General features: G+C 39.1%; 10 protein-coding genes and 1 pseudogene across 13 annotated transcripts in view; 6 read left to right on the forward strand and 5 right to left on the reverse strand.

Annotated features, from left to right (window-relative positions):
* Positions 1 to 5,062: 5,062 nt before the first annotated feature.
* Positions 5,063 to 16,662, reverse strand: LOC144628128 (dol-P-Man:Man(7)GlcNAc(2)-PP-Dol alpha-1,6-mannosyltransferase-like). Its single transcript, XM_078486188.1, has 9 exons — positions 16,519 to 16,662; positions 14,890 to 15,022; positions 14,088 to 14,261; positions 13,054 to 13,248; positions 12,011 to 12,114; positions 11,232 to 11,458; positions 10,644 to 10,819; positions 5,850 to 5,928; positions 5,063 to 5,591 (listed from the first exon to the last, which is right to left on the reverse strand). The coding sequence occupies exons 1-9, from the start codon at positions 16,657 to 16,659 to the stop codon at positions 5,351 to 5,353; spliced, it is 1,470 nt and encodes a 489-aa protein (XP_078342314.1). The 5' UTR covers positions 16,660 to 16,662; the 3' UTR covers positions 5,063 to 5,350.
* A 3,094-nt stretch (positions 16,663 to 19,756) lies between these two features.
* LOC144628898 (uncharacterized) lies at positions 19,757 to 26,641 on the reverse strand. Its single transcript, XM_078487014.1, has 6 exons — positions 26,503 to 26,641; positions 25,111 to 25,312; positions 24,375 to 24,500; positions 23,436 to 23,576; positions 21,254 to 21,464; positions 19,757 to 20,223 (listed from the first exon to the last, which is right to left on the reverse strand). Exons 2-6 carry the CDS (start codon positions 25,274 to 25,276, stop codon positions 19,791 to 19,793), a joined length of 1,077 nt encoding a protein of 358 aa, XP_078343140.1. The 5' UTR covers positions 25,277 to 25,312; positions 26,503 to 26,641; the 3' UTR covers positions 19,757 to 19,790.
* A 4,342-nt stretch (positions 26,642 to 30,983) lies between these two features.
* LOC144629355 (laminin subunit beta-1-like) lies at positions 30,984 to 55,488 on the reverse strand. 2 transcript variants are annotated; one of them, XM_078487591.1, is made up of 27 exons: positions 54,823 to 55,488; positions 54,426 to 54,590; positions 52,606 to 52,910; positions 50,848 to 51,087; positions 49,863 to 50,129; positions 49,235 to 49,355; positions 48,632 to 48,820; positions 48,049 to 48,228; positions 47,342 to 47,445; positions 46,017 to 46,232; positions 45,262 to 45,420; positions 44,296 to 44,553; positions 43,627 to 43,819; positions 42,554 to 42,712; positions 41,651 to 41,920; positions 40,988 to 41,100; positions 40,249 to 40,486; positions 39,659 to 39,861; positions 38,972 to 39,068; positions 37,783 to 38,034; positions 36,259 to 36,963; positions 34,973 to 35,121; positions 34,140 to 34,369; positions 33,603 to 33,744; positions 32,713 to 32,889; positions 31,937 to 32,093; positions 30,984 to 31,404 (listed from the first exon to the last, which is right to left on the reverse strand). In XM_078487591.1, the coding sequence occupies exons 2-27, from the start codon at positions 54,469 to 54,471 to the stop codon at positions 31,247 to 31,249; spliced, it is 5,328 nt and encodes a 1,775-aa protein (XP_078343717.1). In that variant the 5' UTR covers positions 54,472 to 54,590; positions 54,823 to 55,488; the 3' UTR covers positions 30,984 to 31,246. The 2 variants fall into 2 exon arrangements, with proteins under 2 accessions (XP_078343717.1, XP_078343715.1); XM_078487589.1 differs by having other exon boundaries at positions 54,426 to 55,488.
* A 5,527-nt stretch (positions 55,489 to 61,015) lies between these two features.
* LOC144667439 (BTB/POZ domain-containing protein 6-like) lies at positions 61,016 to 67,145 on the reverse strand. Its single transcript, XM_078528854.1, has 3 exons — positions 66,908 to 67,145; position 65,384; positions 61,016 to 62,646 (listed from the first exon to the last, which is right to left on the reverse strand). Exons 1-3 carry the CDS (start codon positions 67,117 to 67,119, stop codon positions 61,393 to 61,395), a joined length of 1,467 nt encoding a protein of 488 aa, XP_078384980.1. The 5' UTR covers positions 67,120 to 67,145; the 3' UTR covers positions 61,016 to 61,392.
* Positions 67,146 to 67,201: 56 nt separating this feature from the next.
* Positions 67,202 to 68,527, forward strand: LOC144667357 (BTB/POZ domain-containing protein 6-like). Its single transcript, XM_078528743.1, has one exon. It carries the CDS (start codon positions 67,202 to 67,204, stop codon positions 68,525 to 68,527), a length of 1,326 nt encoding a protein of 441 aa, XP_078384869.1.
* Positions 68,528 to 70,408: 1,881 nt separating this feature from the next.
* Positions 70,409 to 74,633, reverse strand: LOC144628239 (uncharacterized). Its single transcript, XM_078486309.1, has 4 exons — positions 74,557 to 74,633; positions 72,820 to 72,949; positions 72,057 to 72,380; positions 70,409 to 70,816 (listed from the first exon to the last, which is right to left on the reverse strand). The coding sequence occupies exons 1-4, from the start codon at positions 74,615 to 74,617 to the stop codon at positions 70,498 to 70,500; spliced, it is 834 nt and encodes a 277-aa protein (XP_078342435.1). The 5' UTR covers positions 74,618 to 74,633; the 3' UTR covers positions 70,409 to 70,497.
* A 291-nt stretch (positions 74,634 to 74,924) lies between these two features.
* On the forward strand, positions 74,925 to 89,235 carry LOC144667078 (VWFA and cache domain-containing protein 1-like). The gene is made up of 14 exons (XM_078528458.1): positions 74,925 to 75,242; positions 76,895 to 77,488; positions 80,163 to 80,310; positions 80,676 to 80,959; positions 81,604 to 81,739; positions 82,282 to 82,555; positions 82,855 to 83,045; positions 83,321 to 83,401; positions 83,526 to 83,835; positions 84,595 to 84,783; positions 85,221 to 85,561; positions 86,197 to 86,347; positions 87,147 to 87,373; positions 87,922 to 89,235. Exons 1-14 carry the CDS (start codon positions 75,084 to 75,086, stop codon positions 88,194 to 88,196), a joined length of 3,360 nt encoding a protein of 1,119 aa, XP_078384584.1. The 5' UTR covers positions 74,925 to 75,083; the 3' UTR covers positions 88,197 to 89,235.
* Positions 89,236 to 91,573: 2,338 nt separating this feature from the next.
* Positions 91,574 to 99,340, forward strand: LOC144667080 (uncharacterized). The gene is made up of 5 exons (XM_078528462.1): positions 91,574 to 91,760; positions 91,882 to 91,931; positions 93,227 to 93,359; positions 95,671 to 95,919; positions 96,931 to 99,340. The coding sequence occupies exons 1-5, from the start codon at positions 91,711 to 91,713 to the stop codon at positions 97,145 to 97,147; spliced, it is 699 nt and encodes a 232-aa protein (XP_078384588.1). The 5' UTR covers positions 91,574 to 91,710; the 3' UTR covers positions 97,148 to 99,340.
* A 5,516-nt stretch (positions 99,341 to 104,856) lies between these two features.
* On the forward strand, positions 104,857 to 111,277 carry LOC144667079 (olfactomedin-like protein 2B). 2 transcript variants are annotated; one of them, XM_078528461.1, is made up of 8 exons: positions 105,156 to 105,193; positions 105,311 to 105,392; positions 105,503 to 105,745; positions 106,501 to 106,569; positions 107,001 to 107,123; positions 108,895 to 109,162; positions 109,521 to 109,762; positions 110,368 to 111,277. In XM_078528461.1, the coding sequence occupies exons 3-8, from the start codon at positions 105,505 to 105,507 to the stop codon at positions 110,613 to 110,615; spliced, it is 1,191 nt and encodes a 396-aa protein (XP_078384587.1). In that variant the 5' UTR covers positions 105,156 to 105,193; positions 105,311 to 105,392; positions 105,503 to 105,504; the 3' UTR covers positions 110,616 to 111,277. The 2 variants fall into 2 exon arrangements, with proteins under 2 accessions (XP_078384586.1, XP_078384587.1); XM_078528460.1 differs by having other exon boundaries at positions 104,857 to 105,392.
* A 3,685-nt stretch (positions 111,278 to 114,962) lies between these two features.
* LOC144628878 (VWFA and cache domain-containing protein 1-like) lies at positions 114,963 to 125,074 on the forward strand (annotated as a pseudogene). The gene is made up of 15 exons (XR_013566295.1): positions 114,963 to 115,411; positions 116,561 to 117,148; positions 117,683 to 117,830; positions 117,926 to 118,231; positions 118,819 to 118,951; positions 119,547 to 119,820; positions 120,191 to 120,387; positions 120,593 to 120,673; positions 120,864 to 121,185; positions 121,591 to 121,779; positions 121,930 to 122,273; positions 122,728 to 122,875; positions 123,070 to 123,323; positions 123,752 to 123,921; positions 124,177 to 125,074. The product of XR_013566295.1 is annotated as a VWFA and cache domain-containing protein 1-like (transcript).
* Positions 125,075 to 135,712: 10,638 nt separating this feature from the next.
* Positions 135,713 to 141,542, forward strand: part of LOC144628879 (VWFA and cache domain-containing protein 1-like) — a 13,249-nt gene continuing 7,419 nt past the window's right edge. Inside the window, exons 1-6 of the mRNA XM_078486989.1 lie at positions 135,713 to 135,882; positions 138,180 to 138,767; positions 138,971 to 139,121; positions 139,227 to 139,528; positions 140,323 to 140,455; positions 140,987 to 141,260. Of these exons, the coding sequence (XP_078343115.1) occupies positions 135,715 to 135,882; positions 138,180 to 138,767; positions 138,971 to 139,121; positions 139,227 to 139,528; positions 140,323 to 140,455; positions 140,987 to 141,260 (1,616 nt within the window). The 5' untranslated portion in view covers positions 135,713 to 135,714. The remainder of the gene's footprint in view (positions 135,883 to 138,179; positions 138,768 to 138,970; positions 139,122 to 139,226; positions 139,529 to 140,322; positions 140,456 to 140,986; positions 141,261 to 141,542) is intronic.

Here is a 141,542-nt window from a genome sequence, read left to right on the forward strand (position 1 = left end):
AGCCCAAAAAACACCGGTTTCTATGGAAACCATAATTTTTTTAAAATCAATGAAATTTCGTGAAATATTTGTTTGTCCTGGTTTATAGACAAATACTATTATGTCAGGAAGTGATATCAAGTCGCACGTACAAAATTTGTATAGGAAGAGTATCTACAAATCCGCTTCTTATCTCCCACCACCCCTCACCATAAATCAATGTGATTTCTTTGGACTGGGTGCCAGTGCTTTTTTATAAAGAAAGACTTACTTAGAAGTTGCGCTATTAGCGACCTTTAGATTGGACTACGAGTACGAAATTGAGAACGAGTACGAGTTTTCAAACCAAATTCGTGTGCCTCCTATAATCACTTACCTTAAAGTTACTATTGTTAGCGTATACTAATTTAAGCGTTTTTTTTTTCGCGCAAGATTTAGTGACTACTTAATTTAGCGATTTTCTGAAAATTTTTTAATAAAATTGTGATATCTTGTAAACCAGTTTTAATGAATATATAGCTAAGACGGAAATCATTTGCATAGGCAGAAAGAACAAAGTTACCGGCATTTCTACTATGTTTAATTGTCTTTATTTATTTATTTTTTTCTTTTGAGGTGAGAGGAATGATACTTAAATTAACGAGTATTAAATTTGACCAAGTCAAATTTTAGCGAGTACTAAATTTAGCGATTTTCGCCCAACTCTAAAGGTCGCTATTAACTGGTAAAAAACTAAGCCTAAGTTTCAGTCGGCTTCTCTTGTCGTGCGCTACCCGAGCGCTCGTAAAACCAAATCTATAGGTAATAATAATAATAATAATAATAATAATAATAATAATAATAATAATAATAATATCTTTTATTTAGACACGATAAATTTACAGCATAGCTGATGTGGTCGTGTTTAAGTTACCTAAGAAATAATCATAACAAAAATAACACTAAGACAAATACGAATACTAACTAAACTTATTTACAATATAAAAGATATTTACAATATTTACATGCACTAGCCTATTTACAATTTTCTATTTACAATATCGAGATTTTTGATGGCCTTTAGTTCCCTATTGAAGGAAGCTAAGCTTTCTTTAGCCCTCCAGGCATTGGGCAAATTATTCCACCTTTTTGCGCCAATGTATGAAACTGATTTCAGTTTAAGGTTAGTTTTTGGCTTGGGCAAGACTAAGCAGTTCTGACGTCTCAGGTCATATATACTATGCTGCTTCCGAAAAAGAAATTGGATACCCAATGGAGCAGTTCCTTCAAATACTGTGTATACTAGAGTTAGAATTTTAGTGTTATAGTTAGTTTCTAGCGTTCGCCATTTTACCCTTTGAAGGACATCCACAGAGGGTGTATACCAGTCTAATTTATGAATTATTTTTGCGGCACGAACATGAATCTTCTCAAGTTCTTTAAAGAGAGTACTGCCGCAAGAACCCCATACAGTTATGCCGTATGTAACAGATGGTAAGATGACTTTAAAGTAGAAATCAGTTTTTGGTTTAACAGGTAGGAAATGCATAGATCGTAGCAAGTTTAGCTTCTGGGTGTATGACTTAATGAGAGCGTTTACATGAGTGTCCCATTTGAGTTCATTTCAAGTAACCGAGCTGCTAAAATTGCAAGCTCAAAAATCAACGGAAAACTTTTCTGCAGAAAGGATTGGACTGTTTTCATCGGTGATTTAATAGTGGGGGCGGGGAAAGTTAAATCGAGAGAAAAAAACACGGTTTCTGTGTTACACTCAATACCCTGCTCGCGCAATACGAGTTCTATATTTGGAACGCGTGGTACGTCACTTTTACTACGCCCACGTCATAAAGCAATTTTTCTTAAACTTTTCAAAACAGTTTGCTGTTTGGCAAAAAAGTTGTTGCAGAATAAACATATCTCAAGCTCACAGAGGATATAATACTAAACTAGTAAACTACCGAGTTTGGCATAATTAAGAAGGTGAGTAAGGTGAAAGTTTTCAAGCACATTCTGGGGCCAAGTATTCTTTATTTTTCCTAAAAAAAATGGATTGTAAAAATATGCTTCGACCGGCTCTTGCAATCTTAAAATTTTGCGCAAGAAAGTAGTGTCAATTTTTAAGCAGCTTTAGGGGAGATTTTATGGTTAAAAACATGCTAGGGTTCGGTTAGTGTCAGTTTAAAGAGACTGTGTCACGGATTTTAGCGAAATTTAGGCATAGGAAATGGTTATCAAATTCGGCGAAATATAAAAAAAATAAACTCTTAAAACAGTGAAAGGACATTTCAGTAACACAGCAAATACAAAAAAAGGTACGGATGGCCAAAAGTGACGAAGATTGAAACGGGCTGCGATATGGGTTTTTGAAAAATTGTTGGCCTAAACAGTTTTGAAAGTTAGCATTGTTTGCTTGTAACTTAAAATTATAACACCCGGGAGACACATTTGGTTGCAATAAAGCTATGGTTTTGTCATTTTAATCATAGAAGTAATTTGTTTGCAAACATTAAATTTCATAGCAAGTATTTGGCAAAGCTTAACTCAGCCGTGACACAGTCCCTTAAGGGCAAGCTTAAGGTGAGGCACTTTTAGGGGTAGCCTGTATTTTCAATATTTGGATGACCAATGTCGTTAGGGAAGTTCTTAGGTCGCGCGCACATTAGGCCAAGTAAAAAGCAAAATCAAATGTTTCTCGTCCGGATTTCTATAAAAAAGAGAGCGGGCGGGCCCTTTTTTGTTATTTTTTTATTTATTATTTTGTTACATTCCTTACGTGTGTTGTTCGAATATCGATGTTTTTCCCTCCATCTTCAGATTCTCCAGAAGCGAACTTGCAAAATAAGTCCAGTATAGACCTAGCGTACCGAGGCTTTAAAATGGCAAAAGCCATGTCTTACAGAATTTTCAACTACGTACAAAGTGAAAGTAACGCCTGTTGGTTATTGTTCGTTCCAACTTTTTCAATAATAAATAATAAAAAATTAAAGAGAGGCGGCCCCAAAAATTGAAACGGGCAGGGACGAGAAACATTTGATTTTTTTTTTTTACTTGGCCTCACTATAAAATGAATTGGAAACCTTTTGAACTATCATTGCTTTCGTTCGTTTAGGTTTTGTATCGAGAGATATGGCGTACGCTGGGCCAGAAGAAGGACTACATGTACAGGAGGACGGATGGATTCAGGCAGTCCTGAATACGGTTAAATCATGGGAACAAGCTGCCCAAAGCAACCCAATCATGTTAATATTCCTTATTATGCTTGCTCCTTTTGTGTGGATATTTGCAGTCGTCATGGCTCCGGTAATCTTCATTCTGATCTGCGCTGTAATCACAGCATTTTTATGTCTCCTCGCAATTGCCTCCTTTCTTGTTTGTGGATTTCCTGTTTATGTAATCACAATGGGATACGGTTTGTTCTTCATGTTGTACGTCACAAGCCGTCTCGATGAAGTGTGGCTTAAAATCCAGCGGATATACACCACTACACTGCAGCTGTATTACAGCATCACGGGTTTTCCTTGGAGGATGTTCCACACGGTCAAGAGAGAAATACGCAAGCTTGTCCAAGAGGTCCGACAGTGGATTGGTGAAGACGTTTTAAAGTACTTCAATTTGTGAAGATTTATAAACAATGAACGTTGAAACACTTTTTGCACAGTTTTTTATTTTTTTTTTGTTTCAACTTTGTCCATTGTGGATTTACATCTGGATTTTGTTTTACTTTAAAATTTATTACTGTATTTACTCTATTTAGCCTCCTACCCCTATTAAATCCCACATCCCTTCCAAAGTCCCCACCCCTAACCCCTTTCCCCTATTAAATATAAATCCCCCTCCCTCCTCGTAAAACCCCGTCTCCTCCACCTCCCTTCAAAGTACCCCATTGTCAGACCTTAAATTCATGAACCTCTTCACCCACCCCTTGTGAAATCTACAAATAAAATGACATTGGAGGCGTAAGTAGAGTAAACTACAATATTCTTATATTTGGTTTTGTAATCACTACATATTTAATAAACTTTTTTGTCTTCATTTTAAAATTAGAATCGAAGATGCTTTATTTATTTAACTTCGCGTTGAATATCTTCTTGTAATAGCAAGTGATATTCAAGAGATTATCAGCTAGAAAAATTGAAAAGGTACATGTACATGTAAGAGGTGATAATTTTAACCTGCAATAACTATTCAAAGTGGCTATGAGCCACTAAACTCGGAGAATTTATTATGAAACAAGAATCGAAAACAACAAACTGACAAATAGAGATTTGCTAAAACAAATGATGTTTAACTTTCCACAATTCAGTTCACTTCACTTAGTTTCATTGTCATCTAGCTGCTCATCGAGAGCAGGCCGAAAGGGCAAGTGATAGAGTTCCCATCGGTTGCAAATTGTTTTCTTTCTTTTTATTTTTCCTTTTTGTTTTTTGAAGGTTAGGCAAAATAATGATATCATTAGAAAAAATAAGTTTTGGTCTATTTCAAGAAAACTGACATTAATACAATATTTCGGCTGGTAGTTAAGCAGGCATGTACCGTATTTATTCGGCTATTAGCCGAAACCCTAGACTTTTAGTTTTAAGAACCAGTTATACTGACAAAAAATAAACCCAAATCGCTCAGCTATAAGCCAAGACCCATTTTTTCCTTCAAGCTATAAAACAGTCCACGTGCAGCGAATCAACATATCGTTAAATCACAACTATGTAATTGAAAAACAACAAATCACTGACAAAGAATGAATTTATTAATAGAACCGTACACAAGCGTGACAAAACATTCACCTGAGTTCAGAATCCCATCTCAAACAATCACGCATTCTTCTGAAGAATTAAGCAGTTATCGATCATCATGCCAAAAACTACTGGTTTTCTAACAACGAAACCTTCAAGTTGAAAGTTGTTGCCGATGTAGAGACAGTTCAGAACAACTGCAAAATCACCAGAGAATACGGGATGATTCCTGATGATTCAGTGAATCTTCAGTTCGTCGCAATTCGCCAGCGAAAAGATCAAGCAGATCAAGCGGGTGAACTTTAAATGTCACCAAAACGAAACATGTGCTGTTACCAGTACTTGTCGAGTATCCTCAATCCAATTGAGAGTCCGATCGAGTAACGTCCCATCCAGGATTCTTGAAGGCATAGAAGTAATACCCCAAGTCGACTTGCTCCAGAAACCCATAGTTATGGGGGGGGGGGGGGGGGGGAATTATTGTAGGTTTTGAAAACAAACCGTAGCAATTTGCATAGTGCAGTCTATAGCTTTTAAACCCCCAGCACCGATGTCTTTGAAACGAAATTTAAAATATAGGCACAACATTATTTTAGACTTAAAGACCGAGGAGACCTGCTTTCTATATACCCTTTAAAAGGGCCACATTTTCTTTGAAAATCTTAAATTCTTTCTTTGTTGGTTCTTCTCCAGTCCCGTCGTTCCAGAATACAAATTTTTGTAGACATAACTGGAAAAACAAACAGAAAATGCTTCAAATCAAATGCCATTTTGTGGAATCCTGCCACTTCGTCCAAAACCAAATGTGAGTGCTTCATTCTGTCGCAGGGGGGTTCAGTTAGAAGGTGAGAGAACACCAACATTTTAGGGCTTTCTTCTTTTAGACCTTCTGTCTTGGAATATCTAGAATGAAGTATAGAAAAAATGTTTAGTCAAAAGCAACCTCTTAATTTGGCCGATAAAATAAAAAATTGGCCGGGTAACAAACAGCCTTAATTTTATCATCATCTTTATCATGTTCTCCTTTCCATTTGGAGAATACAGAGGTGAAAATAAGCTCACTTTCCGACTTTTAACGTATCTTGACGCATAATACATGTAACCCGGCCCTCGGACAAGTTTTAAGTAAAGAATTACAGTATGATACAAAACAAAGCTCACCTCCATGACGGATTGATTTCTCCAAACCGAGAAATACCAGTTTGAGCTGCAGCAACAGAAATGTGAACATGACAAGGTTCTGAGGACAAACAAGAAGAATAATTAAACAAATTCATTTCTTCAAAAAGTGCTGGCAGCTGAGAACATTTGAAACAAGAGCTCTTAGAGCTTACAACTGCGCTGGTCTCGTGAGCACTTTAGGGGAGCCATGTGGGGGGAACAAAAAATGCACCCCCCCCCCCCCTTATCCCCTTTACCTGCGTCAAACAATGTTGTGACTGACAAACAAGATGGTAAGAAAACACCTTGCGTGACATTTCATGGGTGACTAGTTCCATCCAAAATTAAATATTTTTCTTATATGCTAATGGTGGCCAAATTTAATTCCCACGATCCTGATCAGTGAAACAAAAAAATCTTTTAAATCAGCATTCAACGCCAGCACATTCCAGGACACAAACGTAATGTAAATAAATGTAAATTCTTGCCCGCTAAAGCGTATTTTTTTAAAGCGTGAAATTTTAGTATTTTCTTCGATTCAAACGCTTCAAAATACTTCACACTGAATTTTTTAAGTAAAGACCAAAGGATTTGCAAAGATTTCAAAGGAGGCTGGATAGCTTTGAAAAATTAGATAACTCGAGCCGATCGAAAGTGAAACTTGTCATGTCAGTACATTCTTTGACACCAACGTAATGACATTTATTTACAGATTCTGGCCCGCTGAATTATATTTCTCTTTGAAAACTGGCCCAATGACAATGTTTCTGTACTGTTAGTATTATTTTTGTCGTGCCCCTCTTTTGGTTTTCGTATTACAATAGGCGGTTGTAAAAATGCAGCGACTGACAAACTTTGTGTGACATTTCATGGTTGACTTGTTCCAGCCGCGATTAATAATTTTTCCTATATGCAAATTCTGGCCGAATTCCCACGTGCGGACGCTGAAGCTGTTTTAAGCACAGAGGGTATTTCCCTAGCATACCGAATGACGTAAGCGGTACAGGGCATGTTTGTGAAGGGAATATTTCTTCATATCTCTAAAATACTTTCAATGACACAGCCAAAAAATAGATTACGCAATAAATTTGTTTAGTAAAGACCAAAGGATTCGCAAAGATTTGAAAGGTAGCTTATAATAGCTTTTAAACATTACGTGACTCGAGGTCTAGCCGATCGAAAGTGAAACTTGTCATGTCAGCACATTCTTTTACACCAACGTATTTGTAGTTATTCACAGATTCTGTCCCGCTAAATTATATTTCTCTTTGAAAGCGTGGAAATTTATCATTTTCCATGAATCAAACGCTTCAAAATCGAATAATTCACACTTAACAGTCTTTGTAAAGACAAAAAAGGACAAAAAGATCAGAGGATACGCAAAGTTGTCAAAGTGAGAGTTGTCATGTCAGCTAGCACATTCTTTGACAACAACGTAATGGTATTGGGAATTTCCCTAGCCTACCGAATGACGTAAGCGTTACAAGTCACGGCATGTTTGTGAAGGGAATTTTTCTTCATATCTCTAAAATCCTTTCAATGGTACAGCCAAAAAATAGATTACACTTAAGAGAGAAATACTTCACAATATATTTGTTAAGTAAAGACCAAAGGATTCCCTTTACATTACGTGACTCGATGTCTAGCCGATCGAAAGTGAAACTTGTCATGTCAGCACATTCTTTAACACCAACGTAATGGTATTTATTCACAGATTCTGGCCCGCTGAAATATATTTTTCTTTCGAGGCATGAAAATTTAGAATTTTGTTTGAATAAAACGCTTTAAAATCGGACATCTCACGCTAAACATGCTTATTAAGACCAAAGCATTTGAAAATTTCCCATTAGTAAGTGTTTTCTAGCTTTTAAACCTTGCGTGACCCCAGCCTGGCCGAGCGGGGGCATCAGTCTGGTCACTGAGAAAAAACAAGAGCTCTTAGAGCTTACAACTGCGCTGGTCTCGTGAGCACTTCAGGGGAGCCATGTGGGGGGAACAAAAAATGCACCCCCCTCCCCTTATCCCCTTTACCTGCGTCGAACAATGTTGCGATTGTCAAACAAGATGGTAACAAAACACCTTGCGTGACATTTCATGGTTGACTAGTTCCATCCGAAATTAAACATTTTTCTTATATGCTAATGGTGGCCAAATTTAATTCCCACGATCCTGATCCGTGAAACAAAAAAATCTCTTAAATCAGCATCCAGTGTTGTCTTGAATTACCGTTTAAAGATTGAATAACCAGCTCCGAAAATGGAATATTGGAGCAAATAATTAAATCAAATTTGAGAAGAACACTAGACCTGTGTTTTGCTGAATGGGAATTCCCCGGGGAATTAATTTACCAATGACGTAACCCTTGCAAGTCAGGGCATGTTTGTCTCAGTGGTTTTCCATCAGATTTCAGAAATCCTATAGATGACACAGCTTCAAAAATACATAACGCTCAAAAATCGAACATTTCACACTTAACATGCTAGGTTCAAAGGATTTGTTCAGTTTCCATTTGTAGCAGATTTAAAGCTTTCAGAGCATTGCGTGATTCTTGCCGATCAGTGCCTTGTGAAATTAAAAATTTGCTAACGCCAGCACATTCCAGGACACAACCGTAATGTAAATATATGTAAATTCTTGCCCGCTAAAGCGTATTTTTCTTTTAAAGCATGAAATTTTAGTATTTTCTTTGATTCAAACGCTTCAAAATACTTCACACTTAATTTTTTAAGTAAAGACTAAAGGATTCGCAAAGATAAGAAAGGTAGCTAATAATAGCTATGAAAAATTACGTGACTCGATGTCTAGCCGATCGAAAGTGAAACTTGTCATATCAGAACATTCTTTTACACCAACGTATTTGTAGTTATTCACAGATTCTGTCCCGCTAAATTATATTTCTCTTTGAAAGCGTGGAAATTTATCATTTTCCATGAGTCAAACGCTTCAAAATCGAATAATTCACACTTAACAGTCTTTGTAAAGACAAAAAAGGAGAAAAAGATCAGAGGATACGCAAAGTTGTCAAAGTGAGAGTTGTCATGTCAGCTAGCACATTCTTTGACAACAACGTAATGGTATTGGGAATTTCCCTAGCCTACCGAATGACGTAAGCGTTACAAAACAGGGCATTTTTGTGAAGGGAATTTTTCTTCATATCTCTAAAATCCTTTCAATGGTACAGCCAAAAAATAGATTACACTTAAGAGAGAAATACTTCACAATATATTTGTTAAGTAAAGACCAAAGGATTCCCTTTACATTACGTGACTCGATGTCTAGCCGATCGAAAGTGAAACTTGTCATGTCAGCACATTCTTTAACACCAACGTAATGGTATTTATTCACAGATTCTGGCCCGCTGAAATATATTTTTCTTTCGAGGCATGAAAATTTAGAATTTTGTTTGAATAAAACGCTTCAAAATCGGACATCTCACGCTAAACATGCTTATTAAGACCAAAGCATTTGAAAATTTCCCATTAGTAAGTGTTTTCTAGCTTTTAAACCTTGCGTGACCCCAGCCTGGCCGAGCGGGGGCATCAGTCTGGTCACTGAGAAAAAAAAAAAAAAGGACGTGCAGAGCAAGAACTGCGCAGCGCAGTTAACAAGAGCTCTTAGAGCTTACAACTGCGCTGGTCTCGTGAGCACTTTGGGGGAGCCATGTGGGGGGAACAAAAAATGCGCCGCCCCCCCTTATCCCCTTTACCTGCGTCGAACAATGTTGCGACTGACAAACAAGATGGTAGGAAAACACCTTGCGTGACATTTCATGGTTGACTAGTTCCATCCTGTCATGTCAGCACATTCTTTAACACCAACGTAATGGTATTTATTCACAGATTCTGGCCCGCTGAAATATATTTTTCTTTCGACGCATGAAAATTTAGAATTTTGTTTGAATAAAACGATTCAAAATCGGATATCTCACGCTAAACATGCTTATTAAGACCAAAGCATTTGAAAATTTCCCATTAGTAAGTGTTTTCTAGCTTTTAAACCTTGCGTGACCCCAGCCTGGCCGAGCGGGGGCATCAGTCTGGTCACTGAGAAAAAAAAAAAAAAGGACGTGCAGAGCAAGAACTGCGCAGCGCAGTTAAAAAAAAAGGACGTGCAGAGCAAGAACTGCGCAGCGCAGTTAATGAAGTGCTCCAAATGGTACCAAAGCTTGACTTGAAGCAGACCCTCTTTTTGTCTTAGTCAGTCAAGCGTTTGCTAAAACAGTGGCGAATGAAAAAAAAATCGCCGTGGAGCGAGACGCTCCCAGATTTCCCTCACGGCCATTTTGTCCCTTTCACTCCACGCTCGATGGGTTGACAAAAAACCCAGACTGTTCGTAGTCTATACCAAGAGATGATTATTTTGTAACACCCTAGAAGTGCAAGCACAATGAGCATCACTCTATCGGTAGGTGCCATAAAATTTTAGAAACTAGCTCAACCATCTCTCCAACCCTAGCGTGCATTTTTCTCAGAAAGACACTGCTAAAGTGAAATGTCTTGTCCAGTAAAACTACATGAGGACTCTGACCAAGCCTCAACTCTGGACTTAAAAGGGACCATGTCACCGATTTAACCAGATTTTTGAACCGCCAAAATTTATATTTGTGTCACGGGAAACCTAAAAATAATAGTCCGTTTTTTTATTTTAAAAATGCTATTAGAGCACTAAAACTGTTAACAAGCATCTTTGGCTGCGGATGGCTTGAATGGAAACGGATTGCAATTTGCAGAGTCAGTGACTATTTGGACACAATGTCATATCAGATAATTAGTCACATGTCATTTTTTATGATACCTGTGTGGTTGTCCATCAGCTTGTGAAGTCTTTGTAATGCCACTCCTCCAGGGTAGTTATTATGGGATATATACAGCAGCAATCCTGTTAGCAAACAGTTACTCAGGAGTCCCCCCACAGTAATAAGTTTGATCCCAAGGGACACAAATGGCCTCCACTTGGCTTCATTCTTGTATCTTTGTAAACAGAAGCAAATAAAATAATTACCAAATTAGTGTTTTTGAATAATCACAGTTTGTAATCCAGCATGTTTATGCACACAATTGGTCTTGACACATCACCAGTATGTGATGCAGGCAGCTTAAACTAGGATATATCTGAGAATTTTCACCAAACAACATCTCATTTTTTTTTTCTTTATCTTTTTCGTATTAATGTTGAATATCGCCGTACCAAGGATTTTCTGTCTGCTGGGGCAAGTTTTCCTGGTGGCAGCAACTGTTTTTTTTTTTTTTAGTTTAGTTTTTCTTTTTTTAGTTTTCTTAGTTTTTTAGTTTTCCTGGATTAGGGCGACTACCATGCACCTTTTCATAAATTAAATGCTTTGCAGTATGCACGTATCTGAAAGATCTATTTTTTGATACTCACATGTAGCTCAGTCCACAAGCTGCTACTGTGTTAAACACAGGAATGACATAAATAATAAACCGAAGCTCCTTGTGAGGAAGAAATGAGTACAGGAACACAAAAGCAACGCATGGAGCAGCTAGTGTCCAGGTCCTTCTGTCCCTCCAAAGGCCCAGAGGGACTAGGACTAAGGCAAAAAGCAAACATCTGGGAAGAACAGAGTAAAAATACCAAAGGAATGGAGATGTCTGACATTTGGTAAAGGAAAGTTGTTTGAGTACTTTAATCAACTAAAAAAATTCCCTTATGTCAAAGCTTATGGTAAAAGATAAGGTAAGTCTGTGTTCAAGACTAGTGGCTCGTCAGGATCATAAAGCAACTATTTCTTCCTTCTAAAACTAAAATAGAAATAATAAAATGAGTAGTACATATAATTGTCTCCTTCATAACCCACTGTCCAGCTGTAAAATAATTTAAATATCATGTGGCTCCAGAAAAAAATCCAATTACCCATCCCATGGAAGGCAACTGGAATTTTTGAACAGGTGAGGGGGGGGGGGGGGCTCAAAAGCCATTAATTTGTAAAGTAAAGTACAGAGCTAAACTGAAATTTCCAGTGGGTTATGGTTGCAAACCATAATACACAAAGGTTTGGCACAATGTAACTAAAGTACAGAGCTAAACTGAAATTTCCAGTGGGTTATGGTTGCAAACCAAGAACCTTCCATGGGGGAGGTATGGATATTTAACAGAACAACAAATTACTGTGATCAAAAACTTTACAAAATGTGAAAGGATACACCCCAGTTTGAGCTTTTGTTTTGTATTGTGTTATACCACAGGACCTCTCCTTCAGGCCACAGGAACCTTCTCCAAAATATTGAATCAACAGATACAGTCAGAGCTGAGAAAGAAAAATGTGAGTCTGACTCAGTGATACTCATCATACCTGGCGGTTATTGACTCCTTACATTTTTGCATGTACATAATATGTATCTCTTTCAATTCCTTCTAATCACACATTCCATTAGCTAGGTGAGGAGATTAAAGATTGACTAGGCAAAATTGTAAACAAATTACAGCTCTAAGATTTTTTTCTTTTCTGAAAGTTTCAAAGCTCTAAACAAAGCATGCCCTTCCCTTTTAGAAATTACATTCCCCTCCTTTCTTCTCCTGAAGATTTTCTCACTGGGCAGTGAGAGTGTCCCAAGACATTTTGGCAGAAAAATACATGTAGCTAGGCTTGAAGTGCAGGTGTGCTCTAGAAGAGCCTAGGTGCCACAGGCGACTTACAAAAAAAATAGAAAAAAGCGTATTAAATTTCACCATTTTTTCAGTTTTTTTTGGTTTAGTCTTTAAAGACTAAGGAACCACCGGAAATACACAAAGGTTTGGCACAATGTAACTAAAAGGAACCTGCAAACGGAAACTTTAGTGACTGTACTAACAGTCACTAAGGTTTTGAACCAATATACAAGCTCGAAACAGTAATCAGAGGAAGGGCGCAAGTCAAAAACAAGATGGAAATATATTTTTAAAGGCAGATAGTTGCAGTTTCAAACATTTTTATTAATTTTTTATTGTTTTGAAATATGAAAATTGGGATTAATTTTCATGTGTATAAATTTTGCGCAATGTTTTTTTTCACGCATACTTAATTTCGCGATTATTTTGAAATCGCGAAAATCGCGAAAATTAGTAAGAATAAGATACATAAGAACCTTCAGGCACCCTGCAAATACCCTAAGAGTGCAGCTTTGAAGTTACTGATCTAAATACTGACTTACATGTACATCACTGTTAGTCATAGCATGGGTATCCTACATTACTTTATTTATCTCACCTAAAGCACTAACACCTGCCAGTGCAGCATGAAGAAATCCTGTCAGTAGAGATAGACGTCTTGTTACAAGTTCAAGCAGTAATATGAGACCCAGTAAAATGCACAGCTCTGATCGGAAGATGATAATGGCAAATGCTGATGTCCAAATAAATTTTGAATGACACTGATCTAACCAGTACTGGAAAGCTAGAAGAACTAGGGAAAGAGAATTTAAACTTATTGTCACTAGTAACACAGCACAAAATCAAAAATTTACTCAACTTTCCAAACAAAACGTTGGAGTGTGAGCTTTACAGCAGTGTTATAAAGGTGCGTAAAGCTGCGTACAGGGTAAAACAGCCCTTAAGCTCTGTAAAGCTACTGAAAAGCCAAAGTAAAGATGCCTTTTATGCTCAAGCGTTTAAATTGCCATAAAGTTTGACTTAAAGGTCCTTTTATGTATAACGTTGTTCCATATCAACTGGTCACAGGAACCAGATGATTCATTGGTTATGGTAATTACACTTTGTTTCTTTAGGTACATGAGGTTACTAGGAGAATTTCTACCCACCCACCACTCCCTCCTACTCTCCCCTGCTTGCCGGGATGTTATAAAGGGTCGTCTCTAGCATTTTGCCAGGTTGTGGTACCCATTTATATTTCTTGGGTGGCAGTCAGACAAGATAAGATAAGAGTTTATTTGTCTCTCAAATGAAAATGGTTTTTCAGGGTCAAATTACCATCATTATGAAATGTTATAAATGTGACAAATAAAAAAATAAAATCATTCCAATTATTATAAAGGACTATGTCAGTCTTGGGTGACAAATAGCACCATGAGAGTAAAGTGCCTTGCTGACCCTGGCCAAGAATTGAATGTGGGCATCTTGATCTGGAATCCAATGATCCATTACACTTACCATTAAACCACTGTGCACCCTTAAACATTCATGCATGTCAATTTACAGTTTACTAAGAATGTAGCTCTCCAATGATTTATTCTGGGTGGATAGCATTTTAATTAAAAAGATAGACAAGTAAACTTTTGTACTAACCTAAAATAAGAGCAAATATGTTTGGCAAAGGTCTTGAAATGTAGAACAAGAAGTGAAACTGCGTAGCTGTTATCAAGGCTAAGAATTTACCAACATCCTGACCAAACCTGAGTGAAATGGAATTCCTGAACTTTAAAAAGGCTAGCAGCGAAAGCAATCCAAGACAAAATCGCACTGTAATTGGAAAAAGAAAAATAGAAATTACCACAATGGAAGAAAGTTCTTGATACAGTGGAACCCCGATATAACAATATGCCAATGGAGCAGTAAAATTATATTGTTATATTGAGGAATCGTTATATTGAAATTCCCGATATAACGAAATGGCATAAAATACCCAAAAATATCGTTAAATTGGGGAAACCTAACTAACAAATACTATTTTTACTGGATAAAGAGGCTTAGAATACTTATCATTTTCATGTATCATCATACAAAGCTGTTTTCAGAAACTTTAGAGATTATTCGATTACTGTTATGTTATTGGATTAAATTCAACATTTTGCTCAAATAGTGACTGTGTACTGATAATATCGTTATATCAGGGAAGATTTTACATTTGGCCCGTTAAATTCTCATCGTTATATCAGGAATATCGTTATATTGAAGATCATTATTACTGGGGTTCTGTCCCATACACACTGTACATTTTCTGTAACTTTTGCCAGTACATAGAATATTCATCTTAAATTTATACCGGGAATATTGTTATATCGAGAATTGTTATATCAGGGTTCCACTGTACATGTTTAGGTATTTGTAACCTTCACTAAATAAAATTCATGGATTTAAAATGTGTTACCTGCAAGCTGTGACCATAATTTTGATGTATGAGCAAGGTTTAGAGCTGTAACAACAGGATATGCAAGCGATGAGACAGCCAGTGGGCCAAGGAATGTTCTTGGTACAACACCAGGAAACTCCAGATGATCAAACTGCAGTAAAAAGATTAAAACTATTTAATATACATGACTGTGTATATGTGGGATTCCAGAAAACATCTATGATACCCAACCCCTGGAAGGCCATTGGAGATTTGGACGGTCCAAAAATGTTCTGAACCTCCCAGTAGAGGGACAGATTCTGACACCCTAATTTTCAACTGTAGAAACCTTTCAAGTTTGCATCCAAGCAGTTCAAAATTTTGTCAGCTCCTTTGAAAAAATATTACAAGAGGCTCCTTGACAAGGGTTGCCCTCCACCAGGACGTGCAGAAATGTTTTTGGAATGCCCCATTCTGTGTGGGCATGGGATCATAAAAGTTTAAATTTGTAATGGAAAGTATGATGCTACATGTACTAACAGTGGAATATTTGGTCTTGGAGGGTTTGGGAGGTGCAAGGGGTGGGGGAACCTAGACCTTCCAACTCTCACAATTTGGTCGTGAGACTCACGATTACAGGACTCATGTTACAGTCTGACAATTTTAACAAAAAATCTCATGGTTTTCCACCATGAATTACAAACTCAATCAGATACGGCTTAAAATCGACTTGATTCATAAAAATAATATTTGTGAATACGAATCAACTTAATTAAGTGTAATTCTTGCATTTCTTCTCACTGGGGAATCTAGAACAAGCCATTTTAAAGCCTCGTTCTGAGGTCCAATTACAGCACGAAGTCCCCTGGGAAGGCTTTGTTTCATGTTTCCAAGAACGAGATGTCGAATACTCTCCTGGCCTATTGGTGAGATTCCTTTGTTTTAAAACATTTTTGTCAATCTCACTATTTGGACCCTAATCACAAGACTTTTGGGGGGCAAATTTTTGAGACCTCAACATTTGAGGGGGGGGGGGGTTAGATGTTGAAAGGTCTGGGAACCAAAAAAAATATATGTAGGGTTGTGGATACTTTCTGAAGCAACTCACACCTTCCACACCCAAACATAGCCCCGCTCCCCTCCCCTCTCATCCTCCTTGATACAACATGTATACTGGCCTTGATATTTGTGCGAGTGTATACAATTATTTACTGGAAGGGACATTCCATTTTTTATCCGCACCCCCCTAAGGATGGCGGGTTTTTGCAAAGGGGGGTTCGGATTTTTTCTTCAAAGAAGCCGACAATATTTGGACCGTTCGGAAATTTTTTTCAAAGGTGCCGACAAACAATAAACCTTTCGGATTTCATTTTTCAAAGGGCACCGACAAAAAATTGAGGGTTCGGATTCCTGTCATCCTTAGGGGGGGTGCGGATAAAAAATGGAACGTCCCGAAGTCCTAAATTTGATTGAGCAATAGAATACTTTGCTGTTAAGCCAACTAATGTGGGAATACAGGCTTGAGGCCTGATTTTAAAAGTACATTTTTGTTTTCCTTACTGGTGCATGTAACGCTTTGAACTCGAAGCAAGCCCCCGTCTATATCTGACTGTCCTATTAAAATCAGGGTCTGACTCACCGTCTGTGTGAAGCGAAAATTAAACATACCTGACTAATGTTTGCTCCATGGTACAATATATCGTGCGTTGCTTGCATGTTAAAGCTCTCCTCTACTTTGGTAAAGGGGCAAAGGAATAAATGGACACAAAACAAAACGAAAAGCAAAACAGAACACAAATCAGCCGCCATGTTGGATTCGAATTTTACCGCTGACCAGTGAGAGGTCATTTTCAAATCAATCTCGAGCCCCACACAGCGGTCAAACGCAAAAATGACGTCACCTCCGGTTTTTGGCGCCTCGAACTTTTCTGAGAATTTGTCTCGAAAGTGTGCAAACTTTTGTAGGAAATTGTTAAAGAAATGGTACGGTGAAAGAACAGTTCAAGCTGGGACACTCAGTGGAGATGCATTATCAAATTTCCAATCCATAAGCGGCGTATAAACCTTAACTTTCCAGGGACGGCGTTAACTTTTGGCTTTAAAGCGAAAGTTTTCGGAAAATTTAAGACTTTGTATGGAGAAGTTTGGCGGGAATTGCACAGTAACTGCGCACGCGCGCTGCGTTTGACCGCTGTGTGCTCGAGCCCAGAGTCCGTCTATGTCGGTCAGCGGTACGGGACGGACTCTGGGAAACTGGAATTGATCAGATCAATTTCAGGTCGATTTCAGGTAGAACCTTGGTCTTCCGGTTTTTATTGCGCATGCTCTTAGGTCTAAGCGGAAGTAAATTTCCCAGAACGGAAGTAAATCGAGAAAGTTGAACTATTTCTACAGTGGAACCCCGATATAACGATCTTCGATATAACGATATTCCCGATATAACGATGAATATGTTATGTCCCGGCAATAGTAAAATGTATGGGACGGAACCCCGATATAACGATTCCTCGATATAACGATATAATTTTACTGCCCCCTTGGCATATCGTTATATCGGGGTTCCACTGTAACACAGTATCGACAGAACTGGTGTTTATCGAAGCAACAAAAGTAACAAAAACGTTCTGCAGTTAACAAAAGAGAGAGCCGGTCAACAAAAGAGCGTCTGGTGTTTTGATTTCCGTTAGTCTCTTTCTTGAGCATACTGCTATATTGGTTTTAAATCAAAGATCTTGTTTGCCTTCCAAGATTCCGCCTGACTGTGTGCATGTGTTCGTTGTTGTTTTGCGGACGACAGTGAAGAAATTTACATAATGCACAACGCACGGACAAGCTATTGTTCTGTTGATAAAAGTTTTTGTTTGGCGACTTTCGTATATTTCAACGGCTTCTCGCTGACAGCGCATCTTTTCATGATAGATTGCATGTTTTCGAGCAAATAATTTTTTCCTTGTCGAATGGCGGTAATATTAATAAAGACGTTAAAGGCCACACCGATCATCGCTATTCAAAAGGTGTAATTAGCATTTCGGCGACTCAGCTCGTGCACACATTCACGCAATTCACGTGCAATTCCCTTTTTCAGCAAAACAACAACGCGTAATGTTCAAATTCTGCGTTATTAGTTATTATTTTGAATCGAGCACTGTCTGCGATATTCAGTTTTTAAACCGTAACGGAGATTTGAAAGAAAACAGTAGTTCTAGCGAGATTTGTAAGTCAACTATAAATTAAGTTTTCAATCGACCTTGTCCTTGGTGACGCCGTCGTTGTTGTTTTATAACTCCGCTCAGAATTGACGTTTAAAGGAAGTCCTTTTTTATTCAAGGTATCTTTTGAGTTCAAAAAGAATGGTAGAATTAGAAAATACTTCATTTATGTAGCGCCATATGACGAGTTCTTAGGTGTTTTACAAAATTAAGGTGATACACCTAAACATTTGACCATGGAAAACAAAAAATGTTTTTCCAGGGTTTCCGGTTTGGTTTACTTCCGGGGAAGATTTTCAGACTTCCGTGTTGATTTCTATTGTTCTGTGAGGACCAGTAAGGCACTGAATTATTATTCAGTTTCCCAGAGTGAGTCCCGGCGACCCTACCGCTGACCAACCGCTGACGGATCGCGGAGCCGGGGGTCACTCTGGGCTCGAGAATGTTTTCAAATGAGCCGGGTTAGTTCCCAGGCAACGTCGGTTCTGGTGATTCGGTTCGTTCGTTCTTCGCGCAAATCCTCATCTTATGGAATGCCTGGTACAGGCGAAGGAAAACTTCTTCTTACTATTTGACTTTAGACCTGGGAAACACAGCTGCTTAAAATAACACGCGCTAATGCATACGGCCTGATTCATTCATTGCTTGAGCTTGCTTGTGCTGCACAAGTTCGCCACTTGGCTTCAAGCACGCCCGGGAGCACGTGAGCTGGCTTTTGCGTTTGTGTTGTTAGAACGGTTTTCGTTTCACACGATTGTCGTAAAACCAAAACCAGAGTAATTACTCTGGCTAGCCACAAAAGATAAAGACAATCCTGCCCAGTGTATGAATCAAAACTCTAAACAAATACATGTAACCAAAGCAAAGTGCAAGAAAACTTGTGCGTACGAATCATGATTGCTTTGAGTTTTGCTTCTGAGTGGTCGAGAAAGTAGCGCGAGATTTTTAAACCAATCACGGAACATAGTGAAGCAAGACTAAAGCAATTCCCCTTTAGTTTCGACACTCAATCGGAAAGTGCTTCCTCTGGCAACTATGTTACTGGTGTGTATTAAGAGGACGGAGGAAAAATTTCCCATGATGCATGATCATGGATTCATTTTAAAATACTACATAAACTGCAAATTTATAGTTAGAGCGAAAGCAATGACGTTACAGAAATAAAAATGCTGTTTATTAGCAGGTTTACAGTCGATTTATTACACAAGAATTAAACTGATATTTTAAACATATGGAAATCCGGATTTAAAAAGAAACGTAGGTTTAAATATAAAGCAGACTTGAGCCACCATACGCAATCAGGGAAACCTGAAAAACGAAAAAAAAAAAATGAACAAACAAACAAACAACAAATGAACGAACGCACGCACGTACGCACGTACGCACGCACGCACGCACGCACGTACGCACGAAGGAAGGAAGGAAGGAAGGAAGGAAGGAAGGAATGAATGAATAAATGAAGTTGCAAAAAGGAGATTAGACGATTTTGATGACGAAAAAGAATCGGAAAACAATGGTTTCCAAAAGCAGCCATCGACCAATCACCTCACCTTTGCAAGCCAGCTCGCCTTTGTGAAATCTAGTATTAAAGGGTTGCACTCAGTTTCCCAAACGTTTTCGAGTTTCTGGATTGAATCAGGCGAACAAAAATACTTATTTGACTGACCGATCGCTTTTAGTAAAAGTTAGGTCTTACCTGGTATTAAAAAAGTAGGGATATAGTTGATAACCTCAATATTCCTCATCGGAATAAAAGCTTGACTGTGATGTCTTAGCAGCCACAGGAGCCCCATACCCTCCCCCTTGTTTCCCCTTTCCTTTGGCCTTTTTTCCAGGAGATGCATATGTTCCTGACGGAGGGGGTGGTGGTGGGGGAGGTGGTGGGGGAGGCGGTGGTGCTGTTGAAGCAGGTGGCTGGGGTGGTGCAGCTGCAGGTGCTGACCCGGGTGGTGGCGGTGGCGGTGGGGGTGCAGGTGAGGAAGACGGTGGGGGTGGTGGAAGGGGACCGAATATTTCATCCACGTTTTCATAATAAGGTTCATCTGGTTCGAGATAGATGTCTTGTGCGGGGTAACTAGAAAATTGTTGTTGTTCAAAACCCTCATATGACTCGTCATCCATGTACTGTAAAAGTTTCTTCTCACGCTTTCGCCTTATTCGTCTCCTAAATAAAGCAGAAAACAAATTAGCGTTTGCTTTGGTTTTGCATTGCTACGCTTAATGATTGGTTATAATATCTCGCGCTACTTCCTCGATCAATCAGAACTAAAACCAAAACGCTCGCGCACGTTTTCCCGCTCTTCGCGTCAGCTTCATGTATTTGCTTCGAGTTTTGATTGGTTTACTGGATTGTCTGTGCACATGTTTTGTGATTGGCCAGAGTAATTACTTTGGTTTTGGTTTTACGACACTCAATTGAAAACTGCTCTATATTTAAAATACGTTGTCAGTCGTGTGTGGTTATACAGTTGACAGTATTCTCAAAATAATAAAAAAAAGTTTTATCTGACAACTTACATTAATTTTTCTTTTTGTATTACAAATTTTATTTTACATTTACTTTCGACATTCAAGTGAAAACCGCTCTATTTAACGGTAAAACCAGATTTTCCGTCTCCTGTTTTCTTCCTCGCTTTTTTCCCTTCTTTTGACCATTTTGTATACATTTTTATGTTTGAAAAAAAAAATTCAAGGTCGCAAAACCTCAAAATATCTCTGTTTTTAAAATTATCCTGCCGTTAGAGTTGGGGGGTATAGTAATACAGGATGACTTTTAGCAGGGTGATTCTTCCATTCTCGAGGATGATTTTCGAACGTTTTAAATGACATTTTCGCATTTCTGAGATAAACTCGAAAAAAAAAACATATCGGGATAATGTTTTTCAAGTTTGCCCGGATGCAATATGTTTTAAATTTCTCGAATTTTATCCATCCATGCCATTTCTTGGTGTTTTTGTTCTGTAATTGGTAAGGCATCCTACTATCCTTTTCAGGAGCGCCATTACGTTCATGGTATGTCCCATTGTGTTTAGTTCTTCTACAGCTTTAAGTCGTTAATGGGATATTTCAGTTTATTGCCTTTATTCAATGACCGGGTGGCCCGTGCCGAAATTACCCAAAATTGCGTTGCCTTACCCCTTTAAAGGGAATACAAGTTTTGTAGTCATCGAATTATGACGTCATTGTCATCGTACCTGCACAAACAAACCAAGATGATAAGTGACATCACCCCAAAAGAGATTGTTCCAAAGATGACTAGTCCGATGTGCTTCACCGTCTGTTGAATTACTTTATGGTAAATAGACATGATAAGACCAAACAGTTTGGTCGGCTTCGGTTTTGAGGTGGATTTGTGTGATCGTTTTGTCATCGTCGTTTCAGGTATTACGGTGATGGTTGCTCGTTCTGAAATGAAATGAAAACATAAAGGTTTTTGCCAAGGATCAGCATGTGTCTCTTCGTACGCATGATTCTAGCTTCTCTCGCTGTAGAATCGTGTGAGATTACCTTATTATAGGAAACCAACACTTCATAAAATTAACGCGAATTTCAAAAATTCGCGTTAATTTAAGTCGCGTTAATTTTTGTTAGCGTTAATTTTCGCGCCATTAATTAAGTGAAGCGTTAATTTCCGCGACCTTAATTTCCATTATTTTGGCCCCAATTTCTGGATACAGTCCAGACGTTCTCATCTCCTTGGAAAAAGCATTATTTCATCAGGGTGGAAATAAACGTGTTGAACTTATCTTGGTTTTGTTGTCTCAACAAGTGTTTTTCTTTGTGTACGTCGCGTTAATTTCCTTCATTTTGAAATATTACCCTCTCTTTCGCGTTAATTTCCTTAATTGGGAAGTAATTTTTTCTTCGATTGCGTTAATTTAAGTCGCGTTAATTTCAAATACCTTAATTAACACAAGCGTTAATTTACTATAATAAGGGAGACCCGACTGGAAAATTTTAGAGATCCGTGCCTTGTCTCTGATTTGCCGTTGCTTGGCTTTGAATTTTCGCGCGCAAGTTATAATCAATCAGAGATATTGCAATTTTTTGTGAAATACGTCATCAGTGTGGATTTTTTTATGGCGAATCGTGGACGTCTATTTCGATCTTTAGAGCGGGAAAGAAATTAAAAGCGCAGAGATTGGCGTTTGTTACCTTCATGCTTAACAGGGACCGCGCAGAGGGAGGGGCTAGGGGGGCTTTAGCCCCCCCCCCCCCACTTTTGTGCAAAAATAAATAAATAAATAAAAATAAAAAAAATAACGAAACAAAACATTTGTTAGTTCATTCGTAAGGGACAAAAGTTACTGGCAAAGTAGACGCGCTGATAAGTTAACAACAAACATTGTCATAAATTAGTTATAAGTCGCTATAATTATCGAATAATTTCTCAGTTGTAGCCTTGTGCTAGTACAGGTTTATGTCTTTAAAATGGCTTCTTTTTGCAAGCGGATCTCTCAGGAAAACGTAATTGGTTAATTTCAATCCGAACTCATGACTGGGTTAAGTTTATAAGGCTCCCAAATAAATTGTTCAGTTGATTGTCGAGTCCAGTTGATAGAGGTACGTTTATAACAGTCCCGACCTTGATCTTTTTTAACAATGAGCATAAAATTATTGCTCCTCTTTTTATGTGTCCTGGTTTAAACTCAGTCAGCGAGAAGTTTCACGGATTGGTGAGCAATGACGTTCCCATCGCAAGTTTTGTTGAGCAACGTTTCTTAATGGAAATGAAATTTAGTTTGCTATTTATATATGTATTTCTCGTCATTTTAGAGGAATTAACATCAGAATTTTTAAGTATACCCCCCTTAATTTCGCTCACGCGTCCGTCTTTAGCCCCCTCCCCCCCACCCCCCCCCCCACTCAAAAACTCGCTGCGCGGGCCCTGTGCTAATCTAATAAAAGTTGTTGTCAGCTATAACGGACGTTTAACACATACGTCGATTATATTCCAGCAACCTAACTAGGTAACCAACTAGCTAGCTATAGCTTGCTGGTTTTAGAGCTGACCTGCTTGTCTGTCTGTCTGACTGACTGACTGACTGACTGACTGACTGACGAGTGACTGACTGACTGTCTGTCTGTCTGTCTGTCTGACTGACTGACTGACTGACTGACTGACTGACTGACTGACTGACTGACTGACTGATGACTGACTGACTGACTGACTGCTGAATAAATAATAATAATAATAATAATGAAACATACTGTACTCACAGTGCTATCAGAGTCTTATCAGCTATCGAACAGAGGACCACGGAATTGGAACGATATTTCTTCTAGGAGCATTAGGGATATATACTACACAACTTTTAAGCGGTCAGTTTTTGAGAAACAAACAAGAGAACAAGAGATAAGAAAAACCATGAATACCTTTCTCTTCGCAGGTCTGTCCGTTTCCTACAAATCCTTTCTTACAATCGCAGTAGAACAACTTTTTCTTTTGAAGATATTTGCATTCAGCGTTACGATGGCACGGGGGATAATCTTCGTTTTCGCAGGGCAAATTAATATCTGCAAAAAAGAAAGAGAACAGACATCACTCTAATGTTCAGTTATAGTTTTAGTTTCTTGTATCTGGTTCTAGTACGCAAAGAAAATTTCACCAGAAGTTGCTGCGAAAGCAATCTCACTCGGAAGATAGGCAAGTACATATTTCAATGACATAAATTGAGATGACTTTTCTTTAATACGCAACTCAGCCATATCTATTTTTTTACGGCTGTTTTGACAAATAGTAAAAGTTCTAAAGCATTTTCTCCTCTTCTTAGTATGCGGCTCGGATTGAAGAATTTTTTTCTAATTTAAATGTCAACTGTTAGGGATATTTTAAATATATCTGCAATTCCCGTTCTCTCATTTTGTACAGAGCTTCATTTGTTGTGGGCGTATGTTATGTTACATATTTCCTCAACCCAATTGTTTATATATAGTTGTTCCCCTAGATCAAGTTAGCCTTGTTCATGCAAGCTGTAATGCAGAAAGGTTTTCAATGCCTGGGTGGAAGTCTCTAAATAGCACACACACACCAATCTCGTTCCCAGAGCCTGCGTTCCCCTTGACCAGCCGTCGGGAAACTCAACGGCTCTGGACGAATCCAAACCGGAACCAGGAAATCCTGGTTCCGGTTTGATTGTGCGCGTGCGCCGGGGGGGGGGGGGGGGGGGGGATTGTGGTGAAACGAACAAGTTTTATCAACAGCCAATCAGATTCAGACGCCTTTGTGGCGGCTTTTTAGAATAGCCCGGAGGTCCCGATCCCTGGCGCAGACCAGAAGGATCGCGCCCTCTGGGGACGAGATTGCACACATACCTATACAAGCATGCCTTTTTGCACGAAGACTTTTTTGTTTATCCTTGCACCAACATCTATTGTGTTCGCCGCATGTTGAATCTTGTGGGCAGTCATTTGGTTTTGAGCAGTTAATAGCATACTTCCCTGTTTATAATACAAAAAAAGAAAAAGCAAACAACGATAAAAAAATTGAATGAGCAACAGTGTTCGAGCCTAGTGGCCCATCAGCTCGGAGGTTATCCCGGCTTCCTTAGCATGAAGTGACTAGGGGTACAGTCAACTCTCTCTCAACACTTGGTAATGGTCCCGTCCCTGCAGTTCTTCAGTCATTTTACTGTAACTAAAGTCCCTATAGGACGGGCACTATCTAAAACGGACAGTTAGAGCCGGTCCCGACGGTGTCCGTTTTAGAGAGTATACTGTATGTCTACTTCCCGCTGGATGGGATGCTAGTCCATCGCAGGGTTACCCTCAGCATTAAATCACCGAATCCATTTACACACCTAGGTGTTGAGAGGCACTGTGCGAGTAAATTGTCTTGCCCAAGAACACAACACAATGACCCAGGCCAGGACTCGAGCCAGGACCGCTCGACCCGGAGTTCCGCGCATTGTTCATTACGCCGCCACGCCTCTCTCCACCGGCATTTTGGGCCCATAAAATCACCGGCAGTCTGGCAAAACGTGGGCAACGGTGCGGCTAAATGAGCGGCATATGAAACAACTTGTAATTAAGTACCGTTTTGTTTACCTACCAAAGGGATTGCCTTCAATGACCAAGTCTATGCTGCCTCTTAAGTGAAGACCAGGTCCCGTGTGATTCGTTTTCGTGGTTGGCGTCGACTCCGTTAGCTTGGCGTTGGCTGCTTTTGAAGTTGCAGCGCCGTTTTCAGACGCGCGCGATCTTTGAAGTGATTTCATCAGTAGCAATCTTTGTAGCAGCGTTTGTAGCAGATCCTTGAAGATAAAGCAAACAATGAAATATTAATTCTCAAACTACTTAATAATTCATCAAGAAAATCAAAACGGTGAAGGAGGTTTGGATACCCGGTCTTAATTAGCATAGATTTTTACGATTTTATTTCTTCGTCTATTCCGTAGTTTTTGTTACGATTGAGAAGATATATCAAACACTCATGATCAAGACAGTGTTCCATCGTCTATCCAAACACGTCGAATTCGTCAAAAACACTCCGCTTCGCGTCCTATTTTCAGATATCTTCTCGGTGTTTAGATATCCCAATGAAACACTGTTTCTCGTGTTTGATCCATTACAGAAACGAGCTAAGTAGCGAATTGCCGGATGCACTTCTTAAAAAAGAGCTTGCATGTTCGTAACTTGTCAGTTCTGGCTCAAAATCTCCAGTCTTAACCACCCTTGATTCCTTGTTATTTATTATTTGTAACATTTATGAGTAAACCAAGCCACACAGTTTTCCCCCATTTCCGGCCAGTATTTGACGATTGGGTATTAAAATTACTGTCGTTTTTCCATTTTTCTTTTAGGTTTTAAAAGGCACGGAAGCCATCGTTCGTCGGTGGCCAGAGAAAACAACAACGGAGTACAGACAACTCTCTCTAAAACGGACACCGTCGGGACCGGCTCTAAGGGCCTAAGTACATGGCGAATTTCAGCCCGGAATTTTGTTGCGTTTTTTTGGAATACATAGCGAATTTCAGTCCGGGTTGGACTATTAAAACTGAAAACTATTCGGGGCAACCATTTTTTAGTGGAAAACCATCACTGCGCATCCGCGTAAGCCCGTCGGCATGAGATGAAACGTTCTTCATGTAATCGCAAACGTCTTTTCACGAAGATTTGTTTTGGAAGCCTAGCTGAAATTCAGCCCGGCAAACCGGATTGAAATTTCAGCCCGGGCTGAAATTCGCCATATAATCAGACCCTAACTGTCCGTCATAGATAGCTATAGTGTCCGTCTTAATTAATTAGCTTGTTACAGTAAAATGACTAAAAAACGGCAAGTGGACGGCAAGGTATCCGTCTTATAGAGGTGTTCGTTAAGAGAGAGTTGACTGTAATAAAAACTCGAAAATAAACAAGGATGGCTTCGACTGCCGAAGATTAAGACAGATTTACAAACGATAAACTTGACAAACTTTGCCAATTTTTGCAAAAAAAGACTGACCTTTCGTTTCAGTTGACGCTGTCGAAATGTTTGCCAGGAGTAAACAGACTCCAACAAACACAAAAAAACTCCAAGCTTTCATGTTATGCCTTTCGACATTTTCGTTGCGCTTGGATAAATGAAAGCAATTACAGGTGTGACGTCACCATGAAAATTCGAGCGCGCGCGTAATACTTGGGTAATACTTCGCGCAAGAAGGCATGCTTGTATAGGTATGTGTGCATTCTCGTCCCCAGAGGCCGCGATCCTTCCGGTCTGCGCTGTAACAAATTGACATCAGTTTTTTATGCGTCTGTCCTGTTATTGATGATAAATTTCGTCATAACACTGTCAAAGTGTTGTAGATTCGCGAGCCGCAAGGCGAGCGGATCTACAACAAACTTTGACAATGTTATGACGAAATTTATCATCAATAACAGGACAGACGCATAAAAAACTGATGTCAATTTGTTTTTTACAATAACAAAAAGCCAAAACTGATTTTAAAACGAAGGAAAGAAATCTACGGGGAAGATGCGATTGCCGTACGGCCGCAGAATCTAAATTTTGTCGCTGTAATTTGGAAAATCACACTCACAGGCTCGTAAATTAAAAGTTTGGTAAGAATCCGCCAGAAATACACGAGGAAATTCGAATTGTTCAACTAACCTTTAATCCACCGAAAAGTGTTCACAAAATAATCCGCTAAAACGTGGTTCAGCTTTCTAATTTCATTGACAGTACACATTCCCGCTCACCGTCGATTTTCGGTCTGAATCCTCAATAAACATCCAGTTCCCTTCGCTCTCAGGTCGCACTGGTTTCTTAAGTTTTAACCGATAAATTTTAGATAAATTTTAGATGAAGTTTTGTGGTATAATTCTCGCCTCATCAAGAATACAGTGCTAAATCAGTGCTGAAAAGTTTGACAAAACCTTCGCTGATTGCGTCAGCTACGAGTTTCATGCGTCTGTGTATGATTGACAATGAAAATTAGCCAATCAGCGCGCGAGATTTCGCTCAGTTATTGTAAAGTAATAATTTCACACTTCTCAAACTCATTAATAATTCATGACGTTATAAGCCAACCAGAGCGCCCCATTCGGGTCAGGTGGATGAGTTGGAAACTCAATGAAACACCAGTTGAAAATCACTAGTGTTTCATCACGTTTTCATCACTAGTGTTTCATCACGTTTTCATCACTAGTGAAAAAATTGTTCTTAATCTGCATATTCATATATTACTCAAACACAGCTTTACATGAATCATTAATTTTTAATAAACAATGACCAGGAAAAACATTTCAAATTACAAACTGACAAGCCTAAGTCATTTGAAATTAAAGTTTACAGTACATTTCTTAAAGTCGCCAAAACAGACTGGCATAGTATCCATATCCACATTCTGAGAAACTTTTTCTACCTTCCGTGACACGGACTCACTGCTGGAATCGACACTAATTGTCGCACTACGAGTAAGCGGCTGAACTTTGTGCAATTCATACTCTTTAAAAACTCCACCAACCTCGAGTATTGGAACATTGACACTTCGCACTCGTTGCCAATCCTCAAAAATCCCTATTGCCCACTTATTTTTATATCTGGTAGACTTCGGTACTGCTCTCTCTACGCAAAGTTCTTCTTCCTCGATTGTTTTCGGGGAGCGAAACCTTCCTTCGGCCATGGCAAAAACAATATGTAAATCCCTTCAAGTTCACAACGCTTTTAGAATACAAATTTGGTGCAACGCGAAACTATTGGATAATTAAAAACAAAAGCTCACAAATACAATGAATGCCGACTGAATACAACAAATCACACATACAAGGCATTTTAAAGAAAAATGGGAAAAAATACGACACTGCATAATTTTGTATTGTTTCTTTAGAGAAGTCATTTCAAAAACTCGTGCATCGTGTTTCATCACGATTTCCAAACACTCGAAAACAGATGAAAGCACTCGGCCGAAGCGGCCTCGTGCTTTCATCTGTTTTCTCGTGTTTGGAAATCGTGATGAAACACTCGCACTCGTTTTTGAAATAGTACTTCAAATGCGATCCATGGCGCAGAAATCTCGCTACAGTATTACTTGATTGGACTTCCTTGCAACACATCATGGAAGCCACGTGTTCTACACTGGATTTTGTGTAGCCTGCGAACGTAGACGTATTTCGTCTCTCTCCGCCGAAAAGTAAGAAACGACAGCCGGAAATACGTAACTTTAGCCACCTATGAAGTACATTTGAACTCTAAATTGGGCTTAAATTTGTCTAAATTTAATTACGCCTGATTATCGAGGCTAACTCGTAGCCAGAACTTCCAGTATTCTAATTTATACTTCACCAACACTGAAAAAGGCGATGTTCTTTTTTTGAAAAATCAGTTTCCTTCTCTTCTTGGGTTTTTTTTTTTTGGGGGGGGGGGGGGGGGGGGGAAATTGATCGGTTTCAACGTTTCCACCCTCGACCTATAGTTCAAAGTATGAATTCTCCATACTGGTGGCATCTATTTCTTTGAATTTTAGTTCTGAGAACTAAGTTCATGATTTTTAATTCTCAACGCCTATTGTTAGGAGAAATTTCATTTTAATCAACCTTGATTTTGCAAGACGTTATATAACAAAACAAGGCAAAGATACCAAGTCTAGCAAATTGATATATTTATTTATTCTCTTTTTCTTTGAACAATAAAAATAGCCATATGATATCCTAAGCAAAGCGTCGCAAATATATATAATATAACATTATATTTTTTCTCATCGACTCAAGATTTTCAAATTACTGTAATACCAACCTACAATAACCCACTTTTCCCTTACGTATTGCTCTAATATAATTGGAAGAGCAAGCGCAGCTTTTGGCAACATTCAACGAGATTTTATTTCCAATTCTCGAGTCATAAAACCGTTCGGGCACATGCAAGTTCGTAGAAAATTGTCTCGTAGGTTTGGCACCGATCATAATAGGTTAAGTTGCTTAGCGATCAGTTTGATAAAAACAACGGGCTTACGCGCTTTCGACCAGACACGAACTTGCTCTTCCAACGGTTCAAACTCCTAATAAACTCATTAAGCATCGACGAAAGAGTGGTTTGTCACGAGTCTGTATTAATTCACTGCATTTTTCTGTCTTGATTTTTAATAGGGATTTTTAATTTACTTTTTATTTAGCGGCAATCATTGTGAAACCGCTCTTTTGTCAACTAAACATAACGCCACATAACTACTCTGTTAAAAATAAAACTACCCCATACAAATGTAAACCTATCATTCGCTACTCTAACTTTCGATAAATACGCAAATATTTTAAAACAAAGGCTCGCTTAACTTTTCTTTCCTAAGTTAGTTTTAAGTTTAGTTTTGGGTTACTTTACTAGTTTAGGGCCTGTTTATATGGAAGAGAGTTGTCCCTGGTAGGAGGGTAACCCTCTTCCGCGAGGTATCTTTTGCCGAGCGTTTATATGAGAAAGTTGTCCCTGTTGACCGAGCCAAAACTTGGCCCTCTCGGTTCAAAAGACTGGCGAGAGTTGTTTTAAAACCTCTATTATGGCTGCTTTTTCTTAAATCAGGAACGCTGAATCATTGGCAAAGACCATTTTTTGAACTAATTTACCGCTGACTTCGATTTCAATTTATTTGCAATTTTGTTTTGGCCGATTATAGCGTTTGAGCATGCTCCGTATGTGTCAACTTGTCCCTCCTAGGCGAGGCAAAAATAACCAAACTGTTTATATGGAGAAAAGTTGGCTCGCTCCCCAGGGTCACCCTACCTTCAAAGCGAGTGACCCTCCACCCAGGGTCACCCTGCCCCCCGAGCCAACTTTGCAATTTCTCATGTAAACAGTTCGCAGCTATTTATAAAGAAACGTATGAAAAGCTCTCTCGCCCGGGGTGGCTCGGTATGGAGGGTAACCCTCTTACCAGGGACAACTCTGCTCCATATAAACAGGCCCTTAGTTGATTTTGATGTGGACTCGCCCAGGCATATCAGACGTACTGAAAATTGCAATAAAAGACGTGTATAAGCAGTATACATAAAGAAGACTCAATAATTTGTTTCGCGCAGAGATAATAAAACTTTGCCTTCTAGCATTTCTACCACACGCAATTGGGCGTGAAATGTGAAGTTCCCGGTTCCCGGTTCAATGCACAAACAAATAAAAGCAAAACAAAACAGGCCAAAAAAAAAAAAAATAACAATTCAGTTCTGACATTTTTTGGTCGGGACAGCCATCGTTTGGAAAAAACAGTTATTTTGTATACATTTGTTTTATTTAGCTTGAGGCCATCGTTTAAAATAAAAGGATATAGAGAAGACATGCTACCAACGGAGCATAAGCCTATCGCAAAGTTCCGATAAGAAGAAAGCGTTAGCTGGTTGGCTTAATTTCGAAAGGAAAGGCACTTAAGGGGAGGGGCGATATTATCGTTAGGGCTTTTGCCTTTCAAAGTCGTTAAGATCATTTTTTGGCCTGAGGATAATTTTTTTGTCAAAGAGGGCGGGGGGAGGGGGGGGGGGGTTATCGGAATTTTACGGTGTTTCCAGTCAATTATTGTAGTAAAAGCTGAAGGTCTAAAATAAAATCTTAAGGTTATAAGTTTCCTTACCGATTGCCAGAAGTTTCTTTTTATAACAGTTCAGACATTGTGATGATAGATCAAGACCACAGGCCTTATAAAGTTTACGTTCTCATTACCTAACTGTTTGAAAAGAGTGTGGCCTGATAAGAAGAAGTTCTAAATAGACCTAAGGTTTAAATAACAGCATCAGTCTTCAAAACAAGCGTTGTTTGGATTGTCAGGACTACAACCTAAGTAGCATCCGTATCTCTTCTCTAACTTGCGTAACAGTTCTTTCATCTCAGCTTGCAATGTCTTCACTTGTTCAATGAGGCCTTCAAACAGGATCGTCTCCCTTTCAACGACTACAGAGGGAAAAAATTAACACAAGGTTAAAAATCATAACATCAAGGGAAATACGAAGGTCCCTGAAGTACCTTAGGCATTGATGTTGGTAATGCAACAATGACAATATCAATAACAATCATCATCATCATCATCATCATCATCATCATCATCATCATCATCATCATCATCATCATCATCATCATCTCGAATATTTTTAATACCAAGATAGGGAAAAAAAACATCCGTGCACAATGGGTCCTGTAAAATGAATGGAGAATATCTTGCCTCGGTCATGGAAGGCAGGGCCGATACGACAAGATACGGATAAAATGTGACCCCATCGCGAAGCGAGCGGGTCATAAATCAACAGGAAAAAACAAGCACCGGGATCTAGAAGTAAACAAGATGATAATTATATCTCTCACTCAGGAGAAAGGAAAATATTTCAGCGCGCGGAGAGCAAGTCGTCTTATAGAATACGGAACTCTAAACTGACCAATCACCGTGAGCGTTCTATCTGCGAGGTATAATAAACGCGATTATTCATACCTATAATCCTTTCAAGTTTGCGTGTCAAGTTCTTCACTAAGGAACTTGCCATTCGTTGTGAATCTTTGACTTCTGAGGAAGCATTTTGCACGGACTCCACCTTCTCTTCGATTTTGTCTCTTGCTTGGTTAAACAATGCAAGTAGGTCATCCGCCTCCTAAAAAGAATATTGAAATAAATTAAAAACAAAAACAAAAACAAAAATAATAAAGCAATCTCCGCAGATCTTTTCTAATCAGGAGGGGGCTGTGGGGGAACGGGCTACTTGAATGTTGTTTAATAATTCATCCGTACTCAATGCATATACCCAACATATATTCTCAGCAGCTATTCGAGTCGTCACGCAATGCTTCTCCACTTAAGCATTGCGTGACGATAGATTAAGTCTCACGCTGACCAAGCTGGCCTACACTGTCAGACTTTTTTTTTTCAGACCTTATCCTGGTTTCTATTGCAGAAAGTAAAGAGTTTTTCTTGTTATTTGGAGTATTTCTTGTATACTGCTAGTCCATCACAGCCCCAGCTCTTGACTGGAGAGAGGCACTGTGAAAGTAAAGTGTCCTACCCAAAAACACGACACAGTTACCCAGGCCAGAGCTCGAATCCAGACCGCTCGATCCGGAGTCCAACGGGGTAACCATTAGGCCACCGCATTTCCAAGCATCGAAGGAAACTATATAAAATTTGAAATGCAGGGAGGGTCAAATTAAGGCACGGGGTGAGGACTTTGGCGATGGCTGGGTAAAGCTTTAAAGGCAAAAATAGTAATAACAAACCCGTTGAGCTGTCTGTGACTGATTGTGAGCATCCATCGCGTTTTGCTCTGCAGTTGCAAGCTGTTCTTGGTTTTTGGCGAACTGGTCTCTGACCATTGGAATCATTGTTGCCATGTCTGTGACGTTCCCTTGCGCTGTATCCACCGCCTTCTCCAAAGCGTCAAGGGCCGCGAGAAGCTAGGAAGAAGCAAAACAGAACTTTAGACATAGACAGTTTGTTAGACTGAAGAGTTGTCTTGTCAGGGGTCATGGAGGAGAAGGAGGTACTCGAGCGAGTTGGCACGCTTTTGAGATTGGACCAGAAGTAGGATCGAAGATTACATTTTTAACGCAAACACTAAATTGAGGATAACTCAAAAAGGCGAAGTAACAAATGACTGAAATCCCCAGGTGAATAAAGGTCATTTAAAGCGGATCAATTGTTTCTGAAGTATCAGAAAAAATGCAATTTCAATATATGTTCAACCGGTATAAACGCATAACAACACAGGCGGCTAAAGCTCACTACGTGAAATATTCATTAAAAGCCAACACTGCGAGCAGCCGCTTTATTAGCGCGACCGGAAGAGTTGAAATTATGCAAATATTACTCGCTCGCATTCGCGTTTTCGCGTAGCACGATAATAAAAGAAAGAGACTGCTCGCAGTCTATTAAAAGCCTTACAATGTTCATTAACAAATGGAATGTTTTTTTTGTTGTTTGATTGTTTGTTTGTTTGTTTGAACGTCTTTAAGTTTACCACCTCAAAAAAGAAAGCAAACACGTGAATTGTCAAAACGCTTAAAAAAGCAGTTCGCCCTCAAGACGTTGAGGTTCCAAGAAAGAAATGAAGAAAGAAAGAAAGAACTTTGCTCGATGTTTTAAAACTAAGAAGATAGATATTTCTTACTTGATTGAGAATATCTTCCGCCATTTTGATATCCTGCTCTGTCTTATCAATGGCGTTCTTTGCCGCCGCCTGATTCCCAGTAGCCTTTGCGAGAACATCTGTTACGTTTGCGATGACGTCAGACACCGCCTTTGCTTTCGTCCTAGAAATACAAACAACATAAGTTTAAAACTGAAAGATGTAGAAATTCTCGTCTTCAGGTAGCCCCTCTTTCTTCTCATTTCATCGATGCATAAGGAAAAAAACTAATCGAGACGAGCATAGCCGCACCCAAGGAATTCAGGCGGCTATGCGCTACTTCTAGTTCATTGACGTTCTCATTTCTCGTACAATGAAAACCAAGTTAGTCCACTTCAGTCTTTTTTTTTTGGCTGGAAGTCAAAAAAATCAGAAATCAGCTGAAAGAGGTCAACGATTATCAAAAACGTAAGTGAAGCGCGTAAAGAAGTGACCACTGCGATTCGCTTGTTTACTGAAGTTATTTTAAAGAACTGTAGTACATGTATAGCTTATTTAACAAGAACATGGCACTGATACCTGGCATTTTCAGCTCGTTCCTTCAAGTTGTTCGCATTATTTAATCTCTCTTCAGTTTCCTCCAAGATATCATCTATACCCGTCAGGGAATTCAAGGCAGCCTTGATATCCTCCGCAAGCTTAGCAATCTCTTCTGGAGTCACAGAGAGTTTCAGTTCCTTCACGCTCTTAGCTATTTCTCGTACTTTGTCTGTGTCACCAAACGTTTGGTTGAGGAAGTCCAAAATGTCCTGAAATGTGAAATGAATTAGCAGTTAATGGGAAAGAAAAGCGAACAATGAGACACAGAGACCATTAATAAGACGGTTTCCGCTGAACATTCGAGCAATAAAGGCAAAAATAAAGTTACCAAAAAAGTCCTCTCATATCATGGTCACAGTTTTATTACAACCTATCGAAATTTTAGCTCTCAAGCTGACCCAGCGAGAGAAAAACGAATCTGAAGTTTTTCATACATTATTCAGTCAAAACACGCGTTTCAAGCCTTTTACTTCTTTCGAGGTTTGACATCAAATTTCTTGACAATGCTTTAGAATGTTATAGCGGGGTAAGTATGAGGAATGAATTCTAGTGAGACGTTTCAAACAGTATACAAAATGTTACCGTGCTCTGAGTAGATTTTTGGTAATTATTTTTTGCACTCATTACTCAGTCGAACGTTCAGCGGAATCCATCTTAATCTGCTCACAAAATGCTTAATGTTTCAATTAACACCACCACTGCAAGCTCAAGATTTCAGTCGGATGACTCTGCGTGGAACGAAGCACTTAAGTCATCTATCAAAGACGATAGGAAAAAAGGAATATCGCTTCCGGTTGAAGATCACGTGATACCTGTATAAGTTGATCCATACGGTCACTTGCATTCCTTGCTCGCTGAGCAGCCTCCATAGCCCGCATCATTGCCTGGTCAGCGGATTCTCTGGTCATGTTTACCATTATTTCAGCCTCCTGTACTTCTTCCATTTTTGCTATTGCTTTAACTGTTGATAAAACATACAGCTAGTTCCTTCTCTGATTACAGTTAGCGTTACATGCGAGAACGTAGGAGCTTAACGTCAAGCAACAACTATTCACCGACACTGAGGTGGATGGTTGCTGCAGTATTTAGTCAAAGATTACAATTTTCGCGCGCAAGTTGCTCGGAGGTGAATGGCAAAGGATATACGGAGTTTGGGTAGCCAATCAGAGCGCACCAACAACGCTTTCCACTGTTTTAGTATATACTGATACTCAATATTTGTTGAATATTCGCAAAGATATGCGATGCCCCTCAACATTATTTTTGTCGTAACGAAGACATAATGTCAAGCACTATCACGTGCGGTTCTCGCTGGTCGTAAGAAATCGTAGAGGCGTGGGGCTTTCATACAGCTAAAATAGCATGTAAGATTTAACCGTTATTCTAGAAGGACTGATCCGGAACCACGGGAAGGCTAATTTTTTGGTGTCCTTTTGTAGCGAGGTGCAACCCTCCCTGCTTTTCTCCATTTATTTCGTTCCCCCGCGCGCACGCATGCACGCACACTCGCACGCACGCACACTCGCACGCTTGTTCGTTCACTCCACGCGCTTGGTAAGGAATCGACTGCAACGCAGGACCCTTAAAAACAACAATAAAATAAATGTAAAAATAAGTTAATCTGTTATATACTATATACAAGGCTAAAAAGAGTTAAAAATTAAAATGATAAAACCAAACGTTTTCGGCTGTTTGCCATCATCAGGGTTGAAAAGACCGTCCGCACGCATATATTCAAATCCTGCTCACACCTCTGAACCTGCAAAACACCTGCGGGAAAACCCATCACATTCTTTCACCTGGCGTGTTCTCTCTTCAGCACAGACATTCCACAAGCGTAGGATCGTTGAGGGTCTAATGATCCAACAATTCCGCCCCAGCTTGAACAAACAAGTCATTTCTTATGTGTCTAAACTTTTCACAACGGGAATTACATAAGATATATATACATGCGTGCGGACGGTCTTTTCAACCCTGATGATGGCAAACAGCCGAAAACGTTTGGTTTTATCATTTTAATTTTTAACTCTTTTTTTAAACTTGTATAGACTATATATTTTATAAAGCGAACATTATGGGCAAGTTAATCTGTACTCACTCGCTCTCATTCGTTGAGCTTCTTCAGCCTCCCTTGCTTTCTCTAACGCCTCCGCAGCCAGATTCATAGACCCATTACAACCAGGCCCACCACAGGTCGAACAGTTAAGGACCCCACATCCGCCACACTGACTCGAGGGAGTCCCACAGACGATTCCATTGAGAATGTCAACTTGCTCTAGGAGCTCCCTTAATTTTTCGCTGATATCGAAAATAGACGCAGTGTTTTCGTCGTGCTTGTCGCTGAATGAAGGCGGACCAGCAATAAGCTGCTCAGTTTTGTTCCTCTGTTCCATAGATATGTCAATAATTCTTTGAGATTCATTCACGTTCGCCTCCGCTTCTCGCGACCTTATTTGGTTCTTCAAAATTTCATCGTACGCGCCTCGGATATCCGAACCTAAAATCTTCTCCATCTCCGTTTTTAACCGCGTACCGTTTTGTAAAAGATTAGCAAGCCTTTGCCGTAGCAGCTCAATCTCAATGTTGGCTTCTGTGGTCCGCATTTCAGTAGAGTTTACCTCTTGATCCATTCCGTCCACCTTGTCCTGGATGTTTTGCAACCTTGTGTTAATAGAATCTAGTTTTTGTTCGACTGCTATCGTGTCATTGTCAGTAGTCACTTGGTTTTTCAGTAACATTTCTACTCTTTTCAGTTTGTCCTCTAGCTCTTTAAGTTCCTTGCTGTAGGCGTCAATACTTCCCACTAAAGGAAAAAAAATAGTCAGGATTGATAACACATTTGGAAATGTTTGCCCACACTTTCCAAGTTGCAAGTTGGTCTCAATCGTTCTTTAATAGTCTTAACCATTCTTGTTTCAGCTTGGTTACTTGTCGTATTTCCACCTTGAAATCAAGTTTTTAAAGACGTCTTTCTTCTCTACTCGTCCTCTTGTGTCCCCACGTAGTGGGGGGGGGGGAAGGGGGGGGGGCGGTGGGCATTGGGCTAATTTAAAAGCTGCTATTAAAATTTTAAACAACCATAGAAACATTTAGTGCGGTAATGTTGTAATGAAAAGTTGGACAACATGAAGCACTCTTGCGAAACCTGATGCGAAAAAGGTGTTAGCCAAGAAGAAGAGCCTGGAGAAAATTTTTTTCACAGTATAGATAAGTCGAGGAGTTTTAGCCCTAGACTGAATCAATGTTGAAAGCAGTGACTTCTTGATAGTTCTGTATTAGAATGACTAATATATAACTCGCGGACTTGAACTGTGACGGAGATGATTTTAAGCCCTTACTTCAGAATTCTATGCTTACTTCGTGTGGCATTGACTTATAAGCATCTTTTAACAAGTACGAGGAAAACAGTTTTAACCTCGGAAAATTCAGAAAAACAATGCAGCTTCTAATTTTTAACGAAGTGAGAGGTGAAAGTTTCAGGAATACGATGACGAAGTACAGAGTACTTGTAAATACCTAGCTGGTGTGATGTGAGACAAATCTAATAAGATCTTTGCATTTCCACACTAATGTTGCGTGACATTAACTTATAAGCACCTGAAAAAGACCTATATTACAATACCTGGTGGATTGGGTGAGAGAGAAATGTTATAAGCCCTTGGGACCTCCACACTGATGTTGCGTGACAGTGCCTCTAGCGCGACCTTCCACTGATAGTAACAATCCCCGCACACTTCACACTGCGGCATTTTGCCGGTGGTGTCTGCGTCACACTGGTCACACTTCTCGCCGATCATGCCCTGTTTACACTGGCATTTTCCCGTGTTGTGATCACACTGGAGAGATTCGGATCCCGCAGGATTGCAGTCACACGCTGGAATTGAGGTACAAATTAAAGAGGTTAATGTTAAAAGTAATATCTTACAACTTCACTCCTCGAATTCCCTCAATCTTTTACTACCTTCTTCCCCTTTTTACGCCTGGTACGCAGGCTATCTTACAGAGTGGTTTGATGATAGACTAAGTATTAGAAATACGCTATTTCTGAGGTGCCGTCTACCTCAGCTTCATAGTAAAGCCTGCATAAAAATGAATAAAATTGAATTCTCATATGTTCAGCTTTAAAACTCAATTTTATATGAGAAGTTTTGCAGTAGGCATAATCGCGAAACAAGGGCATTGAGGCAACTCAGAAATGTAAACAAACAACAGTGTTTTTAGAGAGTTCTCAGCCGTATCAAACGGGATAACATAAGGAAATCGTCAACAGCAAAAAATTCTACTTGTAGTCCTGGTTTTGACTTGTTTTTTTCTAACACGACTTTCACGTTTGTATAACGTGATTGGTGCATTTTATTAAAGTGTATCCAGTGAAATAAATGAATATTTTTGTTCTATTTTTTTTTTTTTTTTTGCCGCCCTTTTTCCTCTTTCCTCGTGTTAACAAAATTTTATAAAGATCAAGGCTCTTTTTAAGGCCACCACCCCCCATTTTTCTTAACGGTTTTCACTTGAGTGTCGAAAGTAATTCTCGTTTGCTTTGGTTTTGCATTTCGATGCTAAGTGATTGGTTTAAAACTCTCGCGCCACCTTCTTATCCAATCAGAAGTAAAACCAAAACCAATCCTGCCTCGCTCGCGCACGTTTTCCCGCGCTTCGCATCGGCTACATGTATTTGCTTCGAGTTTTGATTGGTTTACTTGATTGCTACGTATCCTCTGTGATTGACCAGAGTGATAACTTTGGTTTTGGTTTTACCACGCTCAAATGACAAAACCGCTGTATACTTGGGTTAGGAGTTCGTGACTTACGTTTGCAGTCTCCCAGCGGTGTTCCCCAGTAGCCTGTTTCACACTTGCAGCAACGAGACCCTCCATACCCAGGTTTACATTTACACTGACCACCATCCTAAGCGGGACAGACAAAATAACAATTTGCAATTGAACACAAACGTTCAAAAAACATGAATCACTAGCGGGTGAATGGGTGGGGGCACTAACCTTTCCTTCATTTTGTTATTGCCTAGTTGTAAACGAAATAAATGTGTATAGCCAGACGCATACAAAGAAAAAAAGTCCAGCGTATTCTGTGTAATTTAAAGGGGCACGGCACGATATCTTAATCTGAAAACCTTTCTTGTGTGCGTTGTGGTAGACTACGTATTTTGTGCGTGTTTTCCAAGTCGGACGTTTCTACAGAGAAAAAAGGGTATGGAAAGAGGCCATAGGCCGTTTATCTGGCCAGTAAAAGAAAAGAGCGACAAAAAAATGTTTCTTCTAGACTGGAACAGTTCGTGGTTTAGCGCGAGTTTGTTGGGGAAAACGCGGCTCCCGAGAAGAATCTGGGTCGAAGGGGAGGTTACCAGTAGGACTGGGAAAAGCCTGTGCGTTCACGACTTGCGCGCATTTCAATACCAGTGTCAAGTATCTACACTTAGAGAGATAAATGAGACGAAAAAGAGATTGTAAGCAGTCTGCGTTTCTTTCTTATTTACGTACCTCACTGCACGTGGCCTGGGTAGAACCCTCTCCACAACAGTCACACTTTTTACAGCCTTCACCGCTGCCCAGGTTCCAGAATCCGTCGGCGCACTTGTCGCATTGCGTCCCGATGACGTTTGGGAGACACTTACACTGGCCTGTCTCGTAATTGCAAGTGTCAACAAAACCGGGGTCTGTGCCATTTCTGTTACATACGCACTCTGAAACAAGTAAACAATATTATTTATGGTTTACTCCACAGACTTTAAAATTAGTCCCGGCTTGCGTGGTAAAATAAACAGTACTACACGAAAGTACTGTTTATTAGCATTTATTTGAATAGTCACACACTAGGGTTACATCCACAGACTCAAAAGTTAGAACGACCGTGTACAGCGTAATAAACGGTACCACATTAAAGTACTGCTCAATAGCTTTCATTTGAATGGTCACACACTAGGGTTCCATCCACAGAGTTGAAAGTTTGAGCCACCTTGTACAGCATTATAAACAGTACCAAATGAGAGTACTGTTCAGTTGCTTTCATTTGAATGGTCACACACAAGGGTTTCATCTACAGAGTTTAAAGTTAGAACCACCTCGCTTACCTGTACAATTCCTAGCAATAGCGTCACCATAGTAACCCGATTTACAGCGCTCGCAACTGAAGCCAGCGGTGTTATACAAGCAAGCAAGACATCTCCCAGTGAGTCTGTCACAGTTGCCGTAATTTGACGGATCAACGTTGTTATTACACGAGCACCGCTGGCAGCGGCCGCCTGGGACGAGCGGGTTTCCATAGTAACCATCAGCGCATTCTTGGCATTGTGTCCCATTGTACCCAACCTAGAAGATAAGTTTGATTGAGCTTAAAGGGGGCATAATTTTTTACGTGCGTGAAAAAAATTCAGAGACAATGTATGAACGACTTGCGTAAACGTGTCCGCAGGTCGTTCATACACTGTCTCTAAATTTCTTCATGCACGTAAACGCACGTAAAAAATTACGCGTCACTGGAAATCCACCTTAAAGTAAGTCTAGATAAGATGTGCCAAGGGTCTCATAATTGTCTGTGATTAAAGTTACCTTTGTAAGCGGCTAGTAATTTTATTGAGTTGGGGCGAAAATCGATAAACTTAGTCCTCGCTAAAATTTGTCTCGGGAGGATCCATTTTCTGACATTTTCAATTAACTTTGTTCTTTCTGACAATAAAAATGCTCGTTTAATTTTAAGTGACTGTGCTCATTTACTGAACATTTATTACCATTTGGGTATATGTTAATTCAAACTGGGTTTACGCGATATACGTGACACTGGCGTGACACTAGCGTGACTTTCTTACTTACTTCACAGGCGTCACAAATCGAAGGCCCTGCTCCATTTGCTCGACAAGTAATACTAAATTGGTTTCCACTGCTACCGCCCGGGCACTGACACCGACGACAATCGTTTGGTGTCCCTGTGGAAAGTATGAGAATTGTCAGTGTTTCTACATGCGGATTTTTTCTTACATGAACGACAGCAAAAATAAAACTTCAGAGAGCATAGATTTGGTATTAAAAACTACAGACTTCAGTTGTTCAATGGATAGATGAAGTTATCCATTGTCCAAAAAATTCAAAATTAGGTCATAATAATGAATGAGAATATTAATTTTTGTCAACACTCATCCACTGAATAGCGATTTTTGAACAACCAAGTTCAGAGTGCAGAGCTCGTGCGTACGCGTTGTTGGTTGTCCGCCCTGCTACAAGGGGAAAATGTAGTCATAAAAATACGTAATAAGTGAAACAGGTCTTTTATTTTCCAAAAACTGGGAGCGGTCTTTAGTTTTCACCACAAAAGTGACGCTCGAAAAAAATGCAGTTGTTTCGCTTAGTATAAACAAAAAATAATTATAAACGACCACTCGAAATCAGAGGTATGCCCCCAATCCTGATCATACACGGATGAAAGAAACAACGACCTTGAAAACGAGGTTGCTACAGCCCTCAGTGCCAAATACTTACCAGCGGTCGCATCACCATAGTAACCAGTGGCACACACTTGGCAGTGTTTCCCCGCCGTGTTGTGTTGACAGTCGAGACAATCGCCTGTCTTAGGATCGCAGTTTGACGTGTCATGTCCGTTACACATGCATGGTTGACATACAGGGAATCCCCAGTAACGCGGAGGGCAGAGATTGCACTGCCTGCCGCCCGCCTTGATTCTGCATGAGCACTGTCCGGTCTGTACGTTACAGAGGTTATCTGAGGCACCGATACTGTTGCAGTTACAACCTAAGGAGGAAAGCGTCAAAAAATCAAAGAAAGAACCACACAGTATGAAGTATTCACTACATGCGTGCGGCGAGCTCTCGTAGCTGGCCATATGAACTGAATCCTACGTAGTGGTTCGCTACTCGAGAGGGAGGGGAGGGGAGGGGGTGCTTTTTGCCCGCTCGGGGATTCCCGCTGTATCCCACCAAAATATTGCATACAGTCAACTCTCGATTAACAGTCACATCTACAAGACGGATGCCTGGTGTTGATACCATCACTGCCATTTTCAGTAATTTTACTTTTAGTAACTTAACTCCCTGTAAGACGGACAGCTCTCTACGACGGACAAGTAGAGTCGGGTCTGAGAGTGTCCGTCTGACAGAGAGAGCTGTATGTACAATAAATCCCTTATCAATGAAGTCTGTTATATCCTGTAACGTTTATTTGCATGATTTCTCAACAACTGTTCGTACTATATTGCTTACTGATTACGTCGAGATGCGTCATCTAGTGACTTGACCGCGTTCCTACTGCGTTTACTGTGTTATATACTCAAATACAGTAATTGGTTTGGTACTGAAGCGTTACTTCCACTGCATTCCTGATGCGTTTATAATTCGCTTGTATTGCGTCCCGTTTCGTTTCACTTACCAGTACAACCCTCTGGTCCAAATCCGTACGATCCTGGTGCGCAGCGGTCGCATCTTTGACCCATCACGTTGTCTTTGCATTGACATTGGCCTCCAACAGAGTCGCAAATCAGAGTCCCGTTAGCATCCCGCTTTGTTCCCGTGGGATCACAGTCACACGCTGTAAAAGATAAGAATGGTTTGCTGAGGAGAACCCATAAAATTCTTTAGCCTGTTCGAGGAGTTCGATTACTTGTGAAGCAGTGCGGAAAATGGGATTAGCGCTAAGAACTGCAACCCTCCCAAGTTAAAACCATGTTTGTCACCATGGCAACTAAAACTTTCGAGCATGCGACTTAATTTAAACTGAAGTTGCCAGCCTGAGAAGAAGGATTGAAAGCGTGAGCTTAATTTAGGGACAAAAATTTTTCACTAGCGACCAAACTCGAGCAGTCAGTGGCCAAATGGCCACTTAGAAAAAATAAACTTGGAGGGTTGAACTACGAGTGGAAAAAATGGCGAGATCGCTCGCCGTTTTTCACGCTGTTTCCCAACTTACCGGACGCCTGGAACAGGCTACATAAAATTCTAAACGAGCATAAAAAAAAATTAAGAGCATCAAAGGTGTACATTGCACCAAGATCGACATTGTCCTTCCCGTTGGTGAATTTATTTATTTATTTTTCACTTGGGGGAACGCCAGGCAGAAATTTTACTGGACTAAAAGCGGTAGCAGACTTCGTGAAGTTTCCAGTGTAGCTTGCCTCGTAAAGCCTAGATGCAAAGGCGATGATTGCATCTATTTATGGCAGTCTTGCATAGAACCGGCGATGTTAGTACAAATGTTCTTACTCCCCGAAAATCCCCAACGTCAATTTAGTGTAAGAGTTAGCGATTAGAGTTAGGATTTTAATTTGGTACCGTCGTTGGCGCCGCCCTCTCGCTTTGCCAGAAGGCGACGTGCGTTCACCACTCGAGTCTAGTTTAGGGATAGAGTGGGTTTATCAAGTGTATTCCGGGCTATTCCACTTGATAGTATCGCAAAATTGTTCACAATACTACCCGGCACAGGAAGTGGCAAATGACAAAACTTACGCTTTCCTCCGTCATAGATAACCGACGACATGGCAAAGATAAGCTGTTTACAGACATCTGGTAGAACAGGGCGCGGCGTGGAAGGTGTCATGTGATAATCAAGGCATCTAAACCGGTCAAACTCCTTCTTTCGCTGCTCCCCGTCAGGGCCTTGAAAGATGGACACTGACTCTGCGTACGGCACAAGAACCATCTGACAAAACACAAGCATAAAAGAGTGATATTAACACTAAAAGCCGCAATCTCCACATGCAAAATCTCCTCACTGATCCCCATTATTGCTTATAGCATCGTTGGGAGAATTTGCTAAAAGTTCAAAGCAATTTCCTTTTGGTGACCATTATATTAATTCTCACACCCTCTTCTCTTGATTTAGTATTATATAGTATGGAGAAATTTCATGATGGTCACTCTTGGGTCTTTAAGTGTTAACCGGAGAAAAGATTTCGGTTGTTACATCATTATCACTTTAGAGCCGTTATTTGAGTTGTCAAGCATTCTAGCTGTCACGCAATATAGAAGCGTTACCTGACAATTTAGGTTGTCACGTATTCGAGCTGTGGCGTATTGGGTTCTCACGCACCAGATCGTCACGCATTTAAATTGTCCCTCAATTCTGAATCGTCACGCGGCGATCCAAAAACATTTTTTTCTTTCAAGATAACTTACCGCGTCAGTCAAGATACTGTCGACGCCATCTTTGTTAGACTCGTGCCGACTGTAAGTAACCTTGACGACGTAAGCCACATCTTTCTCCATGCAAACACTAGGCAGCATCAGAACATAACGGCGCGGTGTGAGCAGTATGGCCGAGAAGTTGCCGTAGTTGGGGTCCTGGGCATTAGTAGCGTTCTGGCATTTACCGCTGGTCAAAGGGAGCCCGTCGATGCGTTGTATCTGCACGTCAACTTTCCACAGCCCGGAATCCTGAAAAATATGTAAATTATATACTCGTTAAATACGGTGGAAAAATTACGGACTACATGCACTACAAATCTGTTTCAAGAGGACCGATTCGTTCTCTCTCGTCAGGTGCGTAGTTCCACTAACAGTTTGACGATCGTTAAATGCTGTCATTTATGCTTAAGCCAAAAGGTATTTTCCTGCGTGCCTGCATGCACTTACGAGTGCATTTCTCTTATTGAGCCTACTCTGTAGGCCCTTGCTACGATTGCCGTTTAAATTGCTTTCATGAACCCTAGTGTGTGACCATCTAATGAAAGCTGTTGAGCAGTACTGTTTATTATGCTGTACAAGGTGGTTCTAACTTTAAAGTTCGTGAACAAAACCGGCTAGCGTGCAGCGATTCAAATTGAGCAGTTCTTTCACACGGAGGATGGCAGATCGGTTTCTGCCGAAACACTCAAAAGTGTCGTGTTTAGTTTAAAATTTGTTCTATCGATACTTTTATTACGAACTTTTTATTTTTATACAGGAGGAAACATTAAAGGTATTAAGCAGTCTTTTCAATTTTGTACAGTCCATAAAGCTATACAAGGTGGTTCTTATTTCGAAGTTGATGGACGGAACATTTAAATTAAACCACTAAACGCTACACCCTTGAGCAATGAACGTTGTGAAGAGGAAATCTTAGAAAACTTATCCTATTTTAGGGAATTAATTTATACACTGTACCTTGGGTTCGTATCGCACCAAGATGTTGTATTCACCAGTGTAAGGCACATTAGTGACAGCATATTCCAAAGCGGATCTGTCTTTAACTTCCGTGAACCCATCACCCGTCCATGTAACTGTCTCGCCTTCCTGTGGCTCCCTCGGGACAATGTTGCCGTTCTTTTGTCCCCGTGGGAGATAGATAGAAAACAACAATAATGAATAACATAAATACGGTTTGTAACGGCACCAAGATAAGAAGTTAATTTAAATTGGAATAGAAACTTAAATAAACGGGCACCTTGCCATAACGGGCATAGACTGTTCATAGCCTCTTAATTTTTCAACGCAAAAGAACGCGAGGGGGTGCGAGCGGGAATCGAGCAAAGCGAGCGAAAGAAAAACATTTTCACGCTTCCCCCACCCCCTCGCGCCTCCCGTTTTGCACTGGCGTCCAGTTCCCTCGCGATACTTTCCTCGCGTACAACAATCAAAGAAAAATACGAGAAAATAGCAGACAGCGGACTTATCATGAAGTCTACCTGTTTCTTACCCCACCCCCCCCCCCCAAAAAAAAATGGCATTAAGGTTTCCAAGACACGTTACAATAGAACGCCTCCTAAAGCCAATGTGATATTAACGGCCACCGTCTTACTTGAGGCCGCGCAGAGAACTGAATGAAAAATAAAATAAGTTTTTATCAATATATTGGGGGGATGAGGTATGGAGCCTACATAGTGAATTTTACAGTCAGCGCTTTTATATACAGTACGTACCCCAAGGATTTTCGCTTCTTCAGACTCGTATTTCAGATGGTCCGGCAACGGAAAGAAGTTCCCTGTCTGTACTTGATCGCATCGCCTTCCCGTGATGCCCTTACGGCAGCGACACTGTCCCTTGACTTGTTCACAGTTCCTCTCGTACGCACCGCCGACGTCACACTCACATGGTTTACATCCAACAGAACTCTCACCCAGGCCCCAGTAACCAGGCTAGATAAAAAGACAATTGATGCAATCATAATTTGACAACAAACATTTCTTACTCCAAGCGTAAATTTGTTAAGAACATAATGGAACCGACTTTATCAGTTTTGAGGATAATTTCTTCAGCAAGAGACTTTTCGTACGTGTTTGATGTAGAAATCAGCCAAACAAGACAAACAAATAAGACAACTACGTTAACTATTGTAATTCACCATAATGTTCACGAAACAAGCTTGGAGGTCGTGCTACAAAAGACAGTTCTCAAATTCTGTGTTCTACCTTTGATGAAAAAGTTGGTTAGACGGATTCCTCTTATTTGCCTTTTGAGTTTAGACGGTAAGTTTCCAAGTTATTTTAGCCTGCAAACAGGCTCCCAAATGGAGCTGGGCGTAGAAAAAATCGACGAGCGAATCGAGCTGAGCGTAAGCATGACCCGTTCTCCCCTCAGGCCCCGCTCGGCCCGCTTCGCTCGTGCATTTGTTGTTGTTGTTTTTTTTTTTTTTGTAATTGTTTTGTTATGTTTTTCTCGCCCTGCCCCAATCGGGAGCCTGTTCGCAGGCTAAGTTATTTGAGAGTTGATTCCACACTGTAGGTCCTATGTATCTTAGCAAGTGTTTCCCGTAGGCGACAGAAGTCAAGTTTTTGGCACAAAAATAGGTTTACTGTTTGTTCATTCCTCTCATGCAGTGTCATTTTTGTTTTCAGGTTAAAGTTTGGTCGCTAATCTATTCTGTTCTGTTCTATAGCGCTTTCTTCCAATGTATTCATGACATTGTAGCACAACAGCATAAAAGATAGTGCAGATTTTTTAAGTGGTAGACCCTTCACAGTCCCCTATTTTTCCTTGAAGTCGTAGAGATCGATCATTGTGTTCGACGGGCCGCCATCTTGGTTCCTGAACGCGAGCGAAAACTGGGGAGAGTGCAAAACCCCCTGGGTTGGCTTACGAGGTTCGCGTTCAGGAACCAAGATGGCGGCCCGTCGAACTCAACGATTGATCTCTACGACTTCCCGGAAAAATAGGGACTGTGAATATTAATTAATTTGGGTAAGATAAAAGCAAAAGTTGACATCCATTGAGGTTCGTTACTTTACCTATTATTTGATACACGCACCTGGCAACGATCACACCTTGCTCCCATGACAAAACGTTTACAAAGACACTTGCCATCCTTAGGGTTGCAAACACCGATTGTACCATCCGAGCTGCATCCACAAGCTGAAATAATAAACAGCAAGATTAATTCTAGTGGTCATGCCATGCCAGCCACGGTAGATATACACAACTAGACCTGAGCTCAAAGTGTCACTTCTCCTCACTTACTGGTATAGATTTCTTACACTTTTACTCTCACAGTGCCTCTCTCCAACCAGGTTTATGGTATCAGTGAATTTAATCCTGGGGGCTACCCCTGCATAGGACTAGCATCCCATCCAGGAGGGGGGGGGGCAGAACAAATACATGTACTCCAAACTTGTCGTCTCATGTACAGACTAAAACCTTTTATTAACAGCCTTTCAACTTTAAAAATGTCAGTAGTGATAATAATTTTATTGCATAGGAGAAGGAATGAAGCAAAATTAGACGACCATCATTCATATTGGAGTAAAAAAGTTTTCGGATGCTCAAAAGGGGCACACAATGAGAAGTTGTACCCTTTCTTGCTCATAAAGAGTGGCAGGGGGGGGGGGGGTGGAGTGTATGTGGATATACACAACCTCATTCCCAGGGTCTTTCCCCTGCGAGAACGAGGCTCTACTCTGTACCTGTACTACTTCTAGGGGTGGGGTGGGGAATTATTGTAACAATTAAATCTGTTACCTTTACAGCCATCAGGATCATCCCTTCTTAAATTCCAGAATCCTGCTTTACACCGGTCGCATCTTGATCCATCAACATTTGTCTTACAAATACATCGGCCAGCTAGCAAGCCTGCATCAGGATCATTTTTTCCTTCACATTCGCCACCACTTACCCCACCCACAGAATCACAGTTGCAAGCTGTATATAATAAGAAAAGAGTATTGAAAATAGACTTCATTTATATATATACAATACACTAGACTTGAAACCAACAAGAAAGAGTATTATGGTCGAGTCGGTCGGTCGGTCGGTCGGTCGGTCGGTCACTCATTTGTTCATTCATTTGTTCCTACATTCTGTCATTCATTCTGTCATTTGTTGCCTCATTCACTCATTCATTTTTGACAACTAATTAATTATTTAATTTATTTTATAGAGAACATTTATTTTGTTAAATACGTATGTTACCTCCTGTTCACATACACTAACTTCTTGCCTTCCTACATGTACATGCTCAGAATCTTAATAAAAATCCTGCATAACTTGTGAATAGGAATCAAAATTCATTCTTTAGAAATTAACTATCAGTAACAGTACTTACGAATACAAGAATCGGGATCCTTGAAGTCCTTGTTAGGATCCTGGAAGTGCAGAGGTTTACATTTCTCACACTTGCGGCCGACAGTGTTGTGTAAGCAGCTGACGCAGACACCGCCACTAACATTACCAGATGCGGCAAACACAGCAGGATCAAATCGGCACTCCTCGGCATGGCCATTACAGTCACACTCTGTGATGATAGAAAGTACGATATTACATGTATATGTAATGCATCAAACACAAGATTCATTGGGATATCCAAACAACGAAAAGAGAGTTGAAGATACGATGCACAGCATAGTATTTTTGATGAAATTTGAGGTGTTTGGATAGCCAATGAAACAGTGTTTAAAATATCTTCTAAATTGAAACAAAAATAGGGGTATGATACATGTAGGCAGCAACACCCCTAATTGTCTTGCATTGTCTTGCAAAGGCCACATTGGCCAAAATGCAGACTATCATTATCAAGGGTCTGTTTTGTTAGTACTGCAAGAGACAGCTGTTCAAAATGAAGCAAAATCAGACCTGTCCACAGATCTCTACCAAACCATAATGCAGGTTCAAGGGAAATATATAATTATGTGACTGTACATATACATACGTCTGCATTCATTGGAGTCTTCAGCTGTTGCTGGTCTCCAGGGTCTGTCGTTATAACCAGCCTTGCACCGTTCACAGTTCTTTCCTTCTGTGTTGTGAGCACAGGCACACTGTCCATGTACCTATTGGGAAAAAAAGACAAATTTAAAAATCTGCAAAGTTTTCTTACATTTCCGGGATTTACATTTCTCTTTAAGATTTTGTTTGTTTGTTTTAAAGAAATTGCAAGGCTTGAAAAGGTGACTTCAGGTTAGTTCTGTCTGTAGTGACTTCAACTGTTGTAATTTTTATTTCTGCCTGTTTTTGCTAAGGAGAGCTTTTTAGTGCCCTGTATACACAACTACAGTCAAACTCCCCTGTGCAGTAACCACCCATTGTAGGCAATGGCGATCAGTATTATTTTAAGGCACACAAATTACTAGTTAGAAGGGTTTTTGGGTGTGCATATACAGTAATTAAGTCTCTGAAATGGGCACACTCTATGACTCAAAATTTAGATCCCCTGTATTCTGATGTCATATATAAGGGACCACCTGAGTCCCACTAGGCTTCTCACATAGGTTTGGTGGTCGCTGAACAGGAGTTTTCACAGTAAGTTTACATTGTATATATTGCAACATGAAACTCACCATTCCGGGGATATCTGGTTCTCCTGGCAATGGCAGACACTGCTCAGCATGGCCATAACATGAACAGCTTCCTCGGATCACAAGGTCATACACAGCATAGTAATACTTTAATCTGGCTTCTGGTTTGTTGGGATCTAGCACCAGGTCTCCCAGGGTGTGAAGTTTGGTGAAGTTGATTCGTATGTTGGTCACTTTAAGTAAGTTTTGGACTTTTTCACTGTATGGGTTCTTGACTGGGATTTGAGGATTCAGTGCCCTGAAGATAACCTACCGAAAGGTTTAGATGGCATTAAAAACAAAATTAAAGCTACTAATAGAGAGATGAGTCGAACGGCCCTGGTTCGAGCCCTGGCCGGGGCGCTGTGTTGTGTTCTTAGGCAAGACACTTAATTAACTCTCACAGTGCCTCTCTCCACTCAGGTGTATAAATGGGTAGCAGCAAATTTACTGCTGGGGGGTAACCCTGCGATGGACTAGGGGGAGTAGCAATACTCCTAGTCGCTTAATGCTATGGAAACCGAGACAAGCTCCAGCTGTATGGGCCACTTGGCTCAGACGCAGATTTTACCTTACCTAATAGAGAGATGTTGTAGTTGTATAATTTTGTGTTTTTGAACAATTCTCTCAAAGTACCCTGTGATCTCTTAACCCCCCACCTCTCCCCAAGCCTTTTCACCCAAGACAGTAAATAGGTAACAGCAACCAGACAATATACTAGCAGGGAGGGGAAGGGTGGGTTAACATAATGTATCTACAATGGAGTACATGTGCATTGTACCATTGCATAATTAGGGGGAATTATATTATAGCAATTAAGCTCCTAAATGATAAATTCATGTACTAAGATCAGGCGTCGGAACTGCCTTTGGTCTAATATACACCCAACACCTTTTTTAAAAAAAATTAAGTATAGAGAAAAAATTGGTTGACTTGTCATTGATTAACTCATCATTGAATCACTGCTTCTTGATATTTTTATTCTAACCTCTCCATTTGAAGATGGCTCTACTGATGAGAAATCCTCTGTACACACAATTTCGTCAACATCATCCTGATCTCTATTTGGAATGTCTGGGAATGTCTGTTTACAGTTTGCAGCATAGTATCGGTATACATTCCAGTTCCTGCCATAGTCCCAGGATCGCTCTATAACCATGCCCGCAGGGCGGAAGGTGCGGAACGTCATTACCAAGTGAGTAAAGTGGAACTGAGCTTCCAGATCAAGCTGTCATCAAAAATCAACAAAATAATAAAAAAAAATTAATACCATTTAAGTGGCAGTTTCTCTTAAAGCGGTCCATCACATTTCGGGTCGGAAAATAGTTTTCCCTCAAACTTTGCCCAGTGAACTATCTTAGGTTGTAAGTAAATGCAACGACTTTAGTTTTTGGAAATACGTTAAAATACATTTTTTAGAGCTCTCGACAGTGAAGGCTGCAAAAGGCCTAATTTTGAGCTTGGCCAGAACGAGAAATTTCATAAGTTGACGAGCTCGCCGCTCAAAAACAACCAAACGCACCAAATTATATTTATTATTCCTAAGTTAAGTGGTTCTTCAAAGGTTGGAAACGCATGTTAATTTTGATATATTTTGATTTACGGGTCCGTGAAAATTTAAATATCAGCAACCTTTAGATCCCTTTTTGTAAACATGCAAAAGTATGGTGTCTTCGCCGGCCTTTATTTCACGAGTCCAGACCAGAACATTCTAAATTCCAACTGAATCCTACTAAACAGATGTTAGGAAGCTTAGAAATATAAAAATACCTTGCACTTTTTATCTTCCTTTGCCACAGCGACTTCGAACATTTCGTGCTTATGCGAGTATGTCATACACATTATGCAAATGAGCTTACTTACTCGCATAAGCACGAAATGTTCGAAGTCGCTGTGGCAAAGGAAGATAAAAAGTGCAAGGTATTTTTATATTTCTAAGCTTCCTAACATCTGTTTAGTAGGATTCAGTTGGAATTTAGAATAGTCTGGTCTGGACTCGTGAAATAAAGGCCGGGGAAGACACCATACTTTTGCATGTTTACAAAAAGCGATCTAACGGTTGCTGTTATTTAAATTTTCACGGACCCGTAAATCAAATTATATATCAAAATTAACATGCGTTTCCAACCTTTGAAGAACCACTTAACTTAGGAATAATAAATATAATTTGGTGCGTTTGGTTGTTTTTGAGCGGCGAGCTCGTCAACTTATGAAATTTCTCGTTCTGGCCAAGCTCAAAATTAGGCCTTTTGCAGCCTTCACTGTCGAGAGCTCTAAAAAATATATTTTAACGTATTTCCAAAAACTAAAGTCGTTGCATTTACTTACAACCTAAGATAGTTCACTGGGCAAAGTTTGAGGGAAAACTATTTTCCGACCCGAAATGCGATGGACCGCTTTAAGAGGAACTGCCACTTAATATTCTCAATATTTATTACTCAAAAATTTATACATGTATAGCCATTTTATTCTCAGGCTCAAGCGCCAGTTCTGATAAAACCAGGGACTGTTTGACGTTGTATTTGCTTTTGTTATTGTCGTTGTTGTTGTGTTTTTTTTTTCTATAACAAGAAATAAGGTTTTAATTTTTGGTCATATAAAGTATAACCCTAGGAATTCCTTCCTTCCTTCTTGTTTCCCAGCACTCTCTGTCGTCAGGTCTGCGTTTGAGGAGCACAGGCTTATTTTCCCAAACAGTGGCTGGTCACCCCACCTAGTATAATTTAAACATCTGGTACTAATTTACCTGAAGATAGACATCTTCTTTAAGATTTTGTGATTGCCACCAGGTCTTTTCTGTTCTTCCGTCAAAATTTGAGATCATGTTCTTTGGTTCATGACTGAGATTAGGAATAGTTGAGTCACAAACAAAACACTCCTCAGGATTATCCTGGAGATGGGACACAATGCAGTAATCCTCAGGACCATTCATGCCGCATGTTGAGGAAGCTACCAGCTGATTAGCGCGACCAATCAGAAGGTCTCCAGTGGCTGGATAACAACTGCGCCTGTCACACTGCGTGTTGCCATTTTGACTTACAACTCGACAAACTAAATAAAAAATAAGTAACAAAAAAAGTTATTGTCTAGTAGAAACTTGTACAACGTACATGCCTTGATGACTGAGTCTTAGTCTCAAGAGGAACTTGCATCCTGAGATAAGATAATGATCATGATTGGTTACCCTGTGCCAGATGTTTGGTTAGTTGACAGACAGCAAGAAGTGTAAATGGAACTAACCAAACATACCTAGTCAGGAACAGGTTCATGGATGGGATATGAATAAGTATTATTAGTATAGCAGCTCGGGAAAGTATTAAATAGTAAGCAAAATGCAACCAAATCATTAGTGCGAGTTCTAGTAAGTTTGGGTCTTTATATTAGAAGCAAATAGGTGGTATGATTTTGCCTACCATATCACACGAAACATGCATGTATGCACGACTACAACATGAATCCTGAGACAGACTAACTCCCCAGTTAGGAAAATCCAACTCGAAATCCTAACTCGAAATCCAACTCGAAATCCTAACTTGGTAAATAGGCAACCTCATGAATCCTGTCCTAAGCTTAATAGCTTGTCACATGACTGAGAAAGTCATACCCTGTAAATTGGCCCTAATATGGAGACAATTGGCAATTTGCACTGACTGTGAACATGATTCTCCTTTGTTACTCATTTTGTTGTTAAAATTAAAGCACACTGGACGGGTTTCTCAAGAATTTTTTTTTTTAATTTCTCCACAATATTTTAATTTTTTCTCCACCAGCTTTATTTGTAAGGGAAAACCCTGATCCAAAATAATTACTGATTATTACTTTACAACCAAGCCAATATCTATCAATTGATCTGATTGGCCAAGTAAAAGGGAACAATAAATGGTATTCACTGATTTCAAAAATTATGGAGGATGGAAAAGTATTTAAATTTTCTTAAAAAATTAAGAGGAAGGAAAAGTTTATTTTTTTAATAATAAACATAGGGGGCAGCCAATTAAGCTCAGATTTACAATAATCCACAGCAAAGCTTATAAGCTTTAACGAAAACAAAATACGTGCATTTTTTAAAAGAAGTACGTGTCAGAATATCGGAAGAGACAAGACCACTACACTGTTTGCGGTGATACGACAGCAGAAATTCGGCGTCCGCTTTTTTTCTGGTGACAAATTGTTTTGACACTTGGAGCAAAATGGTCTCTTTCGTTGACAGGGCGTGAACGGCCTCGAGGAAACCACAGAAATTCCAAGTTACCGCTCCCATGGCTAAATATCAACAAAGCCAACACTTTATCGTCGCTAAAAAAATAGAGTTTGAGTGATTCTATTTTTAATTCCTGGCAGAAAGGTCAGTTTAAATGCATGATTTTTGGAATAAGCTACAGGGAAAATCGATCGGCGAAAACAAACAGTTTTATGTTAGCTTATGTTATGTGTTGCATCGACGGGACGTCCCGAACAATATTCAATAGAAATTATGTTGGTCTCAGTTTCGGATGTAGTAACGAAATAGATATATCAAAAACAGACACAGCTAAAATACGAAGTGCCTTTATGACTTGAACTCACCATAACAAAGCAGTGCAATCACCGCAATTCTCCATAAATTTGCCATATGAATTTTCCCACGTGCAAATCCACGAACTTCTTTTCTCTTCGAAGTGATAAAACAAATGTTTCTACGTGCCACCCAGAATTCAGGTGAAGATCTTCTTTTACGGTTAAACTAAGACCCTGTGAAATAAGCAAAAAGCTAATCAGTAAGACGGCATTTCTAGGACCCGCTAAAAAATCAAAACAAGTTTACATGCATCAGGCGAATGGAAATTTATTCTCACGAAAGTCACGCATCAAGATTTTCATTGCATGTCATGCGAAGACACAAAGATCACTCGCCACCGGGCTAGCGAAGTTCAGGAAACTTGTAGGAGGCTATGTTTAGTGTAGAAATAGCGACATAACTAACCTCTGCCTTGAAGCGGTGAAGGAAAGAATCACTGATGAAGAATTTAGACCAAATTATCCAGACAGAACTTCAGATCTTGCGCAAAACATGAAGGTGAAATTTACAGTCGCCGCAGTTGTCAAGATTGCAGCGACAAACGCTTTCGCAGAAACTGCACTATTTGACCGACCGATTGAGTCTTCAAAGGGACAACTGTCTAACGAAGGACTGGATATTGCAAAAGAACGATGAAAAGAGAGGGGAGTTGTTCCAGAAGTGATGTTAGAACAGATGAAAACCTTCAAGCGACGACCGAAGCTAGGGAATTCGCCACCGGAAAGACGATATGCCTGAATGCATTCGAGGAATGTGTTGATTAGCCAATCAGAGTTCGGTATCATAATGTGAATTTCCGCGCCAAGACCACCTTTGATCGGCGGCGAGTGTCGTATTTCAGTGACAGATCAATGCTCGACATAAAACATGTCATTCATAAACTGACCTGAATTCTTGGCAAGTTTAGCGGTTCAACAAGAGTGTTGGATAAAATTGTCAGTAGACTCTCAGTGGCGCGATATATAAACCGGGGAAATATGCGTGGTCATTCGACCATCGGATAGAGAACTCTTGTGTCATTGGCAAAGGCTCTTTTCGCATTAGAGAGGCTTGGCACACCTCTGCTAAAAGCCCATTCCAAGCCAATACTGTATTCTTTTCAAAAAAATAGCCTCTTAATTAGTACATTTTTACTTCACTTTTGTTTTTTATTATTTTCTTTTTATTTCACCTTTCTTGTATATATTTTATTCATTTTAATATTTTTAGCCAGTGAACGTTTTTTATTGTTTTTATTAGGAAATGGGTTCGTTATACCAGGGTTCTGAGATCTTTTCTTCTGTCCTATTAAATTCATTATATTTACTGTTAAATTTTGACAGGCTGAAGAATATCGTTTGAGGGGCAAATTGAAAAAATGTATCTTTTTATCTTTTTTTGGTTCGGTTTGGTTTGTTTTTGGTTCGTTTTATTGCTACTATTTTTATTTGCCTGTTTTTGTTTTTAATTTATTTTATTTTTATTTTATCAAACAAAAGAAATGATAAACGAAACAAAAACAGTTTGGATGCAGGGGACCACGCAACGAAGAAAAAACTGTTGGCTTCTCTGCTGCCGGATCTCTAGTCCAGTCCCAGTCCCTGAATCCTCTCTTCCGCGCGCCTTTTGGGGCTGAACCCAGACGCGCGAAGAGAGAGTCCAGGATAACTTGCATGCGCATGCGCCAGTTTTCCCCCCAAAATTGGGGGAAAAACCACATTTGGCAGCCCTTTTGAAAACGCGCGCGCACAGATGACGAGTTCAACTACGCGACCGTGTACTAAAGCAGGATCACCGGAATAACTTTAAAAAGCCTAGCTTTGCAGTCAGTGTCTGCTAAAAACTAACGGCCAAAACAAAAATCGCTATCTGTCAACTGACTATTCCTAGTATTTTGTAGCTGGTTATTGAATTGGTTTTGGATGCAATTCAGCACAGTTTTTTTCTTGCATTTATTCGCGCGTTCGGTCGCGTAGTTGAATTCGTCATTTGAGCGAGCCAGTTTCAACCTAGCGCGCGCGTCCCAAGCAAGTGACGCCACACTCCTCGCTTCTGATTAGTTCGTTCTGAGCATGCGCATGCAAGTTATCCTGGACTCTCTCTTCGCGCGCCTGGGTTCAACCCCTATAAAGGGCGCGTGGAAGAGAGAGTCCAGGGACTGGACTACCGGATCTCTTGTTCAAGAAATGCTCGTACCAGACGTCACTCTAAGTCCTTATAAAACGAAATTGATTGCAAGGCTCGTACAACGGCAGGAGGGCAAGATTTATTGGCCAATATTTCATCTTAATCCTTTGGTACAGACGCTTTTGAGAGGAAAGCCCTTGAAGGTTATACAGACAAACCCTTACTCTGGTTCCGATACATTGACGACATTTTGATGTTTTGGACACATGGAAACGAAAAGCTCGATGATTTCATTGCCTACCTTAACAGCATCCATCCCACTATAAAATTCACAAGCGAACGTTCAACCACCTCTATTCCTTTCTTAGACGTAAATATCCAACTGGAGAATGGTAAAATAGAAACTGACCTTCATTGCAAGCCTACTGATAAACACCAGTACTTGCTTTGCTTCTCAAGTCACCCGTACCACACCAAAAAATCAATACCCTACAGCCTCGCTCTCCGCCTACGCCGTATTTGCTCCAAAGACGAATTCTTCGAGTGCCGATCTAAAGAGCTACAAACCTACCTCACAAAACGAGGATATAAAAACCGGTTTGTAAAAAGCCAAATATCAAGAGCTAAACTAATTCCCAGAGAAGACACTTTAAAAGAACACCTTCATGAAATCAAGGAACCTAGCCGAGTGCCATTTATCCTCACTTATAACCCAGCCTTACCTAACATCAACAAAATCTTGCGAAAGAAACAGCCCATTCTCCATTCCACAGAACGCTTACACGAGATCTACAAAGAACCACCTGTTGTAGCTTACCGGCGATCACCTAACCTTCGTGACCAATTAGTTCGCGCGAAACTCAAGCAGCCAGTAAACGCCCCACTCAACCAACCTAGTCAACCTCATGGCACCTTCCGCTGCAAATCGAAACACGGATGTCTCACCTGCCCCCACATTGAAAATGGTAGAAGAACATACACTTTCAACAACACGGGAGAAGTGCGGGAAATCAAGCATCGCATAACTTGTAAATCTTCAAACTTAACTTATGTGATAGAATGTAACAAATGTAAGAAACAATACATAGGGGAAACTAAACGTAGTATCCGTGAAAGATTCGCTGAACATAGACAAGCCACGAACAATCCGAAACACGCAAACGCTTCAGCAGCAGTACCTACGCATTTTAATCTACCTGATCACTCTATCCAAGACATGACACTCATTCCTCTGGAACTCCAACCGACAAATAATGCATCCCGCAGAAAGGCTAGAGAGGCCTACCTGATACACAGAGGCCAAACACTTGCGCCTAATGGTATTAACCGTAGAAATGAACATTGACAATTTCATTAATTATTTTTGTTTTTTTTTTTTCAATTTTATTATTATTATTATATATCTTGTCACCGTATATCTTTATATAGCCTGTATTAGTTAAACATTAACCCACACTGTATTATCCAAATTCAAATTTTAGAGCCGTTATTTTCCTTATATTATAGTACTGGCCCTGAAGAAGACTAGCTCTGCTAGTTGAAATATTGACCAATAAATCTTGCCCTCCTGCCGTTGTACCAGCCTTGTAATCAATTTGGTTTTATAAACGAAACGTTTAGGGTTTTTTTTTAGTTGTAGATATGAAGGTATCGCCCTTATCCAACAACCTGGACATGATTACCAACATCGATACTAGTAAGAAAGCAGTTTGTAACAACGACACGCGCTTAACTTCAAAATTCAAACGTTTTATGCTTCTTGCATTAAATGTCCATCACATTTACCATCATTTTTACCTCACATTCTCAAAGATTTAGAAACGACTTAAAATAAAGAAAATTATCAAATGTTTATTGTGTTATCATTCTTATATGACATTTCCATGCTAGCTTTGTTCTACGAGTAAAAACTATCCAATAGAACAAAATCGAACCAAAAATCAATCGAACCCAATCTAACACCAATCGTTCGATTGGGTTCGGTAATCGAACAAAATCGAACATCTATTTTGCTGTGAGTTCGATTTTCGAACCAATCGAATTCAATCCGATTCGATTTTGTTCGAAATCCGTCTCTTGATAAGTAAAACACGTAGGACTAATCATGGGGACGGTGCACCGTACAAAATGCCCGCAATATTAACAAACAGGATTTCGATAATCGAACGCTCGATTGAGTACGATTGTCGACTGTTCGGTAATCGAACGTTCGATTTTGTTCGATTGTCGACTGTTCGGAAATCGAACGTTCGATTTTGTTCGATTGACCAAATTTTATTGTGAGTTCGATTTTGTTCGATTGACCAAATTTTATTGTGAGTTCGATTTTGTTCGACTACCGAACCCAATCGAACGATTGGTGTTCGATTGGGTTCGATTACCGAACGTTCCATTGGATACGCCGGTTAACTAGGCAACTCTCACAATATTCTCGACCTTGTTGGTTTTTGGATGGCATGCCCCCAGAACCCCCTAGCAAGATCTTGCCTCCTCTATAACAAAGGTGTCGCATACCTGCAAGGTGCATACATTCGCTCTCAATCAGGTAATAATTTTTTTTTTGGCATTGTAAAACTGAAGAGAATTCTCGCGCTAAATGTCCTAGATTAATAAAGTGTTTCATAATAGAAGGAACAGATATAATTTTGCCAGACACTTTGGATTAAGAATAAGACGCCACTCGAAACGTGGATATTTTTGTGCATTTGGGCGGAAATGGCAAACTTTGAGAATTACAGCTCATTCAATGAAAACAGGTCGGCTTCATTTGGTATTCTCGCGTCTGAACTGTGCGACCCGGGCACTGACTCGTCCCCAGTCGTCTCTTAGGCGAAAATTGCAAGACGCGAAGGATGATGGGAAGGAGGAAAGGCGATAGACGACTGGCAGATCTTGTTTCCTGTTTGCACACTTTTTGACTCACGATCTGCCCCGGAAGCGCCACGCGGCAGCACGCGGCTACCAACCTCGTTCCCAGGGCTTTTCCCTTTTCCCTCAGTTTGCGGCCCCCGACGAACTTTGAAGGGAACATTCTCGTCCCCATAGCCCTTTCGTTTCTCTTAGTCGGCTGGGCCTTGGCACGGGGAAACGAAAGGGCTATGGGGACGAGAATGTGAAGGGAAAGACCTGGGAAGAAGGTTGGGCAGCAACCGAAGTTAAACTTCCGTTCACGAAAGGCAATTACAAACTTTCGCGCCAAAAATAGGCCCAGCTTCGATTTTGAACCACGCGTGACACGTATAGTCTACTTCCCCTGAAACCGAGAAATCAGACAAAGTTTGCATTTCAAAAAAATCTTTTCCACAAATTCACCAAAGAAAGAGTGAGGGGCTGGTAAGGTCAGGTAAGGGTAACAACAGTCAAACATTTTGTCAATCAGCCAGATGCAATCTCACGCTGAACCAATTATTTCTCGCACGAAATTATTTGAACCGGATTATTCTGAAAAAGAAACTGACTACCAGCTAAGTTGTCATCTTATCAATGATCGTCCCAAAAACATAGTATTTCGATTTTTTTTCGTTAATACCTGTTTTGAACAGCTCAAACAGCTGGAAAAGTTAAAACGGGGATCTAATGGCTCCTCTGAAAGGGCCATATTGCTGCTCTGAATCGCGTGAACAGATCAAAGAGCATTCAATGTTCAAAATTTGTGTGTTTATTCAAATGCAGGGTCACAGTTTTTTAGCACCGATTTGGGGAGGGTCACATTTTTTTGCTCCAATTTGGGGCAGGGTCAAAATTTTTGAGCCACTTCTTCAATGCTTTAGCAAAATTAAACTGTTTCTTCGTTGAATAACTTTCGTAGCTGCTGCGTTTCTGTGTTATCAGTTCAGTTACTGATTGAAGTAATTGACGATTGTGGTCACCGTGGGATTCAGACAATTGAAACGCGTTGTCAATGTTCGTTTTTTAATACTTCAAATGTAGTTTCCGTAGAGAAAAAAACATCCCCATCGTCTTAGATGGATAAAACTTTCCAACCCTTGCTAGTTTTAACGATATGCCGGAAACCAGACTAATGATATTCAGGGCCTGGATAGCCTATTGGCCTGTAGGCCTGGGCCTACAAATTTTTTAGCTTATCATATTAAAAAATATTCAAGGTGATGCACTTTAGCGATGAAATAGAAAGCAAATTTTTAACATAACTTCCTGGTGAATTTTGCTTTGCCATACAGTTTTCATAATTTCAATGGCACTGAAAATGGTGGAGGCTGACTAGGGTCCTTTAAATTCTTGGACAACTGTAATTATTATCTAACACAATTTGGCTCAGCCACTGACTTAGTATATACCGAGGATAAGATCCAAATTGACGGGGGAGGGGAGGGGCAGATAAGCATCCATATGCAGTGTAATCTCTTGTTGTTGTTGTATTTTCTTTTTCAGGAGAAGCACAAGGGATGATGGGAAGGGGTAAGAACTGGGAACTCTTCTCTCTTCTTACTTTTAACTCCTTCACATCAAACCCATTTTACTTGCCACTATACATATACATTCTTTATGTCCATATCTCTTAGCAATAACTAGGAATGAATCTCAGGTAAGGTACTACCCTGTATGGGCTATATAGGTGTGCTGCTGTAAAAGGTATTGTTTTCAAGCAGTTGAGTCTGGGATAGGGCACAGAAATAAGAGGTTTGGTCTACAGTAGTGGTATGGAGAATAACAGTTTAACAAGCTTACCTAGGGTTCTAGGGTTTCAGCAGCACACCCCACCCAAAAATCAAAGAGTGACCCCCACCCCACCAGATGATTGAATCAAAAATGATTCAAGGTATAGATAGGGTTTGATTCTCATAGCTGAGGATTCATCTAATCCTCACATCCACTCCATCAGCCAGCTGAAGGATTTATTTACAAATCTTAGTTAACAGTAAACAAAACTGCCACAGTCATGGACATTCTTTTGGATTTTTTTGGTTCTGTGGAGTCTATGGAGATGGAAGAATCTTTCATCTTTTTGTTGGTTGAAAATCTAAATGTGACCCCTGAGCTCTGGACATCATTTAGAAGATTTTCTCCACACCACGAAACTGAACCAGAAAAGGAAACTCTGACACAATACACAACTTTTTGCTTTAGAATAGCTGGTTGGTCAAACAAGACATCAATACCATAGAAACTAGTTGACTTGTGCTGTAATTGCACCGAAGCAAACGTTCCTTTTTTATGAGCAAACACCACATTTGATGAGGAATCCCTCAATTCCAGTGTAACCTCCTGTTGTTCGCCGTCACTACCAAACAGACGCACACCATGCATGTTGATAGCCTTGTCCACACGCAGGTAAATATCCTGCTCTTTTTTATCGTAATGACTCCAGCCAAAATTCACTACCGAGTCAAATCTTTGACAATGTTTAAGACCACCAATTCTTTTCGTCGTTAGAAATCTCCTTGGAAACACAGATTGCGAATAATAACACCTTGTTAAATCAATGACTTCATGGGGTAGAAGTATATTGCTGTCAAGAACAACACTGACAAATTCAATTTTCTCCATAACTGGAAATCGAATTTTTGTCACTACTCCCTCACCGAGTATGTTTCTTTTCTTGCAACCATCTACCACCAGGCCTTGCATTTCACAGTGATGTTCTGCCCATTTGTTGACAGCTTTAAACAGATTAATCTCTTGGATGTTCAAAGAGTCTCTCTCCACTAATGCATCAAGGATTGATTTGTCAATGGTCACAAATTCATCTGACTGGAGAGCCTGTTCGGTATGATTATCAATTACCGCCCAACAGCGTTCCACGAGATCCTCATTTTGTTCGCTGTACCTCAACGCGTGCGTGAGAATGCAAAGCACATTAGATTCGTCTACGTTTTCACGCAGATATTCAAAACACTGACTGACAAGAGTAGGTAAAATGTACTTTTCTGCCAAATATAAAACTTGCATCACGCAACTTCTCGTTAGGTGCACTTCTTCACTGTATATGTAACGAAACAACTCCAATAAACCTTCATATTCACAGTCAGGTAAATCGATAGTGTCCGAAGTTTCAGCCATTTGTCCATAAAACATTGCATGAAATACTGGAGTAGAAATGGATAGCATAAACTTGTGAGCTGGAATCTCCATTTTACTGCCATCGGATCCACGCACAGTAAACTTTATGAGGGGTTATCCCCGCCATAATTGTTTTTTCATTTTAAAGTAGTGTTTTTCTTTTTATTGTAGCAGCTGTCATTTCGCTTTAGTCGTTTCTCTTCCGCAAAAGGCACATTTTGTGAAATTATGCATCAAGTTCCATCAAATACGGTTATGCCGAATTTAGAATGCCCCCAATTGGAAAATTCTGGGTGCTCAATTTGAGCAGAATTCAGGAAGGCAAATTTGACAGAATTTGGTCCCTCGAATTTTGCGAAATTCAACTCACTGCGTTCTCAAACATACTTGTCAGCGGTTTGGCTTTAAGCAAAAGGAGCGGTCACTCAGCAAAAAACATGGCCGCCACTACGGTAGATTGTGGTCGTTTTCCCCGTTTTTCGGAAAATGAGCGGAAGTTCCAATTCTAATAATACTCCTTCGTGATGATCTAAGATGTAAGGAAAACTTTGGATCGCTTTTGGTTGTAAAAAATGCGAGCGAGCTTCTTACGGGTCGTCAGTTGTTTTGGTTTCCCACGGAGATCCAGCGAAGACAAAATCCAAGGTTTATAATCTGATAAAACTTCAACATGGTTAGGACAATTTCTTCTTCTTTAAACTAAAAGCAACTGTTCTTTGCTCAGATCATTACAGCAAAGCCGGAGATATACACAAAACTCCTGAGCAAGCCGGTGGGATTTAGAAAGGTTTTTAATGTGCAATGTTTACAGAACTTTTTCTAATCACTGTCTGAAGTTGTTGGTTGTATTCTACCTTAAATAATGCGCTACTGTTGATAAATTTTCACTGAAATAAATATCCCAAATCAGGAATCATTTCTAATTTTGCAAACTGTTTTTATTTCTGAGTCAGGTATTTTTTGTATTTATTTATAAGAATATAAACAAATTAAGAAATGGATTATTAACAAAGAGTTATTTTTAGGTAAAGTTATTAGGCAGTTTAAGATACGCTACGGCGAGGTGCTACTACGGCTACCGTAACCGAAAAGGTCTGGGGAGAGTACGTCTCGGCAGTCCGCCAAATTTAGTGTAAAAGCAAGGCGAAATACAAAGAAACATAGGCTAAGGAGTTAAAAATCTCTTTTATTTAGTTTTCCACAGCCGAATGGCTTCGCTCAAAAAATATATAGTTGTTGTTTGCTTTGCTAGGACTAACAGAATAGTTCTGAGCGAGATATTCTTTCTACAGCAGCAATAGACAACAACACAACAACAATTAAAATCGATGAAATGTTTAATTTAAAAAAAAAACTAATATCGTAAAGAATACCGAGTTATGAACTGAAATATACCAGTACTCACCAAAGCTAAATGGTAGCGGATACTTATACAGCTATAGTACATCTCCACTAAACTGTGAAGGCAAAAAAATCGCACGCTCAACACGAGTACTTTTCTTGTCCATACCGACACTTGCACCGAACGAATTCGTCAAATTCAGGATAAGACTTTTTAAGCTTATGAGCGACAAACGCGACAATTGTTCGACTATAATTAAATTCAAAGGATACAGTATTCGTTGGAACTCTTAAAATGCTGAGAAACTCGTCGAAAAAGGACAGAGAAGCGAATAAAATCCGACGTACTACCACTACGGCAAAACCTCCCGACTCACGTAGTCAGATTTCACTCTACGGCTGGACGTGACTGACTGACATGCGCAGCATCTTATATTTGGAGAAAATTACTTCCGGCAGCCGTAGTAGCGCCTCGCCGTAGCGTATCTTAAACTGCCTATTGGCTAAGTTAAATAAGGTTTCAATAATTATTTTCTCACAGGTGAAGAGCTATCCCAGTAAACATGGATAATTTGTGAAACAATCTACAAGGAAGCCCCCAGTTAAAAGAAAGCACAGAGAAACATCCACTCAAAAAAGCATAATGTTAAAGCAAAGAGAAAATCATTTTTTCCATTAACCAGCAGTATTTTGCGCTTTTTATCACCTGATGGATAATTCGATTGAGCTGCAAAAAAAATAATGCATAATTGAAAGTTAAGGTTCCACCTCAAAACAGCCAGGGTGGTTTAATGGTCAATCAGTGATAGCCCAACATAAATCATTCCTCCAGAAGAGTTTAAAATTCAACTCTTTTATCTCCATAATTTAGCAACACATATATTCTCAACTTATTGGTCTCCATGCATTTGTCAGTTCTAGCTGGAAGAATTTGGTTGAGGGCAAATTTTAATGACTGTTTACTTTGTTTTCATTGCCTTTTTTGCATTGACTAAGTGAAATTTTGGGGCTGATTATTCTCAGACAGTAAAGGGTATTCACTAATGGGACTTTTACATTGAAACCAGAAAATTTGTCAATACTTAAACAATATTTCTTTTTTTAATGAAATGGGGAGCTATAAGAATCTAGATCCTACATGCAGTATTGAAAATATTGATGTTTTGTTTAAGATGAATTATTCATTCAATAGTGACAATAAAGTAAATGGTTCTTGGAGGATGAGTGAACATTTATGTTACATGTGTGCCTGGGCCCTGTGACGTCTGCTGGTAAACAATTTCAAACATTGAAGGAGCTTTGACAAGTTTTCAAAAGTATTTATTTTCACTTTTCTCTCTGAATTAAAATGAGTTATGTGGATATGACAAGGAGAGTTTTGTGTAGATGTACTTAGAACTTTAATCATGAAGCTGGGTGGAACTCTGCTACATTACGGACAAGCAGTCTCCATATGAAACTCAACCATCATTGAGGTAGGGGAGTTTATATGTTGCACCCTCCTGATCCATGCCTCAGGGGTGAAATGTCTCTTGTCAAGAATTAAGTGTTTTAAAAAAACTGAGTCATTTGATGATTTCGTTCCAAAATAGACAACCAGAATAAGGCAAGGATAAAGGTTGAATACATTTGTCCCTGGACATGTAAATACTAGCAATGATTCAACTTAACTTTGATCATTTCCTCAGGTAATGTTTTAAAATAAAATTTTAGACTTGCAAGCTTTTTTGCCAGTAATGCATCCTCCTCATGCTGCTGCAACACATAAGCCTTACCATAGTGTTTGGGTGGGTACTATTTTATTATAGCATTATGAACTGTAAACAGGGTTTTATAGAAACATCTGCATCAACTAATTAAACAATGATTTCAAAACTTAATAGCTGATGCAGTCATTTCAACTGTAAAAACGTTTTAGCTCTTTAATAATCGCCCTTTGCTTGTGGTATTTTCATTTCTTGAGTAGATGATTCTCTGTGCCTTCTTTTAACTGGGGACTCCTTTTAGGTTATATCACAATCCATGTTTACTGGAATGGCTCTAACCTATAAGGTAATATTGAAACCTAATTAGCTCTATAACTTTACCAAAAAAAATTGTTAATAATCAATTTCTTAATTTGTTTATTTTCTAATAAAAATTCAAAAAATCTACCTCACAAAAAAAACAAACTAAATAAACAGTTTGCAAAATTGGAAATGATTTCTGATTTGGGATATTTATTTCAGTGAAAACTTATCAACAGTAGAACATGATTTGAGGTAAAATACTATCAACAACTTCTGACAGTGATTAGAAACAAGTAAACAAAAGTTTGTAAACATTGGACATTAAAAACCTTTCTAAATCCCACCGGCTTGCTCAGGAGCTTTGTGCATATCTCCGGCTTTGTTATAATGATCTGAGAAAAGAACAGTTGCCTTTAGTTTAAAGAAGAAGAAATTGTCCTAACCATGCTGAAGTTTTATCAGATTATAAACCTTGGATTTTCTTCGCTGGATCTCCGTGGAAAACCAAAACAACTGACAACCCGTAAGAAGCTCGCTCGCATTTTTTACAACCAAAAGCGATCCAAAGTTTTCCTTACATCTTAGATGATCACGAAGGAGTATTATTAGAATTGAAACTTTCGCTCATTTTCCGAAAAACGGGGAAAACGACCACAATCTATCGTAGTGGCGGCCATGTTTTTTGCTGAGTGACCGCTCCTTTTGCTTAAAGCCAAACCGCTGACAAGTATGTTTGAGAACGCAGTGAGTTGAATTTCGCAAAATTCGAGGGACCAAATTCTGTCAAATTTGCCTTCCTGAATTCTGCTCAAATTGAGCACCCAGAATTTTCCAATTGGGGGCATTCTAAATTCGGCATAACCGTATTTGATGGAACTTGATGCATAATTTCACAAAATGTGCCTTTTGCGGAAGAGAAACGACTAAAGCGAAATGACAGCTGCTACAATAAAAAGAAAAACACTACTTTAAAATGAAAAAACAATTATGGCGGGGATAACCCCTCATAAAACTTAACATCGCTTAAAAGATTGTTGTTGAACATAAATTTGGTTCTTTCTCTGACTGTAGATCTTGCAGTTTGCCAGTTCTCTTCAACAAATGCCGCCATTATCTTCGTTTGCAAGCTCGAAGCAACCGGAAGCTTCCCGCAAACAACAATCTCGTTTCCAGAACGAGTCTTAGTTTGGACAGCGGTAAGTATCATGTAAAATGTATACTTCATATAACACCTTTTGTTCGCACCGACTCTGCGAAACTTTGATCAGTTTATAGGAACTTTTATACTGCCAGCTGTCCTTAAAACCATGTCTTCTACCGAAGACTTTTGGCAGATAACAAGACCAAACGTCAAAGAAAGGATCGTGCTTATGTTCAATAACGATTTGTTGAGTGATGTAAGGTTCACTGTTCGAAAGTGGAGTGACGATTTCAAAGCCAGGAAAGTGGAGATACCCGCTCACAAGTTCGTATTGTCGATAAGTAGTCCTGTGTTCTTTGATATGTTTCATTCGCAGGAAACATCAGACGTTATTGAACTCAATGATTGTGAATACGAGAATCTACTGGAGATGTTGCGTTACATTTACACAGATGAAGCCATCTTGACCGGAAGTAACGTAATGGAGGTACTGCATTTGTCAAGGCGTTACAAGTTACTTTCGCTTTCCGACAAATGTATCGAATATCTTGGAAAAAACTTAAATGCCTCGAACGTGATTAATTTTCTTGCGCAGGCTCTAAATAACCAAGAAGAAGGCGCCATTGCTAGATGTTGGGAAGTAATTGATAAACATACAGCTGATGTAATCACATCAGATGAATTTGTCACAGTTGACAAACAAATTCTTGAAACACTTGTTGAAAGAGATTCTTTGACTGTGAATGAAGTTGAACTATTTGAAGCTGTGAATTTTTGGGCCAACAACCAATTTGAATTACAAGGCTTACTCCCCAATGGAGAACTAAAAAGAAGACTACTTGGGGAACGAATTGTGAAGAACATTCGTTATCCAGTAATGAAAGAAGAAGAATTTGCCAATGTAGTCCTCGAATGCAACATACTTTCTCCAAAAGAGTGTTTTGACATCATAAAACATTTTTCGTCAGTCTTAACATCACCTCTGGAATTTAAGGAGGAAAGAAGAGGTGGATGGGACAGAAAACAGTTGTGTAGATTTGGTTCTGTTGTTGATTATGGCTGGTGTTACAGTCCTAACAAGCATGACTCTGTTGCCTTCTCTGTAGACCAGAACATCATACTGTATGGGATATATTTCTGTGGGAATCAAAATGAAAATTATTCATTGAAACTTACTGTAACAGATCTGAGCAGTTCTTCAGTTGTTGGAACAAGGATGGGATGTTACTCTTCACGGAATCTTCCTTACAAGTCAAGCCATTACTGGGGCTTTGAGGTGCTTTTTGATGTTCCGCTCCTCATAGAGAAAGACAAAAGGTACTCTGTTGAAGCTGCCATATCAGGAAGTTTTTCATGGCGTGGTTTAGATGGAAAGACCTCAATTCTATGCTCAGGAGTGTGCTTTAACTTTGAAGATAGTGAACAAAGTAGCAATGGTACTACTGTCAAGAAGGGACAGTTTCCTGGATTTTTGTTCAGCATTATAAAATAAGTTTATGCATGGATGAATCTATGGCAACTGCAGTCTACATTCCCTCCCTTTCTTCCCCTCCCCTATCTCTACACCCCCTGCAGCTGAGCACCTGTAGACCCTGCTAGTACACCATTTCCTCAATGAAACAATAATTACGAACATACTGTACCAACTATAATCAGATGAATCTCATCATATGATACCCAACTTCATTTTCAGGGTGTATATAATTGTTTAAAATGCGACTTAATTTTAAACATTGACTTTAATGGTTTTTTTTTTTCAATTCTGATCAATTTGTTTTATGTATCAAGCCGTCTACACTTGGAATGTATGTCTACGATTCCAAAGTAACGTTTCTGTAATTCCAAATCAAACAAACCCTATTTTTATGTAAGGATGATATTCTTATTTTTTTTCTGCCGATTTTAGGCTGAAAATATTCTTGTGTACATTCAAAGATTCCTATGGCATACAACTGTTATCCATGGATGTTTACAAACTTTCTGTAGAAATGAATATGATTTAAATAACCAGCTAACATCTTTTGCAGCTGTTATCTGAACTGCTGAAATGTCGATCATGTGTCTAATGTACAAGTTTTTATCGTTTTTTCTTTACCCAATTTTGTGAGAAATGAAAAGAAACTATCATAATTTTCAATGGTGAAATTAAGTTCTTTTGAAACATTGTGTGATTTCATTGTATTTTGTTTTTCATTAACACGCAAAAAAACCTCAGCCTTTGGTATATTCTTAGAATCTGACCAATTTCAGCCTTGTTGTATACTCTGAGTCAGGTGAAGAACCCGAGATACCCTGGGGCCCATTGTTTGTAAAGCAAGTAAACAACGTTCATAGTGAAGTTCTTTCGGAATAGACCTTTTTTGTACTGTTTCTTATTTGTTTATTTCCCCGCCAAACCTCATTTTGAAGTTGAATTTCTTTCTTGACAGTTTCTTTTTTTTGTGCATGCTGACGAGGCCAATAGTAAAAAAGGTTTATGAAACAATTTAATTTATTCTTTTCGCTTTCCACTTATACCTTTAAAAATCTTTTCCGGTAGTGTAATTGTTCCTTCTTCCTTCTCTTTTGTTACGTTTTGCAAGGCGCCATTTTGATTTTATTGAGAACAAACTGTCATGTCTTCATTCGTCTCGCTGAAAAATTATCTCTCGCTGTAGGCGTCTCGTACACGGGCTCAGGATGGGAAAATCGTATCGCTGGAGTGCGCGGAATTAGCCAATCAAGTTCAAGGATTTAGGATTCCGGACCGCTGAGATAAGTGTGAGATGCTCGAGGAAAAAGAGCCTTTCCGAACGATTCATAATCCTTTCAAGTAATAAATAATGACACAGACGTGACTAAGCCAGGGCAACTCTCTGAGACTTCGTACACTCGAAATTCGGACAGCATCCTTGGTTGGGTCTTTGTGGTTTAAAGTAATTATCATTTAGAGACAGTCAAAGGGTGATGTAGGGTATTCCATTTACTTACTGGCTAAGTGAAAATAACGTTCACGAGCATCACTTCGAAAAGGCGAAGGGGCATTTTAACATCAATACAAATCTTCTAGCTAGCACTTAATGTTAAAAATGATCTGTTAGTTCTCTAATAAAAGAGCTATTAAAATGACTTATACGGGCATGAGATTTTGATTAAAAAAATGGAACACTCGAGCAGACTCCTTCAAACTCTTCTCATGTGTTTTGAATAAATCGCTAAAAACTAACTACACTTCGCTCTCCCTTGAGTAATAGACTAAATATCTCCGCCGTGGTGTTTTAGGCACATCTCGTGAAATTAGCGAAACTACTTTGTCATAATTTTAGACCGATATGACCACAATTTTTTTATACATCAAAATCCCCGTGATACAACAGAAAAAACAGTTACGCAAACAACTGGAACAATATGCTCCTAGCACCAAAAAACTTATAAAGCAACTAGAGCACACGTTAAAATTACAAGCTTACTGAAGCTGCTACACTACAACTGCAAAATTGCCGCCGTAAAAAAGAAAATGCTTAATAAATGGTGAACAACGCCACGTCCGATTCCTGCTGCACTTTTGCGTGGACAAGTATGGGTTCGAAGTTCAGCTGGGCAACTGCCACATTCAGGATTACGATAAGGTAAACTGTAATTGGCACACGTATCAGCCTCCACTGCCCACGGGTCTATGTCGTTTTTACAAAACGGATTAGAGATGGCAATGATCTTGTTGAATATACCGTCGGCCATGTCGGACTGATTGCAGTTGGTCTGCCATGCCAGGACTGTACACATTTTGGCTTTAGCACGTTTCCTGTTTAGATGGAATAAAAAAAAATAAAAAAAAAATTGCACATCAAGTATTTGCTACATGCACTGCTTTCCGTTCAGTGCAAATGCCTTTAGATGGAGGGGATTCCCTAAAAGGGACTATACAGAGAAGCTCCGCTCGAAAGAGCTACCTAGTTTTGGCCTGGAGGCTTATAAAAGGGATTTCACCCACTGGGATATAGAAAAGAGTAGGGGAAACTGACATTAAGGTATTAAAACGAGCCTTTAAAGATATCTCGAACAGTTTTTTAATTACTCGTGACCCTGTGTCAAAATATAATTTAAGGAATTCTAGTGATATGACTCTGCTCAGTCATCCTTCTTTTATGGCCAATGCAACCCTCGGTATTAATTATAAAATGATACTTTCTCTTTGTCGCACTCAAGTTATCAAATGCCGTACTGCATGTTCAGTTGATAGTTTAAAGGCAAAGTTTAAGACTCGCTTGTTTAAAAGAGCTTTTTGCTTATAGTTTTAATATTTTATATAAAGATGTGATCCTCTTTTTAACTTTAAGCAAATAGGTTTTTTCTATTCGTGTATTGTTTTATTATATTCGATATGTATATTTGTATATTTAATTATTAATTTAATTGTTATTTATTTACTTTGAAAATATATGCATATAAATACTTGCGCCTTATAAGATTTTTTAATATTTTTATTACCCACTGAACACGAGTTGCAATATTCCTACTTTAGGTTTGTGAAATGGTTACTTTCGAAAATGGTATATAAAAGGGTGGGGGTTTAGACCTCGGCGAGGAGCCTCCCTGTATAAAAAATTAAGTGCCTCCCCCCAGGGGAAACAAGTGTCAGATCAAAAAGCCTTGTCAGTTAAAGTTATTCCTTTATCTACCCAGTTCTTTCTTCTGGGATGCGGTGACATGACGACTTGTCGAAGTTAAAGAATTATCGAAAGAGCGGCGTTATATCCAAGCTTACGTTTATGGTTGCGATCCTTGTCACTTAAGTGGTGGGTACTAGACTCACTGCATAGAACTCTATAAGAGCCTATAAAGTAACGTCGCTGATTGGTACACAGAACTTGGGGTGCAATTAAAAAAAGAAACGTCAAAGTCTGTTAACTGAGGTTGTTAAAAAGATTCCAAAAATGAGGATTAGGAGTAACAGAGTAAACTTGGATTAAATGGAGGCTTTCTTCTTTACTGTGACACAATTGCAAGATTTTAAAGCTATAAACGTACAAAATAAAGGTTACCCGCATAGAGTTGACCGCGGCTTCGGTAATGATACGTTGGTGTTGTTGCTGCTCCTCCTGCTGCGGGTGTTTTTGTTGTTGTTGTTGTTGTTGTTATCATTATTGGTGCTGGTAAAAGTTGTTGCAAAGTCATTTATGCATTCGTGAACTTTGTTCCTGTACGTGTTTGAACAAGGAGGTAGGGAGAACATAAGAGGAACCTCCAGGTCTAAGCCGCTGCAGTAAAGGCTCTGGATCTCCTTCATATTCGCTACTTCCAGTGTTTTTGAAAAACAGCTCCCAGCTTTAAGTAAGGATCGGTAGTAAAAGATCCAAAACTGAAGCCTATTTTTAAAATAAACAAATGGTAAATAATAATTAAACTAAGTAAAACTTGATGATGATGATGATGATGATGATGACGATCATCATCATCATCATCATCATCATCATCATCATCATCATCATCATCATCATCATTATAACGATGATTAAAGTAAAACGAGAAATTTAGAGATATATATTTTTAGTTATTACTGGTTTCGGCGTACCCCTGCTTCCAAAGGTAGCAGCAAAGCAGCTAATCTCATCAAGTGTAGGTGTTCGTTTTTTTTCCTTTTCACAAAGTGGTTTTAGGTTTCCCATCCGGCGGTAAATTGTACGCGGTTCTGCAATAAATTGGCAATGAGGTCCTTGCTTACTTTCAAGCCCCTAAATCTAAATAGTTGTGTGTGTATTTTTGGGTAATGTAGGCAAAAGTCAGAGATTACTGATGCAAACTTACCCACAGTCTGCAGTCGGATCCTCATATAATTTTTTAAAGAAGTGTGATTCGTATTCCCGGAGAGTACAGTAATATTCCATAAAGGAACACTTGCCAACAGCTGGCAGCTCAGCAGCACACTGCAGGCAACCTACATGTCAATCAATCAATCAATCAATCAATCAATCAGGGGGTAGAACCCGCGAAAAGCGAGAGACGGCCACGCGCTCAAAAACTACACAGGCGCCTTCTACGCAGGCTATGTTGAAACAACAATCGCGCGATACTAAACCCATTCACCCATCGAGCTTAATAATGCTAATTGGTGTGTTACTGGCCGTTTGTCACACATATATCGCTTTTGCTCTTCAGCCACGCGCCATCTTCTGTATTTCCGAGAATCACTAAATAATAGAGGATTTACGAGATAAGAGCCACCTTAGAAGATTCACACGTTTGCTTCACCAACTGAATATATGTGCAAATGACAAGAGAACACAAAGGAAGATGGTTTGTGTCTAGCTGTTTTGAGAGATGGGTTCTGTTTTGGTTTATTGATTTTGTGATTCAGGTTACAAACAAAATAAGACATCATTTTGCCGGCATGTTACAAGTGAGCCACTGAACAATAAAAAAAACTCTAGCCAATCAAAATCAGCAAGGTATACGGAAGTTGGAACTAAAACCCAATCGAAAGATCACAGATTGTACAGCTTTTACAGTCGGGGGAATAACTGCCAGTTTTGGCACTCGAGGAATTTCCGAATTATTTCATCCGATCAAAAACTAGCTCGAGCGCTCACGAGTACTCCGAAAGCAATCGCGCGTACGGATACGTCATGTTGCTTAGCAACTTGTGGGACGAAAACCGCTGGCTCAGTCACTTCTCGAAGAAGTGATGTCGCCATCAACTGGCACTTATTCCCCCGACTGTTTAATTAGTGATTGGTGAAAACTATCAGCGGCCCATCGCGATGCTCATCCGTCCCAAGACAAACGTAGTCTCATTTGTTATAAATAAATAACTGATCTGATGCACATAACACAAGTCAAAACATTTATGGTGAGTCACAAGAAGTGCATTTAAAGATAGATTTTAACGTTTCAGGCTTACAGCCGACCTTTTTCAGTGGTAAACGATGTTACGAAAACCAACCCATAAGATGGGACAATTATGTTTCAAACGGTAACGTTCAAAGGCCAGTCCGCGTGATAAGCTGTATTATGACAGGAGCGCGTGCAGTCCTAACATATAATAAGTACACACACATTCACAAACTCCTACTCCAATGTATCGACCTGTAAACCGTTAAGCTTACCATGAGATATGTTTGACTATTAGTCCAATTTTGTTTAAATACAATGTAACTTGCGACATTTGAACTCCCGAATTTCCATTCCATCAGTGCCGTTACAAGCAATTAGATGATGGTTAGCTTACTCCGACTATCCCTTCCTTTCTTTCAAGCAATATTATGTGCTTGGTAGCTTGTGTTTAGTTTCAGTGTCTTTTTGTTGCGAAAGGTATTGAGATTTGCTCCGAGAAAGGTTAAATGGGCTCACGATTGAGGGACTTATTAGGATTTTACACTCTTTTAAAGAACAATATTGAATATATCTTGCGTTATCTTGGACGCAAGCTAAAATATTTAATGAATGTAGGCAAGTATAACGTATTCTTATCGAACAATTTGGAAATTCTCCATGAGATTTATGGAGTTTTATGCTTATTTATAAATCACGAGAGATTTCACTCACCTAAGGCAACTGCAACCGTGAAAATAAGACCTTTCATCGTATTGTAATCTGAATTTACCATAGAAACGAACGATGAAGTAAAAATGCCCGGGAGTAAAAGAGACTTGCACTTCTTGCGCAAATCAGGATTCTAGCTGTTACTATAGCTACTTGCTTTGGTGTTAAACCAAAAGCGGATCGTCGACTCGCTATGGTATCCTTTACAGTTCTTGCGAGGAAGAATCGCCGTCGTTTCTCGGAAGAAAAGTGCACAACTTAAAATAAAGGTACTGTTTACCGTGACCTATGGCGAAACTCTTAATTCTCCTCGCATTGAATCCTGGACCCTGCGCATCATGTTTCCATGCCAAGGCTTCCTTGTTGCAAGCTATGATTTGGTTTTATTGATCGACGAGGGTTTTTTGCTTTTATAGCTGGAAGCACTAACATTCATTGTAGTTTTAAAGCACGCTGAATTTTCAAAAACACAGATTCATGGTCTATCAGCTCGTAAAGGACATACAGTGACTGTCTTCATTTACCAAGAAATGGCTCGATTGAGAGTCGTTGAGATCTCGTTGGTTTTGCTCGTTTTGTTTTGCAAGTTTCCCTGGATATGTGACGCCGCTGATTTACTTGATGCAAAAGCGTTTAGTCAAGCACTGTCTAAACTGGTAACAGAAGGACTAGGTGTCGCTGATTTACAGGTATGGGTATAATTCCAGCACTTGTTTCAATTGCTGCAAAGACAATGTTTTTTAAGCATATTTGTAATTACAGCTTGTTCGTTAGTATTGAAAGCGCTTTCTCACACTCACACACACATTGAATGTAGATATTGCAAATGATGCAGCTACTGTCAAACTTCTCAAGCAGCATTCTAAGAATGGCATTCTTTATGACTACAAACTCTGAAACTACGATATTTTGCATTTAACACCGAGAGCATGACAACGAGCAGCACTAACATCGTGACATCAGGCAGTAATCTAAATGCCGTGTGTACACTTAATGTTATAAAAAGATATTTGTCACAAGCGATATTCTAGTGTCTTTAGAATTTAAAATTTAAAAAAAAATTAAAATTTAGGGGGAAAGTAAATTAAAATAATCATTTATAACCCACTTAGACACTATTTCAAACTAATCACCGTATCGAGCTTTACGTATGCAGTATGTTTTGCAGCAACAAACATGTTTGACCTTATCTCATGAACGTTAAAATATCCAACTTCAATCCCTAAATAAGCATTTTTAGCACGACTTTTCGTCGGACCTTTTTTAAATCACGATCATCCTACGAGATGCACCTGTCCAGCTTATTTCTGGTAATCGGGCTGGCTCGGGACAAATTTTGCCGTCTGTTCATGGGAAATGTTAGCCCGGTTGACCGGGATGAAATTCAACTGCGAAACCAAACCAAAATGGCGACACATAAAGTTGTATCGTTCGCGACTATCGTAGCTTTATCGTAACTTTATCGACACTACTACTACTACTACTACTACTACTACTAATACCTAATAATAAATCTAACTCGCATATTTTTGAAGTGGAAGTACACACACAAGGCCAAAATTTGCCATTCCCACTCTTCTGTTGCGAAAGCGAAGCTATTTTGTTCCGTCCCAGAAACTGGACTGGAGTGTTCATATGGGGAAATATTTATCCCGGTGTCGAGAACTCGCGGTTACACAACCGAGAGTTTAATTTGGTAGCTGGGCCAGCCTTATCAACCAGACGTCATATGACGAGACTCGTAAACCGATTAATTACAATTTCCCTGAATAAAAATCTAGTTAAATGCCTAAGCTATTAGCAGAACAAATGTAGTTTTAAATGATAATCTTAAATTACAATTTCTCTGAAACAGAATGTATTGACAAAGGACTGTCAAGGTCGATGCCAGTTGTTGTTTCTGATAGTCAGTGATAGTTTCTGATGTTCGTTTTTTGATAAGACAACGCTATGGTTTCAACTAGTATCGCATAGTGTTCAGTTTGGGTGCCTCAAGGATTTTGTTACCTTTCAGCGCGTGATACGTTTCCATTATAGTATTTTAAAATTCCTTGAGGCATTTAGGTATTTTAACATGACTAATGAATTGAAAGTAAAAATCAATGTTTGAATTTTGAAGATGTAAATATGTTGTTTTTTATGCATTCTGTAATTGTCGTTAGTGTCGGGGGGGGGGGGGGGTATATAACGGTCACCTCCCAGGATGTCTTGTCCATACGCACTTTGCTGCTTTTGATGTGCACTGACAACACATATAGAAAACCTATATCGTTCTTCGTTTTGGTTAATTCGATATATCTTAATCCCTGTGCCAATTACACATTTGTTTTCGAATTTTCAGATAGAATTTGATAGGCTTCAATTTAATGAGGAGAAAGTTAACGGAACGTCAGTTATACTTTCACTCACTGCTGATATTGCTAACAAGTTCAAGGACAGGTTAAATGTAGTACGAAAACTCAAAAAGGCCGTGGAAGATTCATATGGCAGATCTCCATCTTACTTGCGGCAGTGGGAATGCTGCAAATCAAAGGATATTTACGACAATCTGGGATATGATTCCAGATTTCGCCAAAGAGTGGACCCCGAGAAAGCTTGCGTTAAAGTTTCAGGAATTGCCCAATCTAGTCGCCGATACCTAGACAACATTTTTGTAAACGAAATGAGAAAAATGCTTAATGATCATCCTTTCATCAAGTGGCAATACTTTGGTTCCGAGGAAGGCATGCTGACAATTTTTCCAGCATTTGAGGATAAAGCTGCCTGTTCCAGTTACGATCCTCGCTTTAGGCCGTGGTACGTGGAAACTACTACGCCAGAGCCTAAGGATGTGGTTCTTGTTATCGATACAAGTGGATCAATGAGAAACACACTTTTGAACGTTGCTAAAGAAGCAGCAGCTGCAGTTCTTAGTACGTTGAATCCAAGAGACAGGGTGAGTGTTAGCAGGGTGTATGCTAAATGAGCACATAAGATTTGAGATAACTTTTGGTAGGGAGTCGCGTTGGCCTAATGCCATTAGGCCAACGCGGCTCCCTACCAACTCCGTCGCACTAACGGTTAGTGCGGCGGACCCGTATCAAGCGGCCCTAATTGGAGCCCTGGCCGGGGTAACTGCGTTGAGTTCTTGGAATAAACCGGGATAAGCTCTGATCTGAAAGCCCACTTGGCTCGAAAACAGACTACCTATCACTGGTGTGTGTTTATTGTGTTAATGATAGGAAGGAATTTCGCTCCTGTGGTAGCAAATTGAGATAAAGCATGGCTAAACTCTATAAAACCTGAGTTGAGTGGTATCCAGAGAGAGTGAACGTGTTGAAATTATGTTAAATAGGGACTATTTAAAAACGCTTATTTGGAAGGTAATGATGCAATAATCCTACGCTAAAAAGAATGCTAAAAACATATAGTTTTAAAACGCCGGGTTATAAAGAAAAATGGTAGCCTTGCTGTTCATCACAAGTTCCCTCTCTTCGAATAGAGAAAATTGCCGTGCCCTCGCCTTTAACCCTATGATATTATCTTAATTTAACTGTAACAGTCACGACAATCTCTATTAATATACATTACCAGAAGTACATGATCTTCTGATTACCAGAAGTACATGATCTAGAAGTCCACATCTAGCATTGGGGCGCGTGCTATCGGATTTGCGTGTGTGCTATTTTTAGAACATCCTTGCGCGGGAGACGCGCGAGACGCGCGAGAAAATGCCGTGTGACCTTGCCAACAAACATTTCACTCAGAAAACAAATTAAAACTGAAAACAAATTCAAAAAATACTCCGAAAAAAAGGGGAATTAATTATCGATCTTATTTTATGAGATCTGTGATGGAAAAACATCCGATGGTAACCAGAGATGGAAAAAAGTTGCTTTCCGTTTTTAATACAGTGATAAACTCCTTGAATTTAATATTACACAGGCAAATTATGCGCGCTCGAAGGGGGGCCAAAACCATAGAAAACGCAACCTTCGGTAGAATGAAATATTTATTTTTCGGTTAAAGAAAGTATGTTTCGCTTTGCTGAACGTCTTTACATCAACAAAATTATATTGTCTTGCTCCTAAATAACAAAAACAACCACAACTTGAAGTTTCTTTGGAATACTCGTTTTTTGAATTTCGATAAGAAATATATCGCTAACTGAACATTATTTGGGAATATTTCCGGAAAGTGAGCGATACAACAGTCTATTGAAAACACATTATTTTCATTGGCATTTATTTTTAAATCCAACGTTTTGACAGTCGTATTACTCTTAAATTCTGATTTTAACTGTGTTGAAATTTGACGTTTGTAGGCAAGTGAAAAGGCAACCGGTCGCCGGTTTCCATAGACGAGCTCACAATACAAACATGAGGAATTTTTGTATTTTAACGAGAGAGTTTTGAACAAAATTACTTTAAACTTTCAAATGTAGTCTCCTTATTAAGGTTCGTCGTATTTAAAATTACTGAACAACAAATAGAAAATTTATAATTTATTTATTTTCGGCGCCGGTAGCAAAACATAAGCTTCCACAATTCGACAAGAAATGAACTATAAACTGCACACTATGTTCAAAGTATATTCGAAAAGCATGAATGAAATAATGAATGTTCAGTGAATACGACTCGCATTTTCATTCAAGTACATTACCTTAAAGTTCTCAGATTTACTTCTCGAAACGAACCTCGAATCCCAAAGGCAGGGCGTTAAGTTTTCATGCATTTCTAAAATGCGGTACTCGGAATTTCCTTGCCGTTGTTTGAGTTCAGGTCTAGAAATTATGCTATCACCGTTCTTCACGCATAAAGTCTACAGAGACACCCAACCACTTAAGTATTCACTTAAGTCTTTCTTTTTCTTGCCAGCCGTCCTGTGAAGCAGAAAGTTGTCGTCACAAGAATCAAACTGGTGTACTTTTTATAAGCTTATAACTTATATATAAGCTTACTAGTAAGCTTATTCGTCGCACTCGATTTTAACCGCTCTGGTGCCAGGGACAGCCGGATTTTTTTTCCACAATAACAATAAACCTGTGTCAAGATGTGAAAAGACATCAACTATATGTAATAGCTGTCGTTTTCTCTTGAGTTCCATTCATCTGAAGTGTCTTTACATTTTGAATTTGAGTCGAAGCAGTCAGTTTCTTTTTCGCTCGCTGCCATCTCTACTCTGATCTGACTCCAAAACACAACACATCCTACTGGATGCTCCGATTTTTTTAGCAACTTCAATACTGTCATCATCGACAGAACAGGAGACCAGTGATTCTTATCTGGTAAGTTTAAATCCTCACAAAATGCAAGTTTTGATAAACTTGAACAGTAAGACATTTCGTGGTGTCGTTCGCCTGGCCGTTCCCTTGTTTTCAGCAGTTCGGGTCTTCTTGCTCAACTTCAAAAATTTGTTCAACCAATCAAAAGCGCGCTGTAAAAAATACTTTCACGCGATTGGTTACTAGTTCGCGGCAAAATCCGTGTACGTCATTTTCTCGCGCGTCTCACGCGCGAGGCTTGTTCTAAAAATAGCACACGCGCAAATCCGATAGCACAAGACCCATTACCAGAGATGTGGACTTCTAGATTATGTACTTCTGACATTACTCGTTATCGCCATTTCAGGTTGGATTGGTATCCTTTAGTACATTTGCTTCAACACCCGGAAATTACGACAAGGACGGCAAAACGTGCTTCAGCAAGCGTTTAGCCGATGCCACGCCTTTTAATATAAAATACTTGAAAGGTTATGTGGATAACCTCAAAGCTCAAGGTAAGATTAAACTTAAGTTCTCTAATTTGCTGTGAATTCACCATGATCTCAAGTTGTTGATTGGTTTTTGTCGAGGGTGGAAAATCGGAGAACCCGGAAAAACCTTCGGAGCAAGGACAAGAACCAACAACAAACTCAACCCACATATGACGCCGGGTCCGGGACATGAACTCGCGCCACATTGGTGGGAGGCGAGCGCTGTTACTATTGGTGGGAGGCGAGCATATTTAAAGAGTCTTCATATTTAGAGACTTTGGAGGGTCTTGCAAGTGCAGGGTTGATTTTGAGTTTTGGTGACTGAACGTTTTCCATCTTTTATTGCTTGCAACTACAAATTGTTGTCTTTACCTTTTGTTTTAATTCAGGAGTGACTAATTACATATACGCATTCGAAGCTGCTTTCCGCTTACTGAAAACATCATATTCCGGTCAAGGAAGCACTCGGATAATGGTCATCATGTTTTTAACTGACGGTGCACCTAGTGACGATAAAACAAGCATCATGCAAACAATCAAGGACAAAAATGCAGAGCTGCACAATAAAGTGGTAATCATGACGTATGGAATGCTTGTGAATGATAAGATTCTGTTAGACATTGCAATCCAGGATGGTACATCATATGGCGTGTCAAAGTCCCACGGTGTAACTGTAAGCTATTTTCTTATTTTGCTTTCAGTTTGCATTTTGTTTGTGCTCCATATTATGTGCCGTGACCATTACACGTTTTCATTTTCGTTCCTTCCTGCTCCCACACGTTCTCTTTCTCCTTCTCAGCCCTCCTTCTCTTCAGCCACCTCCACTTCCTCCTCCTCCTCCTCCTCCTCCTCCTCATCCTACTACTACTACTACTACTACTACTACTACTACTACTACTACTACTACTACTACTACTACTACTACTACTACTACTACTACTACTACTACTACTACTACTACTACTACTACTACTACTACTACTACTACTACTACTACTACTACTACTACTACTACTACTACTACTACTACTACTACTACTACTTCTCCTCCTCCCCTTCTTCTTCTTCTTCTTCTTCTTCTTCTTCTTCTTCTTCTTCTTCTTCTTCTTCTTCTTCTTCTTCTTCTTCTTCTTCTTCTCCATCCCTTCTTTTCTATCCGCCCCATCCTAGCCCCTTCTTTGCCTCTTAATATTCTTCAGTTTTCCACTTTTCCCTCTTGCACTCCATTTTCATAAATGCGTCAATGATGCGATGCAAAATTGCGGCCAAGTAACATAGATCAGAAACTTGCACCAAAGCCCTTGCTGTGTTTTTCAGGCTGGGAGTTTTACAACCGTTTCAGACACGGATAATTTACTGAGTGTTATGGCAACCTACTACGACTTCTTCTCAAAAAATACGGAGCCCAACAAACCAATCATCTCTTCCCCTTACGTAGATGTCGCCGGTTTTGGTAAGCTTTAAACTCTTGTAAATTGTTGCTAAGCTAGATTCAGTCTTTACTCTCGCAGCGGTACAGGTACAGGGGAACTGTTTGGGTAAACCGACTGGGAACTACCAATTCATGATCGATTGACTTGATTGCTTTAATCGATATTAACCTCATCTAGACCGGCAACACTTAAAATATGAGGAAACAAATACAATAAATCAAACGGAAAACTTGTTAAAAATTCAAACTGCAAGAGGCTAACCAGTTGGCTATTTACAAAGCATGGAGGAGTTGAATTCGGGACGACCGAAAACAGCTCCATCTAGTGGCATTGAGGAGGATTTGAACCCAGGTCCTCTGCCTCCCAAAAGCGAGTACGGCCAGCCGCAGCGAGGAAACTTGCAATAATTTGACTTCGGCCAAATACAGACCTCACTGCGCTTGGTCTGTACTTATGAGCCTCGGTCTTCCCCGTGAGATTCTCCAAAACAGAAACTCCTGCTCATTTAATAAGAGCTAATTATTTTATATATATAAATATATCTATTTATTTTTTATTCGAGACTTGATGACCACAGCTGCGCTTCCTTGTTATTACAACAACACGTTCATTGGTGTGGTGGCGACGGACATTAGTATGGAAGATATTCAATCCCAAATAACTTACTTCCGAAAAGGTCGATCCAGTTATGCTTTTATGGTGGATAGTTTTGGAAGGGCCATGATACATCCTCTGCTGCCAGCCCCTTCAGAAGCCTTTGAAGACCCCATTTTTATGGACATAGCCGCCTTGGAACCCGCATCAGGGTTTGGTGACGTACTCGCATCTATTTTAAGGTTTGTCTCGACATTGCCTTTTAAAAGTACCTTGTAAAGAACGTAATAAAAATTACGACAAAGTAACTTGTGATGGTATTAATCCTCGCAAGTCTTCTGGGGACCATTGGATATATTCACTAGCCTTATAAATACGATATTTTGGTGATGCTCAGTTGCTTACACTAAGAAACTGTCAACAACTTCCAGCTACTTCCAAAGTAGATTTTCCCTTGCCTGAAAAAGATAAAGAAAACGATCTATGCCTAGTCCAGTTAGTATTCAGCAATTTTATCACATATATTTTCTCTAACTTGAAGGGGTGAAGATGGACAGAAAACGTTTGTGTCAAAGCAATTTCTGGCTCATGGTGGCAAAGTGACAGAAGGTGTCTCAGTTGTAGAATTAAATTCAACCTACTACTGGAAATTTGTTCCGGAAACCAGCTTTGCTATTGGAGTTGTAGTTCCTGTTGGTGATACGGACGAGACAGTAGCAGAGCAGTTCTTAGGTAAAAAAAACGTTAATTTTAATTACCCTGGCTTGCAAAGCTTTTCAGCTATAGAGTGTTTCTATGGCAGCCGTGTTGGAGGAGTCAAACAATAAAAGATATTTGCATAAAAATGATTTTTTTTCCAAAGGAAAACCATTTCATTGTTTCACTCCTCCAATATGGCCGCCATGAAAACACTCTATATAACAATTTTGTTGAATATTTCATTTTCTTTTATGTTTGCTGGCAACCAGCGCTACTAAAACAATATTTCTTCGAATTTTTTTCCCCAGCTCAAAAGCTTTTATATCATCGATTAGACTTGGTCAAACCTGCAAATCCGTGTGTTCACTTCTCCAGATATGCATCAGCAGGTGATATATTTGGATTATATTTATCGGAAGGAGTCTCAATTAAACATCGATTGATATATCGAAATAGATGGTAGGCAGTTCAGTGCAAATTTTATAACGTTTTATTTCATTTGTGTTGTTTTAGGTACTGTTGTGAAATTTAGTCCTGAAGCCTTTACAGACCCATTCAACTACCTTGATTTAAATGAGACGACATCTAGTGTAAATGCATACCACGCGTACATGACAAGAAAACGTGCACCAAACCCTGGATTCAAACCGGGAATACGAGATACAGTCGCAGCTACTGGAATCGTCCAAGACTTTTGGTTTGGTGGTTCGCAAGAATACGCAAATTATCTAATTTGGCGATACATTGGAACGGAAAATGGTGTCTTTAGAATTACGCCTGGAATTTTGCTAGCAAAGTCTTTTGACCCACGAAAACGACCATGGTAAAGTATTAATTAATTAATTAATTATTCACTTACCTACTTAGTTAATTGTGGTGCACTGCAGTGAAGTGCGGTCTAGGGTAGTGTAGAGTAGTGTATTGTAGTGTGGTGTGGTGTGGAGTGGTGTAGTGTGTAGTGCGGTGCAGTGTGATGCAATGCAATGCATGCAGTGCGGTGTAGCGTTACGCGTAGTGTAGTCAATTGTAGTGGTAATGTGGCGTCGGTGTGGTGTAGTATGGTGTAGTGTACTGTAGTGTAGTATTAGTCTGGTGTTGTGTGGTGTGGTGAGGTGCGGTGCGGTGTGATGCGATACAATGCATGCAGTGCGGTGTAGCGTAGCGTAGTGTAGTCAAGTGTAGTGGTAATGTGGTGTTGGTGTGGTGTGGAGTGGTGTGGAGTGGCGTGGAGTGGTGTGGTGTGGAGTGGTGTGGTGTGGTGTGGTGTGGTGTGGTGTGGTGTGGTGTGGTGTGGTGTGGTGTGGAGTGGAGTGGAGTGGTGTGGAGTGGTGTGGTGTGGTGTGGTGTGGTGTGGTGTAGTGTGGTGTGGTAAAGTGTAGTACTAGTTTAACAGTTAAGACAGTTAAGTCCTTAATTCAAGGAAGGGTAGTGTTTAGTACGGCTCAAAGATTGCACCCTACAAAGTGTCTGCAAATGATGCTGCACACTGTAATGCCTCGATACATCGCACATCAGTATCACGGTTATTTTTCCACTTCCCTTAGGTCAAGACATAATATAACAAACTATCGATTCTTCTTAGGTATCTTAAAGCAAAAAGTAACACGGGATTGGTGGCCTTGACTACTCCTTATATGGATGCTGGAGGAGCAGGAGTTGTGGTAACCGCTGCTCATACCCTTTACTACGGTAAAGCTAATCATGCACACACCACTAACGATCAAGTCATAGGAGTTATTGGTGCAGATTTTCCCATTCAATATTTTTACAGGTAGGAACCGGTCAATCGAATTGTTTCATTCTATCTTTATTTCTTCTTTTCAATTACTAGTTTGACTTACCAGTGAAAATGGCCTTAGGGTCAACTTTTGTAATCTACCATAATAATTAAAATGATGTTTGTGATGATGATGATGATGATGATGATGATGATGATGATGATGATGATGATGATGAAGGTATATTGGAAAACATATCCGCATTGTGGGTTTTCACTTACCCGCCAAGTAACCTGCTTTATAATGGGATAAACTAAAAAAAATTACAAGAAAAAAGTGTACGAAATAACACTTCGCGAAATTTTTTTTAAGTTGATTGCTGTGCTGTTGATTGCTGTGCTATGTCTGGTTTTGTAACGAAAGTCAAGATTATTATCGGGTAAAACCATAGTTTGTTTATTATTTGTGAATTAATTTACTTCATTTATAGACTCATGACAGAAACCAATTCTAAGTGCAATGAATCCGACAAAAGCTGTCTGGTGCTTGATAAAGCTGGCTTTGTTATTATGCACGATGATTTTCTATCCCCGGATATAACTGCTAAAGCACTAGAATACGTTCACATCACCGAGAAAGAGAAGGACATAGCCGAAGATCTGATACACCGTGGATACATGGTGAGAAAGCAATGTCGGAATTTTGAGCAGCTTAAAGTGGAGACTTTCTACGAGATTCAACTTCCACGTCGGGGTGTGAACACATTGCATACTGGCCTACGTTGCAAAAAATATCAGCTCTCCCAACTGAATGGAACTAACGTGTTTTTAGGTGGGTTAACACTGTTCAATTTTACGACATTTTGATTAGCTTTCTCTAACAGACTACATTTTGCCCTAAACTCTCAGATCTTACAACATTATAATTCGATCGCAGTAGGTAAAAACAGGTGAATATAGGGAATAAACGAAATAAATATAAAAATGTCTTTGAATATATAAATTAAATAATAAAAATGTCTTAAAATTCAGTGAGATTATAGCAATGTGTAGTTTCAAGTTATATCTGCTGAAAGCAAACACAGATTTAACGATTTCACCACTGTAAGGTAACTGTCGACCAAATGTCGGTGACTTGTTCGTAGATTGTCGGTAATGTGTCGGTAATAATTGGCCATCATTTGGCCAACTGTCGGGTACGACCCAAACGCTCATGATGCGATACCAGTGGCACAGAAGGCGATGATAACAACGTCAAAGAGAATTAAAACATGGCTGACGACAAAGATGATAACGAAGGCGATGAAAATGAAAATGAAGATCTTGACGATAGCCATGATGGCGGTGACGACAATGACCTTTACCTTGAACCGGAGAATGACCTTGACCTTCTGTGATGGTAACGGTAATGGTGATATAGATGGAGTGTTGGGCTATTATATTTTAAATTCAAATTTTATTTTTCAGGTATCAAATTGCAAGATAGAAACTGTACATCAAAGTCTTGCACGTGTTCCAGTGATGGCAAATGTTCTACTAAGCAGGATTTGACGTGCCAGTGCCCATGCTCCTCAGGACTCGATTTCCATTATTGTAGAAATGAGTTTCCAGTAAGCAGGTAAACTGATATGTTGACGCTCAGTTCCCTCAGTTTTAATAGCTGTACAATGCAAGGCTACCCAAAGAAGACAGTTTACAATTTGCATAAAAAGCGAGTTCATAATATCACTTGCGAAGATTGTTGAAAGTCAAGGTTATACAAGAATTAAATAGTCATTCTCGTGTTGGCAGTGCCGAAGTCACATTGTTATCTCTGGTTAGCCTGTGGTAAGCTTTATTCTGGATTTTTGTGAGAATATGCCAAAGCCTGTACGATTGAAATTGTCAAATTACTAATAGAATATAGTTCGCTAAAAGTGAACTGCGAAAATTTTTCAACATAATGACAGGGGGCAGTATCTATCGGAAACGGCAATAGCTTTTAAGCTTACAGTGTAACTTGTTTATGGCTAACTCGACATAATTAACCTATTGCCGTCATATATACAAAGTATTTCCATACTATAGTCATCATGCACAACACCTGGAGAATGCGGCGTCGAAAACAGGGGTCAAAACAGCAATGACAGACCAGTCTGTCCTTGTTATTCTATTTGGCTCAAAGCGAAGCTCAACCAATGCGAAATGCATCCTGGTCCGCTGAAAACGAGGCTCGAACACAGCACAGAGCATTGTGGTCAGCTGAAAGCGAGGCTAGCAACGACGGCAAAGTCTTGTTTTTGCCGTCATTTTTTATATATTCTGATTATGAATTGCTGCTACGCCCGCTGCGGCTCGCAAGCGTATTCTAGGATTTAGCGTACGCAGTTGCAGGTCACAAAACACTCACAACCTTTGTTATTACTATTTGCTTTAAGAATTCCCAATTGCCCAGTGTCAGGAACTGTTAAGAGTACAAAACAGGTTAACGATCCATCGACAGCAGGATTGGAAAAGTGCTTTGATCCGAGCTGCCACACAAAGCCAGATTGGGAGTCCTGTTACGGAGTTGTGGGATGCTCTTGGTGTGTTAAAGACAAGAACAATGTTCCTCTTGTTAAAAAATATTGCGCTGATATTGATACATGCTATGGCGGAAAGGAACGTAAGTGAAAGGTTGTTCTTTATCAAAAAGGTTTTCTATGGAAAGGCTGTACCTAGTGGTCGTAGCTCTTACTTGCACTCTTTGACAGAAAAAGCACCATTTCGTATACCTTCGATCAAAATTGGTACCACTTTCGGGTAAAATTTCCACTCAAGGGGACCGTTTCTCGAAAGCCCCGGATACTTTTTGGGCCCGTCAAGACATTATTAATGAACTGTATCTTCAAAACAGAGAAGTGTATAGGGAATCTCTGTTCATATTAAAAACATCTTGGAATAAAACAGCTCTGTAATCATACCGTTTGCGATTTCGCTATGGCTTTCCGAGGGCGAAAATCTTTCGGGACCTTCGAAAAAAGGGGCCCAATGTCCGTTAAATGAAGTGCTTCTCCCGGGGTTTAAATCTAATAGACAAATTTTTTAACAGAGATAATAAATCGTTAAAAGGCTCCCTTTATCTTGATCTTTCTTTTTTTTCTAAAATTTGTTATACTTGGGAGAGACTCTGTAATAACATAAAAAGTTAAGTTTGTCTAATAATATTTTCAGGCAATGTTTCAGCAAAGACCGATCAACCAAGTGAGAAAGAAAAGGCAAAGGGAGGGCTGTCAGGTGGCGCCATAGCTGGTATTGTGATCGGATCAATAGTAGCAATTGCTGTTGCCGTTTGCACTGCGATACTCTGGTGGAAACACAGAGATTCTTCTTCCGCATTCATACCATATGAATCCGCTAAAGTTCATCCAAGTGCACCATATGAATCCGCTGACGTTCATCCAAGTGCACCTCCCATGAACCCGTACTTTGTCGATAAGCTAAATTGAAGAAAAAGGACACAAATGGTAGTAAGTTGTTAGTACCCAATGAAGGAATTTTCTTCAATGGACTAACCAGAAAAAAATCAGTGGCAAAAAGAGCCGTTTTAGCTACAATCCTGGACAAACCTAGCTGCGACAATTGCGAGTCTACTGTGAATGATACTATGTGTTGAATGTTACTAGTAAATTTCAAATTCATTAATCCCCATGTTTAACGTTGTTTTAGAAGGCTGTTTTTATACACGAGGCATGGTTCTTTATTGAAAACATCAAGGATGGGGGAGAGCGGAGGGATTGAAAAAAGGCAGCGCGAACGTACCTTTTCTAACCTTGAACATGTCAGAGAAAGAGAAACTGTCTTAACAGTTTCGTCCAGGATTGAAGCGGAATCAAAAGCTGCTTATCGCACTAGTGTGTTATGACAAATCTAGAATCGTAGAAGTCCGTTACCCTGATCCAATATCCAGGAACTTTAAGTTTGTTATCTAGGAGAACGAAGATGGATGGTGATAGAATGACGGACGGATGTCACGATTCTTACGCGTTTACGTGACTTAGTATTAGACTCCTTCTTTCTTTCTATTACAGTAGAGCTAATCGACTAGAAGTAACTAGAAGGTGAATTGTGCTTAATATATTGGTGTAATTCTTGTACAGTTTAGTCTTGAGTGTTGTAAAATGCATGAGAAGTTCACGGCTACGCAATACCTTCTCTGGTTTTTCAAATAATTCGCCGTGTAAAGATTTATACAGACGCTTTTCTTTGTACATAATTTGTGAGAATCCGAAGGAGGGCGAACATTTAGCCGGACCTCCCATTTAGCCTGAAAGCAGCTAGACTTTGGAACACTCTTCCTAATTTCTAAAGAAAAAAGTGTAAGTTGTTTTAAAACGCGCCTTTTTGATTTTTACGGATCAAGTCTTAAGAAAATTCAACATTTTACATTTTTAAATTTTTAATCCCTGTCTTTAGAATTCTTATTGTATATAATGATATTTTTATTTTTACTTTTTTATAGCGAAGCGCGCGAGGTCTAAAAAAAGAATGCAAATGAATAAAACTTCAAAGTTTTGGTTTTATCTTTACATTTGGTTTTATGTTTTGGGAATACCTGCCGCTTTAGAAAGTGTTTTAGGAAAATCGTCCGCCACTTCGATTTGTTTGTCTGAGTCTTATCTGAGTCGTGACGTCACTCGCGCGCTTCGCTATTAATATAACAACGCATAGGGGCAAAGAAATTAAAATAACTTAGTATCTAATTACAATATTTTCATAAAGAATGTGTGTGTTGCTTTGGCTGAAGTCTGTTTGCTGGGCCAAAAAAATCATGCCCACAAAAGGATCTTTTGGCCACGGGTGCGCCTATTCATTTTTAGAACAACATGCAAAAACAAAAGTGGAGGGAAACCAGCCATTCCAATGCTAAGTATAGCGGCCACCTCAGTTACTAAAGTTCCGAAACTTTTGTCATTATAATACTAAAAATAAAATAGCTTTCTACCGTCCAGATGAGCGTTCTTCTATTGCTTTTGCGCGGCTGTTTGGGCTTGTTTTCAACAAGCTCGGAAAGACCAGAGCCTGGAGAAGCAGCTATTTAAAAAAGAAATAATGTTTCGTTTCCGGTTCGCAGAACGATAAGCATAATAAAGTGACGGAAAAGGTTTAAGAAGAGATGGGTTTGTGAACGGTTTGAGATGATCCTTTGGCGAGAATGTGTATAACAATCAGGGGCGGATCCAGGGAGGGGGGGGTGGATTGGGTGGCTAGCCACCCCCCTTGATCTACCAGAAAAATGAAAATAAACACATTAAAATAGAAAATAAAGGCCAATGTTCATCCACCTTTCATAGTTAGGCGGCCTTTTAAAGTTAAGGACGGCCATTTTTCCAAAATAGAAGATTTTCGACAGCCTGTTTTACGAACTTCTGGCTTAATGTAACAAAACGTGTGTATAACTTTAAAAATTAGATTCCTTTTAGCTTTAAAGGGTTGTTTTAGCCTTGCTGGAATGATTTTCTTCTCCATTTATATCTTTTTTAGCAAGTTTTTGTACCGTTTTTTCGCATTGAAGCGATTTTACAAGCAAGATAAGCCGCCAAAGTTGTCCCCACGCCACTTTGCCAAGGGCAAAAAATTTCCACGCACGTGGGTGAGCAAAAAAAAAAAAACGCATATCTGTTCTTTCCTGTAAGTTTGTGGCCTGTCAACTTTAAATTTCAATCACTGTTCATTTCATAAGAACTAGACTTTTTCTCCGAGGAAAGAATATTTTGCCAAATTATCATAGAAAAAGATTGGTTTAATAACTTAATTGACAGCTGTATAAAGCTTCTCAGAATCGCGGAAATCACGTCTAAGAGGCTTTAACTTTTCAAAGTTTCTGAGGGGGCATGCCCCCAGACCCCCTAGGGGTATGCAGCCTATGGCTCCATGAAGTATGGTCCTCAGACCCAACAAAAAATTAGCACTTTCACTTTCAAAGAACTTCCTAAAAGCCTGAGACCCCCCACCACATGAAAAACTGGGGCTTGAACAATATAGTAAACAAAAATATTGATAAACAGCCACCCCCCCCCCCCCCCTTTGAAAAACCCTGGATCCGCCCCTGAATAAAAGAATTGCGAAACGGTGACTTTTTCGTATGCATGCAATTTCCTTTGTCCTTTTCCCCCTTTGCTTTCAATTTGGCCTTTCCAGAACGAAGAGAACAAGAATGGAACTCCGTGCGCGCAAATACCAGACAACCGTGTTTGCTCTTCTAAGCGCTCCTATTGGTGGAAAATTTACAAAGTCAACAAAAATAAGATAGAAAATAAAGCTAGAATGTCTACGTTATGTAAAAATGTGTTGACATTGTGGTTAGAAGCGTTCTTCTAATTGAAAAGTAGCGCGCCCCACTGTGTTAATAGTTGACATCGGATCGAAAGCAATACCTATTCGTTTCTGAGAAAACAAAAAAAAAAAAAATGAGGGCTGATGAAATCATTCAAGCACAGATTGTCGTCTTCACGAGATTTCGTTATTCCTTTTTAGGGTACTTTGTTTTCAAACAACGCGAGGTTTATAAATGGCCTTTTGCTAATTTCAGTTGAAAGAAAGAGTGTGAAGGGAGGGAGAAATTGTCTTCGCTATTTGAGAATACTACAGCGAAAGAAGATTCAAATCACGTGTGCCTCATTCGCATTTAAAATTCATAAAGCAATATCCCGGATGACAAGAAGTTAACCAGCCGGAGTAAATACCCTTTTATCCTTCTCTTTTCTGACTCAATTTTTTTTTCATTTTTTTTTTAAATATATCTATCTTAAAGTTTACAACATTCTCGTCCCCAGAATCACCTATCCCTACTGGACCTTTTCTTCGTGCAAATGCCTCGCGAATACTTCGGGACAGGGGGCTCGAGTTCTGGGACAAATTTACCTTTCTGACAGCTTTCAAGTGTATGGCGTTACTTTATCCAGAATTCAGTGCGAGGAGACAGCCGCAGGTCATGTTAAACAAAACCATCTTTGTTATTTGATGTTTGCACCAATTTTACGACTGTACATGATTCGTACATCCTCATTCAGGTATTTGATCGACAATCAACTTCGTTTGTAACTAAAGTAACGGTTCCTTCAAAGTCGTGATACGGGCCGAGTGCAAGCTTTTTTATTTCTCTTCCTTGTTTCATAATCTTGTTGTTTCTAGTCTCGGAATAATGATTACAAGAGCCATCTTTGCAGTTACTCTGGCTGTAGGTGAGTGCAATCTCTAGTAATTTATATATGTTTGTATAACTCCATCTTGTCCATACGTGGTTAACTTATAGCGAACACACATGCAGCTCGCCTCAAATCTTGTCATTTAAATAATGCCCATGACAACAGACTATATATTGATTGACTAATAACCAAACCGTACCGTACTGCACTTAAACAGAGCTGAACTAATGTGCAAACGTTATTCATGGTAAACTGCAGTTAACAAAGACAAATCAAAAGCATTTTGTAAAACATTATCTACAAAAAATTACTTGCTGGTGATGGCTTTGTTTGCAAGTATATCTGGCTTTCATGCAGACGAATGAGATAATGTAACGAATCTTAATCTATTACAACAACGACGGTAGACAGACTGTCTAGTCTATAATACACAGTTTTCGATTGAGTCTGGTATTGTTTGGAGTTCGTGGGATTACCGTAAGAGGTCGTTAAATTTGATTTAGTTGCATTGCAGAGTCTGCAGAGTCGATGGGCTGCTTTAGGACTCCATTAGTGTTATGATCGACTGAATTAGGTTGCGTTCTGTAACTTCTGTAACTGCTCACTGGAAAAATGGAATTGTTCCTTTGAAAAATAATGTTTCTTCCCTTTTCCGAAACTGAACCGCAGAAGCAATCAGCCGAAACAAGACCCCAAAGTAAGAAGTAAGGTTGACGCTAGGCGAAGCAAGGAAGAAGCCCAGTATGTCACGCCACAAGGATGATCTAGCGGTCCATCGTGGTCCGCAAAAACTATTGCTAGAAATTTGGGCAGCCTCGAGAGGAGCTTACTGCCCGAGCTTTTCCCGGTTTTGATAGCATTAAGCAGCTAGAAATATTTCTTTTCCCCCCTGGATGGGATGCTCCGGAGTTCTGCGCGCTAACCATTGCGCGCTAACCATGGCGCCTCCCCTGCTAGACAGTTACTGAAAAGATAAATTCTGTACGCCGTATAGGCATATCCACGCAGCTTATCAGCTCATAATTTGGTCTGTCACTGCTCTTCTCATTACAAATAGCAAAAGCTGTTTTTTCTCTGTTATATTTTAGCTTCAAACTCTTTCAAACTTCGACACAATGAAGTAAAGTTATCATTTTACCGTGATTAAAAGATTAAAAATATAAGTTAAAATTCTTGCTTTAAAAAATCTGATTCATTCTCAGTTTATATTTGTAAGAGAAATAACTAATCACCCTATTTGATAGAAAAGGGCAAGTTTAATAAGTTTAATAATACTTCAATTAAATGATTGGTTTATTGATTGATCGATTGTCTGATTGATCGAAATTTAGGTTGCCTGCAGCACTGTGCTGCTGATCTACCAGCCTTTGGCAACTGCCCCTTCATGGAATATTACTGTACTCTCCGGGAATATGAATCACACTTCTTTAAAAGATTATATGAGGACCCTGCTGCAGATTGTGGGTAAGACTACGTAATTTTAATGAAAGGGAATCCAAAAGTACTGTCCAATAATGTACAATCCGTGTCGTTTTAGTGTCTAATTTCAACAGGTTGATCCTTCTTTACCTTCTTGCCTGCACTGAAAACCTCTTATATTCCATTTAAAATCTTAAATTGCTGTTGCACTAACCACCCAAAAAACAGGCCTATCGACATAAAAATGCGGTTTTTATTTAATTATCTGCTAGGCTAAAAGTATATAATTTATTTGCTATTGTTTAATGCCTTTAAAAAATTCGTGTTGTCTTTTAATTTTTTTCTTTTATTTAATTTTGTGCTTGTTGTCTGCTTTAAGGTGGCTCGACCCAGTTTTTTTCTAGCGATACCTAACAACTTTGAAACCCTCATACTTAAAGGGATTGATGTCAATGACAAAACTACTACATCACATGCATTACACATAGACTGAACTTCAATATGATATAAATTTTTTGGCGATCAGAATGAATATCACGTGGCAATGACGTCACACAGGGTTTTGCTCTGAATCGATTTTTAGGTGGTAACCGCATTTTCTCTCGAGATCCTCCACGCTACGTATTCCTTGGGTGTTTGCCTTCATCTCAGTGGAGTTTCATCGAAATCTACAAGAGGAATTTTGAAATATCTTGGAATTTCTTTTTAGATGGTATAATTTATGCGTAAAATAAAGTCAAGACTTCATATAAAGAAATTTGCTTCTTTTTTATGTTTAATGAGAGGATTTAGCCCCCATTCCTTTAAGAAATGTCCCATATAGTACATCCAAACCTTTAGAAGAAAGTATACTTGCGCGATTTTGAAATATATGAAAATATCTTAGTCGGAGTAGAGCTATATGTTTAGCTCTATTTACCATTTTTACGGCTACTTTTGCAAAAAAGCGATTATTTCAAAAACCCGTCGATGAAATTTTTTCAAATTTTTTCAGGGTGACAAATAATCAGTACACCACACAATCCCTAAATTTCTAAACTAAAAGCAAAATTGAGTAAACATTGAAGCGATGTCGAAGTTTTGAATAATTTTGTGCTCTGGGATTTCCTATTGTTTCGATTTAAACACAACATCGAATTCCTGTGCACCACGCGTGTAATGACCACGCTTGGCTACCCTCCGAAAACTTTCCGAAATAGTTCGGAATATGGTAATATTCTCATCGAGTTCAAGTAAACAATACTGGATGAATGAATACATTTCCAACTGAAGAAAGCAGTCACACAACACCAAACTCAAAGCCGGTTAACTTTTATCTCAGCCAAGACGTCGACCCAACAAGAAATTAAAAGCTAATGCGTGACAATTTCTTTTCCATTGTTCCATATTTCGGAAAGATTTCGAAAAGCTTTCGGAAGGTAGCCAAGCGAAGTCATTTCACGCGTGGTGCACAGGAATTCGATGTTGTGCTTAACTCGAAACAAAAGGAAATCCCAGAGCACAAAATTATCTCAAACTTCGACATCGCTTCAATGTTTACTCAATTTTGCGTTTAGTTTAGACAACCTTAGAAATTTTCAATGAGCATGAAATTTAGGGATTGTGTGGTGTACTGATTATTTTTCATCCTGAAAAATTTTGGAAAAATTTCATCGACGGGTTTTTGAAATAATCGCTTTTTTGCAAAAGTAGCCGTAAAATGGTAAATAGAGCTAAACATTCAGCTCTTCTCCGATTAAGATATTTTCATATTTTTCGAAATCGCGCAAGTCTACTTTCTTCTAAAGGTTTAGATGTACTATATGGGACATTTCTAAAAGGAATGGGGGCTAAATCCTCTCATTAAACATAAAAAAAGAAGCAAATTTCTTTATATGAAGTCTTGACTTTATTTTACGCATAAATTATACCATCTAAAAAGAAATTCCAAGATATTTCAAAATTCCTCTTGTAGATTTCGATGAAACTCCACTGAGATGAAGGCAAACACCCAAGGTATACGTAGCGTGGAGGATCTCGAGAGAAAATGCGGTTACCGCCTAAAATTCGATTCAGAGTAAAACCCTGTGTGACGTCATTGCCACGTGATATTCATTCTGATCGCCAAAAAATTTATATCATATTGCAGTTCAGTCTATGTGTAATGCATGTGATATAGTAGTTTTATCATTGACATTAATCCCTTTAAGTATGAGGGTTTCAAAGTTGATAGGTATCGCTAGAAAAAAACTGGGTCGAGCCACCTTAAGCACAAACGTACTAGAAATAGCTGACACTACGGCTGCACCAGCTATAAATCCTTTTAACAATTATTATTTTTTATTTTATTTTAATTTTGTGCTCTTTGTCTGTTAAGGCTCCAGTTTTGGATCCTGTACTACCGTTCCCTACATAAAACCGAGAGCTGCTTAGGTAACTCAAAAAGAGTGGATGTGGCTAACATAAGGGAGATCCAGATACTTTACTGCAGCGGTTTTGACCTGGAGGTACCTCTTGTATTCTCCTTATCACCATGCTCCGATAAGCACAAAAACAAAGTTGAGCAGTGCGTCAATGACTTCGCGACAACGTTTTCCAAAGATAGGTCGGATCCTTCTCTATGCAGGTATGTGGCATAAGACCTTTTTGTTTAGGTATAAAAGCTAATTTTTGTTTAAAGGGGTCAGGTCATGGTAGTTTGGTCACAATAGTCTAGACAATTCTGCTTGTTTTAGTTCATTGTTTTAGTTTAGTTCGTTTCAAGTGCAAATTGGAAGGATAACAGTCAAAAGAAAATCTCGGCTTCATAACAAAAGAAACGAACAAGAATGGTTCTCAAGCGTTATAAATGACATTTTATACAAACTAAGATGATCTCCTTAAAAAGTTCGCCCTATGTATTTTAAGCCAAAGGCAAATCCATTTTAATGTCCTTCTGTTTCTTCCATCCATGTGTAAGAGCTCTTTTACCTTTTAAAATCCGTTTAATATTATATTTCAGTTGGGTCAATGTTATTCGGAGCTGAAATTGCCTCAAATTACGTAACCGTATTTTCAATGCGATTACTTATCGCTCAAAAGTGACAAAAAGCTATACATTCGCTTGCTTCCCGTTGCCTTTGTTAAAACAGACGTCTCTATTCGTGAACTGAATTCTTTCCCATGGAATGATGTTAGATCTATTGCCTTCTAGGGTTTTGGAAACAAGGGAACATAGTCATATAATTATTTCTTTGGATCCAGGGATACTTTCAGATAATTTAAAGGGAAAAAGCGATATCTCTTTTATTAACATGAATTAGTCTTGGAACGCTAAGGGAAACAATTTTTTTTTTAAAAAAATGGGGAGAAGTGAGAAATGTTTAATTTCTGAGGGATCAAGGGAACATGTCTTCCTTTAAAAGATCCTCAAGAAAGAAACCTGGGATTAAGGACATACATATATAGCTCCAAAGAGAGCCGCGTAGTGAGTTTTTCCTATGAGGTATCAAATATACCACATGAATGTCTGTCAAGTAACTGTATCAGAAATAAGTTTTCGCGTGGAATCTTAAGAAATTTGGATAATGTTTAAATAAGTTAACAGGCTATAGTTTTGTCCTTTCGAAATAAGTTATTTTATATATCATGCTTATAGGAAACGTGGTAAAGCCAAAACGTGTACAACCTTGGCCTGGCAGACTATGTGCAATCCATCCGACAAGGCCTCTGCTGTATTGAACAGCGTCATTGGTGCCTTCAATCCGTTTTGTAACAACGATAAAGATCCTTGGGCAACAGAAACTGATCAGTGTGCCAGTTACAGGATACCATATAGCAAACCTAAATGTGATCGCTGTCCGGGGGACTGTTGAATCCATGTAAAAATCTTACTTTCAATCTGATATTACGATACCATAAGACTCTCGCTGTAAAACTATGTAATAGCGACGCGCGCGAGGTCTAAAGATAGAATGCAAATGAATATAACCCCAACGAGGCTCAGAAAAGATCAGCGTGTTCTGAGATAAAAAGAAGGAATCTAGACGAAGTTTTCGTTTCATGATAGTGATTTAGGAACACCGGCTGTTTTAGAAAGCGATTTAGGAAAATCGTCCGCCATATCGGTTTGTTTCTCTGTGTCTTGTCTGAGTCGTGACGTCACTCGCGCGCTTCGCTATTGGACAACTGATCACTTGTTTTTTTCTTTTAGAATAGAAAAGAAAATATGTTAATGTGTCCAAACCGCATAGCTTTAATAGAAAAGCGTTTCCTTTTTTAATAGTTAAGATGGGACCTTTTTTCCTCCAAATCACAAGAGGAACGAATGAGGGCCCTTTCTTGCCTCAGTGGTAGAGCGAGGGTGCAGAATAGGAAGAGGCCCGGCTTCTCTAGATTCGCTACTGTCTTTTTTGTGTGAATTTTTTTGTTACATGTTGCGGCCTCTTGGCCGAAATTACAAGGTATCGAGGAACTTATTCTTCTTGATGTGTGCCTCTTCTAACAGAAGAAAGCTGTTTATAACAGCCACATTGTCGATATATGTCTCTCGGAACCTGCTGGTATGTACGATAAAATATAACATTGCTGAAATTGCTTGAGACTGACGTATTTTTCGGAGCCGGAGACAACGATTTAGCTAATCCTTTAGAATTAATCAATAGATAAGCTTAATTGGTGCTTTACCCCATTAAGCCTCGGCTTTTATTTTCATTCGTGAATCACGGGGGCTCCCCATTGCTTCGCCATACTTTTTAATGATTTTGCAATGTTTTGATGTTTTTGTGATTTAGAGCCACCTCTAAAATGTTCGTAAATTTAAGGTGGCTCTGAACCCCATGTGCAGTTTTTTTTTTAAGTTCGCCCGAAAGTTGCATCTGATCTTGTTGAATACAGTTCTATAATAAAAATTGGGGGTCACCGGACTTGTTTTTGAGTTATAGGCCCTTAAAGCTAAAATTAATGGTGTTTTTAACAGGCTATACCGTTGCAGGTAAACAGGTTATGCCGTTGTAATGTCAAGAAAATAATCTCAACTTGTTTACCCCCCCCCCCCTCCCAAGAGAGGGAGAGGTTCTGGTAACGAGGCTACAGTGATTGAGCGTCTGTTTGATGTGTCAACTGAAAATGAGTAGATGTATTGATCCGTCAAAGTTGAGGTGCTGAAAAATGCAAGAAACTGTTTTGAGCCACCTTAAATTAAGCTCATTATCTATATGTTCGGTTGTAATATTCGAATGGGTAAATAAATTTATCATTCGAGCACTGACTAAATTGAGCCAAAAACTAACATAACGAATAATTTAAACGAAACGACCAGTAAACGGAAGCTCTAAACGTTACCTTGATTTGAGTAACATCGGTTGTTCCTGTGTATTGGGGGTGGCGAATGGTTCAGACAACTCTCGCCTTGCGGGCACCTCGCTATTACGGACACCCTGTTATTATGGACAGGAGTTGAAGTCCCGACGAATAAGAATTAATGAAAATAGCTCTCATTACTAAGAACTTCCTGTAGTACGGACACCAAATGGTGGTCCCGAAGGTGTCCAGAAATCATGGGTATCTCGAAATCTCGAGAGCCTTTGTGATGAGTCACGAATTCTCGTTTTTTTCAGTCTTGCAGTATAAAATCGTTTAAGACTCAGTGGGAAATTTTCGGAACAGGTTCTCGGCGTCTCGGCGAATCTCGGATATAATTACCATTTCGCCACCCAAACACGAACAAACACAATGACAGTTTTGCTCTCCAAATCGATGTAGTTGTAACCGTATTAAATTTGAAAGAGAAAATTAGCAGCGAAATTGAAAGGCTTGAAGTTTCCAAAAGGCGCGTATTCATTCTCTTTATTGACAAAATGAAGTTATAGCTTTGTGGCCGTGGTTTGTCGATCGTTGTTTGTGCATTCGCACTAATCTCGTTCCCAGATCTCGCGGGTTGACGAGCACGCCCGCGAGATCTGGGAACGAGATTACATTCGCACTGATTTTCACGCCATTGCGGTTAACTGCAAGTCGCCGATTTACAGACTCGATTTATCCTTTCAAACATATTGTTTTACTGCTACTTTTCTCCAAAACCAAATACTGCTGATCGCCATTCAAGAAAATGAGATGCTTTATTAAAAAAGTCAAATTAATTCTCGCAACTATTGTGCCGTGTGCAGGCGACCAAACTACACATTTCAGCTTCATCCAGCCACTTTCGCAAACTTTTTATCAAAACAAAATACTTTGGGAATCAGCACAGAGGTTATTGACTCGTTAAAAACAAATGTAAATAGCTAGGAAATATGTGTTGTAAGTGCTTTCAAGTCCGAGAAGTAGGATTATTAAATTAACTTAAGGTGCCCCGCGGGCATTTTAAAAATAATCGCATTTAAAAAACGAAGGCTTCCGAAATTCGTTCATAACTTAAACAAATCGTGTTTGATCGCCGTAAAATTCATGACTTTATATAATTGAAGGATTATTCTTTCGGATTCTCAAAAATCTAAGCAATCGCTTCACGTTTTCCTGTTTTAAACGTGCTTAAAAAGGGAACTGTCAGCCTCCCTAAATACCCGCGGGCCACCTTAAAGTGTTTGGCAACTTGCCAATTTTTTATGCTCTGTTTTGGTTCTACATTGTGTTTTTTTAATTATTTTAGATGCTCTTCCCTTTTTTCTGGTGAACTTTTCCTTGAAAAATCTTCATTTTAGCGAATTTATTTTGTTAAGAAGTAGGCTCTTATGGCAAACAGATCATTCTTCACTCTTGTCGTAGCTTAGCGATCGACTCAACATTGGATGCGCGCGTATAATACAAACACATTTTGCAAGAAAATCTTTGTACGTTTTTTAACCAAACACATTAAAGAAGGTAAAAAATAAATAATTTATTTACCGGCTTAAGGTCGGTCCGTATTGTGAAAACCTGTGACCTCGGCCTTGAAAATGCTGCCCGAGGCCGCCCATCCGGCAAATACATATATAGTTTAAATCAATCACTTTTAACCACGGTTATAAATAATTAAGTATCAAGAAATAAGAATTAAGAATAACCAACTATTCTTTTGGTTTGTTTCGTTTTTGGTTTCCCAATACTTTAATTTATAAATTAGCTTCTAGTTGCTTCCATTTAAAGTAATGATAAAAAAAATATATATAACCCAGTTTGAAGTTCACCAGTGATAAAGAAATGGCATATCACAAGCCAAAATCAGCAGCACTTCTTACACGAAAATATTTCTATATTTCTTAAAAAACACTTATGATATGAAAATGTTTTTCCATACTTGAGCGGAAAGCAAATGAAGTAGCAGTGGTTCAGAACAGAAAAAAAATGTCGATTACAGTTGCTACATCGGAGCAGAATTTCCATCTGAAAAAATATATCTGAGAAAGTATTGAGAGCAGAACAGATATTACTGATTAGAATTGAGGGCAGATTAGCTATATCTCGGCATAATTTTCAGAAGAAAATACCTATCTTAGCAGAAACAAGAGCAGAGTATCTCAGCAGAATATCCAGCACAAGCAAGACATTTTATTAATACCGTAGGTTTTACTACCATTTAGTACACTACCTTTATCTGTTCAAGCGTCTATTTCCGAAAGTCTTGTCTTACTTTATTATTGCAGTAAAGTTGCGTTTCGTTTGGGTTTTAGCAAACTTTTCTCTGTTACTATTTCCGAAAAGTTACAACTTTAGGTGGGATTTTACTTTCAGGTCTCTAATAAAACGGAGGCAGCGCGGCCGAGTGGTTAGAGCGCCGGACTTGAAATCTGGAGGTCCCGGGTTCAAGTCCCGTTCTGACCACTATCTGGATTTGTTCTCGGTCGTCCCGAGTTCAAATCCTCGGTCATGCTTGTAAATAGCCAACTGGTCTGCCTCCTGCCAGTTGGGATTTTTAATCATGTTACGTTTATTTAATATATTATATTTGTTCAGTATTTGTTTCATATACACGGCCCCACAAGCTTCTAGCTTTAAACACAAACCGTGTATAAATAAAGTTGCTTTACCTTTACCTTTTTACGTGTACCAAACGTGGGACAGCCATCTTGTAAATTAAATATTATGAGATTTTAATGTAAAATTTGTCTGTTTTTCCTTCCACAATGAATGTGTCATGAATTGTACTAGGAGTTTCAATGTGAAAGTGAGTGCTGTTGTTGAAACTGAAAGACATTACTATTAATAAGCCTTACAAATAAACTTGTATGGAGTATAATATTACCGGAAATGAGAGTGTTTTAAGGTGGCTCAACTGGATTTTCAAGGGGTAACACCGCTCAAGTTTGAGAATTAACTACGTCGCCATTGACAATGCTATCGAAAAACGATCACCACAGTTGTATTAGATAAAGATGAATTTTTTTTATGGCCAGTGTTATATTGACATCGGAGTTGCCATAGCGACGAAATGACGTCATTGCGTTTTTTACTTTCGCTCGTATTACTCGGCATCAGGAGATTTTTTCGAAAATCGCTCAAAGCAGCTTGTACCACACATGGCTGCCTCGATGTTGGCAAAGTTTGAACAAATTCTATGAGAGCGTTTTTGAAATATTTGGGGATGAAGTTTTCGGGCCTACAAATACAGTCAAAAACATGCTAACGAAAAAATGGGGTAATATCTAAAGAAAACGACGCGCCTGTGAATTGCAATTTCATCTTATAGTAGTTTGATTCCATTTAAAATCGTGTGTGAAACAGTGGTGGGGATTGCTTTGGTCGATTGCGAGAAAAAATAATTTGATAAGCGTGCGTTCCGGTGCTCTTGTTGCCATTTTTGTTTATAATTTGTTCTATGCCTACAAAAGTGATAATAAATTAAAAACCGCTCGATGACTTTTTTTAAAAATTTGACAACCTTGAGGTTTGTTATCAATTGATATAGCTTGCAAGTTTCAAGCTCATTGAAAACATTTAAGGCAGTAAAATTGGGCCTTCAATGTACCGATTTTTTCTCGCAGATTTCGTGTTTACAAGCGAGTGTACTCATTATTCACGGGTATTGTTTTCAAGTTTCATATCCACGTGCACGACTTCAGCAAAAAAATTCATGTGCATTAAATAGGACGCTCGACTGCTTTCCGAACAATTTTCCGAAACATGCTTATATTGCTTAAAAAATTGTAACAGCATTTGTCGGGCTATTAATGTCAATGGCCTCTGTCCAGAAAACGAAAGCTATTATTCTGCATATATTGTCATTGCTATTCTCACCCCAAGGCAGATTAGCATGCTTCGGAAAAATTTTCGGAAAGCAATCGAACGTCCTGTTTAATGCAAATTAATTGTTTTGCTGGAGTGATGCACGTAGATATGACAATTGAAAACAATACCCGTGAATAATGAGGACACTCGCTTGTAAACAGGAAATCTTCGAGAAAAAAATCAGTACATTGGAGGCCCAATTTTACTGCCTTAAATGTTTTCAATGAGCTTGAAACTTGCAAGCTTTATCAATTGATGACAAACCTCAAGTTTGTCAAATTTTTAAAAAACATTCATCGAGCGGTTTTTAATTTATTGTCTTTTTTGTAGGCAGAGACCAAATTATAAACAAAAATGGCAACAAGAGCACCTGAACGCACGCTCATCAAATTCCTTTTTCTCGCAATCGACCAAAGCAATCCCCACCACTGTTTTACACACGATTTTAAAGGGAATCAAACTACTATAAGATGAAATTGCAATTCACAGGCGCGTCGTTTTCTTTAGATATTACCCCATTTTCTCGTTAGTATGTTTTTGACTGTATTTATAGCCATGAAAACTTCATCCCCAAATATTTCGAAAACGCTCTCATAGAATTTGTTCAAACTTTGCCAACATCGAGGCAGCTATGTGTGGTACAAGCTCCTTCGAGCGATTTTCGAAAAAATCTCCTGATGCCGAGCAATACGAGCGAAAGTAAAAAACGTAATGACGTCATTTCGTCGCTATGGCAACTCCGATGTCAATATAACACTGGTCATAAAAAAATTTCATCTTTATCTAATACAACTGTGGTGATCGTTTTTCGATATCATTGTTAATAGCGACGTAGTCAATTCTCAAACTTGAGCGGTGTTACCCCTTGAAAATCCAGTTGAGCCACCTTAAAATATCAAAGAGCGAAGAAAGGTTTGATCAGGTGCCGATTCAACTGCCCGACTGCCACATTGAGCCGACATTTCGTGAAGCTGTAGGTATACCGTCGGTACACAACTAATTTTATTCCTCGTTCTTTAAAGCCACGTACCGTATCGCGTAGTCAGTGCCTCCTACCCAGCTAAAATACCTTTTAGTCTTTAAACAAATATTAAACCAAAAACCGCGTAGCCAGTTTTTTCTGAAACGCAGAAAAAGGAAGCGAAGTTTTCAACAATTAAATGTACTTATGGACAAAGGAACGGAAATTTATAAATGTGTTATGAACTTATTTTGTTGACATGATCTACGCTTTAAAAGAAAATTGAAAATGCGCGCCGTCGACTTGAGACGGATTTTGCTGTTTTTGTTTGCTTCTCAAACTCATTAATAATACATAAAGCTAACACAATGAAAATCATAACCGTGACGGTGGTTTGGATACCCGATCTTAATTAGCATAGATTTTTACGATTTTATTTCTCCGTTTACTCCTTGGTTTTTATTTCGATTGAGAAGATATATCAAGCACTCGAGACAGTGTTTCATCGGCTATCCAAACACCTCAAATTTCGTTAAAAATACTCCGCTGCGCGTCCTATTTTCAACTCTCTTCTCGGTGTTTGGATATCCTGATGAAACACTGCCTCTCGTGTTTGATATATTACGTGAAGGGATCTCATCCACTAGCATGCATCAAGTGTTATGAAAATTCCTTTGAACGATAAACTTATGTTTTTTTTAATAAGGTCTTTAAGGAAATGATTTTTCTGTCCATTGTTTAGTGTTTATTAATTCATAACAGTTTGAAGTTCACAAATAGTAAAGAAATGCCATTTCACGAGTCACGCAGGCTAGTGTCAAAATCAACAGCATTGCTTAAACGAAAATATCTCCCCAATCAGTAACATTTGTGAGATTAAATTTTTTTCGATACTTAACTGAGCAGAACGCGAATGGAATAGCAGTGATTCTGAGCAGAAATTCTAGCAGAAGAGCTATTAATATCTAAGCAGAATGTCGAGTACAATAGGAACATCTGAGCAGAATTTCCAGCAGAAAAGGTACATCTGCGAAATAATTGAGAGCAGAACAAGATAACTAATTACAACTGTGAGCAGAATAACTATATCTCAGCATAATTTTTAGTAGCCTGGAAAATATCTTTCTGAGCAGAAATAAGAGCAGAGTATCTCAGCTGAATTACTAGCACAACAATCAATCGTTATAAGACCACTGCCTGAATGTAGCAAAATTGGCTAGTCATTTGGAGTAGACGTCAACGAAGGCTTTTCCAAGCATTGTGATGTGAGAATAACGCGAAGAATTATATTAGACCTGTTGGCGTTTAAAAACGAATAATGCTTGGCAACCATCATGTGCAAAATTATATTTCATTCTTAAGAGGCCCGCGCAATGACTGAAATGATCGGTAGACATTGCCTCCACCCAAGACGTTCTACTAAAACCTTTCGTTTTTGTCCTTTAGTTCTTAAATCATCTGCGCAAGCGTGTATTTTTGAAAGTCTTACATCAGACTTGGCTTTTGACTTTAAAACCAATATTTTTCCTCCGACAAGATCACATGTTTGAACCGCCGGTAAAATTGCTAGGGAATTATTTTCACTTTAGCAACGGTAGTCAGAGCATTTTCAAGGCAACCAATGGTACATCTCGTGAAGTCGACAACAACCAATAGGAAAACTACATGTCATCTTCACCCTTAACATTGTCCTCTTAAATGCCAGTGCATGCTCATTTCCAGAAGACCACATTGAGCTGGGGCAACCAGAGACGAAGTATGTTTTAGTGCTCTTTCTGCTATTTTTTTTTTTCTCAGTGTGTCTTGAATTATGTTTTGATGTGTAATATGTACATGGTTTCTGACTAATCGTTCGTATATTTATTCTTTGCAGGTTTGGACCGTTTGAAAACTAAAGTGGCAACTTTGGAACGTAAGCTTCGTTTACTAAACGTATATATTGGCGCCTGTTCAGGGTGAGTAGGGCGTGCTGTGATTGTAAAATTTTAATGCGTGTTACACATTCTCGCTAAAAAAAAGAAAATGGCGTTCACTTGCGATGTAAAACGTTTTGTTTGTTCCACAGAAATGGCCACTCATCTAAAGATTGTTATTTTACCTTGCCTGTTGTTGTTCATGGTTCTTATGGAAGATGTCAAACCCGTACTGGCCAAACAAGGAGAACGGCTAAAACAAAGGACAAAAGTATTAGAAGAAACTGTGAGAAAAATGAACGAAAGGATGAAAGAACAGGAAGAAAAGATAAAAGAGCAGGAAGAAAAGACGAAAGTGCAGGAAGAAGAGATAAAAGCACTGAAAGAATGCAAAGGTAAATATACACAACATCAGTTCTGACGCCTGAAAAGTCATAAAATCCTCGTGGCAAGGGTAATGGTGAAACAAATGCTCTCGGCTTTTCTTTTATTATATTTTGCTGCCAAGACTGGCCGGCAGAAAACGTGAAATTCATAATCTCAACATCTTAATGTTTTTCACCATGTTTTATCACCGGTCCCAAGGGAAACATAATATATTGATACTTATCACATGTATTGTTCAGAGCGTAAGTTGAAAACTTTTTTTACATTTGGAGCGTTAGTAATTTGCTCTTTGACTTTTCGAATTCCTTCGACGTGTCACATTACAGTTGTGTTTAGACAGATATAGAGGATATTACATGGTTGTGCAGAGATGTGAAATTTATCTTCGAGTGTTCAAATCGATATCTCACGAGTGAGCGTAGCAACCATGTAATATTCTGTTTATTATATAAACCTACTATTTACGATGTCTGCGACGACTTTCCGAAGATTTCCGACCATTTTCCGAAGATTTCCGAAGATTTGCAAAATGCTGTCCGAAGGTCTTACCAATGTTACCGACCATTTCCGAACTTTTTCCGAAATTTTCCGAAGATATCCGAAGATTACCGAGAAAGATCCGAAGATGTTTTGACTTAATATCGATTCACTTTGGCTCATTCAGCATTAAAACAGGGCAAACTGGTCAGAAAATGTTTCGGAATCAATATCTGCACATGTAAAGATAACATGTTACAGTATTTCGCTTATTTTTATGTTTCAGCCTGCTCAAAGATAAAAGAACTCAATGAAACTTTCAGTGAGTTGCAAGAAAAGATCAACCCCAAACCAGGTACGTTGATTCACCTTGTTGAGATACCTAATCAGTTTTGGTAACAGTGAGCTACGATTTTTTTAAACCGTGCAGTAAGAACAAGCAATTTACTTTCTCATTTTGACGGAACAACAATACATATGCAAAACAAAGAAAAGAATTAAGAAATGCCAATTTTATTCCAGATTATACAGTCCTAAATCCATCCAAAAACAAAGCAAGAAAACAAAAATTGCAAGCAAAGAAAAAGACAGTGTTGCAAGTAACACACTTAAGTTCCCACACTTAACAACAATTTTTTTTAATAATGTATTTTTTATCTTTGAAACTATTTTCAACTAAACTAAAGCAAGTTTAGGTAACACATCTTAACTTGACAATTGGATTTAAATCTTCAGTAACAAAAAGGAGTTTACACGACACTTACTGACTTCATTATGAACTTTTAGATATCGACGAGTGTTCTTCCAACTCTCATAGCTGTGACGTCAATGCTGTCTGCAGCAACACACCAGGATCGTACACCTGCACATGTAAAGCTGGATTTTCAGGAGATGGAAAAAGTTGCGTTGGTAAGTTATTTTAAACAACTTTAAGGTTGCGGTATGTTCATTGGCTGTAGCCGCCATCTTGGATCCGCCATCTTGGATTTCACTATTTTCTTAGAAAGTCAGAAAATAACGGAGATTGATGCAAAGTCAAGCCAGAATGCTTATGGAATGCAAAAATATCAAATGGTACAATTCTGTTTCAAAAGCTGGGAAAAATAAACAAAAGTGTTAAAAATGACGATTTTTGACAGGACCTGCTTGTAATTATGACGTTGCCATGGCAACGTCAAATATCATGGACACATGATTGACATATCAAAATTTTCGCTAGGGATGAATGAACAGCTACTGAAAGTTTCAGCATTGTAAAGTAAATCTTCTTTTCAAAACTTCGTAAAAACCTTACGGGGGGGGGGGGGGGGGGGGGCATCCACCCCTCTTGTACGTCCGAGGGTTAGGGAATAAAAAAACTTCTGTATGTTTGACTTTGAATAAATCCCAAATATGCTTCAAATTGTAATTTTTGCTTAATGATAATAAATAGACCGAGATACAAACACCAAGTTGATGAAGTTACCTCAAATAACACCTAAATGTGTATTTGATTTATCTTTCGGCGCCGTAGAAGTTTTGTAGAGTTTCTTCATCGCAATTTCGAGAATAGGTTTTTTATCTTACGACCACTCCTGTGATAATTTTTGAGTAATATTTGATTTTCAGCCCTTTTTGAAAAATCTTAAAAACGGCTCGAAAGACTTTTTTTGAAACGCTTACCGCGCATGCTCGATAATGTAGACAACTCATTCTAAAGTTTTATTTCCATTGATTCACTAGAAACATTTTCAAATGTTACGATAAAGAAGGCGTTGGGACAGACGAAAAAGTTGCGTTACAATTCACGCTTTACAAATTATGCTAAAGATAATCAATTGCATTTTTGTACTTATTCTCATGCAAATTTCGCCACTAGTTTCTTTTGTTCCAGAAATGCATTTTTCACGGGGGAACGTCATACACAATGATCTGAATATTTTAGCGGAATTCTGTTGACAGCGCCTTTGTGGCGCAACTTTTTCTGTCGGCTCAAACGCCTTCTTTATCGTTAAATTAAGTACTGTTCCAGTGAATCAATTTAAACAAAACTTTGGGGTGACATTTTTGTGCATTATTAAGCATGCGTGGCAAAAGTTTCAACAAAATCTATCGAGCAGTTTTTAAGCTTTTTGATAAAATGCTCAAAATCGAAAATTACTTTGAATTTGTTATGGTACAGAGGAGGGGGAGGAAAAAGAGGAGGAAGGGGAGGAAGAAGAGAGGAAGAGGTGGAGGAGGAGGAACAGAAGGAAGGGGAAATGATAAGGTGAAGGACAGGGACGAGGTGGAGGAGGAGGAGGAGGAGGAGAAGGTGAAGGAGGAGGATGAAAAAAAGAGAGGAGGAAGAAGAGAGGAAGAGGTGGAGGAGGAGGAACAGAAGGAAGGGGAAATGATAAGGTGAAGGACAGGGACGAGGAAGAGGAAAAGAGACGGAGAAGGTGGTGATAGAGAAGGAGGAGGAGAAAGAGGAAGAAGAAGGGGAGACAGAGGAGAAGAAGGAGCTCGAGGACCCGTGGAAGGAGACAGTAAATGAGTGTTGCGCGTGCTGAAGTCATTTATTTAGTCTTCATGGAAACGAAGTAACAACTTTTAAAAACTATATGAAGAAGTAATAACCAGGAACGGGAATTTGTACTAATTTCACAAGTTGTTTGTACTTGGGTGATAAAATATTAAACTACTGTTGATTTCTCTGCAGTGAGCTGTACTACTATCAAGACTGTTGGCAGTCCAGTCACTCATAACTCCCGACAGTACACCCAAGGAGCCTGGATGAAAGATCCGCTAGGAGTTATGGGGAATGATACCATTTTTGTAATGGAAAATTACTACACAAACAATGTCGTCGAAGAGTTTGAAAACTTGGAACAATTCAAAGCAGGCGTGAAGCGTAAAACGTACACACTGCCTTATCAGTGGGACGGAACTGGCGGAGTGGTGTATGGATCAAACCTGTACTACAACAGGTAACAGATATAACCTGTGCTTGCTTTTTCAATTTAATTCAGGCCTGTCAAAATTTCAGCTTGCATACTTTTTAGAAAAATAAATTAATATTGCCATTGGAGGTGAAAATAATTAAAATATCATTTACTTGAACTGCGGGTTAAAGATTGAAAAGAAGGCCTTGAAAATATTGCTTGGAGGGTACTGGGGATTTAAGTCCGTAACACTATGATAACGGTGCAGTGCTACCAACTTAGTTATCAAGCCAACTGGAAGCCGGGAGCTTCAAGATTAGCAGGCGAAATTAACTTAAATGTATTAGCTTTAATGCATTAAAACATACTGATGGCTTGCCGGTTTTCCGTCCCTTCATAACAGGGCCAATACGCAATATATCGACAAGTACAATTTGCTCACAGAAAGCCTCGAGGCCCAGATCACTCTCAACGAATACAGGCCAAGGCAAATCACTTACCAGTGGGGTGGATACAGTGGAGTGGACCTGGCAGTTGACGAGCTGGGATTGTGGGTATTGTGGGGTAACATTGGCGATAACAGACGACTGTATGCATCGAAAATTAATGATGACGTCATAACCCACACTTACAGTTTGCCTACTGGTAAGAACGAATTCTGGGAATTAATTTTGAAGAAGAATACTTTGTTATTCAACTCAATTCGATAGGTCTAAAGTACAAACAACGCGCCAAACGAGTACAGATATCTAGGAGACCGGTTTAACAGGTTTTCTGTAACATAGTCCTTATTTGTTATGACCGGGCGAGAGCGACAAACACATAGCAAAGCATAGCATTACATAGCATAGCATAGCATAGCATAGCATAGCATAGCATAGCATAGCATAGCATAGCATAGCATAGCATAGCATAGCATAGCATAGCATAGCATAGCATAGCATAGCATAGCATAGCATAGCATAGCATAGCGTCACATGGCATAGCATTACACAACATACTGCTTAAAGGCACTGAAAAAAGAGATGAAAAAATGAAGGGGGCATTTGCAAAACACCGTAAAGCCATATGCAAAAGTTTCCTCCTTGGCGCGAGTGCGTTAAACAAGAATAAAGAAAACTGGAAGTTTTTATAACACATGTTGCGGTATGTCATTGAGAAAACTACAGCAATGATTCTTTTATGGCCTGATCTCACCGCTTCGCGCGTTTTGTTAGGGCTTGTTTTTATTCCTTGTTCGTTTCATACAGAACCGATGAATGCGATGGGCAATGCCTTTGTGGCCTGTGGGGTGATCTACTGTACCGACAGCTATAACGAAAGTCCTACAACCATCAACTTTGCTTACGACACCAAGACAGGAAAACAATGGAACCCCAACATACAGTTCATAAACCAGTACGGCTACAACTCTATGGTGGACTACAACCCCAGAGAAAGAGTGCTGTATGCATGGGATAACCAGCATCAAGTCACTTACTCCCTCACTTGGAATTGAAACGGACAAGAAGCCAGAAGCTAGCAATGGAAACTAAAGTTGAGGCATATAATACACTGGTAGAAAAATATTCTCCTGCTGCTCGTGTTTTATGAGATACATGGCTTACGCTTGTTTTGTGTTAACTATTTGGTGTTTCTTCGTGTGTCAAAATAACTTTATTGTAAACGTTTGTAGGTGTCCTTTAGTTGCATCTAGAATAATGGAGAACGGGTGACACAAAATAAAAAGTGGGCGGTAGTATTGAACAATAGATAATTAGCTGTACAAATAATGGCGATAGAAATAAACAAAAGATGATGAGTTCTGATGGGAACAGATTTTTAGCCTATCTTTGAGTTCTGTAGATAGTTCTGACAAAAAAATGTGATCTCTTAGTTAAATGCATTCCTATCCGGAATTGATTTCAGGTTTCTATAATGCTTCAATCAATCGTAAGTTGACGGGGTCGTTTTCATGTGTAATTATTTTAACATCGGTGCTTTTGTTGTTAATTGTCCTTTAGTCTCCTTTGGCACGTCAGTAAAGAGCATTCGATGTTATGTCTGAATATAGCTGAAATCCGTGACACAGTGCCTTTAAGAAATAAACGGCACACAATGCATGCAGAAGCGATGACGTTTCACAAGGGTATCTTAAAAAATTTCCAGGAAATTTGTCAAAATAAATTAACGCAAATAAAATTAGCCGTGTGTTCAATGATTCTTCAACAAAAGCTGCGTTATCTTGTAACGTGTCATCCGATATACGATATACGATACTACTCGCGAGCAAGGTCAAGCGCTGTCTTGTAACTGATTACACCAGCCCTTTGTATTAACTGAATGTAGAGATTTCTGTTTTGAGATGCCTGTTCCAGGCTCTCGATTGGTATTGGCGAACGAAAACAGCTGAGCGAAACTGAGGGCCTGGAACAGGCTACAGTTCTTGTAGGTCTGTCATCCTGCTGGTCCCCTAGTGTAGAAGTTGCTATTGTTTTTTTGGGGTGCTAGGGGTATTGGCCATGTTGTTTGTTCTATTGTTCTCTTGAAGGGTAGCGAGCCATTGTGAGTCCTCGCGAGATCTGCTACACGACCCCCAAAAAGCCTGCTATATACACAAAAACTTTAAGAGGCTGTATTTTTTAAAACGGCCCAACTAAAATTCGCGTTTAAAAGTAATTTTGCTTGAAACTGTGGCAACTAGAAGCCTTTACCGACACTAGAACTTAAATTTGAATCAAAATGTTTTTTCTGGCCGCGTTAAATATTAAATATTTTGCCCCTTCAGGCCCGCCGCAACGTCTGGAAAATTAAAAAGATAGGCATTTTCGAGCCGCTGTAAAATATTTCATTTGCATCGAACACCGACAACTTTTATATCAATTTGTTCATAAACATTTTTAGTTTTTTAAGAAAGTAGCAAGTTTCCCTTCGATTTATCTGGAAATGCAAAATCAAGGATATAATGACCACTTCTGATCGGCATCGAACGAAGGCTGAAAAGCGAATATTTCAATTTCGGGACCTAGCTGATAACTCTACTCTACACAGCCGAAAAGTGTAGTCCTTTTTCGGCTAAAATATGCAAAAACCCATGTACTTTTTCAGTATTTCGAAAGTTATGACCTTTTGTATTAGCACATGTGCGAGTAATAACGACATTTTTGCTTATTTCAAAATCGAGCCACTAGAGCACATTTTTTCATTAATACAGCTCACCTGCTTTCCACCTCGGGTTCATTCCACCTTTTGCCATGCATTTTCCAATCCTCCAGATGGCTGAATTCCAATTCAGTTCCAACAAAAAGGCAGGTATTACCTTCCAAACTTGAGGATCTGGCTTGTATCGGTCGAGTCTCTTGTTTATAGCGAACCAAATTTATAAAGCCATGTAAACCCATGGCCACCTTTCGAGCTAAATAGCGTATCGAAAAATCAGTTCAGAGCTTAATTCTTCGGGAATCAGACAATAAACTGTCTAAGTTTGGTCGAATCTCGATCTTGTTACTAAATACCAACTTTGGACAGTTTATTGTCTGATTCTCGAAGAATTGAGCTCTGAACTGATTTTTCGATACGCTATATTTGGCTCAAAAGGTGGCCGTGGTTTTGAGCCTTGGTTCACTATAAACAAGGGGGAATGTACAAAGAAGCCGATCCAGACAACGCGTCGGTGAACGGGTTGGCCGACGCGTCGACCGACACGATTTCTTCCAGCAGCTGGTCAAATTCTCTGTCTCCTGGGAAGTTTCTGAACCAGACGAACTCATCTAAGTAACTTACCAGACAAGGACCTCAACTTCTTTTTCACCAAAGCCCACAAACCTTCGATAGTATTGGTGTGTGCACCACTGTCTGGATCGACGAAGTTCTCTGAGTGATTCACCGACAAGAGTATGTATCCAAGCTGATTCAGTGGGATGTAGGGGAAAATTGATCAGAGTAGATGACAGATCCGGGAAGAATGTGCGTTGTAATTAGACGGTGAACAAGTGTTGCTCTTGTACGATCTGGAACGGAAGAGTAGCGCCTTTTGAGACCCACGCTCCACGGCTCCAAACACCCACGGACCTTCCAATACTCTCCCTCTCTGGTACTTTCTCTTGGCGCCAAACTTTGTCTCGTCGATCTCGACGGTCTAAGAACCCCTTCGATCTTAATTCCAGCATTCAGGATCTTGTTAGAACAGACTGTTCTCAGCTCGCTCAGAGTCGATGATTCACTAAAAAGTTAAAAACACTCTGGAAACTTCCTAATAAAACAAGAAGATCCCGTAACTCCATTTTCAACTTTTGCAGACAAATGCTGAAAACTAAACAAAAATCGAATAGTATTGGAATTCAACCGAAGGGGCAAAATACTTAATGGCTTCTAACGCGGCCAGAACATCATTTTGAAACAAACTAAATCTGTTTTAGTTCTAGCCTCGGTAAAGTCTTCCAGTTGCCAGAGTTTTAAGCAAAATTTTTTTGACCCGAATTTGAGTGGGAGGTTTTAAAAAATACAGCCCCTTTTAATTGTTGTACATTGCAGTCGAGCACGGATTTAACCTAGCTAAAACTGACATAACGAATAATTTGAATGAGACGACTAGAAAACGGAAGTTGTAAACGTTTATGTTGATTTGAGTAATATCGGCTGCTGCTGAGTATTCGAGAGTGGAGAAGCAAAAGTAAATTCACTGTACGCTTTGCTGCAGTTGCTTCTGAAATACTGATACCTCAATATCTTTATTGAAATAACGTCGTGACATGCTATCGCTTTATATTTTAGATTTCCTCCTAAAGATATTCTTTGATATTTTTTTGGTGAAAAAAATCCGGTATTTCACTAAAGCAGTACTACGTCATTTGATTTTAAAAGCCAAGACAGTGATATAATCGTCTAGACAAACAACTTTTCTTACTTTAAAGGGCGTGATTGTGTGATATTGACTTCATTAAAACCGCAAATTGTTTATGTCTCCCTGAACGTGAACACTTATATTTTAAATAGATCAGGCCGATATACCATCCTTGACGTCAGGAATTTTTGCAAACCTATTTCAAACAAGTCATCAAACTCTTCTTAAGATCGCTTTACTCGCACATTGATAGATATTAAAAGATTCTTATCCATCGCAGCCTGCAAGAACATCGATTCGGTTACTACCTTTCATCAAACAATGTGTTGATCTTACATATACGGGATCAGTAAATAAACAGGATATTCTTTGATGTTATCAAACTGATCTTGAGGATGCAAAACAGAAAACAGACTCTTTAATTACTAAATAGAAATTACTTGCTTGACTAACTTATAGTGATACGCACTACGTCAACTCATCCAATTTTTCTCTTAATTTCAGTTGGCTGCTATCATTAAACTGTCAGTGTATTGACTTCGTGCAAAGTTTCATGTATATCAGCTTTACAAATTTGGCGTTAAAGTAGTATTTTTTTTTAGAAAAAAACTCGCAGTTCCTGTTAGCATTCGATAACAAGCAATATTTTTTTCGGTTGTTGTACACGACAGTTGTATTGAAAGATTATTTCCCCCCCCCCCCCCCTCCACCCTCCCCCTAGATCCTCCCCACAGATATGTTAATATCACAAAGTCAACTCAAACAATGATATTTTTTGCTGAATATATAATAAATTTCAGTTTTTCGTACTCATTATTTAAAACTGTGATGAAGATCGAGAACACCTGCAGATGTATTTCGTGGGTTTTTTCAACACCTTGAACGTTTCAGCCGAGATGCCTTTACTGCGTGTAAGCGCTACCTATATTTAAATGTCTAGTATTTTTACTTAAGCGCTTGGGAGGGTTTTCCAAAGTTATCATTGCAATATCTTTTGTTATTTTGGTATAATAGTCACTAACTGTCTGTAGAGTTTTGCTTCGTGTGTTGTTAAGTAAACAGAAGGACAATCACAATCAAATTAAAGCTGTTATGACATTCAAAGGAAGTTTATTTTCTCTTGAGACTGGCCATGGACGTGATTTACGTGCGTCATTTGGACGCTCCACTGACCAGCGATAATGGGATCAATTGGCAGTAATTTTTACGAAGTATTTTCTCTTCCAATCGGACATTTAAACTAGTTTTTGGATACGTAGGCGTTAATACCGCATTGGCGTGGAAGCGTTAGGATCGGAGCAACGATGGATGGGAGAATAGTTCTTCTCAAAAAGAAAAATTCCGTCATGCTTTTACTCTCTGTTTGCGTAATGGTGTTGAGCCAAGTTGGTGCAAGCCTCGTAGATCCTTCTCTGATCGGAAAGGAGCTGCAAACGTTTGCCAGGGATGCGCTTGGAGTGGATGAGATGCAGGTGGGAATAAAAAGAACCTGAGTTATTCAGTAATACCTAAAGGGGGAAGTTGAGCAAAGGACTACAAATGTCTTTTTTTATGTTTTCCGTCTCATTATTATTAAGGATTTTAAATGGATTGTTCTATATACAGTTTTAACTTTTACGGTTTTAGATGGAAATCTATGAAGCAGAGACTTTCAGATACCGTCACTTTATTTTCCTCATTTAGCACAAATGCTATAATCCATTCCGAAAATTGTAGGTGTAAGTCAGAGTGAATAATGTCAGCTTTAGTTTCGCCTCAGTTCGTCTTCTTGGGTGATGTTAATGGCATATACAGTCAACCTTTCTTAAGACGGACACCCGGTGTTGGTCGTCCCGCCGTTTCTCAGTCATTTACTGTAACTAAACTCCCGACACGGACACCTCTAAGACGGACAGTTGGAGCCGGTCCCGACGGTGTCCGTTTTAGAGAGAGTGGAATGTATAGGTAGCAAATGGAAAAACGCTATCTTTCGGCTTACGGGTCACGACAGTTAATGCCCATTTTCGCGACATTAGTCTCTTTTCCTAAACGTTTGGGTAAAATGTTTAATAAGTTCTTTAAAGGGTGTGCATCAATATCGCTCAGATGTACCCCCATTTGACCAACGTATTGGCTCAGTTCAAAATTTGCACTTTAAACTGAACTATCGCGAAAAGATCAAGCGGCTTCAGACAGTTTTCCTTTAAATTTGCCATTTGCCATTTTATTTTGGAAAATTTAAGCAATTTATCGTTTTCTTTGTTCTGTACTAACTTAATTTAAATGAGTCGGCCCTCGCGGAAGTCATGTGTCACGAACGAGTTCCTCTTTGCATCATCCATGCACATTTCAGCCGTTTTATTTTATAACCTGCCGCTTTAGCAATACCAGTCTTCCTTTCTTTAACTGTTTTTATATTTAGTTGGTTTTGCTTTAGTGGAGTTCAGAATAAAGTTTTGCAACGCCTTTACCAGACACGATGCTCTCAAGTTTTATAAGATTTGAAACAACATAAACATTGTGTTTTAAATATTGCACATCTCTATAAATGGAAGTGAATCCGTGCATGACTGGCTTTTGCACATGGCTCACTCCCTGTGATTATATTTAAACAAAAATGTTGTTTTTTCCTTATCTTTCAGAATTATTTTGACAGCCTTCAGTTCCAGAAGCGGACAATAAAAGGAGAGGACATCACCCCACAACTAGCAGTAAAACTCTCTAACAAGTTTGAAGCAAGATTTCAGGTTGCAAAACGCCTTAAGGAAGCAGTTGAGGACTCGTACGCCAGGTCGGCAAACGCTTCACCAAAAACAGAATGCTGCAATGTCGACAAATCGACACTGAAGTACGATGAACGCTTTCACTCTAGAGTGGACCTGAAAAATGTCTGCTTGAAGATTTCTGGTAGCGCTTCTCCAAACCCAGTCCATTTAGACGAGAACGTCTTAAACGAGATGAAAGACATCTCGAGAACGTATCCATTTATCAAGTGGCAGTACTTTGGATCTGAGGAAGGTGTAATGACCAACTTTCCAGTGTTTGACGACAAAGAGGAATGTGACAAATACGATCCTCGATACAGACCGTTTTATGTCGAAACTGCCACCCCGGAAGCTAAGGACGTGGTGCTTGTTATCGATACAAGTTCATCTATGATTGGGGATAAACTCTACAACGCTAAAGAGGCTGCAAAAACAGTGTTGGATACCTTGAACCCAAAAGACCAGGTAGGTTAGACATGGGTCCAACTAAAGATCCAAGTCTGCAGCCTAAAATATTCAAGCCACAAGGCGTCAAAACATCAAAAAATATTTTAGATCTTTAAAAAAGACTGCGTTAAATTGCCTGCGGAATGCCATAAAGGAAGACAATTTAAAGTTTTGCTTGAACATTATGAAGAGCCATACTCTGGGTCCACAGAGTCTCTAGCCCAGCTGTGTACGACAGCCTGAACAACAGGGCTGCCAACCATCGTTTCGAAGCTTCTATCTGTAGTGCGAGTGGACCGTAGGGAAAGAATCTGTGTCAGAAGTATTGATTTAACGGTCCGAGGCCACAGCCAATGGGACGTTACACTAATTTAATACTTTCCTTCTTTGTTTGGTGTAGTAATAAGTATTTGCTCACATCATTTTTGGATAGTTTTGAGACGGATCTTCGTTTCTTCGATCAAACCGAGCAAAAAGGGGAACTTATATTTTACGACTAGAACTGTTTGTTGCAAAATTTGATTAATTAAATCAGTTGTTTGATTTCTTTAGGTTGGTATTGTGTCATTCAACAATGAGGCTTCAACCCCAGGCGACGTTGGAGGAAAACTGAGCCGCTGTTACAGTGAACAGTTAGCTCTGGCAATCCCTACAAATATCAGGAGCATGAAGAGTTATGTTGATGGGCTGGTGCCCGAAGGTAAGAAACGAATATAATTTTCATCATTCTTGAATGTTTGCTGCTGAGAGTTAGAGTGTCTTGAGGTAATTACGGCATTTCTTTCTTGCTTACAGGTCAGACCCAATACAGATTGGGATTTGAAAAAGCTTTCCGTCTCCTGAAAGGCTCAATCTCTCGAATGACAATCTGGGAAAACCAAGAAGAGAGTCATTTTATTTATGACCGATGGGAAACCTTCAGATCCCAAGGTGGAACTAATTTTCAAGACCATAAGGGATAGAAACTTTGAGCTCAACAACTCTGTCATCATTCTAACGTATGGATTTGGTGACGTCGATCGAGGAATTCTGGAAGACATCGCTAAACAAAACACAGCAAAATATAACGTATCAGCAAATGCCTCTGTTGGAGACATCACGGTAATGCAAACATATGATAAATTATATTTAATACTAGCTCAAGTTGAATCATAGATCGCTTCTTGTAGTATCACAAATATTGGGAGACCTGGAACGATTTTAGGACGCGCTTTTGCTGATTTGTAAACCGTCAAGCCATCATTGGTAACTTCGTTTTTCGTCATCAACCATGCGATATCTGCGCTTGACTATGACTAGAATATATAGGTCGAAAGTCGAAACTAGGCTCTGATAGAGGAAATCAAATTAAGTCTAGATTAAAAGACCTAAGCTACATCGATTCTGCTTAGCTTTGGGACAGGGATATGGGCAAGATTTGGCTGATCAACTTGCTGGTGTAGTGGTGAAGAAGGGGTGTTATCATTTCAGAGGTTCTGGGTTTCGATCCTGGTTGCTGACACGTCACCGAACGTTTGCATTATCGTTGTGTATACTGCTTAACTCTTCAACTGATCGATTAACCTCTTTAATAATGAATCTCATTTACTATTTCAACTAAATCTTATCTAACATAACTTTACTATTTGATGCGTGTTTATCTTCTCATGCCCACTTAATCTGAATCATCGCTTCCTTTATCTCCTTAGCCTGGAAGATACACCTTTGTCGCAGACGTCAAAAACCTAAGAAGTAAAATGGCTACGTATTATAATTTCTTTGCACTGGGAGAGCAAGACAGCCCAATTGTGTCTGTGCCGTATCTCGATGCGTTTGGAACAGGTGCGCCATACGTGTATTTAGTATTTGGTTCCCAGGGTGTTGTGTAATAGTGGGCACACTCTGTTCTCTAAAACGCTTGACCGTGTTTAGGGAAAAAAGTTGTTAACAATTGAAGAATGGCAACCTTGACGGTGGAGTGTTAAGGTTTAAGTTTTTCAGCCCCAATAAGGAATATGAATTGCAATATGGATCACCAAATTATGAATAAGAATGCCGAAAAGAAAAGTTACCAAGAGTTCGTGTATTAGTGCTCATCTTAGGAGCTACATTAGTTGTTTCTTTGTTGAAGATGGCAAATTAATACCTTGCAGGAATTCAAAAGTTTAAGAACGTTCTTTGAAAAGTGGGGGGGCGGGGTGTGGGGGGGGCCCACCTTTGACAAAAGTGCAGTTCCCAACTAATTGAACGAGCGTTTAAAATGAAACTGAAAAGAATAACCAAAAAGGAAAAGGTTCACCGCTTGTGAGTATCGCTATTTTTTTTATCTTTTTTTCCATAGAATGTTCAAGGTATCTAAATAATCAGCACTAACAGCATTCCTATACCGACTAATTGTTGAACTGCAGAAGTTAATTACCACACTTTATCTTTTCAGGGCTTCTGATGTCGATCACACTTCCTTGTTTTCATGAAGGAAAGTTCATTGGCGTAGCAGGCACTGACATCAACATAGACGACCTATTGTCCGACATAACATTCTTTAATCAAGGCCAGAGTACTTATGCTTTTATGGTCAGTAACTCTGGAAGGACCCTAATCCACCCACTTCTACCAGCCCCAACCGACGCGTACGGGGACCCTGTGTTTCTGGACATCAGGACCTTGGAGGCAGAGGTAGCGTTCGACGAGGTCTTTGACGCAATAACAAAGTATGTTATTTTGAAAAGATTACTCTTAGGCCCGGGTCAAACGTCGAACTTCACTTGAGTCAACCTAATGCAAATGACCAAAAACAATAGCATTTGGGCATTTGCATTAGGTTCGACTCATGTGAAGTTCGACGTTTGGCCCAGGCCTTACAGACTCACTTCTTTATGCCATTCATTGTTCCCCTAAAACGGTTCTTGAAGTGGGAGGCGATGCTGCCTGATTATGTTGGATTTTGGATCAAGCCACCTAGACATGAGCCCAGTCCGGGATCGTTTAGCCGTGTTTTGTTATGGACAAAGCTCACACTGTGCTTCGTTCAACTCTGAAACTCGGAAATAGTTAACTTTTTGTGTTTTGATGTTCTTCTAGGGGGCAAGCCGGTTCCAAAACGTTCGTTGCTAAGCGATTTTTGCCGCGAGGTGGGAAAGAAAAGGAAGGAGTAACAGTGAAAGAAGTTAACTCTACATACTTCTGGAGACCACTGGTGAAGATTGATTTCTCAGTTGGTGTAGTGGTGCCAGTTTCTCACGTTAATGATCAACTAAACCCACTTAAAATTCCTGTTGGTAAGTTTTAGAAGGACACCAATCATAGAAGATCTAGGAAATGTTGACAATTCGTTTGGTATACAGTAACTCTTTCTCAACGAACACCTCTATAGCGGCCTGGGTTGGCCCGTCCCTCTTTTTTTTTTTTTTTATTTTCTTTTTTTTTTTCTCCTGTCACTTAACTTTTTATCTCTGATGTGATTTCATTGTTGTTGTTTTACAGGCTACAAGTTTAACTATCACCGAATCGACTTAAATCATCCCGAAAAGCCATGTTCTCATTTTGGAGTATATGCTGCTAAAGGTGAGGACGCTTTGCTTAAAACCAATTAACACAGTGGTTAGCAAATGTCTTGCAAAAACCATAATGCAAAAGCCTAGATATTCCCCAAACATCCCAGAAAAACATTCGTACCCCTACATCGTGCCGTTAGAAAAATATTTTCCTTCGATCCCATGTCTCTAATCGTCAAAATTGCATTTTTACTTGACAGATACCACTGTGGTAAAGTTTGCTCCTGGAGCCTATAAAGACCCGTATAGCTATATAGGCAAAGATGAGACAAAAGGCGATGTGGATCTTCTAACTGCTTACATGAAAGACGACACGGGAACTGCAGTACAGAATCCTGGTTTGAAAGATGACATTCGGGACACAGTGATTGCGACATGGAAAGCGGAAGACCTGTGGTTGCGTGACAAAACAGAGCTCACGGAATATGTGGTTTGGAGATACATTGGTACAGCAAATGGAGTTTTCAGATCAACGCCAGGTATTGTGGATACCAAAGGTTACGACCCGAGACAAAGACCCTGGTAAGGAATTGTACTGTTGGTGACTCATTATACATTGGGTACAAGTTTTCAGTGAACTGGGCTGGTTACATGACAAAAAAAGGATAAACGAAGAATTTGATTTATAACAGTTGTTTTGAAAAGGCCTCTAGAAACATGATGTGCTGGTATGAGAAGGTTTTAGAAGGATTTTTTCTACAATAAGTATAGCTAGTGTTACCAACATTAACTTTCTAAAAGCGAATTTTCAGGAATAGAAAGCCTGGTTGGCTGTTACCATGAATACGAAAGTGAGTTACTATTTGATGTAGACACTTTAAAGGATAGCAGTCAGAAAGTTGATTTTCCAATATCTTTTTCACTATATTACTATGTGGGTCTTCTATATTTCTGTCTTATTTAACGTGTAGTTTTTCTATTTTCTAGGTATTATACAGCATTAGCCCATACGGGATCACTCACTCTTACAACTCCATATTTGGATACGGCAGGAGCGGGAGTCGTAATTACCGCTGGCCGCGCTTTATTTCGTGGAGAACCAAGTCATATCCATCACACAAACGATGAAGTGCTTGGTGTTATGGGGGCTGACTTTCCACTGACTTATTTCTACAGGTGAGCATTTCATATCGCATGCATGTAGCAAACTGCCAATCAATTGTAACACCTTTACCGATAACGACAAATAGACCACCAAAATATTGATTACAAAATCATGCATTATTTTTATACCTTGAGCTGATCTATTTAAAAACATCTAAACAGGTTACTCACCAAGGTTTACCCAAAGTGCAAAGAGACAAAAACCTATTCCTGCTTTGTGATGGACAGTGCTGGCTTTCTTATCATGCACGAGGATTTTTTACTTCCTTCAGCGGCAGCATCGGACGTAGAATACGTGCACATCACGGAGAAGGACAAGTTCATGGCAGAAGACCTCATCAAGGAAGGGTACTTGATAAAAAGGGAATGTCGTGATCTGGAGGAGATACAAAGGCAAAGCTTTTACGAAGTCCACTTGCCACCAGGCGGGGTAGACACGCTCAGGAGTGGTGCAAGATGTACGAAATACCAGCTGGCGGAAATTATAGGAACAAATGCATATATAGGTTTGTGAATCGCTTTTTAGTCTTTAAATATCGAATACGAGTAGTCAAAAGTTGACATATTCACATTGAATGGTTTATCACTGACTCTTTGAACATTGTCCACAGTTTCGGCTAGTACTTTAGTTTTGTCAGTAGTTTTAAACTACTACTGAAGTACTAGCCGAAACGTCTAGTGGTCGGTCGGTCGGTCGGTTAATCGGTCAGTCCGTCGGCGCAAACAATAGGAACCAATGCATATATAGGTATGTAAATTGCTTAGTTGTCAGTGAGATGCCAGCAGTCAGTCAGTCAGTCAGTCAGTCAGTCAGTCAGTCAGTCAGTCAGTCAGTCATCAGTCAGTCAGTCAGTCAGTCAGTCAGTCAGTCAGTCAGTCAGTCCGTCAGTTAGTCAGTCAGCCAGTCGGCCGGTCATTCATTTACTTAGCTAATACTCAGTTGTTATTATGGATTTGCAGGAGTTACTGTCAGAGAGCTCTTCTGCTCTGCAGAGGCCTGCCCGTGTTCTTCAGATAACACATGTCCTTTTACAGGCTTGACGTGTGAATGCCCCTGCACCTCCCCCTTGGAGTTTCGTTATTGTCGCAGTCAGTTCCCCAACAGCAGGTTTGTTTCTTTATTTCTGTGTCAGAAAACCGACACAAAGATACTTCTTCAAAAATTAAGAATTTGCACAACATAAGAACAAAGACATTAGCTCCAATTCTTCCTTTAAGCTCCTGTTTGACAGTCACGGGTAGCTGGCAGGTAAGAAGTCAAATATGTTTCTTAACCCTTCTTTTGCTTTGCATTATTTTCAGTCTTCCTATTTGCCCACCCTCGGCTCCTGAGGTACAACCGCCCAGCGACCACAGCTCTCCCGTCCCTAAAAAGAAGTGCGACGATCCTATGTCAGGATTAGAGAAATGTTTTGATCCTCGCTGCAGCGAGAGAAACAGTTCACAAACGTGCGAAGGCATCGTTGGCTGCTATTGGTGTAAAAACGACAAGGACGATGTACCATTAAAAGAACCATACTGTGGCAGTTCCGACGTGTGCTTCAGAGGAAGAGAAGGTACTACCTTAAAGCTTGTAGACGTCTTTGTCCTCAATTTCAGAGAGAATGGTTCACTAAGCCCTCCTGTTGATTTTGTTTTACAAGGCCGGGGCTTTCCTCTACTTTTTGAACTTTAAGTATGGTATAATATGAAAATCAAACTTTAGTACGCAGTGCAAACCACATATAACAAACCGCTTTAAAACAGAAACATCGGTATAAGGAACGATGTTCTTCAGCCATACTATTAAATCACACGAAGAAAAACGCCAATAGAACATTTTACCAGCTCTTGGTTCTTCATTATATCGGGGTTCTACCGTATTCAAATTTCTAACTGGCCGTTCCATGCACCAGCCAAAATGAAGTTACAACAAATCACAAAATAACCTAATTCGATTACTATTCCTGAAAAAAATCTCGATGAGTATTTTATTTGTCTACAGCCGAACAGGAAAAGTGTTCTACGGAAGACCCACATCGGCCTGAGCGAAACAGTTCCAAAAACGCATTTGTCGCAGACGACGAAGGCAATAGTCTGTCGACTGGCACTATTGCAGGAATTGTTGTTGGATGTACGGCTGCTGTGGCTCTTATAGTAATTATCACGTTCTTGGTAAGTACAGAAAAGTTATTTCTTCCCCTGGTGATCTCTAACACCAGTCCGGGCCTGTGACTTAAACGCGTAATTTCTTGAATGCAGGTGTTAAATTTTATCAGTGATTCGTTGATGGAGGTGAAAATGTTGAGCATCTTTATTGGTTGAAGGGTGCGTCGACTTACGTATAATATTTTACTGTTAATTGAACTACTGGCATTAAATTAGAATTAATGTATAAATACTGAATGCCTTTTGATATTGATTCTATAGGCAATAAAACATCGCCGTAACTTAAGCAGACCTCCCATTAAAAAGAACATGAGTCCTTCCACGCAAGAGATTGTCGATCTTGAAAACGCAGATCCTACAAAGCGTCCGCCAGCACCTCTCCCTGTAGCAGCTCTACCTGAACCCGAGACTGGCTGGTCCGATGAGTTTTATGAAGATCCTGACGAATTACGGCGTTCCCGTCAACCTTCAGTAATTTCTGTTCAGTGGCCACCACCTTATAATGAAGTCAGAGTCCGGTCTCAGAGCGTTCAACCTCCAGCTCTCCCTCCTGCAAGGAAACAGTCCACTGTATCCGCACCGGTCATTCCTCGACTAATGACCCTTCCGACATCATATCCTGAGGGAAGGGTAGTGTCTAATGGAAGGAGAGAGTCTAGTGGCCATCCACAACCAACACATGTGTATCAGAACAGAAGGATATCAGCTGCTGATGGTAACACTTCGCCAATCCATGCTGCTTATAACATTTCTACTACTGGCATCCAACCACCAGATGTTCCTGAAAAGAAACGCAGCTCTCTTATAATTCCACCACCACCAATCACTGCAGAAAGAAGGAAATCGGAAGACAAGCCAGGAACGCCTGCTTCTGATACAAACAGGCTGCCTGAGGCGTCTTCCTCGCCTGCCGCTTCTGAGAAAGAAGAGCACCAATATAGCAATTTACCTTCAACACATTCTGAACCAAGAAGTTTGTGTGATACAAGCGTGATGCAACCAAGTGATAAAGCAACAGAGCAATGTGACTCTAACAGGCCGGTTCTTTCACATAGAGAAAGTCAAGATTCTGTCGTTCTCGATCCTTTCGGCTACATAGAATGCATTTCATAGAGCGCGCCGCTGAACACAGGTTGCCTGAAAGATCATTCTCGTACACCACGACCGCAATGTAGTTCGCCCAAGGCTAAGTTGCTTCCTCCAACTGGTGTTATTCAAAAGTGGACTAATGGACAAACATCGTCGCTTCTTATTAGTTAGAATGCATTTAGACCTAGAAAAACGAGAGGACATGTTTTAGAAAACATGTTTTCATAATTGTTTTCTCCTTTTGCCATGTTTCCATGCCGCGCTGAAAAACGGAACGTCTCTGCGGTGTAGCAGAAGCAAATTTTACTTCTTGGTAACAAAAATTGACGCTGGAAACAACGCTTCGTGTGTGGCAAAATTGGGAAACATTGGGCAAAACATGCGCGCGCTACAAGTGTTTCTGGAAACATGTTTCCTCGTTCTGCAGGGCCAATCGGCCAAGTTGCACTTCATTCCCGCAAACCAAAAAAAGGCACTGTGCAAGATAAACCCGGTAAAAAATAGCATCGCATCCATATGGAACAGTATTACCCTTAGTAGCTTTATTCTGAATTCTACGAAAGCTTTGATAATCACCGTGCAATCTTTGACCATTTTGCCCGTCAGAGTCTACACATGTATTTTTTTCTTGCTTTGGCTGTATTAACAAGGTCAAAAGCTTAGTCTAACAAGAAGCTTGAGAAGCTTGAGAAGCTTAAAATCGGGCGCTTAATAATTAGCTATCTGTTTTGACTTGAAAGGCAGGGTACAGTACAGTAAATATCACTGGAAAAACAGTCACTTAAACCTATTCAGGGGGGGGGGGGGGCTTTTGAGGCCCGCGCTGACTTTGGATGCTTATAACTTTTTCAAGATTCAACCAAACGCTGCCAAACTTTGCGCGTTTATCTAAAATTTATCTCGCAATAATTTGGTAGGATTAGTTATTGTGCCAGTAACTTGAAATCACCATGGCAACGTCATTTTGACAGGCTTGTTTACCCAAATTTGAATTTTTCGTGTTTCTATTTAATAATGAAAATCTGGAATGTTTTCAAGATTGCATTATTACTTTATGACATAATGGTCTCAATTTATAAAAATATATTTCGCACAATACAAATAAACGATAGAACTAGACGTCTAGAAAATATAAATTTGTAACACTTAGGAAAGTACAGCCTTTTCGCAATACTTAATAAAGGCGGGGTTTTTACCTGAAGACCAATTTTTCCAACGCTTTAGGTGGCTGACGCATTTCAGTATTTTCCAGCCCTTACACTTTAATGGAACAGTATACAACTCCTAATCAGGTAACTACTATTTTCAAGAAAATGATCACAACTTATTGACCAATAATTTGGTATTTGTTGCATACCATTACTGTAATAGCAACTGGTGAAGAATAGTAGTACTGACCCAAAGTATAAGGGCTGGAAAACACTGAAAACCATTTCAGCCGCGTTTCAAGGAATCCAAAAAAGCTTTACTTATCCCATATATATTTGTTTTGCAGTATTTTGTTAATTTTTGGACGATTTTGGGGGATGTCTGGGAGGCGATAGTTTTTCTCAAAGGATTAGTAAAATTTAGACAAATAAGAAATATTGGAGATTTAATGTGATTTTAAAATTTGAATCTGAAGTTAAAAATTGGTGGACGGACACCAAACAGTCTCCTGACAACCCGGAGTGCTCTTGCGAGGGGGTCAACTGTTTGAAGGTGTTTCCATTCTTTTCTTCAATCCCTTCTTTAAATCTCTTAAAGTTCCATTCAAATTCAGGTAGAACCCCACCTTAAGTTTTGTTCTTGTGAGAAAACAACAGAAGTCAAAGGTTGCGTGATATAACCAAGCATGGATTTTAATTCTCCCTCCCTTTCCATCTCCTTAGCCTTTCACCCCCACCTGTCCCTCCCTTTCTACTCTCATTCAATTTAATGTTTGTTTACATTTCCTAACCAATTCAGTATCGTACTAATCTGTGCCAAGCAATCAGATAATAACAGAAATTTGCCTTAATTTTGATCTCCCATACCAAGACCTTAGAGTATAAACCGCTAATAAAACAAAACACACTTGATAATAATTCTCTGAGGTTATACACCTTGCAGTATTAACGTACTAACGAACTTGATAACAATCCCCATGTCGTACTAAGGATTTTTACAGATCAACATAGAAAATAAGTTCACAATGGTTTGTTCCCAAAACGTTTTTTACTGTACAGAGGGTCTGTATATTGACCTGTAACTTGTATACCGTATTGAAAATTCAGAACGAACCGACTTCTGCCCGCTACCATGATATCATGTTGAAAAATTAGCTCGTTCGAAACCGTAGCAAAATCGTTAGAGACAGACAAGATACAGCCGTTTACTGGCAGTCTTTAAAAATCCTGAATTTCGACAAAATGAGCCAAAGTAAAGTTTTAAAATTTCCTTTATCAATATGGTTCTAATCTTTTTATTCAATTCTATGAACTGCTTTTATGCAGTACTGTCCACAAAGATTTCAATTTCCTCAAAGTTTCGGGACAAATGGATACAAAATATTTCGTGCAGAATGTAAATTGATTAAGCGAATGTTTTCACGTCTATAAATACTTCAAGCAGTGAATGAAAAACCGTTTTGTTTTCATCGATGAGAAACACTTTCAAATAGTTAATGCATAAAAAATAACAATCAGATCAGAATACAATAATTATTAATGTAAGGTCTCGCTATTATGTCTCGGCAGAGATACTTCTTTTTTGCAAGTTCAAATGTATGCAAATTTCGTGTGAAATGTAATTCGATTCCATTGTCTTGTTTACAAACTCTTTCTTAAGAAAGTTGTATTATTTTCGTGAATAAAACCCATTGGCCTGTTTTGTTTTCCTTATCATGTTTGTCTGTGATTTTTACAAAACATGTGGTCTTTTTTTTCGGAACTTTAAGTTGTACAAAAATTCCTATTTTGAACACAAATGTCACTTCCGGAATTTCTCATCTAAAATTCAATTGGTATTTAAAATTATAATTATTCGAAGTTTTCATTTTCAAGTCATCTTTTCATTCGATAGCTTTACTGTATATCTCGTAAAAAATTCCATTCAAGTTCACACCAATACTGTACATTGCCAATGTTTTGCTGACGTCTTGAGAAGTGTCTTACTAACGTCACTAGTCAAATCTAAAATATATCCAAACCAAGTTGTGCAAACATTCTACTCTTTGAGACAGGCGACTTTGACGCCCAACTGTGCGGAAATGAAAATCGACATACTTCTTGCTATTAAAAATATATAAAAAATAGTTTTAAAGTGGAGTCCGCCTCAAAAAAATGTACCGCCAGATCACACTGCTATTTGTAGAAACCAGCAAAGCGTCTAGTTTCAAAGTTTCCCACAAAAACATTGCGTGACATGAATGACGTTACCCCTTTTATTTACAAAAATAGCTTCAACTTGTCAAATCAACTACAGTTTCACAATGGTGATTATTAGTACTTTACCCCTTAAGCTTTTTTCTCTGTCCTCCCGCCGAAGCAAAGAAGAGAACCAGATTGCAGATTAGCCCAAAAGTCGACCCAGTGTTCCTACAACGATTTACTGTCAAAACTGAAATGAAACCGATTGGCCCAGGCTATCCCCGTCATTTTTAGCCGACAGGAGACTATCGTCTAGGACGACCAAAGGGTAAACTATAAATCGGCCACGCCCGATCAATAATCTTCTCTAGGCTACTAGCTGCACTACGTCATTTGATTTTAAAAGTCAAGTCGGGAAAATAACCCTCCAGACAAACGACCAAATTCACTTTAAAGGGAGTCATTGTGTGATATTGAATTCATGAAATGTTCACAATGTTTCCAACTCTCTAAATTCAAATACTGATCAGGCCGATAAACCACCCCTGATGTCAGGCATTTTTGCAAACTTATATGAAGCAATTCATCAAACTATTGTACTGATCGCTTTACTTGCACATCAATAATAATCATAAAAGATTCTTATCCATCGCAGCCTGCAAGAAAAAATCGATTCGGTTACTAACTTTTATTAAACTATGTGCTGATCTAACGATTAGTAAACAGAATATCGATATTTCCAAACGAATCAAAAGACGCAAAACAGATAAAATACTCTAAAATTACTGAATAACAATTACTTGCTTGACTGCGGGATTTAATTAATAGTGTACCATTTATTTTATGTGCGTCAGCTCAATTTCTCTCTTAATGTCCATTGGCTGCCTTTATCAAACAGCCAAATTTAAAAAGGTTCCATGTTTTTTACCTTTGGCAATAGACTAAAATTTTAATACACGCTCACAGTCCCTGTTTTTGCAAGAGTTTAAACTTCCAGTCTCCATACTTTTTGATTTGTTGGCGTTCGAAGCGCAGCCGTAGTAAAGAAAGCCAAAACTGATCAGTTTTTAAACGAAGGAAAGAAATACAAGAGCTAAAGTCATTATATGGAAGATGCGATTGCCGGACCGCCGCATGACCTGAATTTCATCGCTGTAATACCCCGGGGGGGGTACTCCCTATAATGGCCTATACGGGGAGGCTCCGCCCGAAAGGGGTACCTTTTTCAGGCTCCAGGTATATATAAGGGTAGGGATTTCACAAGTTTAGGTATATGAAAGGGTAGGGAAATCTGCCATAATGATATTTAAAAAGGTCTTTACATTAAATATTCAGAGCAGACGCAACTTTTGGCTGTATCGTCTTAATTTATTAAGCGCTACATAAAAATTACAAGAAAAATTCCCGTTTTAGGTAAATGTGATGTTGTGTAGGTATATGAAAGGGGTGTCTTTTTGCAATAAAAGGTATACAAAAGGGGTACCTTTTCTATCAAAATGGTATATAAAAGGGTAAGGGGTTGGATCTCCGGGCGGAGCCTCCCCGTACAAAACTTTTTCGAGTACCCCCCCCCCCTCCCGGGTGTAATACGGCGATTTGATGTTAATTTGTTTATTATACTATACAAATTCTGAGCTTCATGGTTACTTTTTTATGTTTACTTAATGTGAAATTAATACCGGTCGCCCGGAAGGAGGGGATTGCGTGTGCTAGCGCATGTTAAAAGAAATCCTTGATTGTGTGTGTCAGCTCATTTTAAAATGCCCCCCTCCCCCGCCAACCCTCTAACGGTGTCAACATTTCAGCTACTTGATCAACGTTGCACTGTTCAGAAGTTCGGAAATTGTCATTTGATTTAAATTTATTTTTTTTTTCTTACACTATACCATGATTTCATTTCTTTACACGTCTTAGCTTCATGGAAGTTATTTTTGACTTTTACTAATGGGGGAGGAATTACTTCCGTTTTACAACATCCGGCCGTCTACACAATTTTTGTCACGCACGACAACTTACGTCCATATTGTCTTCACCCTTATCTTATTCTTCGCGCTTTCACACAAGAATGTGCTCAAAAGGTGTATTGACTTCATGATACCACAAAACGCTTCCGCAAAATGTTGCTTCCCTGATTACTTTTCGTATAAAACGCACATTATGTCCTATACTTTATTATTCTTCCCTTACAGTTTCACACAATTTAATTTCATAAACATAGTGTTTTAAAACTACATATATACAAAATAAAAACGAACTGAAGTTTAATCAAAGTCTCTTCGAGATGTCGACGTTTTTGCATGAAGTATGAGTCGAAGGTTTATCCTGTGCATTGTTCTTCGAACTTATCATTACAGTTTCTTTGTAGTTTAGTTTAACAATTTCCTATCTTCGCGGAGGAAATGCAGCCATATAATTTTGTCAAAAATGGCTCGTCCGCGCCGGGTATTTATACACATATTCCTTAACATTGCACAAATAAACAGTGCAAATTTCACCGAGATCTGACAATTCTATACTTTAAAATTGCAAGGACCTTTCGAAGCAGTCGATTACGGCAGCGAAATTAGCAAATGAAACAGCAAAATATGCGTTCGACGCTTTGTTTTTGCGACGCCATATTTGAATTGTTATAGCCGGGTAGACCGCTGTTCAATGTGTTCAAGGCCGTATCGTTACGATTGCTCCACGAAAAAGCACGAAAAAAAATACGGATATTTCCGACTACTGTCGGAGAAAACATTGCGCATATAATTGGGGCGTAAACAAATCGTTACACTCAAGCTGCGTTTTGTCTAGGCTCTGCGAGGGTCGGATATCAAGACCCAGGATTAAACAAAAGCCATATATACAGTGAATGCTTTCGAATTATATTTGAAGATGAAATACGAAAGAATTTTGCTGTCTTTGACTGAAATTCCACTCGAACTGCGTAGATACGATCGCATGTTGTAAAGCCGATTCATGCAACATTGCTGTCATTCCCTGTCAACGCGAGGTCACGTCCCTAACGACCTAGGCTGATGACGAAATAGAGTTGCGCTTGCATGTAGCGACCAAATTTGGCCTAATTTTTAACCGCTCCTAAGCTAAAAGAAGCCCCCATCTCTTGCATTTGTTTTAACTTCAATAATATCTTTGAAAAGAGCGAGTTTTTTGGTATGGTTTATTTTTGACGTTTGTAATTTTTAAACGATGTAAGTGCTAGTGATTATATATTCGTGTTTTAGTTACGCAATCCATTGTTTGTGCGACGCTTTTTATAGATCGCCTTTCAGACACACGTGCGTTGAGATAAGAAAGCTGACATGTCACTTTTAAAATTGTTATTCACGTTTTTTTCACGAGATCGCAAGTGATCACCCACAGCGGAAAGTAATCCCTTGAGAAATTAAAACAGTCCCTTGATAAATTAAAAAAGTCCCTTGAGAGTTTACAAATATGTGGTTCCAAATTCTGTCCACATAACCCCTATTCTACGTTTTTAGCTTGTAAACAAGCAAAAACGTCGAAAAAAATGAGCCGCAATGTAGCATGGTGAAATAGACGTTTATAACTACAAAAGTAGTTGCCCGATGAAAAGCATAAACCATGAACGTTGCGGTCCAAATGCTTACTGGGAAATCAAAAAAAAAAAATCGTCGTGTGTGACAGAATAAACGCGATAATAAAACGGGGATGTATAAATCAAGCCTTAAGACTCTCAAAGAAAGAAAACGTATTAATAATTATCAATAAAAGGAATATTACTAAGCTTTCCAAGGCTGTCTACTCAGATTACCAGTGGGTGATATCGTCCATGGTTATTGCACAGGGTCAATGTTTCTTCAATTAGGTGTATGTGGTCGCTTATATGTTGGGGTTTCTGTTAATTATTTTGAAATCTGTAAAGGAAATATTGTATTACAGTCGAGCACTGATTAAATCTAGGCAAACCTGACATAACGAATAATTAAAATAAAACGACCAGAAAACGGAAGTTATAAACGTTATGTTGATTTGAGTAATATCAGCTGCTGCTGAGTATTCGAGAATAGAGACAAAAATAAATGCAGTGTACGCTTCGTTGCATTTACTTCTGAAATACTGATACATCAATGTCCATAACACATACAGTGCTACCGCGTTAATATTTAATTTTCTCCTACACATATTCTTATATTACAAAGCTAACTCAATCGTTGATATATTTCGTGCAAAAAATCCTGTATTTTGACTTAAATAGCTTTACGTCATTTGAATTTTTAAGTCAAGACAGGGAAATAACCGGGCGTTATTGTGTCACAGATATTGACTTTATTAAACCGCAAAGTGTTTCTTCCCCGAATACACCTTGCGTAAAACGCAAAATATGCCCTATAAGGTATAAGTCTTCTCTTACAATTTAACAAAATATAAATTCGACTCAGTAAACACCGTAAACCTTTGCTTAAGAAGCCCTCCGCTCTCCCTATCTCACTTTGTCCGTAGATATCTTACAATATTGTGTGAGTAATGTTGCTAGACGTTCAACATCGAACTTCAAACTAGAGGGGAGAGGAAAAACAAAATTGCCAACTTTCCCAAAACTTTTGTCTCGCGTTGTAGCAAAAGCTTACAAGATTAAAGCTTGGTGTCTGTATGTTCGATTCGAAGGAGTAAATTATTTTTATCTCAGTACAGTCGAGCACTGACTAAACTCGTTAAACCTAACATAACAAATAATTTAAACGAAACGACTGGAAAACGGAAGTTATAAACGTTATGTTGATATGAGTTATATCGGTTGCTGCTGAGTATTCGAGAATGGAGAGACAAAAATAAATTCACTGTACGTGTCGCTGCAGTTGCTTCTGAAACACTGATCGCCTTTATATATTAATTTAATATTTTTCCTTCTACAGATATTCTTATATTACAAAGTTAACTCAATCTTTGATATATTTGGTCCAAAAAATCCGGTATTTTGACTTGAGCAGCACTACGTCATTTGATTTTTTAAGTCAAGACAGGGAAAAACCCGGCGTTATTGTGCGTCATTACTTGATTGCACCTCGTGTAAAACGCACAATGTGTCCTTTAATGTATAATTCTTCTCTTGCAATTTCACACCATTTAAATCTGAACTCAGTAAACACCGTATACCTACTGTTTGAGGAGCCCATCGCTCACCCTATCACACTTGTCACTATCTTACAATCTCGTGTGGGTAAGGTTGTTAGACTGATGCCAATATCGAACAGGAGACGGGAGGAGACAAAACATTGACAACTTCTCAACACTTTTATCTGCATGCGTTGTAGGAAAAGCTATGTTCGGTTGCATATTGGGGTTTTAGTTACCGGTAATTATAGTTTCAAATCAGTTAAGGAAAGGGGACTTAACTATTCTATTACAGTCGAGCACTGATTAAACCTGACATATCGAATAATTTAAACAAAACGACTAAAACGGAAGTTATAAAGGTTATGTCGATTTCGTAATATCGATTGCTGCTGAGTATTCGAGAATGGGAAGACAAAAATAAATTCACTGTACGCTTCGCTGCATTTGCTTCTGAAATACTGATACAACAGTATATCTGAATTGAAATTAATGTCCATAAGGTGCTTCTGCTTTAATATTTAAATACCTCCCAGAGATATTTTTGCATTACAAAGTTAACTCAATCTATGATATTTCTGGCGCTAAAAACTATTTTGACTGGAGCAAAGTCCAAATCCAGCTGACAATTTAGAATATACTAGGAAAAAGGCGCATATTCGTAGAATGGAGACCATTGCAAAATTACTGGTTTTGATGCAAGAATTAATTAAGAAATACAATATTTCAACTTTATTGCCCGCAGAGTTATAATCATCTTGTGCCATGATGTCATATTTGTACTTGAGATAATTAGCATACATAGAGTATGAATAGAGCTATTAGAACAAGTCTAATTCTCTGGAAAGTTAGCTAAAAAGCCTAAAGGCCTTCATTATTGAATCTTGCCTCAACCAAAACTTGGTTGTGCATGGATTGCCTTTTTCCTTGCTAACTAAAGTAGCACTACGTCATTTTATTTTAAAAGTCAAGACAGGGAAAAACCGTCCAGACAAATGACTTCATTTACTTTAAAGGGCGTTATAATTATTGTGTGATAATCGACTTCATGAAACCGCAAAATGTTTCTGTCTCAGTAAGCGTGACCACTTATCAGGCCGATATACCATCCTTGACGTCAGACATTTTTGCGAACTTATTTCAAACAAGTTATCAAACTATTATGAAGATCGCTTTACTTGCACATTTATAATATTAAAAGATTTTTATCCATCACTGCCTGCAAGAACATCGATTCGGTTGCTAACTTTCGTCAAATTATATGCTGATCTTGTATCGATCAGTAAACAGGATGTCTAATTCTAAGATGCAAAACAGAAAGCGGACTTTATAATTACTGAATAAAAATTACTTGCTCGACCGACTTATACTGACACACACTACGTCAACTCATTAAATGTTTCTCTTAATGTCAATTGGCTGCCTTCATTAAACTGTTAAATTTAAAACTTTTTTTTTCCGACAATGTATTGTCTTTGTTGAAAGTTCCATGTCATTTAGCTTTGGCGTTACAGTTTAATTTTAATAAATGCTTGCCGTTCCTGTTATTTTGCATTTAATAACAACGGATATTTTTTCAGCTTTTTTTCTTATGACATCGGTCACATTCTACAACCCTAAGTAATGTTTGAAATGCTTTTCATTCAATCAGCAGAAAATCAACTCACATAATGAACAAGTAAAATTTAATAGCAATACTGCTTTTTGACCACAAGTGTCAAGTTCAGGATACCGGAAGTGATAAGAGCCATGCTGAAAATATAATACATTTTAGTTCTTCGAACTCATCAAGTTATTGAAAACTGTGGAGAAGATCAAAAACACCAGTTAAGGCATTTTTTAGGGTTTGATCAGCATGTTATAAAACAACTTGAGCGTTTCAGCTTAGATGCTACTCTGTGTAAGTGCTACCCATGATTAAAATGTCTAGTAATTTTACTTAGCTCACGAAAGAGTTTCCAAAGTAATAATTCCAATATATTTGTTATTTTGGTTATAATTGACACTAACTGTCTGTAGAGTTTTATTTCGCCCGTTGTCAAGTAAACAGATGGACAAAAACAATCAAATTAAAGTTGTTTATGATATTCGGAGGAACTATATTTTCTCTTGACAAGACGTGCTTCACGTACCGTGCATAAGAGGCAGTGTTTACATTGTGCGTCATTTGAACGCTCCAATGACCAATGATAATGGAATCAATTGACAGTAATTTTACGCAGTATTTTCACTGCCAATCGGACATTTAAACATGTTTTCAACTACGTAGGCGTTAGAACCGTGTTGGCGCGAAAGCGTAATGATGGAAGCAACGATTGATGCGAGAAAAAACAAAACATTCGCCATGCTTTTACTTTCTTTTTGCGTTATCGTTTTCAGCCAAGTTGATGCAAGCCTCGTTAATCCTTCTCGAATAGGAATGGAGCTGCAAACGTTTGCCAGAGATGCGCTTGGCGTGGATGAAATGCAGGTACGAAAAAAATCGCAAAGTCATAGTGCACGATATTAACTTTATTTTCGCCCGAGTCAATCTTTCAAGGTTACATAAGGGGCATGCAGCCATAAAATGGAAATATTACCCTCCGGACTACGGATGCCTGTCCATTCTTGCGACCTTAACCTCCTTTTCTAAACATTTGGGTCAAAAAGTAGATTTCCAATTTTAATAAGTTGTATAAACAGTACGGGTCAATCTCATTCAAATGTACCCCCATTTGGCCAATGTATTGACTCAGTTTAAAATTTACACTTTAAACATGAACTATTGGAAATAGATTTAGCGGCTTCAGGCAGTCGTATTTGAATTAGCCATTTTTCTTTTGAAAATATAAACAGTTTATCGTTTTCTTTGTTCTGAATTTACTTAATTTAAATGAGTCAGCCCGCACGGAAGTCACGAGTCACGAACGAGTTCCTCTTTCATACATCCATGCACGTTTCAGCTTATTTATTTCATAACCTGCCGCTTTAGCAATACCAGCCTCCCTTTCCTAAATTTATTTTTTTAGAATAAATTTTTGCGATGCTGTAGTCAGACACGATGCCTTCAATTTTTATAAGATATGAAAACAATAATATATATATTTTTTTATATTGCATATCATTATAAATGCATGGATGTGAATTCGTGCATGACAGACAAGGCGTACGACGCAGCGGGGAGGGGGGGGGGGTGGTTGAGTGGCGAAATTTTTCGGTCAAAATGCTTAGAATTCGAGCAACATGCCTATCCCATGAAACCTTCCCTTACGTTGAATGACCGAACTTTCGTTCAAATGTCCAACTTTCTCATTCATCTGCTTTCGTTTCCTTCCGCAGATTGCTTAATGATCAAAATCGATTTTTCTCGCAAATTCTGCGTGACCTCTCAATTTGATTCAGTGGCAATCAGCTTTTCCATAATAAGCTTGAGCTGAGCGTTTGCACGCGTTGGATCCAGTGTAAGACCTTGAAACAAAGCTGTTACAAATGTGATGAAGCTAATGTTTTGAATGAAATGTTAAGTTCTCAGGCTAGCTCACAGCTTTAAAGGAAATGTTTTAACCCATTCATCCCTGAATAATCTATACGCTTTGGTATTACTTCCAAGGGGGGGGGGGGAAGTAATGTAAACTAGAGTGAATAAAATTTTTCCGAAGAAAAAGGTTTAGCTATTGACACCTTCGGGCAACGCTACGAAATTAATTAAAGAACTGTCGTTTCCATTAAAGGGACTGTGTCACGGCGGAGATAAGTTTTTCGGTATTACGTTATAGCACTCGCTATGAAACTGAATGTTTGCAACGAAATTACTTCTATGGATCTAAATGACGAAAACATAGGTTCATTGCAACCAAATGTGTCTCCTGGGCGTTATAATTAAAAGATATAAGCAAACGAGATAAAGTTTGAAAACTGAGCCAAACAATATTTCAAAAACCAATTTATCAATCCGTTTCTATCTTCTTCTGTCTATCTTTTATGTTTGCTGTGTTATTGAAATGTTCCTTCACTGTTTTTTGAGGCTATTTGCATATTTCTTTGGTTTTGATGGTCATTTCCCATGCTTAAATTTGGCTAAAATCCGTGATACAGTCCTTTAACCCTATTCAGCCATGGCTTTTTTGGCCCTGCTGGGACCGGGGGGAGATGCTTTGAAAGCCCCTCCCTTTGTAACTTCCAGAATATTTAAGCAATCACAATAAAACTTATAGGATAAATAGTATATCCAAACATCTATCCTTTGGGATACGTCGCGTGGGATGATGACGTCACATCACGTGACAATTACATCATGATGTCAAAACAGCCGCCATCTTCGATCCGCCATCTTGATTTCAAAATTTTTTCTAAAACGCAAGAAAACCACCCAAAATTACTGCAAAGTACTCAAAATCGATAAACCTGTGCTTAAAAACTGTCAAAAGATGAAAAATTGCATTAAAATTATTTATCATTAATAGCAACACGAAAATTTGAAATTTGGAAAAACATGCCTGTCAAAACGTCGTTGGCATGGTGATGTCAAGTTCCTGACACAACAACCTATCACACCAAATTATTCCCACATAAATTCGCAAAGTTTGGTAACGTTTGGTTGAATCTTCAAAAAGTTAAACGCGTTCAAGGTCAGCGCGAGCCTCAAAAGCCACCCCCCCCCCCCACGCCCGGACTGAATAGGATCAAGCAAGCCTGTAAGGTTTGTAAGCCAATGATGACTGACCTTCGCGTGTGGCTCATTCCATGTGTAAATCTTTAAACAAAAGTGCTGTTTTCCTTATCTTTCAGAACTATTTTGACAGCCTTCAGTACCAGAAAAGGACAATAAAAGGAGAGGACATAACTCTACCTCTATCAGTTAAACTCGCAAACAAGTTTGAAGCAAGATTTCAGGTTGCAAGACGCCTTAAGAAAGCAGTTGAGGCCTCTTATGCAAGGTCTGCAAACGCTGCACCAAAAACACAATGCTGCAAAGTCGACAAATCGAAACTGAAGTACGATGAACGCTTTCACTCTGGAGTGGACCTCAACAATGTCTGCTTGAAGATTTCTGGCAGCGTTTCTCCAAACCCAGTCCATTTAGACGAGGGCGTCTTAGACGAAATGAAAGACATCTCGAGACTGTATCCATTTATCAAGTGGCAGTACTTTGGATCTGAGGAAGGTGTAATGACCAACTTTCCAGTGTTTGACGACAAAGAGGAATGTGACAAATACGATCCTCGATACAGACCGTTTTATGTGGAAACTGCCACCCCGGAAGCTAAAGACGTGGTGCTTGTTATCGATACAAGTTTATCTATGACTGGAGATAAACTCTTCAACGCTAAAGAGGCTGCAAAAACAGTGTTGGATACCTTGAACCCAAAAGACAAGGTAAGTGCTATTTGGGAACGTTACAATACTCTAATACTTTCCTTCTTTGTTAGGTATAGCAATTAGTATGTGTCCCTGGATTTATTAAGTTATTGTATTTCCTCAGTTCATTTTTGAGTTTTAGAATAGTTTTGCAATGGGTTTTCGTTTCTTCGCTCAAACCGAGCAAAAAGGGGAACTTATATTGGACATTTTTTTTTAAGGTTGGTATTGTGTCTTTCAACGATCAAGTCTCAACTCCAGGCGACGTTGGAGGCAAACTGAGTAATTGTTACAGTGAACGGTTAGCTCTTGCAGTTCCTACAAATATCAAAAGTATGAAGAGTTATATTGATTATGGGCTGGCTCAGCAAGGTTAGAAACAAAGCTTATGTTTATCATTCTTGGATGTTTGCCGCTGAAAGTTGGATGTCTTGAGGTAAAATGACGGAATTTTTTTATTTGTGTGTGTGCTTACAGGTCAAACGCATTACAGATTAGGATTTGAGAAAGCATTCAGTCTACTGAAAGGCTCAATCTCTGGAGAATCGGGGAAGACCAAAAAAAGAGTCATTTTATTTCTGACTGATGGGGAGCCTTCAGATCCCAACAATAAAGTAATTTTCGAGACCATCAGAGATAGAAACTTTGAACTTAACAACACTGTCATCATTCTAACGTATGGATTTGGTAAAGAAAATAAAGAAATTCTGGAAGACATTGCTAAACAAGACACAGCAAAGTATGGAGTACCAGCAAATACCTCTGTTGGAGACATCACGGTAGTACTAACATACGATCGGTGAATTTTTTTACTAGCTCAATTTAATGAAATCGTAGATCACTTCTTGTTAACCCTCGGACGTAGAAGCAAACTCATACCCCCACGATCGTACAATGGGGGGGATGGATGGAACCCCTCCCCAGAGTTTTCGTCCTATTAAGGCGCAGCAAAAGATTTTTAAGAGGGGGGAGGGGTGGCATCCACCCCCCCCCCCCGTACGTCCGAGGGTTAATAATCAAAAATCTTGGATGACATGGAACGATTGTGGGACGCGCTTTCACTGACCGCATTTTTTAAATGGTCCAATCCATCATTGGTAACCCCACAGGCAGACCACCCTATGTGTTCGTGGTTAATAATTGTTGACATGAGACGAACAAAATAGTCATGAGATCTTTGAGGATTATTAATAAGCTTTGAAAATTACATATCTCAAGTACAGTCGCTCTGAATATCATGAAATGGTAATCGACTCACGTGTAGTTTTTTTTTTCGCCTGCGTGGACTGTTTGGCCCACGAGGGAGAAAAAATACTGCTCAACTCTTAAACTAATCGATCAACCTTATTAATGAATCTCATTTACTCTTCCAACTAAATCATAATTAACATACCTTTACTACTATCTCAAGTTGATTAAATCATAATACCGGGCCCCCTTTGATACCAGCCCTGCGACTTAAAGGGTTACCCTGTTTAAATATCAATTATTATTATTATTATTATTATTATTATTATTATTATTATTATTATTATTATTATTATTATCATCATCGCTTCTTTTTTCTCCTTAGCCTGGAAAATACATCTTTGTCGAAGACGTAAAAAACCTAAGAAGTAAAATGGCTACGTATTATAATTTCTTTGCACTGGGAGAGCAAGACAGCCCTGTTGTCTCTGTGCCGTATCTCGATGCGTTTGGAACAGGTATGGGATACGTGTATCTTCCCACTGTGTTATATACTGTTGAAAACCTCTTTATTTTATAATCGTTGACCGCGTTGAGAACATTGGAAGGTTGTGGACAGTCAAAGTACGTAAACCTTGACGGTTGAGTTTTCCATTTGGTCTCTTACAACTTAGCTGCTAATAAGGAAGATAACTGACTTTTCGCAGCGCTATTACGTAATATGGATCAACCTACTTGGGAATCAGATTGCTCGAAAAGGAAAGTTGCCAAGGGATTGTCTATAAGTGTGCTTCCTAGGGACTACAGTAGGTGCCTCTTTATTTAAGATGGCAAATGCCTGACGGAAATTCAAGAACGTTACTTTGACATAAGTTTTCCCAACTTAATCAACGATCGTTTAAAATGAAACCGAAAAGAATAATGAAAACGGGCCACTATCCGTTAGTATCGTTTGTTTTTTACCTATTTCCTCCATGGAGTTTTTAAGGTTCCTATCCCAACTATTTAGTTGAACTGCAGAAGTTAATTACCACACTTTATCTTTTCAGGGCTTCTAATGTCGATCACACTTCCTTGTTTTCATGATGGAAAGTTTATTGGCGTAGCAGGCACTGACATCAACATAGACGACTTATTGTCCGACATAACATTCTTTAATCAAGGCCAGAGTACTTATGCTTTTATGGTCAGTAACTCTGGAAGGACCCTAATCCACCCGCTCCTACCAGCCCCAACCGATGCGTACGGGGATCCTATTTTTCTGGACATACGGAGCTTGGAAGAAGAGACAGCGTTCAACGAGGTCTTTGACTCGATAACAAAGTATGTATGTTTCGGGAGGTACTCTTACAGACGCACTTCTGTATGGCAAACATTATTATCCTAAAATGGGTTTTGATGATGTTGCATTTTCTATCAAAGCTCCCAGATTCGATCACTGTTCGAGATCGTTAAGCTGTGTTTTGAAATGGACAAGACTATTTCCTCGTACACCGTGCCTTGTGCAACCCTGAAAATTGACAACAGCTAATTATTTCGCCGCCAAGCCGGTATCTAGGAGGCCATGGGATCGATTCCCATCGGGGATTCAGATTGTTTATTGTC

The sequence above is a fragment of the Oculina patagonica genome, chromosome 10, assembly GCF_052425735.1.
Source record: "Oculina patagonica isolate OP01 chromosome 10, crgOcupat, whole genome shotgun sequence".
Classification (NCBI taxonomy): domain Eukaryota; kingdom Metazoa; phylum Cnidaria; class Anthozoa; order Scleractinia; family Oculinidae; genus Oculina; species Oculina patagonica.

What these genes read in the sequence shown, in the direction of transcription:
- LOC144629355 (XM_078487591.1), bottom strand. Translation starts at nt 54,471, where the DNA reads ATGGCAAATTTATGGAGAATTGCGGTGATTGCACTGCTTTGTTATG. An exon ending in AGCCATCTTCAAATGGAGAG is followed by an intron (nt 50,130 to 50,847) that starts GTTAGAATAAAA and finishes ACCTTTCGGTAG; the next exon opens with GTTATCTTCAGGGCACTGAA. An exon ending in TGATCCTGATGGCTGTAAAG is followed by an intron (nt 47,446 to 48,048) that starts GTAACAGATTTA and finishes TTATTATTTCAG; the next exon opens with CTTGTGGATGCAGCTCGGAT.
- LOC144667079 (XM_078528460.1), top strand. Translation starts at nt 105,505, where the DNA reads ATGGCCACTCATCTAAAGATTGTTATTTTACCTTGCCTGTTGTTGTTC. An exon ending in AGCACTGAAAGAATGCAAAG is followed by an intron (nt 105,746 to 106,500) that starts GTAAATATACAC and finishes TTTATGTTTCAG; the next exon opens with CCTGCTCAAAGATAAAAGAA. An exon ending in AGATGGAAAAAGTTGCGTTG is followed by an intron (nt 107,124 to 108,894) that starts GTAAGTTATTTT and finishes ATTTCTCTGCAG; the next exon opens with TGAGCTGTACTACTATCAAG.
- LOC144667439 (XM_078528854.1), bottom strand. Translation starts at nt 67,119, where the DNA reads ATGAAGTATACATTTTACATGATACTTACCGCTGTCCAAACTAAGACT.
- LOC144628239 (XM_078486309.1), bottom strand. Translation starts at nt 74,617, where the DNA reads ATGGTAAATTCAGATTACAATACGATGAAAGGTCTTATTTTCACGGTT. An exon ending in CACGGTTGCAGTTGCCTTAG is followed by an intron (nt 72,950 to 74,556) that starts GTGAGTGAAATC and finishes ATTGACATGTAG; the next exon opens with GTTGCCTGCAGTGTGCTGCT. An exon ending in GATCCGACTGCAGACTGTGG is followed by an intron (nt 72,381 to 72,819) that starts GTAAGTTTGCAT and finishes TTTTAAAAATAG; the next exon opens with GCTTCAGTTTTGGATCTTTT.
- LOC144667080 (XM_078528462.1), top strand. Translation starts at nt 91,711, where the DNA reads ATGTTTGCACCAATTTTACGACTGTACATGATTCGTACATCCTCATTC. An exon ending in GACCCTGCTGCAGATTGTGG is followed by an intron (nt 93,360 to 95,670) that starts GTAAGACTACGT and finishes TTGTCTGTTAAG; the next exon opens with GCTCCAGTTTTGGATCCTGT. An exon ending in TCGGATCCTTCTCTATGCAG is followed by an intron (nt 95,920 to 96,930) that starts GTATGTGGCATA and finishes TCATGCTTATAG; the next exon opens with GAAACGTGGTAAAGCCAAAA.
- LOC144628128 (XM_078486188.1), bottom strand. Translation starts at nt 16,659, where the DNA reads ATGGCGGCTGATTTGTGTTCTGTTTTGCTTTTCGTTTTGTTTTGTGTC. An exon ending in GCTGATGGACAACCACACAG is followed by an intron (nt 5,929 to 10,643) that starts GTATCATAAAAA and finishes GTTTGTCCTCAG; the next exon opens with AACCTTGTCATGTTCACATT. An exon ending in GAAATCAATCCGTCATGGAG is followed by an intron (nt 5,592 to 5,849) that starts GTGAGCTTTGTT and finishes ACTTCATTCTAG; the next exon opens with ATATTCCAAGACAGAAGGTC.
- LOC144628898 (XM_078487014.1), bottom strand. Translation starts at nt 25,276, where the DNA reads ATGAAATCACTTCAAAGATCGCGCGCGTCTGAAAACGGCGCTGCAACT. An exon ending in CATTGAAGGCAATCCCTTTG is followed by an intron (nt 24,501 to 25,110) that starts GTAGGTAAACAA and finishes TATTATAAACAG; the next exon opens with GGAAGTATGCTATTAACTGC. An exon ending in ATCTTGGTTTGTTTGTGCAG is followed by an intron (nt 20,224 to 21,253) that starts GTACGATGACAA and finishes TGCTTTATTTAG; the next exon opens with GAGACGAATAAGGCGAAAGC.
- LOC144667078 (XM_078528458.1), top strand. Translation starts at nt 75,084, where the DNA reads ATGGCTCGATTGAGAGTCGTTGAGATCTCGTTGGTTTTGCTCGTTTTG. An exon ending in TAGGTGTCGCTGATTTACAG is followed by an intron (nt 75,243 to 76,894) that starts GTATGGGTATAA and finishes TCGAATTTTCAG; the next exon opens with ATAGAATTTGATAGGCTTCA. An exon ending in GACCCACGAAAACGACCATG is followed by an intron (nt 83,836 to 84,594) that starts GTAAAGTATTAA and finishes GATTCTTCTTAG; the next exon opens with GTATCTTAAAGCAAAAAGTA.
- LOC144667357 (XM_078528743.1), top strand. Translation starts at nt 67,202, where the DNA reads ATGTCTTCTACCGAAGACTTTTGGCAGATAACAAGACCAAACGTCAAA.